Consider the following 144,179-nt stretch of genomic DNA (forward strand, 5'->3'; position numbering starts at 1 on the left):
GCGTGCTGCAGTCCATTCTCTGCTCAGCAGGGATCGATCCGCCGATCCACGCTGAGCAGGCGGATGACAGCTCCGTCTCCGCACTGCGTGCGGAGAGGGAGGTGTCAGAGCCCCGCTGCTCTCTATGGGGAATCCGATGAGAGCGGTCCGCCTGTCAGCTCTCATCTGATCCGATCCCCTGAACGGATGGAAAATAGGGTTTCCATCCGCCCGGATTTCACAGATCGGATTGGATGCGGATGGCAGCGGGTGTCAGCGGAGGTGTCTCCGCTGACATCCGCTGCCCCATAGGGATGCATGGGGGATCCCATCAGATCAGCCTAAAAAACTGACAGGCGGATCTGATCAGATTGTTCGTGTGAAAGGAGTCTTAAGGCCCGTACACACGATACAAAAATCTGAAGGGAAATTTCGCCCGACGAGCGATCTGCCGATTTTTGGATTGTTAGTATGGTGCTTTCGACAGCCAATTACGAATTTTCGGACGACAAAAACTGGATGTGCAGGCTATAAAATTTTTATCGTACGTCAACACAACGTCCGATTAATTTAATTTTGTCCGAAAAAAATCGTAAGAGCAAGACTAGGCATGCTCAGAAACAAAAGAACACATACAAAACAATTCAACACATGACATCACTTCTGAAGTAGAATTCTGTCGTACGGGAATTTCGTATGAAAATAACCTCTTCACTTTTGACATGAGACTAGCATGCCACGAAAAACGGACGACAGATCATTCGATAATCTGATCATGTGTACGGGGGTAAGGATAATGGTGGTGCATACATCAGTGCTGTGTATTGAAATAAATCAACAGTGCCTATTAATAATATATATATAACGTTGATGACATAAAAACGAATAAAGAAGTGATAATATTTGTTAACAATCCGTGATTAAAAAACAGTGATAATCTATAGTACAGTCCGTGATTTTTATCAATGCATGTGGTGCTTTTCAATCCAGGTACACATATAATGATGTTGTGATTAAAAGGCTTCTTAGAACAAAACTAATATAAGGCCCCTTTCACACACGGAGTCCGTCAGGCGGACTCCGTTTTTCTCAGCGGGGGATCGATCCGCCGATCCCCGCTGAGCAGGAGGATGACAGCTGTGTCTCCGAGCTGTGTGCGGAGACACAGCTGTCAGGTCCCCATGCATCTCTATGGGGGAATCAGATGGGAACGGACCGTCTGTCCGTTCTCATCCGATCCTATCCGATCTGCTTGACGGATGGAAAATAGGGTCCAGATTTGACTAATCGGATTGGATCGGATGTCAGCGGACATGTCTCCGCTGACATCCGATGCCCCATAGAGATGCATGGGGTGACCATTCAGATCCACCCAAAAAACTGACAGGTGGATCTGAACGGTCCGCATGTGTGAAAGGGGCCTAATGTGCTTGGGTCTTAATCCTTCCACCTGCTGGGACACCTCTGTGTGCAGTGCGCGCTCACCTGCAGCACAGGGGATTTGTGCAATAGGCCTCTTTCACACGGGCGTTCCGTATGTGTGTATATCACCTCATCCGTTTGCGGGTGATATACGGACATAATGCATGTCAATGGGATTGCGGATGTCAGCGGATGACCATCCACTGACATCCGATTTGCATCCTTTCAGTTCTGTTCCGTTTTTTTGGAACGGAACAGAACCCTATTTTTCTTCCGTTTAAAAAACGGAACGGATGCAAAATCGGATGTCAGCGGTGTCATCCGCTGACATCCACAATCCCATAGATATACATTATGTCCGTATATCATCCGCAAACGGATGGGATGATATGCGGACATACGGACTTGTGTCATCCGTGTCCGTAAAAAAAAAAAAAGTGCCGGAGTGGACTAAATAAACTGAGTGGCCGTGTGAAAGAAGCCATAACCAAATTTCTCCACCTGTAAGCCTCATCAGCTTCCAGAGGCGGGGATCAGAGTCGAGGAGCCGTGGAACGAGTGAGCAGGACTCTATTGTGGCAGATGCAAATAAGATTACACAGATTGTTTACAGATTGCATTTAACTTCCTGTCCCTACATCCCAAATGTGAATGTATCTATATATGTTTATGAGGAATAAACATTTTTAAAGGATAATGCACTATGGAAAATCCTCTTTCATTTACATAAACTGTCAAATCGGTCCATTGAGATAAGAGGAGTGGAAGCTGATGAGGCTTGCAGGTGGAGAAATTTGGTTATTGCACAAACCCCCTGTGCTGCAGGTGCACGGCACACAGAGGTGTTCCAGCAGGTGGAAGAATTAAGCACCAAGCACTTTATATTGGTTTTCTTTTTAATCACAACATCCTTATATGAGTACCTGGATTGAAAAGCGCGGCGTACATCGAAAAAATCACGGACTGTACTATAGATTGTCACTGTTTTTTAATCATGGATTGTTAACAAATATTATCACTTCATTATTTGTTTTTATGTCATCAACTTTATATATAAATTATGAATAGGCACTGTTGATTTATGTCAATACACAGCACTGATGTATGAATAGCGCACCACCATTATGCTTATATACATTTCTGATTAGTTCAAGTTTATGAGTACTAGAACACGGTGGGAGCAGAAATTCACTTTACTCATTGACAATTTTCATTTATTACTTTATAGCAGCGCACTTGTTTTTTTACTATTCACAACTTCAAAGGAGACCCGATGTACTCTGTAAAAGACCTGGGGCATGTGCGTGGGTGCCAGGGTCCAGCAAAGCTCCCACTTTCCATTCCAATGTTATATTGAGGAGTTATGAACAGAAAGCTGCTTATATAACACAACTAAGAATTTTCCTTTAGGGAGAAGTAATTAAAATGGTATTAAACCCAAAAAAACAAAAATGTAATATATTGCAACTAATCAAATATTAGATGTGGTGGCTGCATTACTAATTGTTTTTAGACTTTTTCCCTCTGTTTTCACCTGGCCGTAACACACCTCCTGTATAGTCGTGCTTGGGTGGAGACGGGGGGGGGGGGGTTGGCCCCTTCCTGCCAACTTCCTTAAGCTCCTAGGATTCCCTTAGATATTCATCATACAACCCCCCACCTGATCCCCCTGACTCCCCCCCCCCCCCTCGCTAGCTCTTTCTTTCCTCTCCCTTTTTCCTTTTCCTTGTTGACCCTTACCCTTCCCCCATCCTCTTCCTATTCTCTTTTATCTCTTAGGTGAATACCACCAATTCCCTTTACCTTTCTTGAATGCTAAAATATGCATAAGTGGATACTTATGACTGATTGCCAGAACGTATCTTCTGTTATATACCCTTGGGTCACTCATTAATCCCTCTCTGTTAAACTGTCTTCCAAGAAGTACATGAGATATATTTTAGCCTCGAATAGAAGACGTATCATATCCAGAGTAATATGTTCCACTTGATGGTAGTTGTATGCCCATGTATTTACTACCACTAGAATTTGCAGACTCCTAAACTTGTTAAAATTTGATGTTCTTTGTTAACGTGTATAAGTTGTATTCACATAAGTTCCATGCCTGTTTATACGCCTGTATTGTACACCATTCATATTTTTCAATAGAAATTTTCTTGGAAAAAAAAAAGAGAATCACTGTATTAGAGTAACCCCAGGGGGCACAGCAAACAGCAGCCTTGTCTATCTGGGGGGGGGGGGGGGTATTACATGAACAAATAAAAGCTGATCTTTTTTTTTTTTTTTTTTTTTTTTTTATTCAATTCATTTTTTTTTTTTTTCCTTTCCCAAAGTGGTTTGTCTCATCCATATAAAATTGAAACATTTTGCTGGAGAACTTGTGCTTCTACACTGCTCAAAAAAATCAAAGGAACACTTTGAAAAAACTGTAGATCTCAATGGGGAAAAATCTCATGCTGGATATCTATACTGATATGCACTGGGTAATGTGTTAGGATAGAATGGATACCACATCCTTTGATGGAAATGAAAATGATCAACCTACAGAGGGCTGAATTCAAAATGAAAAAATGATGTAGCAGGCTAGTCCATTTTGCTGAAATTTCATTCAAAATGGTACTCAGTAGATTGTATGGCCCCCACCTGCTTGTGTGCATGCCTGACAATGTTGGGACATGCTCCTAATGAGACGACAGATGGTGTCCTGGGGTATTCCCTCCCAGATCTGGACCAGGGCATCACTGAGCTTCTGAACAGACTGAGGTGCAACCTGGCGGCATCAGGTGGACCAAAACATAATGTCCCAGAGGTTTTCTATTGGATTTAGGTCAGGAAAATGGGGGGTGCATTTAATGGTATCAATTCCTTCATTCTCCAGGAACTGGCTTCATACTCTCACCACATGAGGCCGGGCATTGTTGTGCACTGGGAGGAACCCAGAACCCACTGCACCAGTGTAGGATTTGACAATGGGTCCAAGGATTTTATCCCGATACCTAATGGCAGTTAGGGTGCCATTGTCTAGCCTGTAGAGATCTGCGCGTCCCTCCATGGATATGCCTCCCCAGACTATCACTGACAAAACACCAAACTGGTCATGCTGAACAATGTTACAGGCAGCATAACGTTCTCCACGGCTTCTCTGGACCCTTTCACGTCTGTCACATGTGCTCAGGGTGAACCTGCTCTCCTCTGTGAAAATCACAGGGTGCCAGTGGCGGACCTGCCAATTCTGGAGTTGAATGGCAAATGCCAATCAAACCCCACGGTGCCAGGCAGAGAGCACAAGGCCCACTGGAAGACGTCGGGTCCTCAGGCCACCCTCATGAAGTCTGTTTCTGATTGTTTGGTCAGAGACATTCAAACTAGTGGCCTGCTGAAGATTTTTTTTTTGTAGGGATCTGGCAGTGCTCATCCTGTTCCTTCTTGCACAAAAGAGCAGATACTGGTCCTGCTGATGGGTTAAGGACCTTCTACAGCCCTGTCTAGCTCTCCTAGAGTAACTCTCTGTCTCTTGGAATCTCTTCCATGCTCTTGAGACTGTGCTGGGAGACACAACAAACCTCCTGGCAATGGCACGTATTGAAGTGTCATCCTGGAGGAGTTGGAATGCCTGTGCAACCTCTATAGGGTCCAGGTATCGCCTCATGCTATTAGTAGTGACACTGACCCTAGCCAAATGCAAAACTACTGAAAAACAGTCAGAAAAGATGAGTAGGGAAAATAAATGTCAGTGGTCTCCACCTGTAAAACCATTCATGTTTTGGAGGTCGTCTCAATGTTGCCCATCTAGCGCACCTATTCTTAATTTCATTAACACTAAAGCAGCTGGAACTGATTAACAACCCCCTCTGCTACTTAACTGACCAGATCAATATCCCAGGAGTTTATTTGACTTGATGCTATACTCTGGTTAAAAGTGTTCCTTTAATTTTTTTGAGCAGTGTAAAAAAAAAAAAACAGACTTGCTGAATGGATCACCAGATGAAAATAGAAAAAAGGCAAAAAAAGGACACTAAGCCATGACATCCAAGAACTGGCGATATAATTCATGTTTGCTTTTTGGTTTAAAACCACTTTATGTTTATCAGGTTACAGTGCCTCTGGGGGTTTTAGTAAGGCTGCTCATGAAAAGTAGAGATGCTATTGAAATATTGAGTGTAGAAGTTAGATCTGCAGTTTCTAGCCAGGAATTGTGTGTGTGTGTGTGTGTGTGTGTGCTCAGCGGGGTGGTGCACATAAAAGGCATGCTATTTATTCGCCAGAAGAGAAAAGCTCACATCTGCTGCTGAGCAGTGAGCACAGACATAACTTTATCGACTTGACTTCCACTTTTATCACTAAGAATAGTATGCGGTAAGCACTTCACAAGGAGGGGACGTTTTATGGGTGAGTCTGTAATATGAGTACTTTACCTAAACTGTGTATACATGTTATATTTTACAATATATGTTTTATGATGTATGGTCATTTTTTATGGAGCATACCTAAAAGCCTTTACATTTATAAATGCAAGTGTTTCCTTATTCAATAATCCTTATCCTTATATTAAAACACATTAAAATCGAATGTAGATGATAGGCAACAAGTAGTTAAATCTCTTAGTAGGTAATAGATTGACTTGTTTGCATAGCCCTAGGCTTAGTTATGAAATAGATAAATTCTTGAAGTTACAACACAGGTTGAGTATCGTTAATTTTAAATAGTTCTATACAATAACTTTCTACAATGTATTCCATGCCTGTTTTCCAAATTGTGTGCTAACACCTCGGACCAGCAACTTGGGAGACTGAAATAGGAAGTTAATGCCAAGCCAAGGTAGTTTTTAGGTGGTCTAAGCATGCAATCTGCAAAGTGTAGATTCCATTGTACAAAATGGAAAATGTATTAAAGAATGTGAGAAAATATAGTGTAAGAATTAATAGGACATGCCACCAGCTTAATATTCTTCTCAGATATTTCCAGCTTATCCAATCTGTTTTGTAAAGCCTCATCCAATTTTATGCATACATTGGATCTTGCACAATTGCAAAGATTTCTGTACAATTATATATAAATGTAATAGATTTTAAAATCACATTGTACCATGTTAAGACAAAGCAGAAGCACCATTTACCCCTGTAGAAGATTTACAAAACTATATCTAAACCACAATGTGCCGGATTTTTGGTACAGCTAATGGTACAGAACTCACTTTAGGCTTTAGATGCAGTTAAAGGGTTGACTGTTCTAAAAGTTGATTTAGACAGGAATTAGAAACAAGTCAAATACATTATGAGTTATGGCCGGAATACACGATAAGAAAATCGGCCGAAAATTTCCGTTCAGCGAACGATCAGCCGATATTCTACTCGTTAATGCCCAGCCATTAATGAGCGATATCGATATTGTGAACGGAAAACGCCGTTTGAAAAAAACGAAAAATTTTGTCGTCTCGTTTGCGAATGAACGATATTCTATACATTGGTGTTAAGGTCGTTCATTTGAAATCTGTAGAACATCATCACGCTGAACACTGTTTCGATGGTCGGTGGTCAACGGTCGGGCGATATTCGGCCCATGTATGTTGGCAACGTTTTCAACCGAAGAACACTTTTTCATAAGTCGGTGGTCGAATGATTGGGCGATATTCTACTCGTGTATTCCGGCCATAAAGATACTACTTGCTTTGATTTGCTTCTGAGTTGTTGCGACTTGCCTTGATGTAGCTGTCCTGCATCATGCCAGTTCTGAATTGTTTTAAGTTGCATTGAGTGGATTTCTCAATCACACTGACTTGAATAGGGAGGATAAAAAAACAGACACAACTAAGCCCATTTACAGAAGTTTTAAGGTGATGCAGAGGTGCAAAAAAAACTTTTTATATTAGATTGTAAGCTCCAAAGAGCAGGACCCTCCTAATCCTCTTGTATTGAATTGTACCTTTTGTTGCCATACTGACTCCCTTTATATTGTAAAGTGCTGCGCAAACTGTTGGTGCTATATAAATCCTGTTTATTATTATTATTAATAATAATAACTGTCAGAGTCCTGGGCAACAGTGCTTGAGAAGTACTAGCAGCCTGTTACATTATAACAATGTATAACGGGTAAAAGTTGGTATTTTGCCAAATCTGTGCAAGAGTATTTCTATCTGCACATCTTTTAAATAATAATTAATTGAGCGGATAAGGATTTGATATGAGCTATACAAGTGCAAGTCATGGCAAAGAAACTCTGTTGTTGTTGACTGATGGCTTGCAGGTTTTGCATCTGTTCATTTTCAAGGCACAGGAATGATGTTGTGTATATACTGAAACACTTTCTTCATCCAATATATGAGGTCATTGTGCTATTGTGTTGTGTACATTGTGTATATATATATATATATATATATATATATATATACATGGCCAGGCTTGGCAGAAGGCTGTCATAATATTACAATATAAACACATACGAACATATTCATGGTAGTGCATGTTATTATATGCATATACAGGATGCAGCAACTGGAAATTGCATTTGACCTTATTCTGCCTCTTAAAGTGAATGTAAACCCTCTCCTATACCCAGTGAAGTGACCAGCGTCAGATGATGCACAGAGATGAAACAAATCTCCCTACATGTTATTTGTATATCTGCTGTCTTCAGCTCTCCAGCTTTCGACACTGGTTAGAAAATGAACATCGCGTTAGAATTTTTTCTCCCTGTTCCAGCACTGGGTGTGGAGTCTTGGCATACACTGTGTGTGAGCTGATTGGAGGACCCCCCTCGTCTTTACATAGGCAGAGGAAGGAAGAAACATGGGGAGCTGTGAATAGACCAGCTCTCGGCTCATTTATCTCTATGCACCAACCCAGACACAAATTTCCAGCTGCTTTTATCTCCTGCATTGGAGAACTTTTCAGAAGTTATCATTGCTGATAACAGAGGAACAGAGCAGCAGAAAGACACAGGACTTAGGGCTTAGGAGAGAGATAGGTAAACACTACAGATATATGTGCCCAGGTCAAATTTTATGAATGGGGTTTACATCCACTTTATTCTACCTTACAGTAATATCAAATTACTTAAGCATCATCTAGTTCATAGTCAAGGCTGTCATTAAAGTTATGGACAATAAAATATTTTTTTATCTGTTAGTAAGGCCAGCCATAGTTGGAGCAAATGTATTTCCTGAAACCACAGACAGTGTTGACAGGGGAATCCCAGTAGCCGAATCATTGCAATCCCCTACCAGTTAGGGTGCGGGGCTAAGCTGTCACCGCCGGGAGAACACAGTGATTAATGCTAGCAGCTATAGGACCCGCTAGCAATAATTGAATGTAAAATTCAGCAGGCTGGTTTTACCCATGTTGATGGATTGATCAACTTGGGTACATTCAGCCTGTCCATACATGGTTCAAGTCGTTTGAACCGTCTATGAGCAGCTTAAGAGTAGCTGTGGACTTTCAGATTCCCTTTCTAACCTGGGGTACAAGTAATCTGTAATACAAGTAAGGGTCCTTTCACACGGGTGGTCCGTATGTCCGTTTTTCATCCCATTTTTTTGCGGATGAAAAACGGACATAATGCATGTCAATGGGATTGCGGATGTCATCCGCTGACAACCGATTTGCGTCCTTTCCGATCAGTTCCGTTTTTTGTAACGGAAGAGAACCCTAATTTTCTTCCGTTTAAAAAAAACGGAACTGACGCAAAAATGTATGTCAGCGGTGTCATCCGCTGACATCCGCAATCCCATTGACATACATTATCTCCATTTATCATCCGCAAACGGATGGGATGATATGCGAACATACGGACCGGATGACACAAGTGTCATCCGTGTCCGTAAAAATGAAAAAAAGTGCCAGAGCGGAGGAAAATATGGTCCGCTCTGTGTGAAAGGACCCTAAGGACAATTAAGGGAAGAGTGAGGATGTGATAAACTCTTCAATATTAAAAACATTTGGTATCAGACTTTGTTTTACAACTGTATACAATTAAAAAAAAAGTATATTTAAAGATAAACGTCAGGCAAACAGCTAACTATAGAAGTGAAATGCATACATGGGCTGTTTCTCCCCTCCCCAGTCTGAGCTATGCTGTACAGGGACTTAAAGAGGCTGATTAAAGATCAAATTCAGGTACAGACACTGCTTTCATTTAACCACTTACCACAAATCGACATAGACCTTCGTCGGCTGCAATAAGTGGTTGTACCGGGGTGATGCCTGTAGCTAGAGGCATCATCCCAGTACCATTTTTTAGAGCCGTCGGTCGGCTTTCAGGCAGTAATGACCGATGCGGCTCAATTGTTACCCAAGCGAGCGGGAGGGGACGCCCCCCACCGCCTTCTGCGGCTCTGCCCGGGTCTCCCGTGCCACTGTTTTCGGCATTTTGAATACATTGAAGTGCAGTGGAGTGGTCTAGGGTCTTTTAGACCCCCGATCCCTTCATAAAGAGTACCTGTCACTGCCTATTACTGTCACAGCAGTTTACATTGATTGTGACAGCAATAAAAGAGATTAGATTTTTTTCTTTTTTTTAAAAACCTAAAATTAAAAAAATGTATAAAATAAATAGGAAAAAAAAATGTTTAACCGCCCCGGTCGCCGTGAGCTTGCGCAAGAAAGAAAACAGAAGTTGCGCCCGCAAATTAAATCGCTGTTCAAACCAAACATGTGAGGTATTGCTGCGATCGCCAGAGCGAGTGCAATCATTTTAAAAAAGAGCTACTCTCTAACTCTAAACTGGTAACCGTTAAAAAAAATTTGAATCGTCGCCTATGGAGATTTTTATTGACGGGTGCGTGCAATTTTTAACCATAACATGTTGGGTATCTATTTACTCGACGGGACATCATCTTTCCCAATATACAAAAAAAATGGGCTAACTTTACTGTTTATTTTATTTTTTTTAAATGCAGCGAAATGTAATTTTTAAAAATGAATGGCTTTGAAAGGCCGCTGCGCAAATACAGCGTGACAAAAAATATTGCAATGACCGCCATTTTATTCTCCAGAGTCTTTGCTAAAAATAAATATATATATATATATATATATATATATATATATATATATATATATAATGTTTGGGGGTTCTAAGTAGTTTTCAAGTAGTAGCAAAAAAAAAAAAGATTTTAACTTGTAAACAACATGTGTCAAAAATGGGCTTGGTCCTTAAGTGGTTAAGAAATACATTTAGTAATATATTAATGATTACAAAGCTGTATTCATTTGTGTCTTTTATACCTTCTTTGAGTATAGCTTGAAAAGCTGTATATTATAACAAGTATTCCATTGCATACATAAATGCTCTGCCCAGCTTTATATGAGGAAAAACCTAAGGTACAGGTCCAAAGCACCGCAGCCTTTCGAGTTATTAAGATAGCACTCACATTTGTGATATTTTTCAGGTCTTTTGTTCCAATACATTTACAGTAAATCTAAACTCAGAAACGATATATAACAGAGCTTACCTGAAGTGGAACTTTGTTCGCCCAATCAGCATTTAATATTTTTAATCCTCATGCTGCTAGAATTAGTAAATATATAGGAAAGTATATAATATTTACTTGTTTTAAAAAATTTTTTTTTACATTTCTTCATTTACTTCCTGGTTTCCTGCCCAGGCAAATGATGTCATACATCCCAGGAGTCTTCAGGAGGGGAGCAGAGGAGGAGGGGTTTTCTCAGCTAAGCACACCCTTCCTGCATGCATACTAAGGGCAGGAAATAAATGCTACATTAATCATTTGCCCTTACTTAAGACAGCCAGAAATGCTAGGGCAGTGATGGTGAACCTTGGCACTCCAGATATTTTGGAACTACATTTCTCATTATGCTCAACTACACTGCAGAGTGCATGAGCAACATTGGAAATGTAGTTCCAAAACATCTGGGGTGCCAAGGTTCGCCATCACTGTGCTAGGGGGTGTTTTTCAAAGAGATTTCCCACCAAAATACAGCATGGAGACATGAATGGATGGAAGAGTTTACATTGAATATTAAAAATAAATTAAACAGCATTTTTGGTTTGTAGCGCTCAGATGCAGTGAAGATCCACTTTTCATCTTATCAAAATTAGGGATCAACCGATTATCGGCACCACTGATATATTGGGGGCCGATATGCACATTCCACGATATATTGGAATCGGCCCCTGAGGTTGACGATATTGCTGATATTTCGGGAAAGTTCTGTACCGGAGTGATGCCTGAGGCTAGAGACATCGCCCCAGTAGCGGCATCCGTAGCCGACGGTCGGCTGTCTTGTAATGACAAACAATGCGGCTGAGAAGCCGCTCGGCTGTCAATACAAGGAGCGGGAGGGGACGTACCTGCCCCCCCTCCCGCCACCTTCCGTGGCTTGCCTGGGTCTCCCGTCCCACCGGGAGACCCGGGCATCTTACCTGCACGGCCGCCGAACAGAAGACCCTATCAAAGCCACATTCGGCTCTGATTGGGTCTCCATGTAAAAAATTCATAAGTGTTGACATCACTTCCGGGCGTTTTGAATGCTTTTCAGTGCCGAGGAGGGGTTTGGGGTCTTTTAGACCCCTAGATCCCTCCACAAGGAGTACCTGGTAAAAAAATAAAAATAAAATAAAAATAAAAAAATTTTTACATGTCCGAAAATATCGTCCGATACCGATATCCGATGACCAAAATATCGGTATCGGCATTAAAAATAACGATATCGGTCGATCACTAATCAAAATCCTTGTTAGCGTATAAATAAAAGTTAGGTGGAGCAACAGTGGTGGGAAGACACTCATAACTTGTTATAAAAACCATCGACCCAGAGATTGAAATTTCAGTTATGTTATTATTATTTTTAAAAATCATTATATTAAAATAGTGTTAGGCCACTTAGCTTTTCAGAGCTTTGTTATCTGGCAAAATGTGCGCTGTTGCTGCACTTCAATGTGCTTGGACCTGAACTATTATGTCAGTGAGAGTACAATCTTACCAGTGTTTAGAAATGCAATAATGAAGGGAATCATAAAAGTGGTGAATTCTTAATGAACTAATAGTGTGTGGTTTTTTTAATCGCTTTTTGTGTGATTCAGTAGTATTTGAATATAGCCAACCTAATAAACACATCAAGCTTCTGCGGAACAGTTTCAGTGATGAACTTACCTGAACCTATTATATATTATATATATATAACCTAAATATATGCATCTTCCAGTAGGTGAATGGTTTTGACTAATAAATTATCAGTATATTTAACTGGTGACTTGATGTAAGTCAAAATATGTGAAGATGTAGCTCAGTGTTCTACAGATGATTGAGATAGATAAATTGTTTTTAATTTTAAAATTCATGCAGCTTTGCTACGTATCCTCCAGATAATTTGGTCACTTTCCTCCAGAAAAGCATTAGAGTCCTTAACTCCTGGAATTATGCCATATGGCATGGTTCCATTTATCTGATCAATAATCCGCTTCAAAGCAATGCTAAGACAGCTGAAGTACTTTGAGCTGTTCAGCTCTTTACTAGCTAGCCACACAGCCCTGACCTATCCATCCATCTTGGAGCTGCTCTAAAACTACTCAGTGGCAGGATAGTATGGTGATGTCGAGTCCCTCTGAATAGCCTCTTTCACCACTTCTGGACCGGAAGATTTTCCACTTAATGACCAGGCCATTTTTTGCAATACGGCATTGCATTATTTTAAAGGACAATTGCGCGGTCACATGACATTGTACCCAAATAAAATTGATGTCCTTTTTTTCCCCACACATAAAGCTTTATTTTGGTGGCATTTGATCACCTGTGCGATTTTTATTTTTTGCGCTATAAGCAAAATTCTGAAAAAAAAAAAAAACAATATTTTTCACTTTCAACTATACAACATTCCCCAAAAAAATTAAAAATCAAATGTTTTCATCATTTTAGGCCAATTTGTATTCTGCTACATATTTTTGGTAAAAAAAAATCCCAATAAGCGTATTTTGATTGGTTTGCGCAAAAGTTATTGCGTCTACAAACTAGGGGAAAGATTTATGTCTTTTTTTTTTTTTTTACTAGTATTGGCGGTGATCAGCAATTTTTTAGCGGGACTGTGACATTGTGGCAGGCAGATCGGACCCCTAACTGACATTTTTGACACTTATGGGGGGGACCAGTGACATTACTACATTAATCAGTGCTAAAAATATGCACTGTTACAGTAATAATGACACTGGCAGGGAAGGGGAAGGCAGGGATCACCCAGGGACAAACAAAGAGTTAAATGTGAGCCCAGGGGGTGTTTTCTAACTGCGGGGGGGGGGGGGTTGGGCTTGTAATATCAACACAGAGACCTGTGTTCCTAAATAGCAGGAACACAGGAGCTCTGTGTTGATAGCAGAGAGAATAACGGTCTGCTGTGTTTACAACAGCAGACCACCGTTCTCTCTTCAGAGGGAGCATTAGTGGGTGCCCAGCGGCAATCGCGGCCCCATGCCTCGGCTTCCCCGCTGGCGAGTGGGTGCGCGCCCCCAGGATCACTGCCGCGATCCACCGTACAGGTACAGCGATTCGCAGGAACCTGCTGCCCTGCCGCCGTATAACTGTGGCGTCTGGTCGGCAAGTGGTTAAAGTGGTTCTAAAGCATTCTATTCATTAGGGCAAAAAACCTGCTGGATGCAGCCCCCCTTATACTTACCTGAGCTCTATCTCAATACAGTGATGTGCATGGCAACCATTGGCTTCTGCTGCTGTCAATCACAGCCAGTGAGCCAATGAGAGAGCATTTAGAATCATTTTAAACAAACATTGCCCTATATACAGCATATACAGCTGCAAGAAAAAGTATGTGAACCCTTTGGAATGATATGGATTTCTGCACAAATTGGTCACAAAATGTGATCGGATCATCATCATCTAAGTCACAGCAATAGACAATCACAGTCTGCTTAAACTAATAACACACAAAGAATGAAATGTTGCCATGTTTTTATTGAACACACCATGTAAACATTCACAGTTCAGGCGGAAAAAAGTATGTGAACCCTTAGATTTAATAACTGGTTGAACCTCCTTTTGCAGCATTAACTTCAACCAAACGTTTCCTGTAGTTGCAGATCAGACGTGCACAACGGTCAGGAGTAATTCTTGACCATTCCTCTTTACAGAACTGTTTCAGTTTAGCAATATTCTTAGGATGTCTGGTGTGAATCGCTTTTTTGAGGTCATGCCACAGCATCTCAATCGGGTTGAGGTCAGGACTCTGACTGGGCCACTTCAGAAGGCGTATTTTCTTCTGTTTAAGCTATTCTGTTGTTGATTTACTTCTATGCTTTGGGTCATTTTCCTGTTGCAGCACCCATCTTCTGTTGAGCTTCAGCTGGTAGACAGATGGCCTTAAGTTCTTCTGCAAAATGTCTTGATGAACTTGGGAATTCATTTTTCCTTCGATGATAGCACTCCGTCCAGGCCCTGACGCAGCAAAGCAGCCCCAAACCATGATGCCACCACCACCATACTTCACAGTTAGGATGAGGTTTTGATGTTGGTGTGCTGTGCCTCTTTTTTGCCACACATAAGTGTTGTGTGTTTCTTCCAAACAACTCAACTTTGGTTTCATCTGTCCACAGAAAATTTTGCCAGTACTGCTGTGTAACATCCAGGTGCTCTTGTGCAAACCTGCAGCAATGTTTTGTTTGGACAGCAGTGGCTTCCTCTGTGGTATCCTCCCATGAAATCCATTCTTGTTTAGTGTTTTACATATTTTAGATTCGCTAAGAGGGTTGTTAGCATTTGCCAACTTTACTTTTGCAAGTCTTTAGCTGACACTCTAGGATTCTTCTTCACCTCATTGAGCAGTCTGCGCTGTGCTCTTGCAGTCATCTTTACAGGATGGCCACTCCTAGGGAGAGTAGCAGCAGTGCTGAACTTTCTCCATTTATAGACAATTTGTCTTACCATGGACTGATGAACAGCAAGGCTTTTGGAGATACTTTTATAACCCTTTCCAGCTTTATGCAAGTCAACAATTCTTAATCGTAGGTCTTCTGAGAGCTCTTTTGTGTGAGGCATCATTCACATCAGGCAATGCTTCTTGTGAAAAGCAAACCCAGAACTGGTGTGTGTTTTTTATAGGGCAGGGCAGCTGTAACCAACACCTCCAATCTCTTCTCATTGATTGGACTCCAGTTGGCTGACATCTCACTCCAATTAGCTCTTGGAGATGTCATTAGTCTAGGGGTTCGCATACTTTTTCCACCTGCACTGTGAATGTTTACATGGTGTGTTCAATAAAAACATGGCAACATTTCATTCTTTGTGTGTTATTAGTTTAAGCAGACTGATTGTCTATTGTTGTGACTTAGATGATGATCAGATCACATTTTATGACCAATTTGTGCAGAAATCCATATCATTCCAAAGGGTTCACATACTTTTTCTTGCAGCTGTACTAACCTTCCTTATACTCCATCATCATTCAATTTGCAGGGAAGTGTAAGACAAAAAGCTGGTACTGTTGTGTATTTGGGAACATATGACTAACTGCCCCTCCTTCACTCCTTCAAGCGGAGTTCCAAACTGTATTAAAAAAAAATTAAAGTTACTGTAGCTGCTGACTCTTAATATAAGTACGCTTACCTGTCCAGGGAGCCCGCAATGTCAGCACCCGAAGCTGACCCTTTCCTTGGTTCCAGGTGCAGGCACCGGCATGCTTACTAAGGGAAACAGGAAGTGAAGCCTTGCGGCTACACAGCCTGTTTCCTACTGTGCATGCACGTGTCGGGCTGCGCTTTCTGAATGGTCCCGCTGTCTTCTGGGACCTGTGTGTATCTCCCAGAAGGCAGTGGGGGGTGGGGAGATGGGTCCGCAAATGACGTAGGTCACTGCAGCACCCCTACATGGAAGTGGGAGTGGGTACCTTTGTTTGACAGGTATCCACTCCCCCCTGAAAGTGCCAAAAGTGGCACCAGAGGGGAAGACGAAGCAGATAAGCGGAGCTTCCCCTTTTGGGTGGAACTCCGCTTTCAGGAATTAATATGAACCTGTTCCATTAGGAAAGCACAGATTCGCTTTCAGTTTGAAGAACTCTTTATGACTGGCCTCACTGTAATTGACGTGAGATTGAAGGCGTCATTCTGGTTTAAAATGTAAATTAGATACATTTTCAGTTTGGCGCCCAATTTTGAATGGTTTAGTGCCAATAAACATGCTCTTTAGTCATGGTTGTATCTTTGACTAATTGTGCAGTTGTCTCTGAGCATTGTGGGGCGGCTGGAGGTCTATTTTACGGGTCTAAAAAGTTTTTCTTAACGTGCCTTCAATGGACCTTGGACCCAATTTAACTCAAATTGTGTTTGATCTGTATTTTGTTTTTGTTATTAACCACTTAAGCCCCGGAGGAATTGGCTGCTAAAATACCAGGGGGTATTTTGCGATTCGGCACTGCGTGACTTTAACGGACAATTGCGTGGTCGTGCGACGCTGTACCTAAACGAATTTGACGTCCTTTTTTCCCACAAACAGAACTTTCTTTTGGTGGTATTTGATCACCTGTGCGATTTTTTGATCACGCGCTATAAACAAAAAAAAGAGCGTCAATTTTGCAAAAATAACAATATTTTTCACATTTTTTTATATGAAATTCCCCAAAAAAAAAAGTAAAAATCAAAATTTTTTAACATTTTCGGCTAATTTGTTTTATGCTACCTATGTTTGGTAAAAAAAATCGCAAAAAGCGTATTTTGATTGGTTGGCGCAAAAGTTATCGCGTTTACTAACAAAGGGAAAGATTTCTGTAATTTTTGTTGTTTTTTTTTTAACGCGTAATGGCGGCGATCTCCGATTTTTTGCGGTACTGCGAAATTGCGGCGGACAGATCGGACCCTTGACTGACATTTTTTACACTTTTGGGGTTACCAGTGACATTTCTACAGTAATCAGTGCTATACATATGCACTGTTACTGTAAAAATACACTGGCGGTGAAGGGGTTAACTTTATTTGAGTGAGAGGGGCTGTGTGTGTCCCTAGGGGCGTGATTCTAACTGTGATTGGCTGTGGCTTGAGGTGTAGGGACACTGATCAACGGTCCTACATAGTAGAACCGTATGATCAAGGTTTCTACACAGGGAGAACTGACAGGCAGCTTGTTTACACAAGCTGCCTGCCTTTCTCCCTCTCCCCCGCCGATTGCCGAGTGACCGGCGGATATCGGGTCCGCCAGTCACACGCGCGGGGGGGTCCATGACCGCGCGGGAGCGGGAGCGCGCCGGCGGCGGCGCGCGCTCGCTCCCCAGACCCTCCCAGGCTAGTGACATTTATATACGTCACTTTGCCTGTGAGGGGCCGACCGCCGCAGTATATTTACTTGCGGCGGTCGGCAAGTGGTTAAAAGACTTCTATGGTCATTAAATGCTATTTTTGTGCTAATTAGTTGGTATGGGGCACTGTAGACAGGTTTCAGAATGGCTTCTCTAAAGCCCCGTACACACGTACTGATCGTCGGCCGAACGATCGGCCGTCTTTTGTCCAGGGCTGTCGTGTCTGTTGAAAACTGCAAAAGACTGCACACGAATTTTGTCGGCCAACAACAGCCGACTGCAGAAGTGATGTCATGTGATGGTTAACTTTCCTTGTCTTTTTTCTTTTCTGAGCATGCCCAGTCTTGCTAATCTGCTGTCTGTCGGCCGAAATCTGTACTGACTGGCGAACAAGCGGCCGATCTGGTGACGGCCAACAAATATTTTAAAGTCTGCACGACAGATTCTGTTCGGCCGAAAATGCGCTGTCGGCTGTCGGAAGCATCATACTAACAAGCCTACAATCGGCCGATCGGTCGTCGGCCGAATATTTACGGCCGACAATCGGTACGTGTGTCTATTAAGTCTATGATAGTACAAAATCAGCTGAAGTTGGTGAAATGCAGGTCAACTGCACCTGCAATGAATTTGAAGTGATCTCAAACTAATATAAAAAAAGCACACTGAATTTGCCAAATAAACACAGACTCTGAAGGAGTGATGGTCGTGCAGCCTGGTAGACAGATCATTTTTACCACCCATCGCAGTTATACTCCAGCACTGCATCACATACATGTACGCAATTTTATATTTCCAACTAGGGGGCATGCTAGCGTGTGCCCGCCATCCCAGCCATGCTGCCATTCGCTGCAGCAAAGCCAATCAGCAGGTCCCACCCAATGATTTATGGCCAGGACCCACTGATCAACTAAGTGAATGACAGAAGAGGGCCCTGTGTAGGTAAACAACACAGGGCTCTCCACTTTTAGCAGTGATTTACCACTTTTTTCCTCCCTGTAAAAACTGGCACATTGCTTAGTAAAAACAGCACACACTACAGACAGTAAACATTCTTAGGCACATATTTAACCCCTAGATGTTATATTATTAGCGCTGCTCACTGTATTAGTGTCACTGGTGATGTCAGTGCCTGTTATTTACTCCCCCCCCCCGTTCCAGTTAGTGTCAGATTGTCAACCGCACTATCACAGTCCCATTATAAGTTGCTGATCTCCGCTATTGGTAGTATAAAAAAAATTCCAATATATATATATATACCATAGTTTGTAAAATCCATGACATGCCATGATCTGTTTTTTTTTTTTAAAGTGGGCTAACTTTTAAGACTGCAGTTGTGAGAACGAGTGCCCCAGCAATGTGGCAACACTGTGGTTACAGATGCCTTTTCTCCTTTGATAGCTGCACAGGACACACGGGCATACTTCCTCTGGAGTAGATGAGTGTATTTGAAACTTATTAGCTGATTCTAAAACACTGTGACTTAAAGGGTAACTCCATTTTCGTGGGGAAAAAAATAAAAAAATAAAAAAAAATAATATAGTGTATACATTTGCTACACAAGTCATATTGTTATTGCATGTTATCAAAAATGACCTTTCCTTTTTAATCTCCTGCGCTGTCATTTTCTGTAAAATGCAATTCATTATGGCTACCTGAAGGCATTCTGTACACAGATGGTGGACAGAACGCCCCCCCAGAAAAGTAATTTCCCACTTGTGTGATTGACTTACCGATTTTCCCAGAAGTCTACACTAAGATAAAAGTCAGATTTTGAGCATCCCCTGCAACAAAAATGTAATTTTGATGAGATATTCCCAAAGGGAAATAATGTCTAAAGGGATGCAGACCTTGCCACTTTCCTCATTAGAGCCCTGCAGGTGCAGCAGCTGTATGAGTGAGGAGGGAGCAAGGGATGGGGATGAGCCACCCCCTGCGTGTCTCTGGAATGGACACCCAGAGCTGGCTCTGGAGCAAGCCCACACGAGTTCCTCCATAGCAAGCAGTTTGCTATGGTGAGCACTCTTGGGGGGGAGAACCCAAAAAGAGGAGGATTTTTGCTGGTCTGTGTAAAACCATTACACAGAGCAGATGATAATAACATGTTTGTTATACTAATGCAAAAAATAGTGCATATACAATCATTTTAAATCTAAAGGTACTGTTTTAAGTGTATTTTTGTGTTATAGCTGCTTTATATGTCTTTAATTTAAGCATATTGAGCGTTATTAAATTGTGCAGCAATGTTGCTATATTTCTTAACCAGGAATTGTCATGAACCTTTACAGCTAAAGATGGGCTACATACTTGTGTTAAAAGGTATCCTGTGCTCTTTGTATTGCTTCCTTTGTGAGAAATTCCTGGTGAACCTCCTAGGCCCTCTGCTTTTCTATTTGAAACTGACCATGCTAGGCATGAGCATATCCTTCCTGGTATGGTCAATTTTCTGGATGGGCTTGAATAACAGACTAACTGTCCTCCAATGATCATACTTGAACTGACTAGGCAACACCAACCTCCGCCCCTCCCCTGGCATAACCATTCACTGGGAAGATCAGTATTCTGCTGTTTCTCCACCCCAACTCTTCAAGCCCCTTATGCAGCTAAGAACAGGGGTTATGTGATCACACATTAAAAAAGAAACAGAAAGGGGTATTTATCATGTTTATTTTTATTTTTAATAGGTTGTTTTGCAAAGTAAGGGTTTACAATACTATTATTTCAGTGAAGGGAAAACAATAATTTTTGATGATTGTGATAGGCAACTATTTTAAGATAATGAGCACTTCTGAACACAGAATCCTACTGAATAAATGAAATATAGAACTTTGGTATCATTGTAACTGGACTTTGTAAATCTCCCAGAGTTCTGCAGTTCATGAATTGCAATGCTAATTTGCTATTAGAATAACTCTTGAATCCCACTGCAAAGGTGGAAAGATGGTGGTTTCCCAACCTTGAATCCTCAACAACTTTTTTTAAAAAATAGGCGGACCTTGGGTGGAATGGCAAAGAGAGAAGATTTTATGTGGATAGCTTTGGACACTTTATTTAATCCAAATGCTAAAAGTTGTACTTTAGGACCCAACATTTGATCACTTTAGGTAAAAAAAAAATACTGAGGCAAAAAAAAAAAAAATCATTCACTGGCAATTATGCGGTCATGCAACACTGTACCCAAATGAAATTCATATCATTTTTTTTATACAAATAGAGCTTTCTTTTGGTGGTATTTGATCAACACTGTGTTTTTTCTTATTTAATTTTGAAAATAAAAAACATTATTTTTGCCTTCTGTTTTAAAACATATCTAATAAAAAAAAAATCAGATTTCTACACAAATTTAGGCCAAAATGCATTCTGCTACATGTCTATGGTACAAAAAAATCCCAATAAGTGTATATTGATCGGTTTGAGTGAAAGTTATAGCATCTGCAAATAGTTTTATATATATATATATATATATATATATATATATAAATATATATATATATATATATATATACTGGAATGTTCATTTATTATTTCTTTTTTTTTTAATACTAGTAATGTGATTAGTGACTTTAAGTGGGACTGTGATATCATTTAGGGGAAATCAAAGGGTTAACGGTGTGCATAACAATGTGTAATATATGCTGCTTTTACTAAGAGTTCCCCTCCTAAGAGAAATCACCCCACCCCATATGCACTTGGTGCTCCTTTGTTTGGCAAGTTCCTCCATTGTCACAATTAGAAAGTCTGTCCTTGAGCAATTTTATGCAGCTGCCACTGGGTTACATGAATGCAGACAGGAAGTGAATACAAAGAATCTAGAAGGGATCATTAGTGAAAAAAGGATAAAAAACAAAAAACAAAAACAAATAATAATAATAATAAATAGAAAAACATTATTTTCTAAATAAAAAATAAATAATTAAAATAAATAAATAAAAAAAAAAAAAAACATGGCTATTTTATATGCAGTGCTTAAGAAAATAAAACATTATCTGTTAGAGTTTATATCTGCTGTAAAATTCTCACTTACGTGTCTTGCACTTTGTTACTACTTCTCCTCTATTTTCTTTCTTCCCTCTTTGCTTGCTATCTTCCCCTATTCAAAAGAAGAAGCTTTATGAAGTAACACAGCATAGACAAGTGTAATTTTTTTACAGTTTCTGTATTATTTTTTATCACAATTATTATTTTGCTGTTATTTCCTGTTATTATAAAAATATCAGAGACATCGCACATGTACAGTAGTCCTTTACAAATATTTATGCTAAAAAACATGCATAGCTTCCATGCTAAATTAAGTGCATAAACACTAAAATAACTCTGTTGCTTAATAAATAAAAAAATATCTGAAAAAAAAAAGCCAACATGTAAAAACAGAAATAAAAATGTTGGAAGTCTGCTTCCCCTGCTGCAGGCTGTGGCTCCATACTTGGCCACAATAGCTCTGCAGAGACACAATAGTCATGTGGTGACCATTGTGAAGTCACAGCATGCAGCAGCAAGAAAGGTTGAGGAAATGCTGAGGATTATTTGGCTGATACAATGTAAAGCTTGACATCAATGACTGAGGGAGTGGTAAGTGTCATTTCTCTTACTTTACAGGATGTTTTTTTATTTTATTTATTTTTTTAGAGACAAGGTTACTTTAGGGGACATAGTATAATAATAGAAAGTGACTGCTGCAGGAATTCTTCAATTGTGGCTTTATAGTCCTTAAAATGAGTGAAACTGGCTTGATCACACACTCACTGGCGTAACGTAGGGGGTGCAAAATCCGGGGGGCGAATCCCGCGACCCCGCCAGTGTCACTAGTTAAGGGTGCCTTTTAATGGAACACTGAGACGACTTAAATTTAAAAATGGCGCCACCCGGCGCCAACATGTCACTGCGCATGCCCCGCCACCCGGTAATAGCCTAACATATACAAGCTTTCCCGAGCGGCGGCGGCGCCATTTTTTAATTTATGGTGCTCAGGAACAGGTGAGTGTGAGACTCCTTCAAAGCCGCACTACCTGCTATTATGCGGGGCTGCCAACATACTACAAAGGATGCAGTGCTGCGGGGATGGTACACCTGTACCATCCCCGCAGCACTGCATCTCCTGTATTATGCCCGCAGCCCTGCATTCTCCTGTACCATGCTCGCAGCCCTGCATTCTACTGCACTGTGCCTGCAGCCCTGCATTCTACTGCACCATGCCCACAGCCCTCCATTCTCTTGGACCATGCCCACAGCCCTGCATTCTCCTGTAAAATGCCCACAGCCCTGCATTCGCCTGTAAAATGCCCGCAGCCCTGCATTCTACTATACCATGCCCACAGCCCTGCATTCTCCTGCACCATACCTGCAGCCCTGCATTCTCCTGCACCATGCCCGCAGCCCTGCATTCTCCTGTACAATGCCCACAGCCCTGCATTCTAGTGCACCATGCCCGCAGCCCTGCATTCTCCTGTACAATGCCCGCAGCCCTGCATTCTCCTGTAAAATGCCCGCAGTCCTGCATTCTCCTGTAAAATGCCCACAGCCCTGCATTCTCCTGCACCATGCCCGCAGCCCTGCATTCTCCTGTACAATGCCCGCAGCCCTGCATTCTCCTGTACAATACCCGCAGCCCTGCATTCTCCTGTACAATGCCCGCAGCCCTGCATTCTCCTGTAAAATGCCTGCAGCCCTGTATTCTCCTGCACCATGCCCGCAGCCCTGCATTCTCCTGTACCATGCCTGCAGCCCTGCATTCTCCTGCACCATGTCTGCAGCCGGCATTCTCCTGTACCATGCCCGCAGTCCTGCATTTTCCTGTACCATGCCCCCAGCCCTGCACTCTCCTGTACAATGCCCGCAGCCCTGCATTCTCCTGTAAAATGCCCGCAGCCCTGCATTCTCCTGTAAAATGCCCGCAGCCCTGCATCCTCTTGTACCATACCCGCAGCCCTGCATTCTCCTGTACAATGCCCGCAGCCCTGAATTCTCCTGTACAATGCCTGCAGCCCTGCATTCTCCGGTACCATGCCCGCAGCCCTGCATTCTCCTGTACCATGCCCGCCGCCCTGCAGTCTCCGGTACCCGGCCCGCAGCCCTGCATTCCCCTGTACAATGCCTGCAGCCCTGCATTCTCCTGTAAAATGCCTGCAGCCCTGCATTCTCCTGTACCATGCCCGCAGCCCTGCATTCTCCTGTACAATGCCCGCAGCCCTGCATTCTCCTGTACAATGCCTGCAGCCCTGCAGTCTCCTGTACCATGCCCGCAGCCCTGCATTCTCCTGTACCATGCCCGCCGCCCTGCATTCTCCTGTACCCAGCCCGCAGCCTTGCATTTCCCTGTACAATTCCCGCAGCCCTGCATTCTCCTGTAAAATGCCTGCAGCCCTGCATTCCCCTGTACAATGCCCGCAGCCCTGCATTCTCCTGTAAAATGCCCGCAGCCCTCCATTCTCCTGCACCATGCTCGCAGCCCTGCATTCTCTTGTACAATGCCCGCAGGCCTGCATTCTCCTGTACAATGCTCACAGCCCTGCATTCTCCTGTGCCATGCCCGCAGCCCTGCATTCTCGTGTACCATGCCCGCAGCCCTGCATTCTCCTGTACCATGCCCGCAGCCCTGCATTCTCCTGTACCATACCCACAGCCCTGCATTCTTCTGTACAATGCCCGCAGCCCTGCATTCTCCTGTACCATGCCTGCAGCCCTGATTTCTTCTGTACCATGTCCGCAGCCCTGCATTCTCTTGTACCATGCCTGTAGCTCTGCATTCTCCTGTACCATTACCATGCCCACAGCCCTGCATTCTCCTGTACCATGCCTGCTGGGGGGGGGGGGGGGGCAGTGTAGGAGGGGTCGGTGTAGGGGGGTCAGTGTAGGTGTCAGTGATGGGGTCAGTGTAGGTGTCAATGAAGGGGTCAGTGTAGGTGTCAGGGAAGGGGGGTCAGTGTAGGTGTCAGTGTAGGGGGATCAGTGTAGGTGTCAGCGTAGGGGAGTCAGTGTAGGTGTCAGTGAAGGGGGGGTCAGTGTAGGTGTCAATGTGGGGGGGGGTCAGTGAAGGGGTCAGTGTAGGTGTCAATGTGGGGGGGTTAGTGAAGGGGTCAGTGTAGGTGTCAATGTAGGGGGGGTCAGTGTAAGTGTTCAGTGAAGGGGGGTGTTAGTGTAGGGCGGGTCAGTGTAGGGGGGTCAGTGTAAGGGGGGTCAGTGTGGGGGGTCAGTGTATAGGGGTAAGTGTAAGTTAGTGCAGGGAACAGGTAGGTCAGTGTCGTGGTCAGGGTAGTGGTCAGGTAGGTCTGTGTAGTGGTCAGGTAGGTTTGTGTAATTGTCAGTATAGTAATTAGGTAGGTCAGTGTAGTGATCAAGGTTGGTCAGTGTAGTGGTCAGGTAGGTCTGTGTAGTGGTGAGGTAGTTCAGTGTAGGTGTCAGTATAGTAATCAGGTAGGTTAGTGTAGGAATCAGGTAGGTCTCTGTAGTGGTCAGATAGGTCTCTGTAGGTGTCAGTATACTGATCAGGTAGGTTAGTGCAGGAAACAGGTAGGTCTGTTTAGTGGTCAGTGTAATAGTCAGGTAGGTTTGTGTAGTGGTCAGGTGGGTTTGTGTAGTGGTCAGGTAGGTCTGTGTAGTGGTCAGGTAGGTCAGTGTAGGTGTCAGTATAGAAATTAGGTAGGTCATTGTAGGGATCAGGTTGGTTAGTACAGGAATAAGGTAGGTCATTGTAGGTGTCTTTGTAGTGGCCAGGTAGGTTTGTGTAGTGGTCAGGTAGGTTTGTGTGGTGGTCAGGTAGGTCTGTGTAGGTGTCAGTATAGTAATCGCGTAGGTCAGTGTAGGAATAAGGTAGGTCTGTGTAGTGGTCAGCTAGGTCAGTGTAGGTGTCAGTGTAGTGGTCTGTGAAGTGGTCTAGTAGATTTTTGTAGGGGGCGCAAATTACTTACCTTGCCCTGGGCGCTGACAACCCATGCTACTCCACTGCACACAGACAGGAACACTGCACTAATGTATTTAGGGAATGACAAATTGGTGAAATGTATTTTCTTTAAAAAAGAAAAAATAAAATAAATATATATATATATATATTGTGAGGGATTAGCTCGGTGGTAGGCGTATGGGTGACCCCTTTGGGGGTGCGTTTTCACAGAGAGATAGCCGAGCAGAGGTTGAAAACAAGACTGATTTATTCATGCAATTTACTTCACATAATTGCAAGCGTCAAAACAGCCAAAATAAAATAAAAGACAAAATAAATCCTTGCCTCTGTGGGCGGCTACCTTCTCACGCTGGAACCTACCTAAGAAGTCTTCCCAACCTACTGTTGGGCCGACACTGCTGATCCTACAGCAGACACTCAAATGTCCATTTGTTTGCTTTTCACACAGCACAAACATTGTCCATTGAACATGTCCCTTTGTTTTCTTTCACACAGCACATGTTCATTTATAACAGGATCCTTTACTCTTCACACTCTTCACATGGAACACTTTGTCTTCTCACCTTTGAGACGTCTTCACTCGTGGTTACCCTCCTTAGCTTCACATCGCTGTAGGGGGTCTTCTCCCATGCTCACCAGCTTGTCGGGAGGCACACATCCGACTGTCCCCCTCTCCCAGCCCACACGGCGACAGGCGGCAGCAGTCCTTCTCCCATGCCCACACGGCGTCGGGAGGTACACGTATGTCTGTCCTCCTCTTCCCAGCTCACACAGCGACAGGAGGCAGCACTCAATAGATTTTCTCTGGACAAATTATAGAGTCCTTGATCTCCTCATTCTGAACAGCTGAATGGTTTTCAACTTCCTGCTGGCTCTCTCTGCAGCCAACACCCTATAGTATCAGTGAACTTTCAAAGCAGGTGGGAATGTGTCTCCTCTCAGTGACTACATTCCCAGATTTACCTGACTTCCTGTCACATACCCCCCCCTCTTGTTTCAACCCTAGGGTTGGGACACATATTTCCAGGCACGCATGTGTCAGGCACTGCTGACTCACTGATAAGCCTCCTATTATCCTCAAGCTTCCGGATGAAACTGTTTTGTCATCTTCATTGACAGATTTCTCATAACTGCCACACAGTTTGTCTCTCATCTCATATACACATTCTTCAACTGCATTTTTGGCATCATTTTGCTCCTTCTCGTTTCTGTCATCTTCATTGACAGCTTTCTCATAAATGTCAGACAGCTTGTCCCTCATAACCGTCTGTCCAATCCACCATGGAGGACCGTGATCCATAGGCAACTCAATTGGGCTAGTCTTAATGTCTTCAACATTCTTAAGACGCCTCTCTCTGCAATCCATAAATGTTTTCCACAAAACTTTGAGAACCTTTGCTTCACTAAGCTTTGTTCCAAGTAGGGACTCTTGACATCCCTCTGTGACTTGAGTTGCCTCTCCATACATCTGTACACAATCATTGACTTTTTGTTGTAAAAGGGAATGATCTTCCTTCTTGAGCTTTGCTTGCTCTAAGATGCTGTGCAGAGGATTTTCCAATTGAGACAACAGGCTGTCACACATTTCTTCAAAGTGACCCCTGTTCCTTTTCCCAGAGATATCAATATCATTCACCAAACATTTCATATTCATAGGCAGATCGGAAGCATTTGCACTCATCAACTTCTTAAACTTTTCGCCCTCCTGAGCGAGTCGCAGTAAAGGCCTACTATTTGATTTGATATTCAGTTTATATTTCTTGCCAAACTCTTCACAGAAGTAGTCAACCAGAACATCATCAACTTTCCTTACACCAACATAGGGGTTAAAGGCAACAACACAGTTGAACCCAGCGATCTGGGTGGTATCCATTATAGACCTCCTCTCTGCATCAGTGAAGAAGCATGGAACTGCAACACATTCTTTTACAGGTTTCTTCAATGCACTTTCTGCTGAACTATTTGACCGCTCAAGGTCACCTAGTTCTTTTTCTCTATCTGAATTCCACATGGAATGCATCTCAAGATCACGATCAAACTTCTGCCACCCGTCTTTCACCAGTTCCATTTTGGAAACACTCCCTGAAAGGCACTTATTCATTTGCTTCACGTTTTCACCAACAGCCTTAGTTTTCCCCACTAGGTTTTCAGCCTGAACTGAGAAATCATCACATTTCTTACTCAGCTCCTTTGTTTGCTGAAGCTCTAATGATACATTTTCCAATGCTTGAAGTTTTTGAAGGAACGGTTTATTCCAAAGGGGTGATTCAAGCCACATGTCATCACATTTCTGAGGCTCACTCAGGACAGACCCCAAAACACTGATCCTTTTAAAAACTGCATCAGGCACACTATCCCCTCTTTGGGACAGATCCTCTGTTGCCTGGAATTCCTCTTCCAGTTCCTGCAACGGAATCTTCATCTCTTCTACTTGCTGTTCTAAGGCTCGCTTAGACTTTTCTAGCTCCTGAACTCTTTTCACAACATCATCCTTGGAGCTGACCAATTCTTCCATTTCTGTACGCAGCTGTTTGTTAACACTTTCTAGTTCAGCCTTACACTCTAGAGCTTCCTCCAAAGAGCGAGCCAAGAACAGGGCTTTGCTCTCGTTATCACGCACCTCCGTTTCTGCACGGGCGCGTTCTTCTGCATATTTTGCAGACACAGTCTTCTCTTCACCAAGCATCTGATCAAACTTCTTTTTCACATCTTCAACACACTGTAATGAACCAACGCTTTCTTCCATGCGTTTTTTCATATCCGCTATCTGAGCTTGCAATGTTGCGACTTGCTCTGATAGGTTTTTCTTTGCTTCCGCCTCCTCTTTTAATTGTTCCAGGAAGCCATTTTTCTCATCTTCCATTTGTTTGAGCTTTGTGCTAAAACTCAGCCTTTGACACCTCTCTTCCTGTAAGAGTTCCTGCGTGTCTTGCAGCTGCGATTCCAAGATAGAAAAATCTTCCGCAATTTCTCTAGATTTGCTGTCTGCTTGAGAAAGCTGATTTGTAACATTGTCCAACTCAACCTGCAGTCGGTTTGCCTTCTCTGACAGCTTAGCACACAATCGGTCACCTTCTGACACCTTGACTTGCGATTCCAGAAGCTGTGCCTCTACTTTTTCCCTCTTATGTTCACAATCTTCTTTTCCCTGCATAAGAGCCTTCACCTCATTGGCTAGCATCTGGGAATAAGAATGTAATTCTGCCACACAGGCTTCTTTCTCCTTTAACTGCTGCTGGACACGTTGGGCTTCCCCTTTCAAACTTTCACAGTCCGCACGCCATTCATTTACCACATTGCTTAAAGTAGTGAGCTCATACACAGTACTCAGTAATTTAGCCTCTCTTTCACTTTTCTCTTTGTCGCTGAGAGACAATGTCGCTTTCAGAGCAACATTCTGTTCCCGCGACTCCTGCAGGTCTATTTTTGTAACTTCCAAACACTGAAGACTTTTTTCCAGCTGATTACGCAACTCCAACATATCAGCCATACTTTGCTTCTGCAAAGTCTGAATTTCACTTTCCTTTTCCATGAGGATGGTATCTTTCTCCATTATAGTCTCTCTGCGTTTTTGCAACTCGACCAAAAGAAGAGCAGTGGATTCTTCCCACTGTAACACATGAGACTTGAGTAGTTCATTCATTTCCTGCAAGTTTCTATGCTCCATTTTCAGCAATTCCAAGGCTTGTTCCTTTTCTTCCATTTTCCGTTGCAAGGCATCCAACTCAGCCCTGCACACATACTCGGTTTCCTCCAAACCGATGGCCTCCATTGGCTGCTGGCGTCTCTGTTTCCAGCCTGCCATGCTCTCTTGATGAGCCTTTTGTTGAGCTGCAAAGCTCTGCTGAAAATCCGCATTTGCCTGCTGTTGAGCTGCATTTGCTTGCTGTTGAGCTGCATTTGATATAATCAGATGTTTCAACATCTCCTCCATTTTGAGTTTACTTTTCATCTGAGCACACTGCGTCTCCATAGCGGTTTCATCAGTGTTGCTAGGGACAACAACCTTCCTCTTTAGTAGACTCTCTTTAGGCATGGATGGGGCTGGTTCAGACGGCAACATCCCCTCCATCCATAGAATCCGGTCTCTCATTTCATCTATCTTTGCATTTTTCAGGCGTTTGGATCGCCCCATCTTCAATAACTCCACAAACAAATTTTTCACAGTCCAGCAAAAATTTTTCAGACCACTGTCTCTTTAACACATGTAGTTTTTCTCTCTCTCTTGCAAGATCTCTTTTCCTGCACACACAGTTTGTGCAGTCACTTGCACCAGACACAACAAAGTTCATCAAATAATTTTGAGACCGCTGTCTCTTTAAAACACTTTTTTTTTTTTCTGTCAGGATCTTCTCTCCTGCACACATAGATTGTGCAATCTCATGCACCAGATAAAGTTCATCAAACATTTGCACTTCCTTGCAGAGATCTCTGCTTATGCCCACTGCATACCTCCACCATATGTGAGGGATTAGCTCGGTGGTAGGCGTATGGGTGACCCCTTTGGGGGTGCGTTTTCACAGAGAGATAGCCGAGCAGAGGTTGAAAACAAGACTGATTTATTCATGCAATTTACTTCACATAATTGCAAGCGTCAAAACAGCCAAAATAAAATAAAAGACAAAATAAATCCTTGCCTCTGTGGGCGGCTACCTTCTCACGCTGGAACCTACCTAAGAAGTCTTCCCAACCTACTGTTGGGCCGACACTGCTGATCCTACAGCAGACACTCAAATGTCCATTTGTTTGCTTTTCACACAGCACAAACATTGTCCATTGAACATGTCCCTTTGTTTTCTTTCACACAGCACATGTTCATTTATAACAGGATCCTTTACTCTTCACACTCTTCACATGGAACACTTTGTCTTCTCACCTTTGAGACGTCTTCACTCGTGGTTACCCTCCTTAGCTTCACATCGCTGTAGGGGGTCTTCTCCCATGCTCACCAGCTTGTCGGGAGGCACACATCCGACTGTCCCCCTCTCCCAGCCCACACGGCGACAGGCGGCAGCAGTCCTTCTCCCATGCCCACACGGCGTCGGGAGGTACACGTATGTCTGTCCTCCTCTTCCCAGCTCACACAGCGACAGGAGGCAGCACTCAATAGATTTTCTCTGGACAAATTATAGAGTCCTTGATCTCCTCATTCTGAACAGCTGAATGGTTTTCAACTTCCTGCTGGCTCTCTCTGCAGCCAACACCCTATAGTATCAGTGAACTTTCAAAGCAGGTGGGAATGTGTCTCCTCTCAGTGACTACATTCCCAGATTTACCTGACTTCCTGTCACAATATATATATATATATATATATATATGTACAGTGCCTTGCGAAAGTATTCGGCCCCCTTGAACTTTGCGACCTTTTGCCACATTTCAGGCTTCAAACATAAAGATATAAAACTGTAATTTTTTGTGAAGAATCAACAACAAGTGGTACACAATCATGAAGTGGAGCGAAATTTATTGGATATTTCAAACTTTTTTAACAAATAAAAAACTGAAAAATTGGGCGTGCAAAATTATTCAGCCCCCTTAAGTTAATACTTTGTAGCGCCAGCTTTTGCTGCGATTACAGCTGTAAGTCGCTTGGGGTATGTCTCTATCAGTTTTGCACATCGAGAGACTGAAATTTTTGCCCATTCCTCCTTGCAAAACAGCTCGAGCTCAGTGAGGTTGGATGGAGAGCGTTTGTGAACAGCAGTTTTCAGTTCTTTCCACAGATTCTCGATTGGATTCATTTCTGGACTTTGACTTGGCCATTCTAACATCTGGATATGTTTGTGAACCATTCCATTGTAGATTTTGCTTTATGTTTTGGATCATTGTCTTGTTGGAAGACAAATCTCCATCCCAGTCTCAGGTCTTTTGCAGACTCCATCAGGTTTTCTTCCAGAATGGTCCTGTATTTGGCTCCATCCATCTTCCCATCAATTTTAACCATCTTCCCTGTCCTTGCTGGCCCAAAACCATTATGCTGCCACCACCATGTTTGACAGTGGGGATGGTGTGTTCAGGGTGATGAGCTGTGTTGCTTTTACGCCAAACATAACGTTTTGCATTGTTGCCAAAAAGTTCGATTTTGGTTTCATCTGACCAGAGCACCTTCTTCCACATGTTTGGCGTGTCTCCCAGATGGCTTGTGGCAAACTTTAAGCGACACTTTTTATGGATATCTTTAAGAAATGGCTTTCTTCTTGCCACTCTTTCATAAAGGCCAGATTTGTGCAGAATACGACTGATTGTTGTCCTATGGACAGAGACTCCCAGCTCAGCTGTAGTTCATCCAGAGTGATCATGGGCCTCTTGGCTGCATCTCTGATCAGTCTTCTCCTTGTATGAGCTGAAAGTTTAGAGGGACGGCCAGGTCTTCGTAGATTTGCAGTGGTCTGATACTCCTTCCATTTCAATATTAGCGCTTGCACAGTGCTCCTTGGGATGTTTAAAGCTTGGGAAATCTTTTTGTATCAAAATCCAGCTTTAAACTTCTCCACAACAGTATCTCGGACCTGCCTGGTGTGTTCCTTGTTCTTCATGATGCTCTCTGTGCTTTAAAGGGACCTCTGAGACTATCACAGTGCAGGTACATTTATACAGAGACTTGATTACACACAGGTGGATTCTATTTATCATCATTAGTCATTTAGGTCAACATTGGATCATTCAAAGATCCTCACTGAACTTCTGGAGAGAGTTTGCTGCACTGAAAGTAAGGGGCTGAATAATTTTGCACGCCCAATTTTTTAGTTTTTTATTTGTTAACAAAGTTTGAAATATCCAATAAATTTCGTTCCACTTCATGATTGTGTCCCACTTGTTGTTGATTCTTCACAAAAAATTACAGTTTTATATCTTTATGTTTGAAGCCTGAAATGTGGCAAATGGATGCAAAGTTCAAGGGGGCAGAATACTTCCGCAAGGCACTGTATATATGTATATGTATATATATATATATATATATATACATATATATATATATATATATATAATATTTTATTATATCTTTTCATGTGACAACACTGGAGAAATGAAACTTTGCTACAGTGTAAAGTAGTGAGTGTACAGCTTGTATAACAGTGTAGATTTGCTGTCCCCTCAAAATAACTCAACACACTCAACACAGCCATTAAGGTCTAAACCGCTGGCAACAAAAGTGAGTACACCCCAAAGTGCAAATATCCATATTGGGCCCAATTAGCAATTTTCCCTCCCCGGTGTAATGTGATTCATTAGTGTTACAAGGTCACAGGTGTGAATGGGGAGCAGGTGTGTTAAATTTGGTGTTATTGCACTCACATCTCATACTGGTCACTGGAAGTTCAACATGGCACCTCATGGCAAAGAGGTCTATGAGGATCTAAAAAAAACAATTGTTGCTGTATAGGATAATGACCCCACCTCCAAGACGACCGCTGCCTTGCTAAATAGGCTGAGGGTAAAGGTGATGGACTGGTCAAGCATGTCTCCAGATCTAAACCTTATTGAGCATCTGTGGGGAATCCTCAAATGGAAGGTGGAGGAACGCAAGGTCTCTAACATTCACCAGCTCTGTCATAATGGAGGAGTGGAAGAGGACTCCAGTGGCAACCTGTGATGCTCTGGTGCACTCCATGCCCATGAGGATTAAGGCAGTGCTGGAAAATAATTGTGGCCACACAAAATATTGACACTTTGGGCCCAATTTGGACATTTTCACTTAGGGGTGTACTCACTTTTGTTGCCAGAAGTTTAGACAATAATGGCTGTGTGTTGAGTTATTTTGAGGGGACAGCAAATTTACACTGTTATACAAGCTCTACACTCACTACTACTACTACATACAAAATTTGAGGGGTGTACTCACTTTTGTGAGATAATGTATATATATATATATATATATATATATATATATATATATATATATATATATATATATAGTGTCTTACAATTACAGTATTAAACAGTAACACACCATCATCTCCAGCCTGCATGCGATCTCCTTGATTGACTGTCATAGTGATCACATAATGGACAACCACGCTGATTAGTTCTTGATCCCTAAGGGAAGACCTTGAGCTGTCACAGACAGCACGTTCAGATTCTTAGGTGTGCAATTGTTAATTACGTACACAATTTATAAATTTGCTAAAAATCATGCGAACTAAGTTAATTTTACAGTGCCAAAAAGCTGTGTACAAATGACCTATTTCTGATGTATCCAATCCAAATAGCATACAGTATAGCTGTATGGTCAAGGCTATGCCTACTGATGACTTTACAAAGAAAGGAAAAGCATGCAGGCATTGTAAAAAATGTACATTCTGAATTTATAAATGTTTCTTGAGAAGTTACAAATAGTTTGTGTAAATTACATTTTTCATATCAACCTAATAGAGTGGATTTTGAGTTTTTGCTTATAATGCAAATCTGATTTCCATAATATTTGTTTTATATATGACCAGAAGCCAGAGAAAAACTGTGATAAACAGTTTACTGTAACTTTCTTTAACAATCTTAACCAGCAGAAAAATAGCTGCAATTTCATTTGATCACATATACAGGACATGTAAAAATGCTACTTGATGCTGACTGTTTGCAACTGCAGCAAATACTTCCTCCTTACATGGTGCTGTTATGTGGGAACTAAGGGTTAGATTCACAAACAAAGGAAAAAAGGCCAAGTAATTTTATGTAAATCCCAACTCTTTCCCGGTGTTTTCTTTCTTTTCCTACTCTTTATATTGTTGTCTGTGTTCCATTCTGGAAGATTTCCTGTCACATTCTGATGTCCATTATCTAGACAAGAAAAAAAATATGGACACAGACATAAATAGAAGCTTACAAAATCTCTATCTATCTGCACTCGCCTTCTGTCGCTTGAAGGCAGGACTGACAACATGTCACGCTTACCCCTAACGCAGGTGGTTAGACTCTATAGCTGGCTTCTGTGTTCTTCACCTATAACAGCCCCCTTTCCCAAAAGGCAAGCAGGCCTACCAGTTCTCAGTTGCCCCCAGGTCTTATACACAATGCTATAGTGCCTGGCCACCACACCAGGGCAGACGCAAACTGAGTAAAGCAAATAGGTACTTGCCGTTGGCACGCAGGTAAAGTGATTCAATCACAGTCCAGGTACAAGGTAGACAAGGTTCAGAGTAATCAGGGTCAAATCCATAGTCAAGAGGCAAGCAGAGTTCAGAGAATAGTCTATATCCGATCTGAGGTCATAAACAGGGGAATCTAAACAGCAGAGCAGGACAGGCAGACAGAGAGCTTGAGCTTGTATTACACATGCTATTATAAGGCTTGGCTGGCTTAAATCAGGGTTGGTCTCCATCCAGAGACTGACCACATCAATCACCTTGCAGGTGGACAGACAGACAGGGATGCATCATAGCCAAAACTAGGATGCTGGAATAGGGCCAGCAGCTGTCAAAGTACAGGAGCGTTTACATGCTCCTGACAAAACACTGATTAAGATTTCTGTCCAGCAGAGACACTTTGTATTTAGCTCAAACATGAAATTAGGAGTGCACTGGATTTCTGGAAGATCAACAAGTATTATTTGTAATTGCAGCATTTAAGCAGGATAATGTGCATGCATTGTAGCTATGTATTGTAGCTATGTATTGCATATACAGGATGTAGCCTGGTCGCAAGGCTGGTGTTGTTCAGACTGTTGTTCTGTTATTAAAGTTCCTACATAGTACTGATTCGTTGAATTATCGGAGATATAGTTCTGGGAGGAGTGAGGATCATGGATTGCCTGTGTGGTTGAACTCTTCTCCCAGGGAGCAATGGGATTCGCAGAGCCCGGTGGGAGTGTCTTTATAAAGGGGGCGGGACGAAGAATCGCTTTCTTGCCTCGAGGACAGCGAAGGCACTACTACGAAACGCAGAGAAGGCTAGGCCAGAGGCCTGGTGGATTGACACCGGAGACAGGGTGAGAGGTGTGCTGAAGGATCTCGGTAGTCGACCGAGCGGAGGGACGCCCAGAGAGGCTGTGAGTGTCGCTGTGGAGAGTGGGACACTGCTGGAGTGTACTGTGGAATACAGAGCTCGTCACACTGGGTGAGAGAAATCCGATTTAAAGTATCTGCTGTATTACTAGAATGAGCTAGGGCGGGTCTGAGGAGCAGTTCTAGCGGAAGGCTATATCAGTTCTAAAACGGTCGCCACAGGACACTGTTGTCTTGGCTAGTGAGTGGCGGATCAGAAGGCCTTGCCCCTCCTTTTCCCTTCTAGATTGACTTTCAGCTGTGGAGTACAGAAACGTATCTTCTTCCCTTTTGTTGGATTACGATTAACGGTTATTCCTGTGTTAATCACAGTTATTAGTCACCTTTGCTGTGGATTACAAATACTTCCTCTGGATTGGTCAAGGACACCTTTGCCGGCGAAGACTAGCAAGGCATTGCTCATCCAGGAGACTCTTGCAATCTAATGTAAAGTGGGCCCCCTTTAGAATACAGAGTGCACTCTAATAGATAGTTTAGTGTTAGGATATTGGATCCATTGACAAGTTATTCATAGTTGGAGCTATTCTTTATTGCTGTTAATTATTGCTTGTGGTCACTCTCACATTACACTTGAGAAAGAGTGTATTTACTGATCTTAAAGATAATAATCCTCCAGTATATGCCAATATATGCCAGGATTGTCCTTTTGATCCTGAGTGCTGAATCTTACCCAGTCCCAGGTTGGGGATTCAGGATCAAACTTATTATCGAAGTTCCTGTGTTGACCATTTTATTGCAACTGTTTTTTACATTTTATCAAACGCCAGTTAATCATAAGTAAACCTGATTCTTTACGGCAAATTTGGTAGAGTCTTATCATTTGCAATGACAGAACATATAGTGTCAGGTGGGTTGGACAATACTTTGGGCAACCGAAGTGAGGTGGATTTGTGTACACTTAGCCACTCCCCAGGGGGCAGGGCTACATTTGGGGGCTCGTCCAGGATTTTGCCATTGCTTACTGGGCCGGTGGCCCCTGGCAAGGGCAGAAGAAAAAGTCGGAAAAGTAAATTTTTGTGCCCAGAACTGTTGTTCAAGTGTCGAGCCAAGTGTGCGGCCGGATCTGCGGGAGGCAGGGCGAGTGGGATGAAGATAGAAGTTCATATGGAAGGTTGCTTGTGGCAACGCAAATGCTCAAGTAAAACCTGTAATCTGATGAGAACCTTTGATATGGACTATGAAATGTACTCTGCTGTCAGAACATGGAGAGCAGGGGGAAAAAGTGTAAAAGTGCATGAATGCTGCAATTGCTTAACAGGAAGAGGTCCCAGTGGGGATGGTGAAGATGGCGTCAGGGGTCCCAGTAGGGATAGAGAAGAGGACGCCGGTGGTCCCAGTGGGGACGGTGAAGATGGAGGCGGGGGCACGGGAAGAGAGGTGCCAGGGGCCGGGTGTATGTGCATACTATGTGGACTGATGTTGACCGTGCATTCGACAGCGGGACATTTATTCTGTATAGTGATTGCACCGATACTGTGAGGATCATAGTTGGCCATGCCGAGAGGGGCAGTGGGGCTAGCCTCGGAGACAGTATGGAAAATGAAAATTGCACGTCTATGGCTAAGAAGAGAATTATCGAACGTGCGACCGACAGCGAGATATTACTCTTGCCAAGCAAGGAGGGACAGCTTGCTTCAGTGAAGAAAGGTGTAATTGTGGCCCTAGTGCAATTGAGAAGAGTGGATGCATGTCTGGCAAGTGACATGATCCACTTAGCAGCCATTTCCCTGTGGGCTAAAGTAGAAGAGCATGGCAGGGGAAGAGTTACAGCACTGCACGGGAAAGCGCGCCACATGCAGATCTGCCTAGGAAGAGGAGTCATCGCTCAATATGGTGAAAGGGTGGAGACAGCGGGAACATCCAGCCAATCAGGAGTGACCAAGGGGACCCTATTAATATCCCCTCCTTCGGGTGTGGCTGTGCGGGAGACACGTGTAGGAGAGAGGAGCATGGCGCTCGTAAAAGAGACAAAGAGTGTACCCGCTATCACTGCCACCATGGGTGAAGACTCTGCCAGGTAGAACCGGGAGCAGATCCGCCAGCCCAATCTGTCCCTAGCCTGGGACACCGGTATCCGGATGGTGCCAGACGGCAGACTTGCACTATGCACGGGAGGCGGCCGGGAGTTTCTAGGAGTGGTATGTCCCTAGTGTGCCACTGTGACATTAAGAGTGCAAGCGTGGGTCCAGTGCGGGCAGTGTGGTTATCGGCTGCTCTGGGCAGAAAAGAGCGAGGGCCAGCCCAAGAAGCTATTTGTTGCATGGGAGTCAGCCCTCACTCAGGAGGATACCGGGACTGAATCTAAGTTCGGGAGGAGCATATTGCGTCTGATGATGCAGTTAGAGGCCCTGCCAGCAGTCAGTGGGCCCTCATTATGTAGAAGGGGAACTCGGTCGCAGAGTTCCCTTGGGAGGGGATACATGCCAGCACCGGTGACCGGAGGATGTAGCTACCCCGCAGTAATGGCAGGATCTGGCCCTATTAACATTCGGCAGCCTGAAAAGCCTGCAGTTTCTCAAGCCTCACCCACCAGCATTAGTGGTGAGGAAGAAGCATGCCCTGTACCCATCAGGTCCCCTTCTTTTCAGTACAAGTATGGATCACTAGAAGAGGGGATCAATGATTGGGGTCAGCTGACGAAACCGAGTGGAACTGGGGGTCAGAAGCTGGGAGCAGCTCCCCAGGTCCTGAAGTGGCAGTGCCTATTGACAAGTAGGCTAAAGAAGCTATGGAAAGGGGGGATCTAGCACAAACGTTGGGATTCTGTGATGCCTTATGTTGAGAGGATCCCAGATCTCACCCCTCCAGGAAACATTGCCAGAGCCAGAGACCAGAATGCGGCCTATGAGAGTATGATACAGAGAGTGTCCACTCCATTTTCTCCACAGGGGAGGGGTAAATGGAGGACTCTTCCCAGGCTGTCTCGAATGCAGAGGTGGCTACAGAAGAAGGTGGCACTCGAATATGGATATGATTATCTGTATGCACCAAGAGAGGTGATGCTACTGATTCAAAAAATTCTGAAAATTCAGAGAGTTTTGGTGCGATGAAATGATCTGGGCTTTCCTGTTTGTCCCCAAGCCATACAGGGACTCGTCGGAAGAGAAATTAAAAGAAAAATGTAACAGTGTGAAAGCTCAGTGGAACTTTGGGCGCTCCATGTATATATACCGAGTGGAGGTTCGTTGCCCGGATGGGTCAGGACAGGCCTGGTCCATCAGAGTCAAGACCGAGCAAGGTACTTATGTCCGGGTCCCTCACCCTGATTATTATATCTGAGGAAACCAAGTGATTCTTCTGAAAATTTCAAAACCAAGAAAAACGATGTTGGTCGACTGGCCATCGCAACTGACCAAGGAACTTTGAAAGTGTAATGCTGAATTTCCAAGTTGTAAAAGTGTTCAAGTTTAATGCAGACCCTTTGGACCATTGGGCCAGGGTCCTGAAAGGAATGTTGCTATGTTAGACCCCTTGGGCCATCGGGCCAGGGTCTCTGTTGATTACAAATAACTGTGTGGGAAAACTTCCACAGTTCTGACAAGTTGAAGATATAATTTGTTGCAGATTCAAGTGTGTCCAGGAACTCTGGTGGGGGGTGCCCTAAAGGACCCCTGTGCTACTTCCCTGACTCAGCAGGACTGCAGGTCATACAGCATTCAAGAAGTACTTTGAAAGGTAGTCTGTGGGCGCTGTGTCTCACTTCATCAAAGGACTCTGCCTAGTTAGTCAGTGTGAGGGTACAGACTTCTACCTGCTAAGAGGTTGACCCGGCGAGTCAAGGCACTGGAAAGCAGAGGCAGTCAGGGAAGGGAGTGAAAAGGTCGCCCTTAGAGTCAAAAGTAGGGTCTTTCCACTCAACTATCTAGACAGTTGGTCTTGTATTTTCCAAGGTGTAAGCAGTTGACTAACTTTTCCTCCATTTTCTCTACAGGTGGAATCATCTTAGAGACAGTCAGTTAGGAAATGTACATTGTGTTTTGTTTTGAAATCAGTGCATCAGTTTTCATGCACTTTAAAATGTTTGTATATTTGTACAGCATAGTATGTAAAGCTATATTTGTTCACCGTAATTTATTTGTACATTCGTTTTTCCCTTTTCCCCCTTTCCAGGTTTGCGGGATACTCCTGAGTTTTTGGCCAGTATTTTGATAGGAGGCGGCTGCCTCAGAGTCAGAGGGACCTGACTCAGTTTGGTGTGGGTTGGATATAGCACCCTACAAGGTAGGTGCTAAGCAAAAGTATAGTGGGCCTTGGCTGCCTAACAGCAGGGCCATGATTTCAGCTGGGCTGTCATGTCTTCCAGGTGTGGCTGCTAAGAGGGGAGTCTCCCCACTGGCTCCATGAGAGGATTCTCATTGGACAGTGGTGGAAACCCAATCAGAGGCACATTCAGGCCTGTATCTACCCCAGAAGGCAGATTCTGCCGCAAAGGATTCTGGGAGTGGGTATAAGTTTGAGGGAAGCACATGACGTGGTGGCTTTGGTGGGAAGCAGAGTCCCAGGAGGTAGAGTACGGCTGTCTCTCCTCCTGTCAGAAGGATCGGGTGGATGCCTGAGAGTACAGAGAGAGCCGAGCTGAGCCGCAGAGAGGATCCGGCGTGCCGAGGACCAGTGGAGATAGAGGGGTTCAGTTCCAGGAAAGCATTCCGAATTTGTGAGTACTGTGAATTGCCCCTGAGGGTCTGCCTAGTGTAGAGGGGACCACTCCGGTGAAGGTCTGAGGGATCCAGGAGCCAGCTAGTGTAAAGGGGGTGCCAAGTGAGAGGACCCTGAAGTGTAAAGGGGGCGCCAGCAGTTGGGCCCTGAAGAGTTAAGTGTACAGAGTGCAGTGTACAGTGTTAAGGGTTGCAGCAGCACAAGCAGTTACAAGGAGCTACCTCAGTCAGTGAAGCGCTGGAGGGAGCCATTTGCAGGACTTTTGAGCTAGACAGAGTGTCAAGAGTCAAGTGTTACTACAGTCCTGGATTTTCTGAGTTAACCAAGGAGTTAAAGTCGAAGTTTACGCACAGTTCAGCAAAACAGTATTTTCAAGCACCAGGAAGTGTTGGTCTGCATTCAGCTGGCGTCAGGACAGCGCTAACAGGCATTTTTCTACAAAGTGTCCCAGTTAAACCTAGTTGAGCCATAGGAGTATCCCACTCATTCCCTTATCCCATCCTTATTACAAAATAAACAAAACAAACCAAAGATGCTGCAATGGTCATTGTCTCAGCTCTCACACTTGGGTTCTCAACTTAAATGTGTTGGAAGTGTTACCAGTAGCAATGGCAGACCCATATCAGGCCCAATGCCTGGAAATCCTGCTACAAGTATAATTTTGATTTTGCACAGACATACATTTTAACCACAAGTTTCCTTGCAATTAAGCGGCAAAGGTTAAGAGGAAATCTTACACTTAGGATAACCTAAAAATATTTAGTTCTTCCTTCCCACCCTCAACCACATAATGCAACCACATCATATACTTTGTAGATTACATACAGCACTATAGGGAAACTTCCTATTGCAGTTTAAGCTCAGAGTATCTGGTTGTTAGGCTTTCAACCTGTGCTTACTCTGCAACCTGTGCACCCTAGAATTTTTTTAAATAAAAATAGACAAATGTCAGCATTTGCAACAGGGTCATGTATCTGTTGAAAAAAAAAACGTACATGAATTTGTGACAGGGGGCATGGTGGGAGCGGCCACTGAGGCCAGCCCACTGCCATCAATCACAAGGGAGCCAGACCTGATGGGGGATTCTGAGAGACTGGTTCCCCATCAGGTCTGCCTTTCTTGCTGCTAGTGGCTATGAAATTTGCCAACTATCAATCACAAGGAAAGCAGACCTGATAGGGAACCAGTAAATCAAAATCCCCATCAGCCACCATCCACTGTGAGTTTGTACCATTGGTTGCTGGCAGCCTGCGTGTCAGGATCTGGATACGAACCTGGAACCGCTACAATGTCTGGCTGTGTCTCTTCTTGCTGTGCCACCTGAAATGCTGGACAGCTCCCTGCCTGATTCCCTGGACAACCCTGCTTTCTGTCTTGTTTATGGTGAACATTGGACCCTTTGCTCCTCCCATGAACTTCCTGATTTAAGCCATGTCACTACACTTCCTGTTTACTAGAATATTTTGCTCTCTCCGGCCAATATCTTCTTCTTTTAATTTCTGCTGCCCTTCATATCTTCACTACCACTCATTATTGACCCTTGGCTTGTTTTTTTGACTATGCTTCCACTTGATCCCAACATACTATAACCTGTTACTGATCTTTGGCTTGTTCCTCAACTTCGCTTCAACTTGATACCAACCAACAACCACTTGTTACTGAGCTTTGGCTTGTTTATTGACTGCACTTCAGCCTAATTTCTGCCTGCTACATCTGCCACTGGACCTTGGCTTGCTCATCTCCTAGTGGAGTAATCCTGAGGATGAAAACCTGGCACTAGCATGTAGCAAAAGCCATCTCCACTATCAGGAGCTGTGGTGAAGACCAGTTAGTGCTAAGAGCCTGCACCTTGCTTTAGCTGCATCATCTGCCAGGGTGACCTGCTCATGAACTTATCCTGTCAGTCACTGGGAATCTCTCAACTGCTATAGCTACTGTTCTTTGAGCCTGACCCCTGACCGTGACACTGCGTCCTAGCAACCAATGAAGCTAATGCACAACACAATAGTAAAGCTAATACACACAGAGGTATGTTTATTAATTCTGTTGCAAGGCAAATCAATGCTAATCAGGAGTAGTGAGATAGACTGTATGAAATATTTACTACAAGTTTAAAGCCTAAAGCCCTGTACACACGCGTCGAAAATTGGCAGGGAATTTTCGGCCAACCTTCGATCTGCCGATTTTCGGCTTGTTAGTATGATGCTTCCGACAACCAACTCCGACTTTTCGGCCGAAAAATATCTGGTGTGCAGGCTATAAATTTTTTTGTTGGCCGTCAACATAACGGCCGATTTTCGTGCAGTCAGTACAGATTTCGACAGGGAAAAATCTGATGAGCAAGTCTGGGCATGCTCAGTGAAGAAAAAACACAAAGAAAACAAACCAACACATGACATCACTTCTGAAGTAGAATTTTGTTGGCCGAGAAAATTCGTGTGCAGTCTAGGCACATTCCAACCAACAAAACACAACTTGGACAAAAGTCGGACGATCGGTCGGCCGATAATCGTTGCGTGTGTACGGGGCTTTAGTTATGAATTAAAAAACAAAAAAGTCTGGTGCGCTAAATTTAAATAATTACTGATAGGTGGCAAACCACAAATGTAACAACCTGTGACAGAAATAATGCAATTTAACAATTGGTATAACAGTGGTGCTGCCCACAAACAATAAAAAATAGTGACTGAGAAGTACCCCCAAAAAGGGTGTACTAACAGCCAATAAATCAATAACACAATGTGCACTGATATCACAATATAACAAAATATTGGCTAAAGTGATTCCCACTAACAAATAAAAAAATGTAAGCATGAGATACCCCAAAAGAGGGGTGTGATCAAAGTCCAGTGAGTAGTGTCCCAAATTAAATGTCCAACACCTTACAGTTCTGGATAAACGATAAACACTAATGTCTTCAAGTTATGGAATTAAATTCTATAGTGAGTATTCAAACGCGAAAACGTGACTGATTCTTACATCGTGAATTCCACCATCTTGAGGATTCACTTCTTACCAGCAGGTGGAAATATAAGGGAAAAAAACGGCCACCCCCAAGAATGATGACTCCCTGTGCAGAAGGAGGGATTGTGCGCTTCTTCGCAGTCCGTGGAAGAGATAGCAAAATAGCCTCTTACCAGATGGATGCCGTCCTGAAGCATATATCTGCCCCTTTAGGGGTCTCCTCCGGTCTGTCACAGTGGATCAACGCTCAGGTTACTTGTCGGTGATCTTTAATAGTTTTCTATGCTACTTTAACTTGATTCCCAGATATTCACTGCTAATGACGCAGAAAAAGTAGTATTTCTGTGGCAATTGGTTATTGCAGGAAAAAAATGGATTATGCAAAACCCATCATTGTGCTCTCAATACGTATCCAAGATATTTCTGCTCACCTGTGTGTGCCTGGACAGGACAGTTTATTGTCACCCGCAGGCTCATTTCTTTGATTTTCAATCTTCATTTATATGTTATCTATATTTTGCACCCATTATTAAAAGTTATTATTGGAATTTTTAACAGTATGAATTTTAAACAGATTTTATGTCATTTGTTTTTTACACAGTATTTAAGATGTAATATGCGGCCTCTTTCTCAATACATATATAGTTGTGTGCGGCTTTTATCTGGCTGCCTATTACAAATATAGTCTGTGTTTCTTACATCCGGTGACAGGCATGTTATTGTAAACAGGAAGTGAGGTATGTCCCACTCAGGCTACTAAACCGTTTGGCACTAGAATTATTGAAACAATCCGATTGGCGCTCTAGTAACCATGGTACCCCGGGGAGCATTATAAATTATGCGGCCGTGCACGGAAGTGATGTCTTTGATAACGCCCCTTGGAGGTGGGCGAAACGCGTCGACGCACTTCCGGCAAATGGCTACCAGTAGTCCTCACTTCCTAAATTCCGTGGAACGCACGTCGGCTGCGTTCCCAGAAGGAGCTGTGATCGCTGTTCAAGTGGATATTATATCGTTTACATGTCCAATATTCTTTACTGCTTGTGAGTACTTTTAACCATTTGAATTAATAAACTTTTTACGGGCTTCACTATGTTAGTTTATTCCTTCTTTGAATGACCCCGGAGAGAATTTCCTGGTTGGAGGACTACAGGTTCAAACAGCTCTGAGGCTCATAATTTTTATTTTTTATTTTTAACACATTCAACTTCTAGCGTGGGTTATAATTTTTTGTGATTCACTCAAGCTGCAATATTTACTGTTGCATTCTTGGGTTTAGATATACTTTAACACACATGTATTCCCCGCTAAGTGCACCATTTCATAACATTACACTTATTTTTAGTATATTGCACATTAACACAACCAAAATGTGCTACTTATATGTGTAGCACCCTACAAAGTAGGTACTAGGTAAAGTATAGTGGGCCCTGGCTGCCAAACAGCAGGGCCATGATTTCCAGCTGGGCTGTCATGTCTTCCAGGTGTAGCTGTTGAGCCTGGGGAGTCTCCCCACTGTACTCCATGGGAGGGTTCTCATTGGGCAGTGGAGGAAACCCAGCCAATGGTGCACACAGGCCTGTATCTACCCCAGAAAGGTAGATTCTGCCGCACAGCATTCTGGGAGTGGGTATAAGTTTGAGGGGGACGCATGACGCAGCATCTTTGGCAGGAAGCAGAGTCCCAGGAGGGAGAGTACGGCTGTCTCTCCTCCTGTCCTCAGGATCGGGTATCCCAGGCGGTTTGCCTGAGGTGACAGAGGGCTAAGCTGCAGAGAGGTACCGGTGTGCCGAGAACCAGCGCAGTTGAGAGGGGTCCAGTTTAAGGAAAGCATTCCCAGTTCGTGAGTACTGCAAACTGCCCCCTGTGAGTCTGCCTAGAGAGAGAGGGGACCACTCCAGTGAAGGTCATGGGGATCCAGGAGCTAGCTAGCCGGTGCAGGAGTAAAAGTAAAGGGGGTGCCAGTGTTGACCCTGAAGAGGAGCAGAGAGGGTGCCAGTGTGTGCACCCTGAAGTACAGAGAGGGTGCCAGTGTGTGGACCCTGAAGTGCAGATAGGGTGCCTAGTGAGAGGACCCTGAAGTGCAGAGAGGGTGCCTAGTGAGAGGACCCTGAAGTGTAGAGGGGGTGCCTAGTGAAAGGACCATAAAGCGTAGAGGGGGTGCCTAGTGAGAGGACCATGAAGTGCAGAGAGGGTGCCAGTGTGCGGACCCTGAAGTGCAGAGAGGGTGCCTAGTGAGAGGACCCTGAAGTGCAGAGAGGGTGCCTAGTGAGAGGTCCCTGAAGCGTAGGGGGGTTGCCTAGTGAGAGGACCCTGATATGTAAAGGGGGCACCAGCGGTTGAGCCCTAAATTGTACAGCATGCAGTGTACAGTGTTGAGAGTTGCAGCAGCACAAGCAGTTACAGAGAGCTACCTCAGTCAGGAAGGACTGGAGGGAGCGGTATGCAGGACTTTTGAGTTACCCAGAGCGTCAGAAGTCAAGTCTAAGTACAGTCCTGGACTTTTGAGCTGATCAGAGTGTCAGAAGTCAAGTTCAAGTACAGTTCGACAAGTCAGTGTTTTTTTTAAGCGTCAGCAAGCGTTGGTCGTCATCCAGCCAGCTTCAAGACATCGCTGAAAGGCATGTTTCCACAAAGTGTCCCATTTGTACTTAGTTGAGCCAGAGGAGTATCCCACTCATTTCCTTCTCCCAACCCCAATATCAAATAAACAAAACAAACCAAAGATGCCAGAATGGTCATTGTATCCAATCTCACACTTGGGTATGCAGCTTAAATGGGCTGAAGGTGTTATCGATAACCATTGCAGACCCACATCAGGCCCAATGCCTGGAAAACCTGCTACATATGAATTAGGCCACTCTACTGACTGCCATCATTCCTAACTAAAATATATATGCCCCTTCAGTAAGATTTTTCACGCAAAGAACTTTTCCTCTTCTATGCTGATGTGATTTGTCAACTGAATTTATATCCATAAATTACCGCACAATAGCAAACAACGCTCATGATTTCTTCATCAGGTTCATTTGTATTGGCTGTGTATTTCTTTAGGTGAGACTTCACCACAAATTAACACGTAGAGCTGTGATGAGTATTCATTAAAGCTGAACTCAAGTCAGATATAAAAGAGGCAATTCAATAAAGCTGTATATTTATTTAAAAAAAAAAAGTAAATGTATTTCACATTCAGCTAAGAAAAGTACCTGAATCTGTCCTGATATCAGCTTCTCGTACTACATTGCATACAAGAACTTAGATTGGGAGAAGGAGGTCAGCAGAGCCAAGAAGTGTCTGCTGTGTGTACACTATATTGTCAAAAGTATTGGGATGCCTGCCTTTACACGCCCATGAACTTTAATGGGATCCCAGTCTTGGTCTGTAGGGTTCAATATTGAGTTGGCCCACCCTTTGCAACTAGAACAGTTTCAACTCTTCTGGGAAGGCTGTCCACAAGGTTAAGGAGTGTGCACAAACCAATTTTACTTTGTGCATAAAAACATGGATGAGCGAGCTTGGGGTGGAGGAATATGACTGGCCTGCACAGAGTCCTGACCTCAACCCGATAGAACACCTTTGGGATGAATTAGAGTGGAAACTGCAAGCCAGGCCTTCTCATCCAGAATGGTCAAACGTTCCCATAGACACACTCCTAAACCTTGTGGACAGCCTTCCCAGAAGAGTTGAAGCTGGTATAGCTGCAAAGGGTGGGCCAAGTCAATATTAAACCCTACAGACTAAGAGTGGGAATATTTTTGACAATATAGTGTATGTATGCTGACACAAGAAGGTAAAAGAGTGAACAGAGCTCGTGACTTCATATGAGCATTACTGCAGCACAACACTGTGAAACTGGCCTTATAAGTCCACTCACTTGTTGCTGTAGGAGCAGGTGAAGTGAGACTTGCAGATAGCAATCCTGACTGCGCTGTCTAGCAGGGGTATATGAAGCACATAAATGGCTTGGATAGAACTACTTTGACAGATACAATAATTCATTAATATATGTATTTGAACTATGTGTTTAGCTAATGGCTCGGAATTAAGCATGAAGTGATAACAGGTTTTTTTAAAATAGTTGATTATGTGCCATCTAAAATCTCAGTGGGTGATCCAAAGTTCAGCTTTATACCTTTCAACTTGGCGCATTATTAAAGATGGAGCTTGGAAACAAACAGCAATTTGGAGTTCAGAGCTGTTCAGTCTGTAATATTTAATTCTGAAACTAGACTGTTTATGTCTCTGTGTAAGATGTATTAATTACCCTGCCATTCCAGACACTTTATATTTGCCAAAAAATGATCTGCTCTATGACTTTAATGAAAGCATCCTCCCCTTTTGAAAATGCCGGTAGGTTGACTGTCGTGCTGATCCAATGGCTTCTGTTCTTTGATGGCCATTGCAATGGAAATTATGCAAATCAGGAGATATGACTTTACTCTGACCTTACTAGTCACACTTTTTCCTGATCAGTAAAAGGCCATTCTAAGCAGGGCCGGCCTTTGGGGTGTGCGAGCTGTGCGGCCGCACAGGGCGCCATGGGCAACAAGGGCGCCGTGCGGCCATCACAGCTCGCAGATCAGGTGATTCAGGCCGCACAGCGGGAGGTGAGCGGCGATCGCGGCCTGGACAGGGTTAACACAGGCCGCGGCCGCCGCTTACCTCCCGCTGTGCGGCTGTGCCTCGATCACCCGTACTGATGCAGCAGTGAGGCGAGCTGTGTATCACACACAGCTCAGCCTCCGGTCCGATCCTGCCACGCTGACGATCTCTCCTCCCTCCCTGCACTGACGCCAGAGGAGAGATCGTCAGCTCCTCCTCGCCCCGCTCCTTCTCCTCGTCCCGCCCACACTCCCGGGGATGTGTGGGCGGGAAGTTTAAAGAAAAAAAAAAGCTGCAGAGAGCAGAAGGTAAGTGAGGAGGACTCTCTCCTTTAAAAAAAATGTAAGGGGGGGCTTTTTGTGGGGAGCTCTGTGTGAGGGGGGGGGTCTGTGATGTAAGGAGGGGCTCTCTGATGTGGGGGGCTCCATGGGGGGGTCTGATTTAAGGGGGGTCTGTGATGTAAGGGGGGCTCTCTGATGTGGGGGGCACCATGGGGGGGTCTGTGATGTAAGGGGGGGCTCTCTGATGTGGGGGGCTCCATGGGGGGTCTGTGATGTAAGGGGGGGCTCTCTGATGTGGGGGGCTCCATGGGGGGGTCTGTGATGTAAGGGGGGGGCTCTCTGATGTGGGGGGGTCTGATGTAAGGGGGGTCTGTGATGTAAGGGGGGGCTCTCTGATGTAAGGGGGGTCTGTGATGTAAGGGGAGGCTCTCTGTTGTGGGGGGCTCCATGGGGGGGTCTGATGTAAGGGGGGTCTGTGATGTAAGGGCAGGCTCTCTGATGTGGGGGGCTCTGTGTGGAGGGGGGGCTCTGATGTAAGGGGGCTTTGTGTGGGGGGTCTGTGATGTAACGGGGGGCTCTCTGATGTGGGGGGCTCAGTGTGGAGGGGGGCTCTGATGTAAGGAGGCTTTGTGTGGGGGGTCTGTGATGTAAGGGGGGGCTCTCTGATGTGGGGGGCTCTGTGTGGAGGGGGGCTCTGATGTAAGGGGGCTTTGTGTGGGGGTCTGTGATGTAAGGGGGGCTCTCTGATGTGGGGGGCTCTGTGTGGAGGGGGGCTCTGATGTAAGGGGGCTCTGTGTGGAGGGGGGGCTCTGATGTAAGGGGGCTTTGTGTGGGGGGTCTGTGATGTAAGGGGGGCTCTCTGATGTGGGGGGCTCTGTGTGGAGGGGGGCTCTGATGTAAGGGGGCTTTGTGTGGGGGTCTGTGATGTAAGGGGGGCTCTCTGATGTGGGGGGCTCTGTGTGGAAGGGGGGCTCTGATGCAAGGGGGCTTTGTGTGGGGGGTCTCTGATGTGAGGGGGTCTCTGTGTGGGGGGGTCTCTGATGTGTGTGGGGTCTCTGATGTGAGGGGGGCTTTGTGTGGAGGGGTCTCTGAAGTGAGGGGGGCTCTGTGTGTAGGGGGGCTCTCTGATGTAGGGGGCCTCTGTGTGGGGTCTCTGATGTAAAGGGGGCTCTGTGTGGGGGGTCTCTGATGTAAGGGGGCTAAGTTATTAGTGATCATAAAAAAGGTGCAAGAAAATGCGCGCACGGGGGGGGGGGGCGCCACAGGATTAGCTCGCACAGGGCGCCTGAACACCTAAGGCCGGCCCTGATTCTAAGCACTGTGCTGCTGTACCATGTGCAATAATGCATGGTATGTCTGTTGGTGTGCTGTGATAACCATTAATTATGAATGACATGCTAATGTGCCTTCACAATGCACACCAGCATTGCAGTGCACCTTAACCCACGATGTAACATGCATTTTATTGTGCGTGTTAATTGCATTGTCATGGACCTGGCAGGTGTGAATGGGTCCTGGTTTAAATAGTTTTGAAGCCAAAGACAGACAAGAAACTAGCATTTTTTTCACAGCATGTACAGTAAGATTGACACATTTTCAATATGATCTCTTTTTTATTAACCACTTGCCTACTGGACACTTAGACCCCCCCCCCCCCCCCCCCCTCCTGCCCAGGCCAATTTTCAGCTTTCAGCGCTGTCGCACTTTGCATGACAATTAATGCAACACTGTATCCATTTTTATCATTTTTTTCAAACAAATAGAGCTTTCTTTTGGTGGTATTTAATCACCACTGGGGTTTTTATTTTTTGCTGAACAAACAAAAAAAATAACGAAAATTTAAAAAAAAAACAGGTAATTTTTCACCTTCATTGATGTGCTCTAATGAGGCGGAACTGATAAGGCAGAACTGATGGGCACTGATAAGGCAGCACTGATGGGCACTGATAAGGTGGCACTGATGGGTGGCATTGATGGGTGGCATCAATGGGTGGCACTGATGGGCACTGATGGACATTGGTAGGTGAAACTGATGGGCACTGGTAGGTGACACTGATGGCAAGCACTGATGATGGGGCACTAGTTGGTACTGGTAGGTGGCACTGGTGGGCATTAATAGGTGGCACTGGTGAGCACTGGTAGGTGGCACTGACCTGCACTGGTAGGTGGCACAGGTGGACACACATGAGGCAGCAGTGCCTTTTCCTATTCAGGACCGATGTCCCCCTGACAAAAAAAGCTGATTACCGGCTCTGTTTACATCACATGATCAGCTGTCATTGGCTGACCACGTGGTAAGGGGCCCGGACCAGCTCCTTACTCTGATCTGTGATCAGCCGAGTTTTATGGACTCGCTGATCACAGAGTGAGCCACGCACACCTCGTAGGGAGCGTGCAAGCAGCTCATGCAGGGGAGGACATAAATGGACCCCCTCCTGGCAACTTAGGCCTGCGCTGTAGCCGTCTTTTGGCTATATCGCGGGCAGGAATAGGTTAAAGTGTTTATTACCCCAACACTTCATATTCCTGATATGTGCCTGCTGTACCATGTACTTGTATGATAAATTATCATGTTCTCTTTGTATTGCTTCCTTTGTGTGAAATCCCTGTTGTTCCTGTCAGTCCCTCTGCTTTCCTATTAAAAAATGACCACACTAAGCAGGAGAGCACACCATAGTCAGTTCTCCAGCTCTTATGCAGCTGTGAACAGAGGGAATGTGATCACTTATACAAAAAGGAAAAAAGGTATTTATAATGTTTTTTTTAAATCTATACAAAAATGTTTTGCCTCTCATTTCTATTTTAAACTGAATGTGTTGTTTTATAAGGTGATCGTTTACAATCACTTTAAAGTATATATCAGTCCAAAATGTTTTGTTTTTCAAATAGGATAGGAAATGGTTAAAATTCTTGTCCGATTTTTTTTTCTTTTCTTTTGAAGTTGGGTGGATTTCTCTTCAATTCTTGCCCTGGAAACACCACAGGAAGTGAGAGGAAATTCCTTCACATTCTGTTCTGTCAACAACTGTTAAATATTGGCTTCCCCTTATCTTTCTGTCCAGGACAAATAGAGAGGGAGAGTCTCCCCAATGGGGACACAGACAGAAATTTCAATAAAAAGACAGAGGATTTAACCTCCTATGCTATTACTTAAATAAAAAAATAAAAAAATGACTGGACTCATGCATGGCTGCATAGACTCATAATTACGTAAATTTATTGTGGTTTCTAGTTTGGAAAAATCATCTCATTCATATAATGGCACCCCCCCCCCCCCCCCTCCTACACACGCAGCTACACACACAAGCAGAATCAGGGACAATATTGTTATAGGTAAAGTGATTGTTATTTAAAATAACTTACCAGCTCTGTGCAATTCCAATGCAATTCCATTTCTCTTCTGAGGTCACCGGCAGGTGCTCTATACCCCTCTTCTCTTGTGTGTGCCCCCATAGCAAGCTGTGTACAATGGGGGCGCACATAAGGGTGTACTTCTGAGCCGGGCTGTGTGCGTCCATAGGCACACACAGTCGGGCTTAGCCAAGCCTGTTCCCTCCTCACGGGATTTGATTTGCTTGACAGCAACAGAAGCCAGTGGCTCCCGCTGCTACTTCAGTCTCCTGTGAGATAGAAGATAAAAGAGTTGCAGCCAGGCACAGCACTGGATCGATAAAGGACAACAACTGGTAAAATGTTTGTTTTTTTTTCACCTTAATACAGGGAATGCAGTAAGGTAAAAACTTTTTTAACTTTAGAACCACTTTAATTTTTAAAGACCTTTATGCATTTGCCATCAAATACTTTCAAAAAGTTTTTGTTAAGGCACGCGTTTGATATTATATAAGGTGCACACAGAGAATTGATTTGAACAGCTGCAAATTCTCAGTTTGCCGTTTCCTACCTGATATTGATATAGGCATTGTCAACTTGTGAGCAGGGGTGATTCAATATGTGATATGGACCATAGGCCGTCCACTGGTTCCCATTGCTTCCCCCAAGCTCCAGGGGTAACTCTCTTGCTAAGAGAAACGACTGTTTGTCCATGCTGCTGACATCCTAAGACCCCCCCCCCCCGGATTGTTTCCTCCCATCTTTAATATAGAAAGGGGGCTGGACGAACCCAAAAAGCATACCCCCAAAGGGGAGGGGTCCCCCTAAAGAGGAACTCTAACCTACCCCTGCCTACAAGCTCCTTAAAAGTAACTGCAAACTTCATAATAGAAACATGATCAGTATTAGTGCAGTAATAAGGAAAGCTGCAGCCTTTACATCATCCTATTCTTGGTAGTATCCCATCGAAAATTAAACTTGGATGCTTAATGAGCTGTGTGCATTTTGATTTATTTTCTGCAGGCATTTACAGTATATGGCACCAACAAATTATGCAGGGCTTCACATATAGTATATTGTACATTCCAGGCCCGGATTGGCTAATCGGGTGCACCAGGACTTCTCCCTTCTCCCGGTGGACCGGTCGGTGCAAGGGCCTTTCTGATTCCTGTTAGTAATTCACAGCATCATTTTTTAGGGCTGGAGGGGCGGAATTCATATGTCCTGGGGAGGCAGAGCTGGAGCGCAGAAGGCTGGAGGGGCGGAATTCATATTTGCTGGGGAGGCGGCGTTCCGATCAGTTGCCTTCGATTTAAAAATGGCGCCGCCCCGCGCCAACATGTCACCGCGCGTAGCCGAACGCATACGAGTTTTCCCGAGCGGCGGTGGCGAATGCGCAATGATGTGTTGGTGCCGGGCGGCGCCATTTTTAAATCTATGGCACCTCTGGAACAGGTAAGGAAGACTCCTCCACAGCCGCACTACCTGCCATTATGCAGGGCTGCAGGCATACTACAAGAGATGCAGTGCTGCGGGCATGGTATACCTGTTCTGAAGTCCAAAAATCTATCCCGTAGTTTGTAAACGCTATAACTTTTGCGAAAAACCAATTAAAATACGCTTTTTGGGAATTTTTTTTACCAAAAATATTTGCAGAATACAAATTGGCCTAAACTGATTAAAAAAATTTTGATTTTTAAAAAAATTTTATTGGGAATGTTTTATAGCAGAAAGTAAAGTATGTGGCGTTTTTTTCCAAATTGTCGTTCTTTTTTTGTTTATAGCGCAAAATCTAAAAACTGCAGAGGTGATCAAATACCACCAAAAGAAAGCTCTATTTGTGGATATCAATTGTCTTTAGGTACAGCGTCGCACAACCGCGCAAATTTTCATTAAACAACACAGTGCCGAATTGCAAAAAATGGCCTGGTCATTAAGGGGGTAAAACCTTCCGGAGCTGAAGTGGTTAAACTCCATGAACAGATGAAAGTCATCCATTAAGGTCATTTAATGATAACCATTGACCAGATTGCATGGCTTTGGAGATATCTTTTCACTTCCTGTGGTGCAGCTACCAGAAAGGGTAACACCAACCTCTAAGGAAATCTAGTAGTACACTTGACTATTTAAATATAGTTCCTTTAGGGAAAATTTCACACATAAATTACAATCCCATATCTGGTTCAGATTAGGGATGAGTTTGAGTGGAACGTAAGTTTGACTTGAACATTGGCTGTTTGCTCGTTTGTCGTATGATGAACAAATGGGCTTCATTGCAGGAACTTTGAGTTCCCGCATTATTATGGACTCTGACCTCTGATTCCAGTAAATCACTTTGCTGGCCAGGGAAATTGAACCCATAGCCATCTCAATTGCAAGCCTGGTATTCTACCACCTACGCCACTGTCAAGCCTGCTTAGGCTGAACACACTCTCCCTAACTTCTATCTCATTCACTGTGTATAGGGTGAGATAGAAGTTAGTTAGTTAGGCAGGGAGAGTGTGTCCAGTCTAACCCTGCTTGACAGTGGCGTAGGTGGTAGAATACCAGGCTTGCAATTGTGATTTTGTGGGTTCAAATTGTGGGTTTAACAAGGGGGCCCCCAGATCCCGCCCCCCCCCCCATGTGAATGGATATCGGGTACATCGTACCCCTACCCATTCATGAAAAAAAGTGTACAAAAAAATAAAGACAAAAGCCAGTTTTGGATAAGTCCTTTATTAAAAAATAAAAAAATAGTGTCCCCCGATGATCAGTCGCCCACCCGCCCTAAAAATAGAAAAAAAAAAAAAAAAAGCTCTTGCCTGCTTCTTTGGACACTTCCTGCGCTATGAGCTGTTTTGAGTTTGACAGCTCTTTTATAGGGATACATGACGTCAGTAATTTGTTCACTGCACCTGCACCCACGTCCTATTTTTTTAAAATTTTGGCATGGGGCTCCCCTTAAAATCCATACCAGACCCGTGGGGCCTCATTTTTTTATCTGTATTGCCGGGAGCTGACAATACATTACAGCTGTGAGCAAGTTTAAATTACATTTTTTCCTTTAGAAATGTCAGTATTGCTGCAGCAGGCTACATACATCACACAAATGAGCCACTTTACAGGCACAATAAGGGGACCCTCCAGGCATGATATTTAAAGGAATTTTTCATTTTTATTGTTTTTCTTTAAGCATTATTAAAATCACTTCTCCTGTAAAAAACGATTGTTTTAAAAAAACATTTTGCATTCATTCATGTCCCCCAGGGCAGTACCCAGGGCCCCATACACTTTTTGGGCCAATAACTTGCATTTAAGCCTTTAAAATTAGGACTTTTGATTTTCATGTTTGTGTCCCATAGACTTTAATGGAGTTCGAATGTTCGCTAGAACATTTCCCCTGTCCGAAAAGGGGGGCGTTTGGCTCATCACTAGTTCAGATATAAGGTCTCATACCTGGCATTACCAGAGGGAAGCAACCTTTTCCCTACCAATCATGCGGTTCACTAGTTCTATCAGAACTGGAACCTGAATTTTTAGATATCCACTGCACCCTATGAAAATGAACTCTGCTAATACAGCTTGACTCTTTAAAAACAGTGGTTTTCTGTGGCACCATCGTTTATGAATGGTTGAACTGCAGCACATCTGTTCAAAAATAGAGATTATGGCATAGATTTTATTTATGAGGGAGTAGTGGAAGGGGTTAAATGTTGTTCATGGCTTTTTATTTAGTCTAATCAAGCCATGTCTTTGTTGATTGAACTGTTCCTGCATGTTGTATATTTCCCGTACAGAACATGAATTCCTTTCTAAAATGTATTTGATGAGAAGGAAATGAGTTTACAGTAAATCTCTGCATGGTGACCATACAGCCTCCTAAATGTGTACAAAGCCTAACAATAAGCATTAAGGCACTTCTTGGTGGCCCTACATATATCTGACAAGGGCAGGACAATAGTTAGTAGGTAGTAGGTAGTAATAATGAGTAGCAGATGAGGCATTTTTAGAATTGATTTGTAGCCATTCACTCATATTTAGTGTCTTTTACCCTTTAAATTTTAGCTCTACAGCCATCACTCTTTATGTATCAAGCTCTACAGCTGGGTCCTGGTCTTGGTCACAGCTCTATTAGTGGCACAGCAATAAAATAGAAACAGTTCTGCCATGTATGATGTAATCTTTCAGTGATGTCAGCCCCTAACCATGTCTCCATCCACAATAGACATAGACACGCAGCTCAAACAGGCCCTCCCAGAGACACTTTGTATAACAACTAAGTACACAGAGGATGAGAATGGTAAAGAAGGGGGTCCTTCGTTGTTGCATTTCCAATACCTTCTTATTAGCGGCACTCACTTTGTGTTTCCTCTCTCTGCCCCTGGTTCTGTATGTATCTCCAGCAATCTTGGTCTCTCACCCAGCACCTACAAGTATCCATCAGTGTCCCCTCTCCTAGTTGCCATTGGCTTTCTGAAGTTTACCTACACTGTGTCCCCTGTCCTGATTAACATTTTAGGGCTGAATGACCTGATTGGTTGCCCCAATCCTGGGTCTCCCAGGTGATGGAGTTGTAACGGCTGGTGCAAGGAACAAATGTCAGTATTTGTCTTTTGGTGGCACCTAAGGAGGAAATCCACACCCTACCTCCACTACACTCCTGCCTCCCTTCTTCTGACCTGTATGATATGCAAAATATGCAAACGGCCAACTTAAAAGTCGGAGAGGCCGTAAACCACATAAAAAGTCACTTCTCCTGCCAAAAGCCAGCAAGTTCCCAGGTATTGCCATGCCTTTGGCTTTGCAGAGCACTTCTCCATCCTGTGATTAGAGATGTACCGAACTGTTCGCCGGCGGGACAGTTCCTGACGAACTTCGAACGTTCGCGTTCGCCTCGGCGGGCGAACATATGCGATGTTCGGTCCGCCTCCTATACATCATCATTGAGGCAAACTTTGACCCTGAACCTCACAGTCAGCAGACACATTCCAGGCCAATCAGCATACCTCCCTCCCAGACCCTCCCACCTCCTATAAATAAGCAAGGGCAGCATCCATCTTAGATCATTTCTGAAGCAGTGTGTTAGTGAGAGCAGGGAGAGTGCTGCTCCTGCTGTTAATAGCTAGGGACAGTTGTTAGTCAGTGTTCCCGGTCTTGTTAGTCAGTGTTCTTGGTACACTCCTGCTGTAAGGACAGCACCCCAAAAAGCCCTTCCTAGGGCTGGTATTTGAGGGTTTTTTTGGGATATATATATATATATATATATATATATATATATATATATATATATTGTCCCCAAAAAGCCCTGTTTAGGGCTGGTATTTGTGTAATTTTTTTGTGATATATATATATATATATATATATATATATATATATTGTCCCCAAAAGCCCTTTTTTGGGCTGGTATTTGAGAATTTTATATATATATATATATATATATATATATATATATATATATATATATACAGTATATCTATTGTGCACTGCAGTTGCCTGCCCGCTGTGTGTGAGAGGCCACAGACCCACCACAGACTGTATTGTGTGCACACCACACTCATTTCGGGTGGCACGGGCACAGTACCTTGCATTTTAAATTTTTTTTTTTTTTCCTCTGTCATAATTGCAGTGAGTGCTGTGTCAGGTCCACAGAGTGTACTGTACCCACTGCAGTGCCCACCACTGATATATATACGGTGGCACAGCATCTTGTTGCAAATTGAAAAAAAAAATATTTTTTATTATTGCAGTTGCCTGGGCTGCCAGTGACTGTCAGGTCCACAGAGTGTACTGTGCCCACTGCAGTGCCACTGCCCACCCACCACTGATATATACTGTGGCACAGCAGCTTGCAAATTAAAAATATATATATTTTTTTTATAATTGCAGTTGCCTGGGTGCCAGTGACTGTCAGGTCCACAGAGTGTACTGTGCCCACTGCAGTGCCACTGCCCACCCACCACTGATATATACGGTGGCAGGCATGACTTTTTTTGAATTAGTGTCTGGGGGGGGTCTAAAAAGCGTACCTGTGAAGTTTCAGCTCTGTAACATGTCCAGAAACAGAAAAAAAAGATCATATAGGTGTAAAAGGGGTTCCCACCATCCCTGCTCTACTGAAAAATTATCTTTTTTTCTGGTTCTGGACATGATACAGAGCTGAAACTTCACAGGTAAACTTTTTAGACCCCCTAGACACTAAATCACACAAAAAAAGTTCTTAAAAATTGTCATTTTTAAAAGAGAGCCAATTATTGGAAAAATTAAAAAAAAAAAAAAATCTTTGGATTTAGTGTCTGGGGGGTCTAAAAAGTGTACCTGTGAAGTTTCAGCTCTGTAGCATGCCCAGAACCAGACAAAAAGATCATATAGTTATATATGGAGGGTTCCCACCATCCCTGCTCTACTGAAAAATGATCTTTTTTTTCTGGTTCTGGACATGCTACAGAGCTGAAACTTCACAGGTACACTTTTTAGACCCCCCAGACACAAAATCACACACAAAAAAAGTTCTTAAAAATTGTCATTTTTGATAGAGAGCCAATTATTGAAAAAAATTAAAAAAAGAAAAAAAATTCTTTGGATTTATTGTCTGGGGAGTCTAAAAAGTGTACCTGTGAAGTTTCAGCTCTGTAACATGTCCAGAACCAGAAAAAAAAAATTAGAATTAGGGTTAGGGCTAGGGTTAGGGTTAGGGTCAGGGCTAAGTTTAGGGTTATTTTTAGTGCTCAGGGTTAGAGGGTTAGGGTTAGAGGGGTAGGGGTAGGGTTACTAACTCTAACCCTAAGTATCTCACCGTAACCCTAACCCTATCCCCTAACACCAAACCTAACCCTAACCCTCTAACCATAACCCTAACCCTCTAACCTTAACCCTAACCCTCTAAGCCTAGCCATACAAATAACCCTAACCCTAAACCTAACCCTAGCCCTAAGCCTAACCCTAGCCCTAACCCTAACCCTAGCCCTAACCCTAACCCTAGCCCTAACCCTAATTCATAATTTTTTCTGGTTCCGGACATGCTACAGAGCTGAAACTTCACAGGTACACTTTTTAGACCCCCAGGCGCTAAATCCAAAGAAATTTTTTATTTTTATTTTTTTTTTAATTTTTCCAATAATTGGCTCTCTATCAAAAAGGACAATTTTTAAGAACTTTTTTTGTGCGATTTAGTGTCTGGGGGGTCTAAAAAGTGTACCTGTGAAGTTTCAGCTCTGTAGCATGTCCAGAACCAGAAAAAAAATTAGAATTAGGGTTAGGGCTAGGGTTAGGGCTAGGGTTAGGGCTAGGGTTAGGGTCATGGCTAAGGTTAGGGTTATTTTTAGTGCTTAGGGTTAGAGGGTTAGGGTTAGAGGGGTAGGGGTAGGGCTACTAACTCTAACCCTAAGTATCTCACCGTAACCCTATCCCCTAACACTAAACCTAACCCTAACCCTCTAACCATAACCCTAACCCTCTAACCTTAACCCTAACCCTCTAAGCCTAGCCATAAAAATAACCCTAACCCTAGCCCTAACCCTAGCCCTAACCCTAACCCTAGCCCTAGCCCTAACCCTAATTCGTAATTATTTTCTGGTTCCGGACATGCTACAGAGCTGAAACTTCACAGGTACACTTTTTAGACCCCCCAGACGCTAAATCCAAAGAAATTTTTATTTTTTTTTATTTTTATTTTTTTTAAATTTTTCCAATAATTGTCTCTCTATCAAAAAATGACAATTTTTAAGAACTTTTTTTTTGTGTGATTCAGTGTCTGGGGGTCTAAAAAGTGTACCTGTGAAGTTTCAGCTCTGTAGCATGTCCAGAACCAGGAAAAAAATAGAATTAGGGTTAGGGCTAGGGTTAGGGCTAGGGTTAGGGTTATTTTTAGTGCTTAGGGTTAGACTGTTAGGGTTAGAGGCGTAGGGGTAGGGTTACTAACTCCAACCCTAAGTATCTCACCGTAACCCTATCCCTAGCCCCTAACACTAAACCTAACCTTAACCCTTAAAGCCCAGTTCCTGTCCCATTATGGTCAGTTCTGGTCTGTTTGCTGTTGTTTGCGGTGCGTTAAACGGGGAGTTTGGTCTGTCACTGTGAAGCGGGCGTAACCCTTACACTACCTGATCGATACAACATCATACCTGATCGTATACACACACTGGATGTTTTAAAGCATGTTATTCCAAACAATTTAGGAATGTTAGGTGATTTATTCCCTTTATGGATTAAAACCCGACTCTGCGTCAACTACGTAATTTTCCATGGGAGTTTTGCCATGGATCCCCCTCCGGCATGCCACAGTCCAGGTGTTAGTCCCCTTGAAACAACTTTTCCATCACTATTGTGGCCAGAAAGAGTCCCTGTGGGTTTTAAAATTCGCCTGCCTATTGAAGTCTATGGCGGTTCGCCCGGTTCGCGAACATTTGCCGATGTTCGCGTTCGCCGTTCGCGAACATTAAATTTTATGTTCGCGACATCACTACCTGTGATATGACTATGTCAGTGCTGGGCTTTTAGCAGCCCTCTTCTCTGTGCTCAGCTGTCAGATAATTACCAGCCACTCATTGTTTCCACAATGACTCATATGGCCACCATTTCCTGCCTTATTAGTCCAGCCTACAGCCTGCCCTTTTGGGTAGTTAAACTGCTTTGCTCATTCCTTCGGTACTTTCACCTGGTCAACATATCCAGTGTATCTCTCTGCTGTGTTCCTGTTTAACTTTGCCTGGCTGACATTTCTTTTGGTTCCTTATCCTGATCTTTGGCTTCTGCCTGCGCTGATTCTAGGCTCCCTGATTACTCCTTTTGCCTTCCTAACCCTGGCTTCTGTTTTTGACTACGCTCCTGATTTGCATTATTTTACTATTACATTAAAGGTTTCTGTTTCTGCCTGGTTCATGATCCCTGACATTACGCAAGGGTCATGAATTCAGAAGATGCAGGCAATCTACCTAGTTGTAATATTTTTTTCCAAATTGGATGAGCAGGACCACCACATGGATTAGCTTGCCATAGCGTTACAGTCGCTCCTGATTCTAACTGCTCACCTGGATCCTCCCACTCTGGCTGTTCTGGTTCAACCAGTGTAGCAAGCAATCCCTGCTGCTGCTCTAGTCTCTGTGCAGGCACCCGCCTCCATTATTACTTCTGTAAGAGTTATTACTGGTTCTGCTCCGCTTTCTCAGCATTTTGGGGGCAATTTTGTTTACTGCAAAGGGTTTCTCAACCAGGTTGGAATATATCTTTAAAGGCTGCCCCAGACATTCCCTACGAACAGAAGCAAAGTAGGCTTCATTATTTCTTTGCTTTCTGATAGAGCCTTTGCTTGAGCAAATACCCTATTGGAGATGCAAAAATATGTTGTCCTGAATTACCCTGAGTTTGTGGCCTCCTTTAAAAGGGTATTTGATTTTCCCGATTGCTCCACTTCTGTTTCCAAAAACCTCATGTCCATCAAACAAAGTATGAGAACTGTTGCAGACTACGCAATTGAATTCTGTACTCTGGCAGCAGAGGTTGGTTAGAGCAATGATTGCCTCAAGGCCGCTTTTGCTACAGCTCCTGTGCTGGCACATCCTCACCCTATGTTACCCTTCATTATTGAGGTTGAAGCATCTGAGACTGGAGAAGGCGCCCTCCTGTCTCAAGGTCCTATATCTGAAAGTGCTATGCATCCCTGTGGCTACTTTTCTAAGAAATTGTCTCCTGCAGAATGCAATTACAAGATTTGGGACAGAGAATTGTTAGCCATCATTTTTAGTTCTTAAGGAATAGAGGCATCTACTCGAGGGTATCGCTGTGCCGGTCCTCATTTTGACTGATCATAAAAATCTCACATTTTTATCTGAGGCAAAACTCTTATCTCCCAGAAGTGCATGATGGGCCTTTTTCTGTCACGCTTCAATTACATAGTCTCATTCTAACCCGGTACAAAGAATATAAGGGCTGATGCATTGGCACGGCAGTTTTCCTCCTCTTCTAAAATTGAGTCAGTTCCTACTCCTGAAATACCTCCCAATCCCATTTTAGCCACTATTCACACTAGTCTCACTTCTTGGACCCACTGATTTTGTTGTGGATTTACCCAACAAACAGGGCAACACAGTTATTCTTATGGTGGTTGACCTGTTTTCAAAAATGTCTCATTGTATTCTGCTAAAAAAGTTGCCTACGTCCAAAGATCAATTTTCACTCAGGAGGTCTTTCAGTTACATGGGTTACCTAAAGTTATCACCTCGGACAGGGGCAGCCAGTTTGTGTCCAGGTTTTGGTGAGCCTTTTGTGCACAGTTGGAAATTCAACTTTCCTTCTCCTCGGCAACATCTGCAGTCAAATGGGGCCGCAGAACATACCAACCAAGCCTTGCAGCTGTTCCTACATTGCTATATCTCTGACCACCATAACAACTGATGAGACCTGTTACCTTGGGGGGATTTTTCTCACAATAGTGCCATGAATGCCACTTCCAGATTGCCTCCGTTTATGGTGAGTTATGGGTTCCAGCCATCTATGTTGCCTGACACATTTGTTCCACAAGGAATTCCTGCGTTAGAGGAACATCTTCTTGAACTCTGTTCCACTTGGGTGCATGTCCAAAAATCCTTGCAATGTACCAGTGATAGGTACAGACTCCATGCTGACCACAGATGCCTACCTGCGCCCTAATACCAAGTTGGGGGGAGGGTCTGGCTGTCTTCTCGTAATCTCCAACTCCGTGTTCCCTCATCTAAACTGGCACCATGATATATCGGGCCTTTTCGCATTCTCCGTAAGATCAACCCAGTGGCCTATGCATTAGATCTTCCAACATGCGTATTTCTAACGTATTCCATGTTTTCTTATTGAAACTTTTGATGTGCAACCGCTATACCCCCTTGGTACCACATCCTCACTGGTTCAGGTTGACAACCATGATGAGTATGAGATACGATCTATCATTGACCCCTGTAGGTTTCCTGGGTGCACACAGTATCTTGTTCATCGGAGAGGTCATGGTCCATAGAAACGCTCTTAGGTCCCATCCTACATGCTCCTGCCCTCCTCTGTGCTTTCCATAGACATTTTCACCTCAAGCCTGGTGCCTCAGATCATTGAGGAGGAAGTACTGTCAGGGCTGGGCTTTTAGCAGCTCTCTTCTCAGTTCTCAGGCTGTCCAGCTGTCAGATAATTACCAGCCACTCATTGTTTCCACAATGACTCACCTGGTTACCATTACCTGCCTCATTAGTCCAGCCTACAGCCTGCCCCTTTTGGGTATTTAAAGTGCTTTGTTCATTTCTTTGGTGCTTTTGTCTGGTCAACATATGCAGTGTGTCTCACTTCTGTGTTATTGTTTAACTTTGCCCGGCTGACTTTTCCTCTGGTTCCTGATTCTGATCTTTGGCTTCTGACTACGTTGATTCCTGGCTCCCTGATTTCAGCTCGTCTGATTACCAGTTTTGGCTTCCTAACCCTGGCTTCTGTTTTTGACTATGTACCTAATTTGTATTGTTTTACTATTACATTAAAGGTGTGATTTTACCTGCATTTTCTGTCTCTGCCTGGTTCCTGTTCCCTGACAGACTACATCATATGCTTACAACTAGAATTTCTACGGAAATCTCTACTATCACTTGACATAGGACACAGGCCAGTAGAATTATGTGACCTGATTTCTGAAGAAGATTTTAGGATACTTTCAAATTTATGTTTTATAAGTGAAGGTTTTTAAAGGATGTACCAGAGATTTCCTTATTGAGTTTTGTCTTTATTCTGGGTCTGCCATTGTTACCGGTAACACTTCCAGCACATTTAAGCTGTAACTCCAGGTGTGAGAACTGAGACAATGACAATTCCGGCATCTTTGGTTTGTGTGTTTTTATTATGTTTTGGGGATGGGAGAAGGGAATGAGTGGGATGCTCCTCTGGCTCAACTAGGTACAATTTCGGCACTCTTCTAGAAAATGCCTGTCAGCGCTGTCTTGACGCCAGCCGATGCTGGCCAACGCTTCCTGCCGCTTGGATGTAATATAACACTGAAAACTTTGCTGGAACTTCGACCTAAATCCAGAAGATCCAGGACTGTATAACACATGACTCCTGACATTGCTTTGCTCAAAAGACACTGAATAGCTCCCTCCAGCCCTGCTCTGGCTTGAGGTAGCTTCTTGTAAATTCCTGTGCTGCTGCAACTCTCAACTGGTACACACCACACTGTACAACGACACTTCAGGGCCCAAACTGCAGGTACCCCCTCTATACTTCAGGGTCCTCAACCTAGGTACCCCCTCTACTACTTCAGGGTCCTCCGACCAGGCACCCCCTTTACAGCTAGCTGACTCTTGGATCCCAGAACCTTCTCTGGAGTGGTCCCCTCTGACATTAGGCAGACCCCCAGGGGCAATCCACAGTAGTCACGACCTTTGTAGGCTTTCCTGGGACTGGACCCCTCTCTCTCTCCGCTGGTTTTCGGCACACCAGATCCCCTTTAGCTCAACTCAGCACCCTCTGGATTCTCAGGCAGCACCCAGAGACATCCACTTCCTCTGACAGGAGGAGAGACAGCCGTACTCTCCCTCCTGGGACTCTGCTTCCTGCACTCCCCTCAAACTTATACCCACTCCCAGAATCCTCTGCGGCAGAATCTGCCTTGTGGGGTAGTTACAAGCCCGAATGCGTCCCTGATTGGGTTTCCTCCACTGCCCTATGAGAAACCTCTCACATGGTCAGTGGACCCCCCCCCCCCTCAGCAGATACACCTGAGAGCCATGACACCCTGACCAAAAAGAAATCATGGCCCTGCTGTTAGGCAGACAAAGCCCACTATGCATTTACCTAGCACCTACCTGTAGGGTGCTACAAACTTTTTAAAGCCCCTTGACAATATTCAGGTCTGACAGTCCAAACATGCAGGAAAACGTGAACAGAAAAAAGCCAAAGGTATATAAATATTGGATGTCAGATAAGTGAGGCAACGTACCACATCCCCAAGTTCATCATCAAAACCAAAAACAGAAAGATTGGTACAGATTGTATTTACAGATGGAATCTTTGTTAAAAATTAGTTTTATTAGTATTCATTACAAATCAAAAAAAAATTAATTCCAAGCAGAAGCAACGTGCTGTCATTGAGTTCTTGAAAAAGGAGGGTTGCAGGCTGTCGAACATCCATGTGGCCTGTCTTCGATGCTGGTTACCTTAAAGTGGTTGTAAAGAGTTAAAGAGTGAAGGTTTTTTACCTTCATGCATTCTTTGTGCAGCATCCATTTGCAATCCATGTGGTTATTCCCACTGACCCCTGCGCCTTGTTCTGACACAGGGGTCAGTGGGAGGAACCACATCACCCAATGGATCACAGCAGTGCCCAGTTCTCCTTTAGGGTGCAGATAGTCAACACACTACACCCAGTAAAGATATACAGGTTGCTGCTCTTGAACAAATTTTAACCTGGTCACAACCTTGCTATTTGATGTACAGAGATCTGCATATACAGTCAGGTCCATAAATATTGGGACATCAACACAATTCTAATCTTTTTGGCTCTTTACACCACCACAATGGATTTGAAATGAAACAAACAAGATGTGCTTTAATTGCAGACTTTCAGATTTAAAGCCGAGTTCCATGCATTCCATCCGAGTGCATTCCACAATGGATAGCCTCAGAACTGTCCCGGGTCGCACTTACCTGCAAGAAGAAATACTTACCTTAAAAATGTATTGTCCAGCGCTGCCATCTCAGGTGTGGGCAGCTTGAAGCCAGCGCGATCCTCTTCTGCGTCCTCTTCGGTCCCATGATGCACTGCACCGGCCCCGCCGTCACTTCCGGGGCTGCAGCATCATCCCTGTACAGCTTCTGGGCATGCCCAGAAGCTGTTTAGTGAGGTATGACGCGCCTGAACCGGAACTGACGCCGGGGCCGGTGCAGGCGCATTGATTCCTGGGAGCGATGACGTTCAGCTCCCAGGAATCATTGCAAGCCAGGAAGTGACGACGGGCCGTGGCCGCAGAGGGAGGAAGAGGAAGTAAGGTGAGTATATGTTCTTCTAAAACAAGGTAAGTGAAAAAAAAAAATTGTGAGTATCCATTTGTTTTACAGCTGACCCGGGGCAAGAAGATGGACCAAAGTAACATTTTAGGGTGGAACTCCTACGGTGTAGGAATTACAACAGTTTGTATATGTGCCTCCCACTTTTTAAGGGACCAAAAGTAATGGGACAGAATAACAATCTTAAATCAAACTTTCACTTTTTAATACTTGGTTGCAAATCCTTTGTAGTCAATTACAGCCTGAAGTCTGGAATGCATAGACATCACCAGACGCTGTGTTTCATCCCTGGTGATGCTCTGCCAGGCCTCTACTGCAACTGTCTTCAGTTCCTGCTTGTTCTTGGGGCATTTTCCCTTCAGTTTTGTCTTCAACAAGTGAAATGCATGCTCAATCGGATTCAGGTCAGTTGATTGACTTGGCCATTGCATAACATTCCACTTCTTTCCCTTAAAAAACGATTTGGTTGCTTTGGCAGTATGCTTGGGGTCATTGTCCATCTGCACTAGGAAGCACCGTCCAATGAGTTCTGAAGCATTTGGCTGAATATGAGCAGATAATATTGCCCGAAACACTTCAGAGTTCATCCAGCTGCTTTTGTCAGCAGTCACATCATCAATAAATACAAGAGAACCAGTTCCATTGGCAGCCATACATGCCCACGCCATGACACTATCACCAAAAAATCGTGGAAAGTTCCTTTCCTTCTCCATACTCTTCTCTTCCCATCACTCTGGTACAAGTTGATCGTGGCCTCATCTGTCCATAGGATGTTGTTCCAGAACTGTGAAGGCTTTATTAGATGTTGTTTGGCAAACTCTAATCTGGCCTTCCTGTTTTTGAGACTCACCATTGGTTTGCATCTTGTGGTGAACCCTCTGGATTCACTCTGGTGAAGTCTTCTCTTGATTGTTGACTTTGACGCACATACACCTACCTCCTGGAGAGTGTTCTTGATCTGGCCAACTGTTGTGAAGAATGTTTTCTTCACCAGGGAAAGAATTCTTCAGTCATCCACCACAGTTGTTTTCCGTGGTCTTCCGGGTCTTTTGGTGTTGCTGAGCTCACGATGCGTTCTTTTTTTTTAAGGATGTTCCAAACAGTTGATTTGGCCACACCTAATGTTTTTGCTATCTCTCTGATGGGTTTGTTTTGTTTTTTTCAGCCTAATGATGGCTTGCTTCACTGATAGTGACAGCTCTTTGGATATCATATTGAGAGTTGACAGCAAGTGATTCCAAATGCAAATAGCACATTGAAATGAACTCTGGACCTTTTTATCTGGTCCTTGTAAATGGGATAATAATGGAATAACACACACCTGGCCATGGAACAGCTGAGCAACCAATTGTCCCATTACTTTTGGTCCCTTAAAAAGTGGGAGGCACATATACAAACTGTTGTTATTCATACACCATTCACCTGATTTGGATGTAAATACCCTCAAATAAAGCTGAAAGTCTGCAGTTAAAGCACATCTTGTTTGTTTCATTTAAAACTTATTGTGGTGGTGTATAGAGCCAAAAAGATTAGAATTGTGTCGATGTCCCAATATTTATGGACCTGACTTTATCACTTCCGTTGCTTTCAATTAACCTCTAGACCAGTCTGACCTGTGTATAGACTACTCTTCACTAGAAGGGATAGGCTGAACTAATTTGTTGTGGGTTCTGCACATACTGTAAATCACAATATGTATATGTAACATAAAAACATTATTAGACACTATAAGAGCCCATTCAGACTAGCACGACTTGTCAGGCGACTTGTCAGCCTGACAAGTCGCGGTCGGTCGCGGTCCATTGAGTAGTACAGGACCCGTTCTAATAGGAGCGACACAAGTTGCTCCGACTTAGAAAAAGGGTCCTGTACTACTTTGGGGCGACCTGGGAGCGACTTGCATAGACTTCCATTATGTGAAGTCCCTGCAAGTCGCACCGAAGTCGCGGTGCACGCGACTTCACAGGTCGCCCCCCAAAGTCGGATCGCCTCAGTGTGAACCAGCTCTTAGAAGAAGTAATATTTTAAATTATCCACTGACAGTATTTAAGCAATGTGTTGAGCAAATTTATGGAGATATAAAAAAAAAAAAATAAATAGGAAGACATCAACTCTGATTAAAAGGACAAAGTCAAGTGATGTGTTTGGTATGTAAAATGAATGATGCAATTCAAGTGACTGAGACCAACATATTTATTAGTTTTATAACAGATAAACAGGATTCAACAAGAATGTCAGCAATCCAAGTCTTTAAGTTGTATCTGGATGTCTTCACTCAGTCTGATGCTTCTACATGTCACACATTACTTAAGCATCGGGATTCCAAGCACAATGAATCACTTTCTGAATTTCCTGAAATGGCATAGACGGAAATGCACCGCATGCTGCAGATTCTGTTCCAGGAGCAAACCAAAAGCAAAAGAGCTTAGTTTGGAATAAAATGAGCCTCAAACATCCTGTTCTTAAATCAGGTGCTCCATGTAGCAAAACAAAATAATTGAATCTTGGCCCACCACAAACTACAGCAATTCTTTTCCAGCAGCCAAGGGCAGTAATGTCATCCAGAATTGTTACCGCAGATTTTTCTGCTGGTTGAAAGCAGACACCTTTGTAGTTGTCTACAAATAAAATAAAATGTGTCTACACATAAAAACACGTTTTTGTAATATTGAAGTGATGTCTGGTTTAGGGAGGTATGACCAGGTGTGTGGCAGGAACAACTTTTCCTAAAAAAGCAAGAAAAAGGTCCCATCTTAGATAGTTGGAAGCTACAATATTGGTTTTTAGATGTATCTGTATCCTTTGTGTAATACAGCAATGCCGTCTTAAAAGATGGAACATATTTTTTATGTTTAATGCTGGGCACACAGGCAATTTTTGATGTAGCAAATCTCTACGTATACAATTGCCTTTAGTAGCAATTGATTGTCCAAATCTGAATCATTGGGCTAGTATTACAACTACAGTATGTGCTACACTCTTTTGTTCTGTATAGTGGTGAGCTCTTTTTTATATATGAGCTCCTAAGTATTTGATTTTACTGAGGCGCTGTACATAGCAAGAGCTAGACTACAGTTAGATAAATGCTTTGCCAGGGCCAGATTAACATAGGGGCTATTGGAGCTGCAGCTCCAGGCCCCTACCTTAATATAGGCCCCGGGTTGGCCATATTCACTGTTACCGCTCTTCTGTTACTTGTAAACACAGAAGTCTGGCTTCTATGCTCGCTTCCCCAGGCAGCTCCCTCAGAAACTCCCCACACAGCACGAAGGCCGGACAAGGAGGGACAGTTGCCGATGCATGGATGTGTTTATGGGCTTCAGAGACAGCATCCCATGTTGAATTAGGCATGCATGGCTGCACCCTTCCTCCTCTGGGTGCATGCCAAGGCACGGCCCTTAAGGCCCTTCAAAATCCTCAGCACCAAGCCCATGATGCTCTTAATCTGGCCCTGTGCTTTGGTAGTCCAACGGATGCTGCCATCACTTGGCTCTTGCCTTTGATGGTTTATTCCAATGGGCACTAGATGTAGAAAAGCACATTGTTATTTGTGATGTGCTACATTCATCCTTCAACACTCTCTTGGCATAGGCGCTCAGTGCAAACCAATTACCAGGTACAGCCTAAATACTGTATTAATTGTTCAAGCCCCCAAGAGGTAATTCTACTTCCAAGTAATGTGTGTATGTGTACTTAGCTGAGGACAATTGTAATTTCAGTTTTTTTTTTTTGTTCTTTAGCAAAACGTTGCTTTAGAGCTGTGGTTTTCCAGTGCTGTCACCATCAGTAAACAAGCCCTGATAAATGCCATGAAAGAATGCAAGAAAGCAGGAAGGAGCTACAAAGAGACCGTAGGAGAGATAAAGCAAGAAAGTATGGGAAACGTTAAAAGACATTTTATTTCTTTTAAAAATGGCAATTGAGTGCAACATGATTTCAGGATAAGCAAACTAAATAGTTTGGGCTGGCATCCGCTGTAACCCTACCCCGTAGGAACCGCTGATTAGGATGGGTCCTCTGTTCTTCGGTTCTTTGCCTCAAACTTCTCAAGAACCTCAGCCTCTCTGACACACCAGGTTCAGTGTACAAACATACAATATCACAGGAATTCCTTGAAAGTAATACTAAGTATCCAATAAAAGTGCTTTATGAAAAAAAAAAAAACAGGTAGTAAAGGCAAACGTAATATATTGTCACCCAATGGGGTTGGTAACTAGGCAGCATAAAATAGATTAACAATGATAATACCAGAAATTTGCATACAAAGTCATTAATAGTAAGGACTAGACATAAGATGACATTTGGCATCAAGATCAGCATAAACAAAAGCAAATGGAGTACAGGGAGCTTTATTCCTCTCACATACAGTGCTCTATAGTACTGACATTGTACGTCTCCCTCCTTCCCTTACATTACTAATACCTCCTCCCCTCCCCACTAGAGATGTCCCGAACTATTCGCCGGCAAACAGTTCCAGGCGAACATCGCTTGTTCGCGTTCTCCTCGGCGGGCGAACATATGCGATGTTCGGTCCGCCCCCTATACATCATCATTGAGCAAACTTTGACCTTGTACCTCACAGTCAGCAGACACATTCCAGCCAATCAGCATAACCTCCCTCCCAGACCCTCCAACCTCCTATAAAAAAGCAAGGACAGCATCCATCTTAGATTCATTCTGAAGCTGCAGAGTTAGTTAGAGCAGGGAGAGTGCTGCTGCTGCTGAATTAATAGGGAAATCATTAGCTAGGCCAGTGTTCTGTGTCCACTCCTGCTGTAAGGACAGCATCCTGACAGCACCCTAAAAAGCCCTTTTTAGGGCTGGTATATCAGTCTGCTTTTATTTATTTTTTTCTATATATATACAGACTGTACTGTGTGCAAACCACTCATATCGGATGGCACAGTACCTTGCAGATAAAAAAGTCATTTAGTTTTTACCCTTTAATATAATTGCAGTTTCCTGCCAGTGTGTGTCAGGCCCACTGACTGTACTGTGCCCACTGCCCACCACTCATATAGGGTGGCACAGCACCTTGCAGATAAAAAATTAATTTAATTTTTCCTCTGTAATATAATTGCAGTTGCCTGCCAGTGAGTGTCAGGTCCACAGACTGTACTGTGCCCACTGCCCACCACTCATATAGGGTGGCACAGAAACTTGCAGATAAAACATTCATTTAATTTTTCCTCTGTAATATAATTGCAGTTGCCTGCCAGTGAATGTCAGGTCCACAGACTGTACTGTGCCCACTGCCCACCACTCATATAGGGTGGCACAGCACCTTGCAGATAAAACATTAATTTACTTTTTCCTATAATAAAAAATAAAATTCATCCAGAAAAAACAGGAACTGACTTTTTCATTCAAATTTCAGTAGCGCAGTGATGGTGATAACCTCTTACCAAATAAATAGGATGATAACATATACCAAAATATATGAATCAGATGTGATAAATATAAGCATAAAATCATAAATACATAAAAGCATGAAATCACATCAATAGGAGTCCATAAAGTCCATAGGTATAAAGTGCATAGAGCAATGAAAGTGCAAACATGAAGGATCACAGGTGCGATTTATGGGGACCACCCCTGCTTGCCACCACCACACAGTGCCAGGAGAAGTATCTACAGGGGAGTAATATATCTTACAAATACAAGGACGATGTAGGTGATAAAAATGTGATAACAATGGTATAAGTAATGGTCCTTATATATACCCAATGATTCCAATGTAATGCCACAGTGTGTATTCTAACCAACACTTGATAAACTTATAGCATTAATAAATAATTAATAATTAATCATAAACCAATGAAAATAAAGTGAAATGACATAAATAAATAAAATGTGTGCAGTGCCTACAGGCAATAAATATATCCCAACTGGTAGAAAATATGTGAGTCTAAAAATAAATAAATAATTAAGGTGACTCGTGTAATAAATAATGTAGACACTAGGTGGCAGTGCTATTAAAAGATGATAAGTGTGGATATCCAAGTAAAACAATTGTAAAGTGATAAAACGTGCCAAGTGGTGTATTAATATCAGGAGTAAAATGTCAATTCCAAAAAAGTGAAATAATGGATATCCAGGTGAGAATCAATATATAAAAATGGTACTAAAAATTAAATATTGTGCCAAGTGAAAATAGAATAGTTTGGGATCTCTAAAAACACTTATAGGGATTCCAGGGATAAATATACACAAAGAATTAAATAGTCCGTAATAAAAGTGAAGAAAGTCCACAGATTTGATCAATATAATGATCTTCCAAAATAGTGCAGCAATATTGTGCTATAAGGTGCCAGAAGAAATTTTCATGGATGGAGGGGGTGCTTCCCAGTGATGGATCAGGATGTGGGTGCCGGGGGAGGGAATTTCCGTGCTCCCCTTCCTATATAGCCCGCACTCACCAGAGAGCGGTACCCCTACAGGGGTAACCAGCGTTGGATTAGTGGGGTGTTCCCCGGAAAACTGCGGTGAGCCTCTCCACTCCTTCTGGGATCAAATGCACTTCCTCCTTCCAGTAATCAGGTATTTAGGCAAGCGATGCGTAGTGTGGGATCATAGGCAGCGCTCCAGAGTATTAGGAATGATGTCCGAGATTATATGGATAGAAAACGCTAATATAGTGATGTACCGTAAAATGTGTCCATGTGACGCTGCTCCTGATGACGTCAGCTTGATGACGAAACGCGTAGAGCGTAGGCACGTCAGTTCCGCCCTTTGAGACGCACATCCGGTTGCTGAGACGCACGGCGTCCGGAAGTACCGCTATACGAGGGGTTCGCGGTCCCTACCTGCTTACGGATGCTGTATCTTTATTTTAAATGTGAGTACTTTATGTAAATTGTTTAATAAATGGACACATTTTACTGTACATCACTATATTAGCGTTTTCTATCCATATAATCTCGGACATCATTCCTAATACTCTGGAGCGTAATTACCCTATCAAACTCCTATTATGGTTTGTTTGTTTGCTTGTTTGTTTGTTTTTTTATGGGGTTCCCCCTTAAAATCAATTGCAGACCTGAAGGGCCTGGTTTGAATTATGAGGAGAATTCCAATGCCATGTTATTTAAAACTATCCTTGTTAATTTGTCTGGCACCCATGCCCTTTCCACCTCGTCATTTCCCAAGGGAACTATGCCATGCAGCACCACTCTACGTACTGTATATGATACAATTTAAAGTATCTTAACCCTAAAAAATCTTTTGTAAAGTGTAACTTAACACAACCTGTCTGATATTTGTGTTTTGGTTTGAATGCTTTTTATTGCCAGAGCCCTGCTCTCCTGAAGAGCTCCTCTAGACAAAACTTATTAAGAGGATAGCCACCCACCCATCAGTGATCAATCTGTATCTTGAAAGACATTGTTATCAAAAAAGTTATACTTTTATGGTACTTTACTATGTTTTGGGTGTTGGCAGGTTATATGCAGGGTAGTCTCTTATATATATATATATATATATATATATATATATATATATATATATATATATATATATATATATATATATATATATACAGTATATATACATATTTATATATGTGTTGATTTATGTGTATATATTGCACAATAGTGTGCATTTTACAATCTTGTAAAATGAATGTATTGACTTGTAAAGTATTGTTTATTTTTCTTTTTCATAAAAATGTGTAACACCTTAAAAGTCCCATATTTTGCCTTTTTCCTATCGTTTTGCGGAAGCTATACTTATTTTGGCATGTGGTACACTATTTATCCACTCACACCATCTCATTGGTAACATTTTATTTAAAACATGCTTTCACCTCTTATTCATCCTTTGCTGTATCTTGATGATGTTGACCTCCACCATCCTCTTTGCAGCCACCTACTCTGTACATGAAAGGCATTTCCAGGGTGGGATTTCTGATGGTGACAATAGTGTAGAATGTGTATGCAATCTGTTCTGCCTTTGTCAAATGTAGTTTGCATCAGTAGCTCATGTGACAGGCTTAAAAATACAACTGGGAGACAGGGGGGCACAGCATTGTCATTGTTTAGGAAGAAGTGATTGCACAGGGTATTTCATGGCAAGATCACCAGGTACTTTTTAATGAAATCTGTGGATTTAAACATTTTTTTTTTACTCTTGAAATTACATGTTAAAGCTTATCTGAGATTTTAGTGATTGGGTTTATATGTACTTTAAAATATTCCGGTGTTATATTTTAATTGAGTATTCTTTTAGAATTATTTTCTCTGATATAATTTGAACTTTGTACAGTTAGAATCTCTGATACATATCTGGCAAATTAAATGCTTTAATTGAAAAATGTGTATATACCTCACTTTGCAACATAACATAAACATGGGCAGCTTGGACGCATGTTCACAATTAAACAAAATGAGATGGTTTCCTGGTATAATACTGAAATTAGCAGGCATCCTGTTTCTCTCCACCTTTTTCCTTCCCACACCACTCATGACAACAGGCTGCTAGATATCTGTAAATGTAAGTTTTCACATTGAATATCACTTAAATGGGAAGAGGTGGGGTGAAGAAACATCAAAGGCACTTCCCTACCCATATAAATGTTTCATCCTTAGGGATGCATTAGCATTGGTTCTGCCTTCTTTCTGTGACCTTAGAGCCATACAGCCCTACCCTGCTTCATTCCTTATTTTAAAATAGAATAGATAAAATAACCTCATTCATACTAGCAGCCTGTAGCTGCATATTTATGAATTGTACGTAAAGTATTACTAAACCAACAACAGTAAAATGAGTCTGTATATGCAGTAAAGCATGCTTGTTATACTCACTGTGGAACATAAGGGGTCAATCCTCTGCATTGTGTAAAAATGCTATTTGACCCTGTCTCCTCTGATCCTCCCCTTCTTCCACTGTCCCCAATATATTTCCTGATAGTACATAGCTAGGGGACTAGCTGCACATGCTCAGTTTAGTGTGTATTGGTAGAGTTGTTTTTTTTACTTGGGAGAGTGCATGTTATCGGCACAGGGACAATCAGCTCTTTCCAGACAGAGGGTCAGGGGGTCATACATCCTCATAGGACAGTCAGTGCAGAATGAAAACTCCTCCTACAAGATTAAACCAGACACTGAGAGAAGCCATAAGAATTGCTGATGAGAAAAGGTTTTTAGCAGTTTATATTTACTAAAATAATTGCATTTCCATGTTTTGTGTACTTTGGGAGACCAGATATAGTGAATGCAGGGTCCTGGGTTTAGTAACACTTTAAAGCAGAGTTCCGGCCACAAAATCGACATAGTCAATTTTGGGCCATCTGCTTGCTATAGGTCACCTGAAACAGAAATGGGTAGTTAGGATTTCTTTTTTTTTTACTTACCTTGTAATTGCAGAAAGAAAATACTCACCTCTCTTCCACTTCCTCCCTCGGCGTATATATATGTATATATATATATATATATATATATATATATATACGTATATATATATACACACGTATATATATATATATATATATATATATATATATATATATATACATACATATATATATATATATATATATATATATATATATATATACTGTAAGGGATTAGCTCGGTGGCGGGTGTGGATGACCCCTTGGGGGGTGCGTTTTCCCAGAGAGGTAGCCGACAAGTGCTTGCAAACAAACAGTGTGGTTTATTAAATGGTGTTTTCTTCACCAGGCTGTATGCAGCAAAACATCCAAAATAAAATAAAACAGAAAATAAATCCTTGCCTCTGTGGGCGGCTACCTTCTCACAACTGGAACCTGCCTAAGTGTCTGTCTCCAACCTACCGTCGGGCAGACTTCCTTGTCCTACAGCGGACACTCAATAGTCCTTTTATAATAGCTTCACAGGGCAACACGGTCCTTTTGTTTCTTTCACATCAACAGTTCGTCTTCTCACCTTTGAGACGTATTCACCCTTGGTTACCGTCCCGGGCACACATCACTCCGGGGGGTCTTCTCCCAGGCCCACACATCCTGTCGGGAGGCACACGCTGACTGTCCTCCTGCTCCCAGCCCACATGGCTTCAGGATGCAGCTTCTGGAGGCAGCAAACAATAGGACTTTCTCTGAACAAATTATAGAGCCTTAACTCCCTCATTCTGAACAGGTGAAGGCCTTTCAACTTCCTGCTGGCTAGCTCTGTAGCCAACACCCTAAATTAATTAATGGACTTTCTAAATCAGGTGGAAATGTATCTCCTTCCTGTGACTACATTCCCAGATTTAGCTGACTTCCTGTTACATACCCCCCCCCTCTTGTTTCAACCCTAGGGTTGGGACACAGATTTCCAGGCACGCATGTGTCAAGCACTGCTGACTCACTGATAAGCCTCCTATTATCCTCAAGCTTCCGGATGAAACTGTTTTGTCATCTTCATTGACGGATTTCTCATAAATGCCACACAGTTTGTCTCTCATCTCATATACACATTCTTCAACTGCATTTTTGGCATCATTTCGCTCCTTCTCGTTTCTGTCATCTTCATTGACAGCTTTCTCATAAATGTCAGACAGCTTGTCCCTCATAACCGTCTGTCCAATCCACCATGGAGGACCGTGATCCATAGGCAACTCAATTGGGCTAGTCTTAATGTCTTCAACATTCTTAAGACGCCTCTCTCTGCAATCCTTAAATGTTTTCCACAAAACTTTGAGAACCTTTGCTTCACTAAGCTTTGTTCCAAGTAGGGACTCTTGACATCCCTCTGTGACTTGAGTTGCCTCTCCATACAGCTGTACACAATCATTGACTTTTTGTTGTAAAAGGGAATGATCTTCCTTCTTGAGCTTTGCTTGCTCTAAGATGCTGTGCAGAGGATTTTCCAATTGAGACAACAGGCTGTCACACATTTCTTCAAAGTGACCCCTGTTCCTTTTCCCAGAGATATCAATATCATTCAAACATTTCATATTCATAGGCAGATCTGAAGCATTTGCACTCATCAACTTCTTAAACTTTTCGCCCTCCTGAGCGAGTCGCAGTAAAGGCCTACTATTTGATTTGATATTCAGTTTATATTTCTTGCCAAACTATTCACAGAAGTAGCCAACCAGAACATCATCAACTTTCCTTCCACCAAACATCCGCTTTAGTTTTCTCCACTAGGTTTTCAGCCTGAACTGAGAAAACATCACATTTCTTACACAGCTCCTTTGTTTGCTGAAGTTTTTGAAGGAACGGTTTATTCCACAGGGGTGATTCAAGCCACATGTCATCACATTTCTGAGGCTCACTCAGGACAGACCCCAAAACTCTGATCCTTTTAAAAACTGCATCAGGCACACTATCCCCTCTTTGGGACAGATCCTCTGTTGCCTGTAATTCCTCTTCCAGTTCCTGCAACGGAATCTTCATCTCTTCTACTTGCTGTTCTAAGGCTCGTTTAGACTTTTCTAGCTCCTGAACGCTTTTCTCAACCTCATCCTTGTAGCTGACCACATGTTCCATCTCTGTACATAGCTGCTTGTTAACTCTTTCTAGTTCAGCCTTAGACTCTAGAGCTTCCTCCAAAGAGCGAGCCAAGAACAGGGCTTTGCTCTCGTTATCACGCGCCTCCGTTTCTGCACGGGCGCGTTCTTCTGCATATTTTGCAGACACAGTCTTCTCTTCACCAAGCATCTGATCAAACTTCTTTTTCACATCTTCAACACACTGTAATGAACCAATGCTTTCTTCCATGCGTTTTTTCATATCCGCTATCTGAGCTTGCAATGTTGCGACTTGCTCTGATAGGTTTTTCTTTGCTTCCGCCTCCTCTTTTAATTGTTCCAGGAAGCCATTTTTCTCATCTTCCATTTGTTTGAGCTTTGTGCTAAAACTCAGCCTTTGACACCTCTCTTCCTGTAAGAGTTCCTGCGTGTCTTGCAGCTGCGATTCCAAGATAGAAAAATCTTCCGCAATTTCTCTAGATTTGCTGTCTGCTTGAGAAAGCTGATTTGTAACATTGTCCAACTCAACCTGCAATCGGGTTGCCTTCTCTGACAGCTTAGCACACACTCGGTCACCTTCTGACACCTTGACTTGCGATTCCTGCAGCTGTGCCTCTACTTTTTTTCTCTTGTGTTCAGAATCTCCTTTTCCCTGCATAAGAGCCTTCACCTCACTGGCTAGCATCTGGGAATAAGAATGTAATTCTGCCACACAAGCTTCTTTCTCCTTTAACTGCTGCTGGACACGTTGGGCTTCATCTTTCCAACTTTCACAGTCCGCACGCCATTCATCTACCACATTGCTCAAAGTAGTGAGCTCATACACAGTACTCAGTAATTTAGCCTCTCTTTCACTTTTCTCTTTGTCGCTGAGAGACAATGTCGCTTTCAGAGCGACATTCTGTTCCTGCGACTCCTGCAGGTCTATTTTTGTAACTTCCAAACACTGAAGACTTTTTTCCAGCTGATTACGCAACTCCAACATATCAGCCATACTTTGCTTCTGCAAAGTCTGAATTTCACTTTCCTTTTCCATGAGGATGGTATCTTTCTCCATTATAGTCTCTCTGCGTTTTTGCAACTCGACCAAAAGAAGAGCAGTGGATTCTTCCCACTGTAACACATGAGACTTGAGTAGTTCATTCATTTCCTGCAAGTTTCTATGCTCCATTTTAAGCAATTCCAAGGCTTGTTCCTTTTCTTCCATTTTCCGTTGCAAGGCATCCAACTCAGCCCTGCACACATACTCGGTTTCCTCCAAACCGATGGCCTCCATTGGCTGCTGGCGTCTCTGTTTCCAGCCTGCCATGCTCTCTTGATGAGCCTTTTGTTGAGCTGCAAAGCTCTGCTGAAAATCCGCATTTGCCTGCTGTTGAGCTGCATTTGCTTGCTGTTGAGCTGCATTTGATATAATCAGATGTTTCAACATCTCCTCCATTTTGAGTTTACTTTTCATCTGAGCACACTGCGTCTCCATAGCGGTTTCATCAGTGTTGCTAGGGACAACAACCTTCCTCTTTAGTAGACTCTCTTTAGGCATGGATGGGGCTGGTTCAGACGGCAACATCCCCTCCATCCATAGAATCCGGTCTCTCATTTCATCTATCTTTGCATTCTTCAGGCGTTTTGAACGCCCCATCTTCAATAACTCCACAAACAAATTTTTCACAGTCCAGCAAAAAATTTTCAGACCACTGTCTCTTTAACACATGTAGTTTTTCTCTCTCTCTTGCAAGATCTCTTTTCCTGCACACACAGTTTGTGCAGTCACTTGCACCAGACACAACAAAGTTCACCAAATAATTTTGAGACCGCTGTCTCTTTAAAACACTTTTTTTTTTCTGTCAGGATCTTCTCTCCTGCACACATAGATTGTGCAATCTCATGCACCAGATAAAGTTCATCAAACATATGCACTTCCTTGCAGGGATCTTGCTGCTTCTGCCCACTGCATACCTCCACCATATGTAAGGGATTAGCTCGGTGGCGGGTGTGGATGACCCCTTGGGGGGTGCGTTTTCCCAGAGAGGTAGCCGACAAGTGCTTGCAAACAAACAGTGTGGTTTATTAAATGGTGTTTTCTTCACCAGGCTGTATGCAGCAAAACATCCAAAATAAAATAAAACAGAAAATAAATCCTTGCCTCTGTGGGCGGCTACCTTCTCACAACTGGAACCTGCCTAAGTGTCTGTCTCCAACCTACCGTCGGGCAGACTTCCTTGTCCTACAGCGGACACTCAATAGTCCTTTTATAATAGCTTCACAGGGCAACACGGTCCTTTTGTTTCTTTCACATCAACAGTTCGTCTTCTCACCTTTGAGACGTATTCACCCTTGGTTACCGTCCCGGGCACACATCACTCCGGGGGGTCTTCTCCCAGGCCCACACATCCTGTCGGGAGGCACACGCTGACTGTCCTCCTGCTCCCAGCCCACATGGCTTCAGGATGCAGCTTCTGGAGGCAGCAAACAATAGGACTTTCTCTGAACAAATTATAGAGCCTTAACTCCCTCATTCTGAACAGGTGAAGGCCTTTCAACTTCCTGCTGGCTAGCTCTGTAGCCAACACCCTAAATTAATTAATGGACTTTCTAAATCAGGTGGAAATGTATCTCCTTCCTGTGACTACATTCCCAGATTTAGCTGACTTCCTGTTACAATACATACATATATATATATATATATATATATATATATATATATATATATATATACACGTAATTCTTGTGAATGAGCAGCCCAAACCAACTGTATACATTATATATATATATATATATATATATATATATATATATATATATATGTATACATAATATATGTATACATATATATATATATAGTGAATGCAGGGTCCTGGGTTTAGTAACACTTTAAAGCAGAGTTCCGGCCACAAAATCGACATAGTCAATTTTGGGCCATCCGCTTGCTATAGGTCACCTGAAACAGAAATGGGTAGTTAGGATTTCTTTTTTTTTTACTTACCTTGTAATTGCAGAAAGAAAATACTCACCTCTCTTCCACTTCCTCCCTCGGCGTATATATATGTATATATATACGCATATATATATATATATATATATATATATACGTATATATATATATATACACACGTATATATATATATATATATATATATACATACATATATATATATATATATATATATATATATATATACGTAATTCTTGTGAATGAGCAGCCCAAACCAACTGTATACATTATATATATATATATATATATATATATATATATATATATATATATATATATATATATATATATATGTATACATAATATATGTATACATATATATATATATATATATATATATATATATATATATATATATATATATATATATATATATAATAAATGTATACAGTTGGTTTGGGCTGCTCATTCATAAGAATTACATGCAAAATAATGGTACCGCTTTCAGCACCTAAAATCTAAAAGAATCATACCGCCAGGGAGGTTAAAAACTAGAAAAGGTTTTGAACATAGTTTTGGATTTTATACTCCACAATGAACCTGATATGTTTCCTTTGCCTAAGCAAAATTCAACTTGTACCTCAAATTCCTCTTTCAAAATGACAATATGCTTCCTGTGACAAGGAACGCCTATAAATATTAGCTGTATATCTGTAGTATTACACCTCTGACTGAAAGTTTCACAAGATTTAAAGTGAGATTTGATGTTTCTGCTGTGCTGCTCACTGTTTTTGCTGGATGGGTCTCATTGTCTCATTCTTGTTGAATGTATCTCATTGTTTCTACTTTCTTTACATTCTTTCAGTGAATCTGGGTGTAGGTGGATACACACTATACAACTTTTGTTGTCAGATTTCCTTTAGATTTATCTTTTCTATGTAGTGCAAGGGCCTGCCTGATTGCATACAAATTGAAAGTGTTTAGGTTTGACCTCATATTATATGGTTTTGGTAAGTCTGAAGGAAAAAATCTAAAGAAAATTGTATAGTGTGTATGGCCCATTAGTCCTGGTGCAATTATTTACAATGGTGCTGGGAACACTCGTAGTTCCAACAGCGTGTAGAAGGGAGGATCCAACCAGACTGACAGCACCTGTTGAGAGGGGTAAGTTGCAGCCTGGCCGTTAAATGCCCAAGCAGGAAGATGTTCAGAGAAGTTGTGAGCTCTACGCTTTCCCTTCTCATGAGGAACCTTTCCCTGCCACTAGTTATGTTCCTACCAGGCGGAGTACTTATCCCTACTCAACTAACTCGCAAAATGCATGGTGACCCTTGGTTTGTTTAGTGTGCCGCTCAGGCTCAGTCACTGTGGGGAGTAGTGTGGGTGATACTGCAACCACTGCAGGAGTGCCAGCGAGGGATGGAGCTCGTCCCAGCTCCTGTAGTCACTGGAAGGAATAGAGAAAAGATCCCTGGTGCCGCATATCCACAGAGTCCTATGGTGGTATGAGAGACGACCTCAGCCTAGGCTCCCACCAGGCCGCACCCCCAAGATGTTTCACTTCTCCCCTGAGAGCTTAGTCATGGGGTCGCAAAATGCACACCAAGCCTGGGAGTCAAGACCTTAACCAGTTCCTTACCGGGCCATTGTAAAATGACGGCGGCAGGAACACTTTGTCGATCCGGGAGAACGTCATATGACGTCCGCCCGGATCCTCTGCTCTCCCGCCTCCCCCGGGGGGACACAGCACAGCGATCGGGATGCTGCGTGTCTGTCAGGACACAGCCCATCCCTGATCGGTGTAAAGAGCCATTAAAAAAATGGCTCTTTACCATGTGACCATGTGACACAGCCGGCCACATGCACTTCCCTCGTGCACGCCGTGGGGGCGCGCGCGAGCGGCAATCGGGGTTGCAGAGTGTCACTCTGACACAGTCCATCCCTGATCAGGGTAAAGAGCCAATTAAATTGGCTCTTTACCACATGACCGGCTGTGTCCAATCACAGCCAGTCACAGAATGTCAACAGAGACAACGGTAACTAGCTGTTACTGTGTTCTCCGCCTCACACACTGATCCTGTGTGATGAGGAGATTACGGTAACAGCTAGTTACCGATTATAGTGCAAGCTAAAACACACTGATTGCCCCCCCAATAAAGGGGACCTGTCACTAGCCCATCAAAGTACCTGTCACCAGCCCATCAGAGTACAAGAGTACTTGTCACCAGCCCATCAGGTACTTTGATGACAGGTACTCGGGTACTCTGATGGGCTGTTGACAGATACTCGGGTACTCTGATGGGCTGGTGACAGGTGCACAGGTACTCTGATGGGCTGGTGACAGGTACACGGGTACTCTGATGACAGGTACTCATGTACTCTGATGACAGGTACCCGAGTACCTGTCATCAGAGTACCCAAGCACCTGTCTTCGGAGTACCCAAGTACCTGTCATCAGAGTACCTGAGTACCTGTCATCGGAGTACCTGTCACCAGAGTACCCGAGTACCTGTCATCAGAGTACCCGAGTACCTGTCACCAGCCCATCAGAGTACCCGAGTACCTCTCTGTATCCCATCAGAGTACCGGAGTACCTGTCTCCTGCCCAGAGTACCCGAGTACCTCTCTGCAGCCCATCAGAGTACCCTACTACCTCTCTTGAGCCCATCAGAGTACCCGAGAACATGTCATCACCGTACCCAAGTACCTGTCACCAGCCCATCAGAGTACCCAAGTACCTGTTTTTAGAGTACCCGAATACCTGTCACAAGCCCATCAGAGTACCCGAGTACCTGTCATCAGAGTACCCGAGTACCGGTCTCCAGCCCTTCAGAGTACCTATCTGCAGCCCATCTGAATACCTGAGTACCTGTCTCCAGCCCATCAAACTATCTGAGTACCTGTCTCCAGCCCATCAGAGTACCCGAATACCTCTCTGCAGCCCATCATAGTACCCGAGTACCTCTCTGTAGCCCATCAGAGTACCCGAGTACCTGTCTCCAGCCCAGAGTACATGAGTACCTGTCTCCAGGCCAGAGTGCCCGAGTGCCTATCTGTAGCCCATCAGATTACCCGAATACCTGTCTCTAGCCCATCAGAATATCCAAGTACCTCTCTGAAGCTCATCAGAGTACCTTTCTGAAGCCGATCAGTGCACCTGAGTACCTGTCTGCAGCTCATGCTTCCTAGACTCTGTGTTGGGGTGTTCACTTTCCAAAATGGGGTCATTTTGTGGGGGTTTCCATTGTCCTGGTGCTCCAGGGCCTTCAAAATGTGATTGGTTGTAATTAAATTATATGTGTAATTTATGTTCCTAGAACACCTGACGGTGCTCCTTGCATGTTGGGTCTCTGTATGTGGCCAGGCTGTGACAAAGTTTCACATATGTGGTATCGCCATACTCAGGAGGAGTAGCAGATGGTATTTTAGGGGAATCATTTTTGCTATGTACATGCTATGTGTTAGAAATATCTTATAAATTGACAATTTAGTGTAAAAAAAAAAAAAATGTCATTTTCCAAAAACTTGTGGAAAAAAATGACATGTTCAAAAAACTCATTGTGCCTCATAGAATATATGTTGGGGTGTTTGCTTTCCAAAATGGGGTCATTTTGTGGGTAATCCCATTGTCCTGGTGCTCCAGGGCCTTCAAAGGTGTGATAGGTCGTCAGGAAATCATATGTGTAATTTATGCTCCTAGAACACCTGATGGTGCTCCTTGAATGTTGGGCCTCTCTGTGCGGCCAGGCTGTATAAAAGTCTCACACATATGGTATTGCCATACTCAGAGGAGTAGCAAAATGTATTTTGGGGTATAATTGCAGGTATGCATATACTGTGTGTGAGAAATAACTTGTTATTATGACAATTTTGTGTAAAAATATATATATATATATATATATATTGTGAGGGATTAGCTCGGTGGCGGGTGTGGATGACCCCTTGGGGGGTGCGTTTTCCCAGAGAGGTAGCCGACAAGTGCTTGCAAACAAACAGTGTGGTTTATTAAATGGTGTTTTCTTCACCAGGCTGTATGCAGCAAAACATCCAAAATAAAATAAAACAGAAAATAAATCCTTGCCTCTGTGGGCGGCTACCTTCTCACAACTGGAACCTGCCTAAGTGTCTGTCTCCAACCTACCGTCGGGCAGACTTCCTTGTCCTACAGCGGACACTCAATAGTCCTTTTATAATAGCTTCACAGGGCAACACAGTCCTTTTGTTTCTTTCACATCAACAGTTCGTCTTCTCACCTTTGAGACGTATTCACCCTTGGTTACCGTCCCGGGCACACATCACTCCGGGGGGTCTTCTCCCAGGCCCACACATCCTGTCGGGAGGCACACGCTGACTGTCCTCCTGCTCCCAGCCCACATGGCTTCAGGATGCAGCTTCTGGAGGCAGCAAACAATAGGAATTTCTCTGAACAAATTATAGAGCCTTAACTCCCTCATTCTGAACAGGTGAAGGCCTTTCAACTTCCTGCTGGCTAGCTCTGTAGCCAACACCCTAAATTAATTAATGGACTTTCTAAATCAGGTGGAAATGTATCTCCTTCCTGTGACTACATTCCCAGATTTAGCTGACTTCCTGTTACATACCCCCCCCTCTTGTTTCAACCCTAGGGTTGGGACACAGATTTCCAGGCACGCATGTGTCAAGCACTGCTGACTCACTGATAAGCCTCCTATTATCCTCAAGCTTCCGGATGAAACTGTTTTGTCATCTTCATTGACGGATTTCTCATAAATGCCACACAGTTTGTCTCTCATCTCATATACACATTCTTCAACTGCATTTTTGGCATCATTTCGCTCCTTCTCGTTTCTGTCATCTTCATTGACAGCTTTCTCATAAATGTCAGACAGCTTGTCCCTCATAACCGTCTGTCCAATCCACCACGGAGGACCGTGATCCATAGGCAACTCAATTGGGCTAGTCTTAATGTCTTCAACATTCTTAAGACGCCTCTCTCTGCAATCCATAAATGTTTTCCACAAAACTTTGAGAACCTTTGCTTCACTAAGCTTTGTTCCAAGTAGGGACTCTTGACATCCCTCTGTGACTTGAGTTGCCTCTCCATACAGCTGTACACAATCATTGACTTTTTGTTGTAAAAGGGAATGATCTTCCTTCTTGAGCTTTGCTTGCTCTAAGATGCTGTGCAGAGGATTTTCCAATTGAGACAACAGGCTGTCACACATTTCTTCAAAGTGACCCCTGTTCCTTTTCCCAGAGATATCAATATCATTCAAACATTTCATATTCATAGGCAGATCTGAAGCATTTGCACTCATCAACTTCTTAAACTTTTCGCCCTCCTGAGCGAGTCGCAGTAAAGGCCTACTATTTGATTTGATATTCAGTTTATATTTCTTGCCAAACTCTTCACAGAAGTAGCCAACCAGAACATCATCAACTTTCCTTCCACCAACATAGGGGTCAAAGGCAACAACACAGTTGAACCCAGCGATCTGGGTGGTATCCATTATAGACCTCCTCTCTGCATCAGTGAAGAAGCATGGAACTGCAACACATTCTTTTACAGGTTTCTTCAATGCACTTTCTGCTGAACTATTTGACCGCTCAAGGTCACCTAGTTCTTTTTCTCTATCTGAATTCCACATGGAATGCATCTCAAGATCACGATCAAACTTCTGCCACCCGTCTTTCACCAGTTCCATTTTGGAAACACTCCCTGAAAGGCACTTATTCATTTGCTTCACGTTTTCACCAACAGCCTTAGTTTTCTCCACTAGGTTTTCAGCCTGAACTGAGAAATCACCACATTTCTTACTCAGCTCCTTTGTTTGCTGAAGCTCTAATGATACATTTTCCAATGCTTGAAGTTTTTGAAGGAACGGTTTATTCCAAAGGGGTGATTCAAGCCACATGTCGTCACATTTCTGAGGCTCACTCAGGACAGACCCCAAAACACTGATCCTTTTAAAAACTGCATCAGGCACACTATCCCCTCTTTGGGACAGATCCTCTGTTGCCTGGAATTCCTCTTCCAGTTCCTGCAACGGAATCTTCATCTCTTCTAGTTGCTGTTCTAAGGCTCGCTTAGACTTTTCTAGCTCCTGAACGCTTTTCACAACATCATCCTTGGAGCTGACCAATTCTTCCATTTCTGTACGCAGCTGTTTAACACTTTCTAGTTCAGCCTTACACTCTAGAGCTTCCTCCAAAGAGCGAGCCAAGAACAGGGCTTTGCTCTCGTTATCACGCACCTCCGTTTCTGCACGTGCGCGTTCTTCTGCATATTTTGCAGACACAGTCTTCTCTTCACCAAGCATCTGATCAAACTTATTTTTCACATCTTCAACACACTGTAATGAACCAACGCTTTCTTCCATGCGTTTTTTCATATCCGCTATCTGAGCTTGCAATGTTGCGACTTGCTCTGATAGGTTTTTCTTTGCTTCCGCCTCCTCTTTTAATTGTTCCAGGAAGCCATTTTTCTCATCTTCCATTTGTTTGAGCTTTGTGCTAAAACTCAGCCTTTGACACCTCTCTTCCTGTAAGAGTTCCTGCGTGTCTTGCAGCTGCGATTCCAAGATAGAAAAATCTTCCGCAATTTCTCTAGATTTGCTGTCTGCTTGAGAAAGCTGATTTGTAACATTGTCCAACTCAACCTGCAGTCGGTTTGCCTTCTCTGACAGCTTAGCACACAATCGGTCACCTTCTGACACCTTGACTTGCGATTCCAGAAGCTGTGCCTCTACTTTTTCCCTCTTATGTTCACAATCTCCTTTTCCCTGCATAAGAGCCTTCACCTCATTGGCTAGCATCTGGGAATAAGAATGTAATTCTGCCACACAGGCTTCTTTCTCCTTTAACTGCTGCTGGACACGTTGGGCTTCCCCTTTCCAACTTTCACAGTCCGCACGCCATTCATTTACCACATTGCTCAAAGTAGTGAGCTCATACACAGTACTCAGTAATTTAGCCTCTCTTTCACTTTTCTCGTTGTCGCTGAGAGACAATGTCGTTTTCAGAGCGACATTCTGTTCCTGCGACTCCTGCAGGTCTATTTTTGTAGCTCCCAAAGACTGAAGACTTTTTTCCAGCTGATTACGCAACTCCAACATATCAGCCATACTTTGCTTCTGCAAAGTCTGAATTTCACTTTCCTTTTCCATGAGGATGGTATCTTTCTCCATTATAGTCTCTCTGCGTTTTTGCAACTCGACCAAAAGAAGAGCAGTGGATTCTTCCCACTGTAACACATGAGACTTGAGTAGTTCATTCATTTCCTGCAAGTTTCTATGCTCCATTTTAAGCAATTCCAAGGCTTGTTCCTTTTCTTCCATTTTCCGTTGCAAGGCATCCAACTCAGCCCTGCACACATACTCGGTTTCTTCCAAACCGATGGCCTCCATTGGCTGCTGGCGTCTCTGTTTCCAGCCTGCCATGCTCTCTTGATGAGCCTTTTGTTGAGCTGCAAAGCTCTGCTGAAAATCCGCATTTGCCTGCTGTTGAGCTGCATTTGCTTGCTGTTGAGCTGCATTTGATATAATCAGATGTTTCAACATCTCCTCCATTTTGAGTTTACTTTTCATCTGAGCACACTGCGTCTCCATAGCGGTTTCATCAGTGTTGCTAGGGACAACAACCTTCCTCTTTAGTAGACTCTCTTTAGGCATGGATGGGGCTGGTTCAGACGGCAACATCCCCTCCATCCATAGAATCCGGTCTCTCATTTCATCTATCTTTGCATTCTTCAGGCGTTTTGAACGCCCCATCTTCAATAACTCCACAAACAAATTTTTCACAGTCCAGCAAAAATTTTTCAGACCACTGTCTCTTTAACACATGTAGTTTTTCTCTCTCTCTTGCAAGATCTCTTTTCCTGCACACACAGTTTGTGCAGTCACTTGCACCAGACACAACAAAGTTCATCAAATAATTTTGAGACCGCTGTCTCTTTAAAACACTTTTTTTTTTCTGTCAGGATCTTCTCTCCTGCACACATAGATTGTGCAATCTCATGCACCAGATAAAGTTCATCAAACATTTGCACTTCCTTGCAGGGATCTCTGCTTATGCCCACTGCATACCTCCACCATATGTGAGGGATTAGCTCGGTGGCGGGTGTGGATGACCCCTTGGGGGGTGCGTTTTCCCAGAGAGGTAGCCGACAAGTGCTTGCAAACAAACAGTGTGGTTTATTAAATGGTGTTTTCTTCACCAGGCTGTATGCAGCAAAACATCCAAAATAAAATAAAACAGAAAATAAATCCTTGCCTCTGTGGGCGGCTACCTTCTCACAACTGGAACCTGCCTAAGTGTCTGTCTCCAACCTACCGTCGGGCAGACTTCCTTGTCCTACAGCGGACACTCAATAGTCCTTTTATAATAGCTTCACAGGGCAACACAGTCCTTTTGTTTCTTTCACATCAACAGTTCGTCTTCTCACCTTTGAGACGTATTCACCCTTGGTTACCGTCCCGGGCACACATCACTCCGGGGGGTCTTCTCCCAGGCCCACACATCCTGTCGGGAGGCACACGCTGACTGTCCTCCTGCTCCCAGCCCACATGGCTTCAGGATGCAGCTTCTGGAGGCAGCAAACAATAGGAATTTCTCTGAACAAATTATAGAGCCTTAACTCCCTCATTCTGAACAGGTGAAGGCCTTTCAACTTCCTGCTGGCTAGCTCTGTAGCCAACACCCTAAATTAATTAATGGACTTTCTAAATCAGGTGGAAATGTATCTCCTTCCTGTGACTACATTCCCAGATTTAGCTGACTTCCTGTTACAATATATATATATATATATATATATATATACATATATATATATATTTCTTCATTTTCCCAAGAATTGTGAGACAAAAATTACAACTTCAAAAAACTCACCATGCCTCTTACTAAATACCCTGGAATGTCTACTTTCCAAAAAGAGGTCATTTGGGGGGGGGGGGGGGGATTTGTACTGCCCTGACATTTCAGGGCCTCAAGAAATGAGATAGGCCGTCGGTACATCAGGTGTGATTAGGTGTGATCAATTTTCAATGATTGTCACCATAGCTTGTAGACTCTATAACTTTCACACAGTCTAAATAATAACCACTAATTTGGGTTATTTTTACGGAAGATATGTAGTAGTATAATAGAATGGGATTGGTGCAGCGCTAACACAATTGAATCCACAGTCCATACAAATGTTTAAATGGATCAAATACAAAAGTGCAGTAAACAAAAGTTCATCAGAGAGTGCTCCAATAAAGAAGGGAAACTGTCCACCACTTCAAACTTGGAAAAAGCCCCGAGTGCAGGAACCGCCACCAAGATAATAAATGGCCTCTTACCAAATTGCAATGACCCCCATTACAAGGATCAAAGACAGCCTGTGTGATCAAATCAGTGCCCAGATCGACATGTATCGATTCCCAGTGTTCCCTCAGCAGCTCCGACCGGAACAAGTGAACATAAGGAAAAGAGGGACAACTCCAATAGTGAAGTACGTTCACAGGTTTATTCAGTAAAAGCAGAGTGGCAACTCACGTTTGCATGAAGAAATCACAGCATGTCTCGGAGCTATACTCTCAGAAACTTTGTTTCCAACCAATAAAATGGCCGCCGTGTCTCCTTGCTGGCCTCAGCACGACGAACCGCAGGCTCCTCCTCCGTCCGGTTTCGTCAACACGTGACTTCATGATACATGTCGATCTGGGCACTGATTTGATCACACAGGCTGTCTTTGATCCTTGTAATGGGGGTCATTGCAATTTGGTAAGAGGCCATTTATTATCTTGGTGGCGGTTCCTGCACTCGGGGCTTTTTCCAAGTTTGAAGTGGTGGACAGTTTCCCTTCTTTATTGGAGCACTCTCTGATGAACTTTTGTTTACTGCACTTTTGTATTTGATCCATTTGAACATTTGTATGGACTGTGGATTCAATTGTGTTAGCGCTGCACCAATCCCATTCTATATTGCTATTTAGATCTGGTATTTCTGATTCTAGATCAGGTGCTGGCTGCTTTCATATGGTCTGTTGACTTTTTATTCATGTATGTTTTTATCTTTACATTTTAGCGCAGCAATATCCCCATTTTTATGTAGTAGTATAAATTTTGGCCCAAATTTATGAAAAAAAATTACTTATTTACAAAATTTTATAATAGAAACGAAAACAATTTTTTTTTTTCAAAACCCATTGGTGATTAAATACTACCAAAATAAAGCTCTATTTGTGTGAAAAAAAAATGATAAAAAATTTGATTGGGTACAGCGATGCAATTATCATTCAAAGTGTGAGAGTGCTGAAAGCTGAAAATTGGTCTGGGCAGGAAGGGGGTGTAACTTCTCTGTATGGAAGTGGTTAAAAAGGCTCTGCCTGACCCAAGATGGCTGCTGGAGTCACAGTCCAATAGGATAGCTTCCCTAGCGACCCAGGAAACCATAGAGGAACCATGTTCTTCTTGACTTCCTCTCCAACTGCAGTGCCGCTGTTGAAGAGCCCCACCTGCTGTGGAAAAAGTACACTGCACCAGCCTACATGGGCTTTTCAAACTTCTAAATAAAAAACTTATCTTTATTATTCCTTTCTCAGTCATCAGACTACCAGCTATCATCTCAACTTTATTATTCCTTTCTCAGTCATCAGACTACCAGCTATCATGAGGAGTCCTGCTTGAAGATGGCCAACTTTACATTGATACACAGAGCAGTACAAGATATGAAAAGTCAGTAATAGAAAAAAGATCAGGTTCAGAGAGACCACTGGCAATACTGGTGGTCCTTTGTCTTCTGCTTGACTTTTTGGGTACAGCTTCCATAGTTCAGGTCAGTATGTTTTATGCTGTAAACATAGGGAGACCCCACACATTTCCAAGCAAATGATTGTTTGTGTCTAAGAGAAGAGTAGAGAAAGAGGAGTAGGTGGATACTAATCAAACATCCAAGCTAAAGGCCTTTCTCCCCATTTTATCTCACAACTGACTGGGTTGTTTGAATGTTTCCAAGGGGTCTGTAGATTATTTGAGGCTCCATGCACACTAGTGTTTTTTTTAAGATCCTAGGAAGTTATTATGAGCTTTTCTTACTGCTCCTAGATGCTAATAGGGTTATCCTATGTGTCCATGCACACTATTGTATGCTTGAAGCATTTTTTGGGAGCATTTTCCCAGCAGAAATAAATGCTAAATGTTCCTAAATGCACCTAAACGCTTCTAAGCTCTCCTAATAGCTTTTTCTTCATGGACTTTAAAAATGCTTATAAAACGCTAATGCTCCTAAAAGCTACTAAAATGCTACTACAAGCCGGAACAAAAATGCTATCATCAGCATTTTTCATCCAGCGCTTTTTTCTAGCGCTTTTTGAGCTTCTAAAAAAAACTCTAGTGTGCATAGAGCTTTAGTTAGATAACTAATAACATTTTCAGATTTTACCCTCCTATTTCTCTGTGGACTTTAACAATTAATTTTTCCCTTTGAAGCACCCACCTAACCTCTGGGACGTGAAGGCCTGGTGGGACGTGTAGAAAAATGGGCAGTTTTATTACTCACAGTCAAATGAGAGAGAGGGTTAGGGGCTGCAGAACACTCAAGACTAAAGCAGAACTCTGCTTTTCCATGAATCATATAACAGGGAAAAGAGCTTTTAAGTAGGTAACATTGTTCCTGTTGAGCAGCATCTTCCATATTCATCAGGGGAGTCAACCAGCTTCCATGGGACTCTCTCGTGCATCCAATAAAAACTCAGCAGCTCCAGGCTCCATTACTTCCCATGCCCGCCTTCATGCTAGGCAAGCCTAAATCAGCAGCTCTAACACATGTAGCCTACCCAAGTCACAGCCAGTGAGTAAGATGCTGGAATCAGCCAGCCCCAAATATTTATGCCCTTTGCCATAATGCACCACTGGCAAAGGAAAGTCCTAGTAGAGGGCTGAGAAAAGATATGAATATTCATAATTCATACCTACTGTAGGACCTCTCACTAATACCAGTGGCGACAGTTTCTCCTACTGACAGAAGGTAGAAGTGGCAGCCAGGCTGATTTAGGGGAAACTGAGCAAACCCCAAACTAGAGATTAGCATTGGCTGACTACAGCCTGCAGAACTAAATTTAGACACTCCTGCTTAACTTGATTGTGAAGTCTCGTTTTTTTTCCAAAAAAAATAACAAATGTGTTATACTTACCTGCTCTGTTGCAGTGGATTTTCTACAGAGTAGCGTGGCTCCTCCTCTTCTCGAGTCCCTCTTCTGTGATCCTGGCTCCTCCCTCCTGTTGAGTGCCCCCACATCAAGCAGCTTGCTATGTGGGCACCTGAGCCAAGTCACAACTCCCCTGTGTCCATTCAGAGGCAGAGCCCTGACCCGGCCCGCCCTCTTTCTCTCTCCTGATTGGCTAGCCGACTTTGATAGACAGCAGCGGCAGTCAATGGCGCCGCTGCTGTGTCTCAGCCAATCAAGAGGGAAAATCTCGGACGGCTAAGACTCTAATGGACATCGGTGGACAGAGAGGGACCTCAGGTAAGTGTTAGGGGGTCGGAGAGGGGCTGCTGCACACAGAAGGCTTTTTATCTTAGTGCATTAAGATAAAAAAAGCTTTCTGACTTTACAACCCCTTTAAGGCAGGGTAGCAACACCTTTATTTTGCCACAGCTTTACTGAAGGTTAAGTGAACAACAAACATGGAAGTTATGTAAAGACACTCTATATTTAAGGATGGTATTCTATATTTAAGGATGGAGTAAGATGTTTGTTTTAGTGATCTTTTTTGCAAGAAACTTGTTTCCAGGTACAAACTAAATATTTCAGAAAACACACAGCCTCTAATTATCCTTATATTGGAGAGATATTTCAGGTTTCCCAGTAGAATGGGATTTGCCTAAACCAGTGGCGGCTGGTGCTCAAAATTTTTGGGGGGGCGCAAAAAGAAAAATGTAATAGGTATTGCTTCGCGCCAAAAAACGCAGTAAAAAAATTGCGTGACTTTGAAGCTGTGCCCCCTTCAATGCAATGAACACTGTGCTGTGCCCCCTTCAATGCAATGAACACTGTGCTGTGCCCCCTTCAATGCAATGAACACTGTGCTGTGCCCCCACAATGCAGAGTTCAGCGTGCATGCCCCTTTCAATTCAGAGCGCCACAGCATTGTCCCCAATCACTGCAGAGCGCCACAGCATTGTCCCCAATGATTGCAGAGCGCCACAGCATTGTACCCCAATGATTGCAGAGTGCCACAGCATTGTCCCCAATGATTGCAGAGTGCCCACAGCATTGTCCCCCAATGATTGCAGAGTGCCACAGAATTGTACCCCAATGATTGCAGAGTGCCCACAGCATTGTACCCCAATAAATGCAGAGTGCCCACAGCATTGTACCCCAATGATTGCAGAGTGCCCACAGCATTGTACCCCAATGATTGCAGAGTGCCACAGAATTGTACCCCAATGATTACAGAGTGCCACAGCATTGTACCCCAATGATTGCAGAGTGCCACAGCATTGTACCCCAATGATTGCAGAGTGCCACAGAATTGTACCCCAATGATTGCAGAGTGCCACAGCATTGTACCCCAATGATTGCAGAGTGCCCACAGCATTGTACCCCAATAAATGCAGAGTGCCCACAGCATTGTACCCCAATGATTGCAGAGTGCCCACAGCATTGTACCCCAATAAATGCAGAGTGCCCACAGCATTGTACCCCAATAAATGCAGAGCGCCACAGCATTGTACCCCAATAAATACAGAGCGCCTCAGCATTGTACCCCAATAAATGCAGAGCGCCACAGAATTGTACCCCAATGATTGCAGAGTGCCACAGAATTGTACCCCAATGATTGCAGAGTGCCACAGAATTGTACCCCAATGATTGCAGAGTGCCACAGCATTGTACCCCAATGATTGCAGAGCGCCACAGCATTGTACCCCAATAAATGCAGAGTGCCCACAGCATTGTACCCCAATGATTGCAGAGTGCCACAGCATTGTATCCCAATAAATGCAGAGCGCCACAGCATTGTACCCCAATAAATGCAGAGTGCCCACAGCATTGTATCCCAATAAATGCAGAGTGCCCACAGCATTGTCCCCCAATAAATGCAGAGTGCCCACAGCATTGTCCCCCAATCAATGCAGAGTGCCCACAGCATTGTACCCCAATAAATGCAGAGTGCCCACAGCATTGTCCCCCAATAAATGCAGAGTGCCCACAGCATTGTCCCCCAATCAATGCAGAGTGCCCACAGCATTGTACCCCAATAAATGCAGAGTGCCACAGCAATGTACCCCAATAAATGCAGAGTGCCCACAGCATTGTCCCCCAATCAATGCAGAGTGCAGCGTGCGTGCTCCCTTCAATTTAATGCACTTACCTGGCGGCGGCGGTGGCGGGTTCTTCCCTCCTCGATCCAGTCCGTCCTCTCTGCGGCGGCGGCGGGAAGGAGCGGCTTCTCCCTCGTCCTCCGAGCGGTGGTGACGGTGAGTGACTGACTCACGCATCGGCACCGCCCCCATTGTGACTTCAGGGATTGGATGTCCTGGATGATGATTGGTCCAGGCTGGAGACTGGACCAATCACAGCCAGGATATCCGAAAGTGGGGGTGTCCAATCGCAAGGACTTGCGATCGGGTTACGCCCCCAGAAGGCTGCCGATCGGCGCCTCTTCTGGGACGTAACCCCACCCCCCCCCCCCCCTAGCCACCACTTCCATTACAAAGGCCGGCGAACCCAATTTTTTTTTTTGTAAAACTTTATTTGTTCGCTTTGTCATTTTTTTTTTTCTTTTTTTTTTTTCTTTTTTTTAGGGGTAGAGGGGCGGCGCCCTGGCGCCCGCTATGCACGGGCCGCCACTGGCCTAAACATCAACAGATTGGGGTGGACTGAAAAAGAGCAAGGGCCTCCTGTATGCCTCCTGTAGTTTCCCATGCAGAAGATCTGTACCTAACTGATTTACTTTAATTGTACATGGATATTTATACTTATATATATATATATATATATATATATATATAATTTTTTTTTTATATTGCATTTTTGGTATCAATCCATTTAAAAAAAGCTAAAACAGTGTTTTCTTGATTTTTAGGAATGCATTTGATGATCAGAAGTGGATTACACTGATGACAGAAATGGAAGACTTAATGTTTGACAGATCTTTTACCCATAACCACATGATGCAGCTGACTAACCAGGTAAGCAAGATATGCATTTATTAATGACACTACTTTATACATTGACACTAGTAGACACATTGTAGTACCTCTTCTTTAGAAAATTATTTTTTTACTGCTCCTAGATGCCAAAGCGTGTTATCATATGTGTTCATGCACATTACTTTAGGCTATTAGCGTTTTTTGAGCTTCAGCGTCTAAGGGCAGGAATTGTTTTTGTAGAGTTTTTTGAAGCGTTTGTCAGCAGAAAAAAAAAAATTGAAAAACGCTCCCAAATGGTCCTAAAAGCTTCTAAATTGCTACTAAATAGCCTCTAACAGCATGTTTGAGCGTTTTCTTTTTTTTCCTAATAAACTGTAAATTAAACTGTTAATAAAATTTTCTAGCGTTTTTTGAGCTTATAAAAATTGCTAGTGTGCTTGGAGCCTAGATACACTGTAAAACTGATCTCCTGGCAAACAGCCAGAAAAAAATAGTTGAAATCAATCAACATGTAACAAAGTTCCGGTAATAGAGAAAATGTGATTTGATCCATACCTTGCAGCCATTACATCTTATTATTATACAGCATCTGGGTAACAGGGAATCGTAAGTCCATACCAAATGGGAGTATACAGCAGATTTCCTGATGTTCTTAAAGTGATTGTAAAGTCTTGTTTTTTTTTCCCAATAAAAATAATAAACATGTTATACTTACCTGCTCTGTTGCAGTGGATCCTCCTCTTCTACTGTCCCTCTTCTGTGATTCTGGCCACTCCTTTCTGTTCAGTGCCCCCATAGCAAGCAGCTTGCTATGGGGGCACCTGAGCGAAGTCACTGCTGCCTGTGTGCATTCAGGCACGGTGCCTTCCCACCCCCTCTCTCTCCTGATATACTTTGATTGACAGCAGCGCCAGCCAAGAGGGAGACACTCATGGACATCGTTGGACAGAGAGGGACCTCAGGTAAGAGTTAAGGGGTCTGAGAGGGGCTGCTGCACACAGAAGGATTTTTATCTTAATGCATAGAATGCATTAAGATAATTAAAAAAAAACTTCTGACTTTACAACCACTTTAAGTTCTTGTGCTTTCAGCTAAAGGGATCTTTTAATTACAAGAGGGACTCCCCCACAGAACATTCCTAGTCACCAGGATAGATCATGCTTACTTACTCCTAAAGAAAGTAGGTCCAAACTTGAAGAACATTTTTAAAACATATCACCTAAACTTAGGCTGACCATACAAGTTTAATATCCTTATACAATTTTCCTTTATATTTACCAAAAAAAAAAATATAATATGAGGTTAAAACTAAACAACTTTCAATTGTATCCAATTAGGCAGGCCCTTGCACTACATAGTTTAAGGTAAATCTAAAGGAAAATTGTACAAGAGAAATGAACATGCATGGACAGCCTTAGTAGAAGAGTCGGCTTACAGGTACACAGGGACACACACTTGGTAAGTTAAGACTGTGATTGTAAGTAAAGTCTGTGATTTGATTGTGACTGAAGACTGTGACTGAGGGTGTAGGGTAGTACTTAAGAGTCAGTGAGTACTGTGTAGCTGAGTATCAGTGGGTGCTGTGCGACTGTGCTGTGTGACTGTCTGTGCTGTGTGACTGTCTGTGCTGTGCGACTGACTGTGCTGTGCGGCTGTGTGACTGACTGTGCTGTGCGACTGTCTGTACTGAGCGACTGTCTGTGCTGTGTGACTGACTGTGCTGGGCGACTGTCTGTGCCCTGCAACTGATCGTGCCCTGCGACTGACCGTGCCCTTCTACTGACCGAGCCTTGCGACTCTGCGACTGACCATGCCCTGCGACTGACTGTGCCCTGCGACTGACCGTGCTCTGCGACTGACCATGCCCTGCGACTGACCATGCCCTGCGACTGACTGTGCCCTGCGACTCTGCAACTGGCCGTGCCCTGTGACTAACCGAGCCCTGTGACTGACCGTGCCCTGCGACTGACCATGCCCTGCGACTGACCGCGCCCTGCGACCAACCGTGCCCTGCGACTGACCGTGCTCTGCGACTGACTGTGCCCTGCGACTCTGCGACTGACCGTGCCCTGCGACTTACCGAGCCCTGTGACTGACCGTGCCCTGCGACTGACCGTGCTCTGCGACTGTGAGTGTCTGTAAGTATCTGTGAGTGTAACAGAGTACCAGAGGGTGAGAAAGCAGAGATAGGAAGCTAGGAAACAGCCACACAGGACAGATTTAAATTACTGAATCCCCATTAGTTTAGATTAGTAGGTACAATGCCCGGCGGGTGTGGAGATGCGACTCGGTGTACATCTTGTGGTATGTATACGTTCCTCAATCATGCGATCGAGGGCGAATACAAATGCATAAAATGTAAGCACGTTGTTTCCCTGGAAGCTCAGGTCCTGAATCTAGGGAAGCAGCTGGAAACACTAAGATGTATGTCCATACTGAAGGAGAGCTGGGATCGTACCCGTCAGGTGCAGGCTGGGGCCTGCATAGAGGTGGGCGGAGTGACGGAGGTACAGGCATCAGAGCAGAGTAGATGGGGGACAGTTAGGAAGGATGTTGGGGAAACCAGTCAGGGACCGCCTCCGGCGCACTCGCTCCCCAGAGCCTCACAGGCTAGCGGCGTAGCCCTACGTCGCTTTGCCTGTGAGGGGATGACCGCCGCCGTAAATAGTCGTGCAGCGATCGGGAAGTGGTTAATAATGGAGCTATGGACGAGGCAGAATCCCTATGGGCTGAACTTAAAAAGGAAGGCACTATGGAGAAGGTAATATTGGACGTATACTATAGGCCCCCCAACCAGAGGGAGGAGGGGCAGGTGGACCTCCTTTTACAGATAGGATTGGCAGCAAGGATGCGAAATGTCATTATAATGGGGGACTTTAATTATCCAGATATAGACTGGGCAGAAGGGACCGCACACTCAGCCAAGGCTCGGCAGTTCCTAAATGTTCTGCAGGACAATTTTATGGGTCAGATGGTGAACGCACCGACAAGAAACAATGCGGTACTTGACCTACTGATTACCAACAATACAGACCTGCTCATGGATATAGAAATACGGGACAACTTAGGAAACAGTGACCATAGGTCAATTAGTTTCAGTATTAATCATAGTAATAGGAAACACAAGGGTAATATTAAGACACTGAATTTCAAAAGAGCCAATTTCCCCAAACTGCGCTCTCTGCTAGAAAATATCAAATGGGATAGAACCCTGAGAACAAAGAACACAGAGGAAAAATGGGAGTGCTTCAAGAGCATACTAAACAAAGGGATTGGCCTGTGCATTCCAAAGGGAAACAAATTTAAAGGAGCAAAACTAAACCCTGGATGGCTAAACTCCAGCATAAAAATGCATATTATTACTAAAGAAAAGGCCTTCAAAAAATACAAGACTGAGGGGTCATTGGCAGCATTCAAGCATTACAAAGAGTGTAATAAGAAATGTAAAGACGAAATCAAGGCGGCTAAAATAGAACATGAGAGACATATAGCGGAAGAGAGTAAAAAGAACCCCAAGAAATTATTTAAGTATATAAACAGTAAGAAAGCGAGGCCAGAACACATTGGCCCCATAAAAGACGACAAAGGAAATATGGCCACAGAGGACAGAGAAAAGGCGGAAGTGTTAAATAATTTCTTCTCTTCAGTCTTCACAAAAGAATTGGGGGGCTACACTAACCCAACTGGTAAGGCTAAACTAAATAATACACCTCAGGAAGTACCGCCATGGTTAACGGAGGATAGACTTAGAACTAAACTAGAGAAACTTAATATAAATAAATCACCGGGACCAAAAGGCTTGCACCCGAGGGTTCTTAAAGAGCTCAGCCAGGTGATTGCCAGACCATTACAGTAAACCCCCCTCCATTGCGGGGGTTACGTTCCGGACCCAGCCGCGAAAAGTGAAATTCCGCGAAATAGAAAAACCCTATTAAAATGCATTGTAGGCATGTTTATTTTACTGTCACTGTACGTGTAGAAGCATTTTAAGGTCTTTAAAAACACTTTTAAAACAATAGAAACTCATTTAAACACATAAAAGATACTAAGAGACATAGCAAGAGTTATGGAAAACACAAAAATATTTCATTTTTAATGATTTATATAGTAAAATAACATTACAAAAAAAAACGTGAATTACCGGGACCGCAAAAACTGAACCGCGATGGAGCGGGGGATTACTGTATTCTTGATCTTTAAGGATAGTCTCAGACGGTAACGGTGCCAGCTGATTGGAAAAAAGCCAACGTGGTACCGATATTTAAAAAAGGGCCGAGATATATCCCGGGTAACTATAGGCTGGTCAGCCTAACATCAGTAGTCTGCAAGATTTTGGAGGGGATGTTAAGGGACCACATACAAGACTTTAGTAATGAAAATGGTATTATTAGTATTAATCAACATGGATTCATGAAAAATCGTTCTTGCCAAACCAATCTATTAACCTTCTATGATGAAGTGAGCTGCCACCTAGATAAAGGTAAGCCTGTGGATGTGGTGTATCTGGACTTTGCAAAGGCCTTTGACACCGTTCCCACAAACGCTTACTGTACAAACTAAGGAAGGTAGTTATGGACAATAGGGTGAGTACCTGGATAGAGAACTGGCTCCAGGGGAGAGTTCAGAGGGTGGGGATTAATGGGGAGTATTCGGATTGGGCGGGTGTGGAAAGTGGGGTCCCCCAAGGTTCTGTCCTGGGGCCAATCCTGTTTAACTTATTCATAAATGATCTAGAGGAGGGGATATCCAGCACAATCTCGGTATTTGCGGACGATACTAAACTAAGCATGTCAATATCTTCTATGCAAGATGTGGAAAACTTACAAGCTGATCTGAACAAAATAATGGGGTGGGCAACTACATGGCAGATGAGGTTTAATGTTGAAAAATGTAAAATAATGCACCTGGGCATCAGTAATGTGAAAGCAAGCTACTCTCTAGGGGGGAAACCTCCGGGTGAGTCTAGGATGGAAAAAGACCTGGGGGTACTGGTAGACAACAGGTTTGGCAGTGGCATGCAATGCCAAGCCGCTGCAAGCAAAGCCAACAGAATACTGGGATGTATAAAAAAGGGGATTCACTCCAGAAATAAAGATATTCTCCCACTCTACAAGACTCATGTCCGGCCACATCTGGCGTATGCTGTCCAGTTCTGGGCACCGGTCCTCAGGAAGGATGTGCTGGAACTAGAGAGAGTCCAGAGAAGGGCAACAAAAATAATTAGGGGAATGGAGGGCATCGGCTATGAGGAAAGACTACAAGCACTGAACTTATTCTCTCTGGAGAAGAGACAATTGAGGGGGATATGATATCAATGTACAAATACTGTACTGGTGATGTCCCTAGCTTAAAGAACAAACTTTTCAGAGAAAGGGAATACAATAAGACACGTGGCCACTCACTAAAACTTGAGGAAAAACGGTTTAAGCTTAAAATACGTAAGGGGTTCTTTACTGTCAGAGCAGTAAGGATGTGGAATTCTCTTCCACAAGCAGTCGTATCAACAGGGAGCATTGATAAATTAAAAAAACTATTAGATGGGAACCTTAAAGACCACAACATACAGGGGTATACAATGTACGGTTAACAGCAAACACACACACATCATAGGTTGAACTGGATGGACTGATGTATTTTTTTTCAACCTCACAAACTACGTAACTAAGTAGGACAATGAAGGTGGATTAACCAGAACTCAAATAAGGGTCCTACAACTTCTTGGCTAGAGGTTGCTGGTTCTCAGCATCCAGAAGCATCACACAGAACTACTCAGCACATCGGCCACAGAAAGAGGTTTGGGTGTACCAGTTCCTGTAATTACTATAGCAGCAAATCTTTAGGCCAAGATGATGATATCCTCTATACCCAGGCTCCAGCACTGGGGCCTCAAACCAGACACACAGTACTCTCATCAAGGAAAGCCCCCTTTGGCAAGGAAATCTCTTTTCTTCAAAAGAAGGAGGAAGAAAGGATGTTTTGTCAAAACCCAATTGAACCCACTGATGACAAGCTCACCAGGGATTGGCCAGCTAACAAAACTCTCTGTATCCACTGCTAAAATAGGAATCATGAGCCCCCTTAAGAAATTGACTGGCAAGTGATGTAATACAGATCACTGTTGGGTGCAATTCTCTATAAGAAAAGCAAACCTGGTAGGGAATACATCCCTACGAATACTGGAGCTGTTTTATCTGCTAAAGTGTATGTCTCTCCATTCAGTCCTAAGATTTACCCATCCCTTGCTAGTAATATCACTGTAAAGGTACATTCACTTTATGGCTTTACTTCACTAACTTGGAATAAAAACAGACCTCACCAAACATTTACTTAAACTGCACTTTAGGGTGTAACTGTGTCTCCTTGGTTACCAGATCCCAAGCCGATTGTACAAAGGAAATATTGGTATATAAAAAATAAAGTCGTAAATGTGTCTTTTGCCAAATCAAATATAATAGGTATCTGTGGCCAAACATATCTAACTGAATAATATCTAATGAAATGATAAGAATTGGTAAACATGTTTACACAGAATCACAAAGTCTTTAGCATATTGCATTTCTTGGGAAGGAAATGTATTGTATTTTCAATAATTTTGGATATACATGTTTATAATAAAAATAAGAATTGCAGCTCCAACTGTCCCTAGAGGATTGTTTAATTTGTATCTTCCTAAAGTGTAAACTATATCAGACAAACATAAAATACAATTGTATTGCAATGATCACTCCACACCAAAGACGCCCCTGTATGTAAGCGCACCAATGTATTACATTCATGAAAAGTTTATATCCTCAAATGCTGTTTCTGATTAGGTAATGCCACTACCATTACACAGTCTCTTCTAATACTGTAGTTCAGTGCAGCTTCCTTTAAAAGGTGAGTGATATTACTGTACTCCTTTAATGTCTACAAAGAGCACATATACTGTACATTATCAATAATGCTGCACATTTGTTCCTCTCCATTCCTGCTCTCAGCTTTCCCGTCAGTGTTCCCGATTCTTGTGGCTGCTCATGGTTTTCATTGCTTCTGGGTTCTTAGGTCAGACCCACTGGACCTGTGCTGCATGTACCAAAGGTAGTTCTGTTTCCCAGACTGTGGCTTGTCCAGAACTTCCACAAGCAGTCAAATCCAATGGGGGTAGTTGCCACAAGACTAACATATAGTAAGATTAAAAAAAGTCCACCTTTCTAATTGTGTAATATTTAAAACCACAAGAAAATGGCGTCCTCTCTCCCAATCTCAGGCTCAAATCTCTCCTAGTATGATATGTGAATCTTCAGACAGAGGTGCTCATTCTCTAACTTCTTTGGGGCCAAAAGGAAGAACTTTCTTGGGCAGTTTAAAAAAAAAATATCTCTCCGCTCCTCCTATTGGGAATCCATAGTTTAAGAAGTCTATTTATCCCATTATATGGCTGCCATCTCAAACCCCAACGCCCAGGATTCTCAGAATTCTGCATCAAAGTCTATGGTCTTGATTGGCTTTAGCTCTTCCCCTGCTGGCCAGAGGAGAATGGTGCAGCATAATTATATTATCTCAGTAGAAGGAGTGAAGAATAAAAGGCAAAGTCTATTTCTCTATATTGTTGTAGCCAAGCACCTGGCTACATAGAAGTTTATCTATCTAAACCTTATTTAAAACACTGCCATAGACATATACTTAAAATGGAACCAAACCTGCAAACAACAAAATAATGTGCAGCTCTTCTGGGATAAGACACACTTTATATACATTATGTTTTTTCAAATATAGTTCAGATATTTATACAGCTGTTTGGGTTCAGGGGATTTAGGGCGAGTGAAAGATTAGGGCTAAGGATTATGCAAATGTAGTTCTTGTGGCTCTGCTGTAATCAGCAGAGTAGCATGTGATTGCTTTGGTCTGCTCTGGGCTCTGCAGGCTGCAAGTTTGATTGCGTCCCCCTGTCTTCTGGAGACTTCCAGAATATAGTGGGTGGAAGAATCAAAGGAGGAGTTTGATTATTTATGAAACTCCAGCCAATCCTTGGGGGAAGGTGTCCAGATGGTGGCTGGGAGAGTGATATATAGTGTGAAGCCCCAGTGACACAGTGAGTACAGATCTGTTGCTGCTGTTAACCCCGGATGCACTTGATAGGCTCCTCACAGGCTTGCCTGACCTGGAACATTGCTCGTGGTCATCCAGTGCTGTCCACTTCATATTCTGCTCAAGGGACTTCTCTGAGAAGTAGCTACAAAGGGAAGTGTCTCCTGCTGTTCAGTGTTCTGGAGTATCTGTTACCTTCCTTTAGCCCATCCAGGTTACTTTGCAATAAACCTGAAAAAGGCAACTTTCTTGACTGTATATTTGAGCCAAAGGAGTGAATGTTGCTGTTTTCCTGACTGCTGCTACACAAAGGGAAAGAACCTGGGACACAAATCAGTGTCTACTGAAGGGGTAGCTCTACATACAGTGAATGATGCTGTTTGAAAGCAAGGGCTAGTTCTGTATCTGCTGTGTGCTACTTTTAAGACACTGGCACTTGTAAGTCTATGCTGGCTGTATGTTGCTGCTTGAACGTTGGGACTTGGAGCTCTCTACTTGCTAGTGCTACCATGTGAATGCTGGAACTGAGGTCAAATGACCAACCTACCCCTATTTTGTGAGTTAAAGTGTGTTTAACCCAAAAACCAAAAATAGAATATATTGCAGCTTACCAGTCCTTTGATGTTGTGTCTGCATTCAATTTCTGTGTTTAGACCTTTTTTACCTTTTATATTTCACCAGCTGATCTAGCCAGTAACACGCTTCATGTCTTAGGGTGGCTCCCCTATCTATGGAGGAGAAGACCAGACACCCTTGCATAGTATCCCTGTCAGGAGAGGGTAGTATTAGATGGACTAGTAGAATTACAGTATATACTCGAGTATAAGCCGACTTTTTCAGCACAAATGTCAGCGGCGGCGGCTGACATGTACACTGCGCATGTGAAGCCGCCGCTCGGGAAAGCCTGTACTCACTCAGACATTCTCAGGCAGACGGCACATGCGCAATGACGTATGGCGCCGGGCGGCGCCATTTTTAAATCTAAGGCGCAACGGGGAGGGGTAAGACCCCCTCTGCATATCCTGCACCATGCCCTCAGCCCTGCATCTCCTGCACCATGCCTGCAGCTCTGCATCTTCTGCACCATGCCCTCAGCCCTGTACCTCTTGCACCCTGCCCTCAGCCCTGCATCTCCTGCACCATGCCCTCAGCCCTGCATCTCCTGCACCATGCCCTCAGCCCTGCATCTCCTGCACCATGCCCTCAGCCCTGCATCTCCTCCACCATGCCCGTAGCCCCTGCACCATGCCCGCATCTCCTGTATCTCCTGCACTATGCCAGCAGCCTCTGCATCTCTTGCACCATGCCCGCAGCTTCTTCCTCTCCTGTACCATGCCCGCAGTAGCTGCTGCATTTCCCACCCTAGGCTTTTACTTGAGTCAATACGTTTTCTCAGTTTTTTTGTGGTAAAATTAGGTGCCCCATCATATATTCAGGTCGGCTTATACTCGAGTATATACGGTAGATGGACTTTACAGAAGTGACCAACATATTAAAGCCTAACTCTACATAACACGTTTTAAGCAGTTACAGAAAGTTTTTTTTTCCTTTTGAGATAAAAGTTTTAACTAAATAAACAAAAGCTGACCACTTTTAAGTTCCACTGTCAGTGTTTAATGGTTTGTCTTAACCCTCTTCTCTTTTAAAGGAAGTTGAATAATAAAAGTAGGGTCAACAGGTAAAAATAGGTTAAAAGGGTACCCAGAATTACAAAGACTGCTTTGTACAGGTAGACCCAGGCTACAAACAAGATAGGTTCTGTAGATTTGTTCTTAAGTTGAATTTGTATGTAAGTTGAAACAGGCACATTTTTAAGTGAAACTCCAGCCCAAAAAAATATTTATAAGTTTTGGAAAGCATAGGGAAGAGTTTACACCCCTGTACCATTTGTTTAGCTGTCTTTGCCCCTGTTCAGAAGATGTCACTTCACTTTCTGGCCCTGTGACAATTGGGATTTGAAAATATTGGGTTGTCGTGGAAACAAGGATTGGTGATAAAGCTTCAGTGTAGACACCTTTTTCCCATGATAACTTTACAGAAGTGAATTTCCCTTCCTAGGGGAGGATTTCCTCTCACTTCCTGTTGTCTCCCTCAGTTTGTAAGTGATTCCTATGTAGAGGTACACCAAATGGAAATTTTTATGGTCAAAACCAAAAATGCAGGATGCACTTGCCCGAAACCCCGAAACTGAAAGTTTTTGAAAATGTATATATATATATATACAGTATATATATATATAATTTTATTATATTCAACTTTTTAATTAATATCATGAATTTAAATAAATATGAATTTATTGTCGGCCATTATTGGCACCTTTAGCGCTAGTAAAGCTCAAGAAAAATGCATACTTTTAAATTCTCTGTCTACCTTCACACTGGTCCATTGCGCTTCCATTGTGGTGTTAAAAATCTTGCTTGCTGCCTTTTTGCTCAGTTAAAAAACCGCACCAAAAACGCACTTTCACGGAAAGAACACATCAGTAACACACCCAATATGTTTTTGTCTCAATCAATTTCTTTAGTAATTTTTAAACAAAGAATTGGAGTACATTACAAAGCATAAAGAGTAAAGAAGAGTATTTCTCCAAAAGAAGGATACACAGTGTGAAACTCGCATCAAGTGTAGTGGGTTTAAAGGACACCGCCACTCACTTTTTCTTTCTTTTAAGGGCTTTCCTCGCCCATGTTTATTAAAGGAAAGTTAATCAAGCAGAAAAAATAACAGGATTTCCCTCGCAGGGGTTTCAGCATTCCAGTCCTAAGCAAAATAAGCGATAATTTAGCCCTCCTGGCTTGTACTTGCAGCGCTGCTGCTCTGGCCTCAAACTCCAGGCCCTTGTCTGTCTCCCACAGACAGGCTCACCCAACAGGGTGCACACGAATAGCAGCCTTGTGCTGCATTGACTCCCATGTGGAGCCCTCCTGACTCCTGGGCCAGACCTCCTGTCTGCCGGGGTGGAGCCCAGAACCATGGTCAGGTTACTACTAAAAGCAGAGCACACACCTGACCAATTATTATGCTGGCTGTTCTGAATATCTGGACCCAGGAGTGGAGATTTCATCCCACCCGGATCATTTAGAAATCTCCACGCTCCAGGTCCCAAACTGGACTTTTTAAAACACAGAGGAAACTGAAAAGCCAGTTTCCTCTTCATGGTACAAGCTCCCTGGAGCCCCTCAACCTGCCTGGTTGAGAATTCTGGGTCATGATCGCTTTCTAGACCCTGGCAGGGTAACGCTCTGCCACAACAGGTTAATAAAATGTGAAGAGAGAGTTACACATTGCAAGGTAATGAAACATTTAGAGAGTGAAGGTAATTCCACACGTCAAGAAAGGCATTGAGGGAACATACGCTTGATAGCTTATAACCATAAAAACTGTTTAAAATAGGAGAGATGAGGCATTTCTGATTCCCTGTTGCATAAACCATAGAATTATAGCCTGATAATGAAGAGTGAATAGGAGGAAAATCCCCCCTAGCTCCTGCTCTCAATGATAGCTCTGACCTCTCCACCCTGTAAGAGGCTCTTATCCTGAGGTGAAAAATGCCTCATCTTCGCCCCTCCAAGTGTATGTAACCAATGTCCAGGGCTCTTATGAACCCTTCTGATCTAGAATAATATGTCCTAAGGCCATCCCATTTCAAGCCTCCGTTATAAAAGGGCCTATCAAGCTTCCTTCAGGATGATCCAGAGTGGACTTGAAGTGGGTAGGGGTTCTCTGCAAGATAACTTCTAACTCAATGAACTTTAGGCGATTGAGATATCTCCTCAGAGGGAGAGATTCACATAGTGAATCCCGCCATCACTGGCGGGAGCATAACAATCCTCAACCTGGATCCCTCTTCAGGAGGGGGAAGCTGGTAGAGAAGAAAGAGCTAAAAGAAAGAGGAATAGAAAAGGAACAAGGAAAGTCAGAGGTCAGATGAAAGAAGGGAGGGAGATGACTCACCAAAACGTGTAGGGTACGATGGCATAATTCATTTTAATTCGGTCACCAGGGAAACATGCATGAAATCAGCCCACGGTTCCCAAGTGGCTTCAAACTTCTGAACTGAGTCCAGGAGGACACTGGCCATCTTCTCCTGGGCCATAATCTATGATTTTTTTTTTGCCAAATTACTGAAAACATAGGGCTGCTTCTATGCTTTAGCTATTGTCAGTTTGGCTCCTAGGAAAAAAGTGTATTAGGCGATTCTTGCTCTTACAGATTTTTTCAGCTGGGAAATTTAATAATGCTATATGAGGAGATTTAGGAATGGCCAATCTTGTTGTCTTCCTTATACATGCAAAAATCCTATTCCAGAACCCTCTCAATTTTGGACATTCCCACCAGATGTGTAGCATAGTGCCTATGTGAGAGCACCCTCTGAAGCATAATGGTGAAGTTGACGGTTACAGTTTTGCTAACCTGGAGGGAACAAGATACCAATGAGTTATTACTTTTAGGTGCGCTTCCATTAAGGATACATTGATGATTCCACGATATGCGCAGTTGACCGCTTTGTGCCAATCATCTAGGTCCCAAACCTGTGAGAGATCTTTTTCCCATGCCAACATATAACCTGTTTTAATGTTGACTGTGGAGAGTGACTTATAAATTGTCGAGATCCCTCTGCTCCGAGCACTGACTACACCAATGTTCATAAGGTGAAATGGAGGGAGGCAAAGGTTTAGATGACCAAATAGAGTGTAAGCAGTGGGAGATTTGTTGTAACCTAAATTTTAGTTAGTGGTATTCAGAGTTTATCAATACAGTGATTTAGTGAAAGCGGTCCTCTTGAGTTGAAAAAGTGTCCAATTCTGTACATCCCTTTGTCCAACCACCATTGGAACGCTTTAATGTTCAAGCCCAGGGGGAAATTGGAGTCATAGAAGAGGTAAGCGAGGGGACATATAGGGGATACCAGCTCCTCATGGTTCCTGAGGCCATCTAACAAGGAGAAGGAGTGAGAGAGTGTTGAAGCGAGTATTGCAGGTCGTTTTTTAGTATGGCACCACATCAAATAATCTAGGGTGTGGTGAGGGACTGCCTGCCTTTCCATATGCACCCAATCTGGTTTAGCAGTCTGGAAATAGATAACTGATATTTGGGCCAGCTGTGCTGCTTGATAATACCAGAGTAAGTTTGGCAGTCGTAAACCACCTCTGTTTCGCACTCGGTAGAGAACCGTTTTTGCTAATCGATGTCCCTTTGAGCCCCCGACAAAGTCTGCAATCTTCGTCTGGAAGCGTCTCAGATGATCATTAATAATGGGAGTAGGGAAAGATCAGAAAAGGTAGAGGATTCATGGGAGTAATGTCATCTTGACTAAGTGGACCCTTCCCAACCATGAAAGGTTAAGACGTGACCAAGACTCTAGGTCACTTCCCAATTTTTTGTAGATGGAAGGATAATTATCTGTGTGAAGTTTGTCTATCCTGGAGGAGAGAATCACCCCCAGATAAGTTATGGAAGAGATACTCCAAGTGAACTCCAAGTGTTCTTTCAATCGGGATATTAGCGAGTCCGGGATATTAATATTTAGGGCTTCTGACTTGGACATATTTACTTGAAGACCTGAGATTTTACCAAACTCATTTAAATGTCGAGAGATATTTAGTAGAGAGATAAGTGGTGATGTGACAAAGAGGAGCAAATCATCTGTGAAGAGGGCACATTTGTGCGAATGGGGACCACATCTTACTCCATGGACGTCTGGGTTATTTCTGATCGCTATCGCTAAGGTTTCTATTGCTATTGCAAAAATCAGGGGTAATAGGGGGCAACCTTGTCGGGTGCCTTTAGAGATTAGGAAAGGTTCCAAATAGTATCCTTGGAGATGCACCCTGGCTTCAGGGGTCGAGTATAAGACACTTAGGATATTAGTGAATTTCTGGCCGACCCCCCCCCCCCCCCATCGCTGCAGAATATTGAAGAGATAAGGCCAAAAAACCGAATCAAAAGCCTTCTGTAGGTCTATAGATAGTAGTAGGCCTTCTTGAGGTTGTCCTCCGTCCCAATTCGATCTCAGCAACGATATAATATCTATTGCCCTCCTGATCTGGTCTGGGCCTTGTCTACCTGGTATGAAACCCACCTGGTCTTTGTGGATATATAGGTTTTTAAAGGAAGCAAGCCGGTCTGACAAAATCTTGGTTAGAATTTTCAAATCATTGTTTATCAGCAAGATAGGCCGATAATTGCTGATCTCGCCTGGATCCTTCCCTAGTTTTGGAATAACTGTAGTAAATGCTGAGTTGAGCGAGCGATCTAGGATGGCTCCCTGTCTCAGTATATTGAAAAAGCGTGGTGCTAATTAGGGCAACAGAGTAGATGCAAAGGCTTTGTAGTAAGAATTTGAGAAGCTGCCTGGGCCAGAGGCGGAGCCCTTTTTTAGGTTTTTAATGACCAAGTCAACTTCCTCTTCTGTTATTGGCGCTTCCAGTTTGTTAATGTGTCGGTTTTCTAATTTGGGTAAGGGAAGAGAGTCTAAAAAGGAATCTGGGTCAAGTTGGGAATCCTGGTCCCCGCTGCTATAAAGATTTTTGTAGAAATCATGGAAGGCGCCCATAATTTTCTGGGGATTATATGTGCCCATACCGTTATAGAGATATATTTTGGGAAGAGTATGGGAGCAAGGTTTAGTGCCAGTCTGGCCACGTCTAGTTTAGACGTTGGTATAGTTTTTGAATCTTTCTTATGTTGTTTACTGATAGCCAAGAACTCATCCTCTAATCTATCTATTTCATTTCTCAGTGCTCTATGAATTTGGGATAATATTTGAATACGTTTTCCCCTGATGGTTGCTTTGTACGCTGCCCAAAGGTTTTCAGGTATAACCCCGTCAACATCCTTGTAGAAGAAATATCCTTAATGGCCTTCTCAATTTCCAAAGCTCTCATGGGGTTACTAAGGATTGCTTCATTAAGCCTCCAATGTTTGTTTAATTTTGAGCCCATGGGTCTAACCAGGACGAGAAAAACCATAGAATGGTCCGACCAGACTGAGTCTCTGATGAAAGATTTGTGGGCTAAAGGAGTTTGGGTTGAAGAAAGGAAGTTGTGGTCAGTTCTAGCAAAAAATTGATGAGGGTGTGAGAAATGTGTATAGTCCCTAAATTGAGGATTTAATTCCCTCCAGATATCAATAGGCCCTTGCTGGTACATCAGTCTGGCTATACTGAGGCTCTGTTTAGGTGGACGAGTTCTTTGGACTCCCGGGGGGCATTATTTATCGAGCCCTGTATCGAAAGCTATATTAGAATCCCCTCCAAAAAAAAAATGGTGCCTTTGAGTGAGGGGCCTAGTGTCTGGAGCATGGTTTCAAAACATTTTGCCTGATCCCGATTAGGTGCATAGTAGGATACAAAGGAGTACAGATGATCATCCACCACTCCCTTAATAAGAATGAATCTGCCCCCAGGATCCTTATGTTTAGATTTAAATGAACATTTGCAATTGTGTGAGAAGAGGATTGCTACCTCCTTCATCTTATCCTCAGCATTAGCTAGGTAAAAATTAGGAAATTTTGGATGGACTTCCTAAAGTGGATGAACTTAGGGCTGCACAATCTTGTAAAGTGTGTCTCCTACAGTAGGATCACATCTATCTTCTGGCTATAATAATATTGGAAACTTTTCCCTATTTTGATTTGGGAATTTAGTCCCTGCGTATTATGAGAGGCAATTCGCAGCAATGGGGGAGATTTTCCAAAGTCAGCCATGGAGCAAGTAGTGAGGGGTCTCAAGCGAAATACAGTCACCTACCTTGGGTTTCCTGGGAGGAGCAGTTGAGGAAGTACCCAGCAGGTCTGTTTTCCAAGCAGGAGGTGACGTGAGATGGACACTTCTGGTGGGACATCTGAAGAGAGGTAAAGGGTAGACACAAAGAGGTGAAAAAAGAGTAGATAAATGGAAAAGGAGAGGTAAAGAACTCTCCTGAGGGGGGGGGGGGGACCCTAGCCCACACCTGCCCTTTGACATATTAGTAGAGCCTTCTTCTACCAGAGTAGAAGAGTCCCTGGTCCAGAGAGATGGAAAAGCTGTGTCTCTGGGTCAGGTGGAGGCACATGTGGCTTTCTCTGACTTTTTTTTCAAATATACATCTTATAATGTTGCCTAACGGAAACTTAGTGACAAAACAGCTTAACCATTGTAAAAGCTCAGCTGAAAAGTAGAAAAAATATAAAATTCCCCCAAAACTGGAGGGGGGGGGTGAAACAAAAGAATAAACTTTGGAGACTAGCAAGGCTAAAGTATTTGCCACACTAGGAGGATCAGGAAAAGGTACCCCTTGGGGGGCCCGCGGACTCCAGGGAGTCAGTGACCGGGTCAGTCTGTCCTAGATAGTCTAGACGGATAAAGGGATTTTACGTAGCCATTAATCCCTCAGGTATGACCCGATTCTTTGGACCTCTTGGTTTTGAGTTTTTACCAAACAGTGGTGATTAGGCTGGTAGGCATTTGTCGTTTGGAGGTTCCGATATTGGTTCCAGATAATGGGGAGGTAGGCGTCTGAGTAATGAGTCCCAGATGCAAGAGTATTTTTTCACCTTCTGTGAATTTAGAGAATGTGTAAGATCTGTTCTTAAATGTAAATTTTAGATTGAAGGAGAAAAGCCACCAGTATTTTTATGTCTTTTTGAGACAGGACTGAAAGAAGGGGTTTAAGAGATCTCCACTTTTGCATGGGAGATAAGTCCGCGAAAACTTGGATAGGATGTTCCCCTTTCTTGGCGCTGTGAGGCCAGGCGGGCCTTCCGCATGACCTCCTCCTTAGTAGCGTAAAAGTGAGGTTTCACCACAATGTCCCTCGGGAGCCCATCTGGTCATGGGGGTCCAAGAGCTCGATGAGCATGGTACAACTCCAGTTTGTGTGAGGACATGTCTGGAATGAGTGATTGGATTAGCTGCGTGAACATTCATTACAATTTCTGGAAGGCCTCTGAACCTAAAATTGTTTCTCCTCTATATGTTTTCAATATCGTCCATTTTGAATAAGGCCGTCTCCAGTTGATCTTGTAAATCTTGTATGCGGTCTGTATTTTGGTTTGTTCTGAAGATGTATGCATCTAGTTTTGATTTGACTATCTCAATGCGAGTTCCTAAGGGCTGGAGCTCTGCTTTAATATCGCCTGTAATCTTGGCAGCTGTCTGTGACAGGCTATTAAGCATTTCTGAAAATTTGGCAAACATGGATGCAGTATCATGGGGTAGGTCTGAAGGGAAGCTTGAGTGGGTCTCATTTGCCTTGTAATGAGAGGGGCCATCCTCCATGGGTGAGAATAAGAGATCCTCCATAGTGATCCCGATCAGGGATTCGGTGGACGCAGGTGAGGCTGCCTGCGTGTTGTGAATTCTCACATGGACCCCTGAGAGAGGGCTAAGCTGCAGGGGGTGTGGTGACGTGATGTGTCTGAGCTCCCCTTGTTCCTCCTGGGCATGAAGCAGAGATGCGGCCGGCATCTTGGAGTCTCGAGCTGAGGCATCTGCCTATGTGAGCTGCCTCTCCAGGGCTCTGCGAGCGGATGCTACTGACATTGGGGGGGGGTTCCTCACCCTATCGTCCTTCTCTGGTTGTTTGGGCAACTCATGTTTGGCTGTGAGCCAGAGTGATCGCTGTTAGATCGGAGCAGTTCAGAGCTCCCGGTCTACGCGGCCATCTTGGGAGCTGCCGCGCATGCGCCTTCACCCGTTATATTTTTTTATGCATTTTTTGAGTCATTTGACCAATGAAAAGAAAACTATAAGCACATTAAAATTGTGGTAAAATCTCACCAAAATCATGGCAAAAATATGTGTTTTTTTGAGACCATTATGACACCGGCCGATAACACCATTTTCGTTGAAATTGCAGTGCATCTCTAGTCATATGTAAGTCAAATGTATGTAACTCGAGGACTGCCTGTAAATGCTAGTGACAGACTGCATCATATATGTCAATTTTTATTTAGTCTTTGGTATCACTTTAAGCCTAAACATAACTCCAGCCCCACATTTTTTCCGGGTTTGATGGTGGAAAATTACAATTTCTGGCAGGCATTTATTTTTGTCTGTGACCCCAGTGTGGAGATTTACAACCTGTCCCTGTGATTCCCATGCATGAAATGGGGATAGTTGTTCCAGAATGGGAGGATTTTAAAAGCAATAAAAACATTGTCAGAATGTCTAACCCCTCGGCACTCTACTAAAAATGTGGTATTCCATACTTGTAAAGGAGTTGTAAAGGCATGAGGTTTTTATATCTTAATGCATTATATGCATTAGGATAAAAAGCCCTCTGTGTGTAGCAGCCTCCCCACCCCTCATACTTATCTGAGCCCCTTCTTTATCCAGCGATGTCCACGAGTCCCTTGGCTGTCCAGGATTCTCCCTTCTGATTGACAGCAGCAGCGCCAGTGGCTCCCGCGTCTATCAATCAAAGTCAGTTAGCCAATTAGGAGAGAGAGGGTGGGGCCGAACTGCAGCTCCATGTCTGAATGGACACACAGAGCTGCAGCTCGGCTCGGGTGCCCCCATAACAAGCTGCTTTGGGGGCACTTGTCAGGAGGGAGAGGCCAGAAGCAGAAGAGGGACCTGAGAAGAGGAGAATCCAGGCTGCCCTGTGCAAATCCACTATACAGGGCAGGTAGGTACTGTGTACCATGTTTGTTATTAAAAAAAAAAAACAAGATTTTACAATTACTTATCTAAATCCTTGACTCAAGAAAAATGTAACTCTACAGAGTGAAGCCTGGAAGTGCGGATCTTTACTTTTGTTTCAACATATCCCAGTTAGTATTAGAAGTATAACTAAAAGCAAAACCTTTTTTTAGTTTTGGAAAGTGGAGAGGGATTAGACGTTTGTCAATTTTTATTGCTGTCTGTGTCTCCGTTAAGAAGGTTCGCCCTTTCTATTAGTCCTGTTTACCATTATCATTGAAAGTAGGGGTTCACCAAAACCATTTTTTTTTTTACAAATACCAATACTTTTTTTTGTAGTACTCGCCGATACCAATTACCGATGCCTACTGCAACTGTTGTGTTTATACTTCAGCTGTAAGCAATGGTAAAAAGCATTGAAAAGTTATTTACAAGTTAAATAAATCATTTTTTTTTAAATTTTGCGCTTTTTTTTAATGTGAAACGTGTATATTTATGTTAAAGGTGTAAAAATGTAAATGAACAAAGCTAACAATAAAAAAAGGTTTTAAATATTAATAGATTATAAAAATAAAAGTGTACAAAAAAAAAATCAGCAGGAAAATAATAATTAAATGGAAGAGGGAGATGATTAAGGCTGATTAGATTAAATTAAGGGTAATAAGGGGTTAAATAGAGGAACACTTAATAAAAAAAGAAAAACAGTGAGATACAAAGATACAATGTTTCTTTTGTGGCTGAGCAATGTTGTTGATAAACATTGCCCCTGCTTTTTTTTTTTTGACAGCTCCAATTACCTGGACTTCAGTTACACTTCAGCTGGTAATAGGGAAAACCCACTGACAGCTGAATGAGTCATCGGTTGTTAAGGACATGGCTGCCCCATTCCTTACAAATGATAATTGCCAGCTTTTTTTTTTTTTTTTACGGTTCAGCTGTCAGTGGGGGAATCCCTCTGTCAGCTGAAAGAAGAGAGCCTGAAAGTTTCAGTTTTAGGTATCGGAGCATTTTCACGAGTCCTGATACTCATGCAAATGCTTAGTATCAGCACCAATACTGATACCGGTATCGGTTCACCCCTAATTGAAGAGTAAAGGAAAATCCCAAATTTGGGGTAGTCCCCAGAAAAGTAAAAGAGGAGAAATCTTCCAATGGAACACTAGGGTCCCCAAGGAATTCCCTTATTTGCAGGGATTTCCTCTTACTTCCCATTTAGCTTTGGGACAGGAAGTAAAGGGACATTTCCGCAATAGGACACATATGATGATAAAAAATATCTGACAGGGATTATGACCCACCCCTACTCTATCCAAAATTAAAAAAAAGTCTTGCCTATAGTTCTACTTTAAAGCACTGAAGAGGACACAACATTCAAAGGTTTAACTCTTTGCATTATCAGAATACAGTATAACATATATTAGGACTTGGGTAAGTAGTAGGACCACTGTATGTGATTTATGTTTTGATGCACACTTTTCTGATTGACAAAGCTTGTTTTTTTGTTTTTTTTTTGTGAGTGAAACATGTAGTTATTTTCTTTATTTGCACAGTTATTTGCTTTCTTTTTTGGGGGGCACAAATGGTTTCCTTTTTTTTGGGGGGGGGGGAGGGGGGGCTACTTCTGTTTGTTCCTCCATGTTAGTCACTTGCGTGTTTAAAGAAGACTCATATCATTCTAACTTTTGGCTTAATCTGGGCAGGCAATGCAGGTGGGATGGATATAAATCATGTGCCACCTTGACTGCCAATAGCCACAGTACTTTTTTGATCATATCGTATCTGCAGTACTGTAGTTTCCAATTGCCCAATTTTTGAAAATCTGCAGACCATATTAAGATTGCATTGCCAAGATGAGTTCTAGGGTGTCCTAATTCTGGGAGTCACAGATACCCTTATTGACTACAGAATAGTGACACCATTTGTGACATGTTGTTTTGATTTCATTGAGTTTCCTTTCTTTTTGCCACTATTTAGATGGGAGAGTCTTATTTCTCCCAGCTAGTATGGGGGTTCATTGGGATCTCTAGGTCTCCTCCCTATTAGTATAAAAAAAAAAAGTGGTGGTCCAGTCCTTCTAGTTACCCAAGTCCTAAAAAATGATAGGCTGTTTTTCCTCCCCTTGGCTTCTGCGCATGGGTATGCACATCCCTGTTCTTGTTTTAGTGTACGCCATATAAAGGGGCATTACATTAGCAAGACAAGTAGGCATTAGTTTAATTAGCACAATATATAAACAATGTAGCATAAATGTTTCAATGCCAGGGTGTTATCATTATCAAAAATAATGTTAAATATATTTCATATGTTAAACCACATAAAAAAACAAACATGGCTCGTTCATACTCTGATAATATATAACTAGCTCTTTGTAAATGTATTTTATGTCTGGGGCATCACATCCTGTCCTGGTAGGAAGTGTAGGAGAATTTCTCTAACTGGTACATAGTCATAAAAACCCGACAGAGGCAATACAATTACATTAAACTCACATTTTTTTAAAATAAAATAAATACATGTAATATGGTTAAATATAGGTAGAATATACCTTCCCTCTCTCTTTTCATAATTTCATCTTTCAAATGCATTTTTTTCTGCTATTCCCACATTTCCTGTTCTAGGATGGCTACATTAATTCTCCATGTTCCGTGTGTGTGTGTGTGTGTGTGTGTGTGAATGTAGCCACCCTTTCCAGGTCACCCCTGAGCTGGATTACACATCTATGTGCAGACACATTTAGCTCTATGAGAATTTTAGTACACATAGAGCAGAGCATATGACCAAAAAAAAAAAATGGCATTGCTCGCTCTACACTAGTAGTGGTGGAGTGCAGCAGTGGATGATAGGGAGCATGCACAGGATACAAAAAGCCTAAAAACAATGACAAGTCACTTAAAAAAATACAGGACCATGGTATACTTCATATTCTTAAATTGATGTAAATAATTTGAGTTTAGTGTCATTTTAATCCTTACTTAAATTAAATGTCAAAATTTAAAATGTCAGTTATGTTTTAGTTTTATTAGAGATGTTTCCAAAAAATTTAAAACAGATATAGGCTTTATATTAAATAATGCTGCAGTGATGGAACCAGGGGCCCATAGTTGGCAAGGTTGAATACCAGCCCACCCAGTTCAACCTGTGAGGGTGTGTGTATTTATGTCTCTACCACTTCCCATATCCCTGTAAACTGTGTGAAATAGGATTCCCATCTAAATGTTTTTTTTTTAAATTAGTGACACTTCTTGCCGAAACCATCAATTGTGGAAGGGAGTTCCACAATTGAAACAAATACATATGAGATGCTTTCAAAAACAAAAGTTTCCTTTAGCTAATAATGCATCCAAGTGTGCCTAGTATTCCAGAGCAGAAAAACAAGTATTCTTTTATCACAGCTGAAACCCCAATAGCCAGAACAGCTTCCACCTCTGCTATGCTTATTGCCATGCCAAAAAAATGGACAATGTAAAACTATCATTTATAAAAAAGTAATATTGTTCATTAATTAAAGAAAATATTTTTTTTTCCTAATCTAGCTCTTTGTTTTTCCAGACTTCAACTACTGCTGCTTCAGAAGAAGAAATGTTGAACGCAAAAGAAAATATTGATGAATTCCGTAACCAAGTTTACTCCACTGCATACTCCATGTTTACTGTTTTTGGCCTAGTAGGGAACTGTTTTGCACTATTCGTCCTTATAAAAACCTACAAACAGAGAACAGCTTTTCACATTTACATGCTCAACCTTGCCATTTCTGATTTGCTATTTATCTGCACCCTTCCATTCCGAGTGGCCTACTATGTCAGCCGAGGTAACTGGATTTTCGGGGACTTATTCTGTCGTATTAGCTCCTACTCGTTCTACGTCAATTTGTATTGCAGTATCTTCATCCTGACCGCGATGAGCTTCACTCGCTTTCTGGCAATAGTCCACCCTGTGAGAAATCTTCGATTTATCTCACTAACCAGAGCCAAGTGGGCTTGTGTGGGAATTTGGGTATTTGTCACATTAGCAACTTCCCCATTTTTAATGAGTGGATCAGAGCTTGACCCAACAACAAACCTAACAAAGTGCTTTGAGCTTTCCCAAAAAAATACCTCTGTGCAAAAAGTGCTCATCCTCAACTATATCTCACTCACCTTTGGCTTCATCGCTCCGTTTATCATCATTTTGGTTTGTTATACTATGATCATTAGGGCCTTAATGAAAAATAGCTTGAACAAACAGCAAGCTTCCAGGAAGAAGGCCATTCGAATGATCATCATAGTCCTGGTTGTCTTCTTTATAAGCTTTATCCCATATCACATCCAGCGGACTCTTCACCTTCATGCTGTTAAAAACGATTCTGCCAAAATGATAGTGCACCAGAAGAAAGTTATTATCTGTTTGGCCCTTGCTGCCTCCAACTGCTGCTTTGATCCATTGCTGTATTTCTTTGCAGGGGAAAACTTTCGCAGAAGATTTTCCACCATGAGGAAGCAGTCTATTAGCAGTATACCTCGAGGAGAGTAAAGGAAAAAAAGAGGGGGAACATGGATGAGAAATCTGAAGTGTTACTCCCTTGGAATAGCATGACTGTGATACAAGCAATGTTGGGATTACATTTTTAAAGCTTGAACTCCAGGCAGATATAAAATATACACATTAATATAGCTAGGTATTTATTAATACACAACAATGTTTTTAAATTCAAGCAGTATATGTACATGAATTTTACTTGGTATCAGTTTCTTGCAGTTGCTGTATATCAGAACTCAGACTGAGAGAGGGAGAAGAAGAACAAAGAGAAAGTCAGTTGTGCTGCAGCACTAATGTGTTAACATAGAGCCTGCTATAAGGAAAAGAGAAAACAGTGACAGAGAGATGAGCTCATCAGTCTGTTGCTTCTCTGTTCACTGCCCAGTCACAGGATGGGGAAAGGACAAACTTTGTAAGTGTTAATTAACAGTAGAGAGCGCTGTATGATGTGGCAGAGCTGTGTAAATTTCAGAAGTGGATAGACAGCAAAATAGATGTTTAGGCAGAATAAACAGTTTCTATATATGTATATCTGTGTATTTAGCTGTTTGCCTGGAGTTCAACTTTAAATGTCTGTGGTGAGCAGCTGTCTGTGTAATCAAATTGGACATCCAACCTAGTACTGGATAACTGTTCTTAAACTAAGCTTTTAGAAGTAACACAATGGCCTGGCTCAACAAAGGGGAAACAGTTTATGCTCACAGGATTCCATTTATAATCCCATATAAAAGAAAATCTTTCAAAAGGCCATATTAATTGTAATTCTTAAAATAAAAGTATGGCAAAACTTTTTTTTCTTTTTTAGTTTTCTTTTAGGTCACAGGACTGCACTTACTTTTGCTCTCCTGCAACCCAGAATCAGCTAACAGCAGGCATGATGAAGCTTCCAACAATTTTGTCAGGATACATTCAGCTGCCAGATTGACAGCTGGCTTCACCTTTTAGCGTGAGGCTGAGAGCTGGAGCCAGCTGAACCCGCCCTCTTCCCTGCCCAGTGAGCACTGCATGAGTAGAGTGAAATTACGGCTCTCCACTCCAGTCACTGGTCTCCATTCCAAGCAGACCAAGAGCTGAGCAATCAGCCGTCAAGTGATAGCTCAGTTCTCGGGCCTTAGGCCAGCGTTGGAAAGCTGCAGCATCACACTGACGCTGCAGCATAGAGGTGGGTATATATGTTTTTTTTTTTGCAAACTCCTCCATTAAGCCACCCACAGGTCCAAGCTTCTCACGCTGACTTTAAATGGCTCTATTGCTAAAATAAGCCTATGTTTCCTGTAAAGGAAACATTAAATACTTCTCCCACTGTCAACGTCATCCATCTCTTCTGTAGTGAGGAAAAACTGGCTGTAGATTCTACAGAATCAGACACTTCCGGAAGTGTCAATTATCTGTTTGAATGCTGCATGCTATGGTTCCTCCTGGTGGCATAGTAGTAATGTAGAGATCGGTGGATAAAAGAACTTGTTCTGGACATTTTATAGATAAGCAATTCCTATCCACATATTGATTAGTGGTTCCAAATTATTAACTACTGCATGGGAACAGACACAAAAAGATACACTCCGCATCTTTCTGAAATAACTGTTCTGTTTTCTTTGACGCAATTGGCGGCTTTTGTATGCATTATTATATAGGTATCACAATAATATTACAATTTTACTTTTATGTTAAAAAGGGGCGTAACATAGGCAGGCTGATTCTAATCAGGACTCCAAAGAATGCAAACATCTAATGAAAACATTATTAGTGCAATGTGTGCAGTGTGCAATGCTAACAAAATAAAATACAATAATATACAGGATGTACAAAATTTCCTTTACAACCTCCCCTCTTTTAATCAATATTTTGATCTCTGTCCATACCTGCTAGAACCTTTAACCTGGAACCTCCACATGCTTAGGTGAAGGAGGCAAACTCTGTTGTGGAGTATAATAGCTGAGAGCAGATTTTTCATTACAAAATGACTTTTCATTTAGGAAAAAAAAAAAAAAAGATTGATAAAAAATATTTACAGAGTAATTGGCTGTATACTCCTGTGGCCAGAATGACCTTCTAACTTAACTGTGGACATGCTGACTTATTAGCATAGGTAAACACAGACAATTCTACATAAAATGGAAGAGGTATGGAAGACTTCAACATGGCTGAACTACTTTTCAAATCACATTCAATATATATATTTATTTTCCTTACAAATAAAGCATTTGAATAAATAGTACCCCAAACTGTGATTCCAAGAGGAAAACAAATCAAACACAGAGATACTTTCATTTAGTCATTTTTGCAGTGTCTGGTGTGGATTCAGATTACTTTTCCTCCATGTTTTGTAAACTGTACATAAAATAGATGCTGTATTGTCACCAAACATTTCCTTATACATAAATGTCCCTTAACAATCCACAAGTCACCTGGCTTTAGTTTATGAGATCCTTCCAAACTTTTAGGATCTGGAATTGGGGAGAAAACACATAAATGAGTTTGTCAAAATCGTAACAGATCAGCAACATTCTCTGTGAGATCAGAGTGGAGGCTTTCAGCTGCTGAGACAAATATTTGCAGGTAAGCAACATACTCCCTAACCAAATCTCATAGGGAGAGAGTCCAATATCCCCTTACGGGCTTAATAAAAAAATATATGAAGACATTCAGGAATAGTTTTCTGGTTTCTTACTCTACTTTTTCCACTACATTGTAGATGTAAAATAAAACCTCAAAACTTTTTGTAACGGCTCGCCCATAAAAAGAGTTCCTCTGTTACTCTCCCTAGCTTCTGGGACTCTGTACTTACAAACTACTTCTAAAAACACTTTTTACTGTGGCCTTTGCAGTAACATTTGCCAATAGTTAAACTTCTGGCCATCCATAAAACATGCCAATACAGATAAAATTCATACTCGTAAGATCCTGACTTAGGCATCTGGATATAACTTTTTGTAATCTCTGGAAGGGATGTTCAGCTTTTGGTAACACCTTTGGTAACAGGTAAAACAAGAAACAGTCATTATAAAAACAACTGTGGTGAAGCCTGGCGCGATCTCACACTCATTTACTAAGATAGCCATAACTGCTTTCGACTTATGACATGGTCCATGTTGTAAGCTGGAGGGCAAAGAGAGGCTATCAGACATAAGAAGATAACCTTTTTCCAAAGTCTTGTTTCATAAGACGTTTCCCCCTGTAGACCACCTGTTCTTCTCGTTCTGGTGTCCTTAAAGTTTAAATATTAATCCCAGCTCTAGTGGGCCAGAACTAGGGTGGAAACTGTGAGTTTCACAGACCCAGCAAGTGTCCAGGGCTTTAATGCAGCATCCTTAGTCGCCTGGTCTGCTTCCATGTGTGAGTTTTAATGTTAGTATGGCTACCTCAGCAAGAAGCTGGAAGCCTGAAGACAATCAACCAATTACCTTAGCATGTTTGATTGGTTTACCTGCCAAAGTAAAAACAAACTTCTGGGCCTTTAAATGGAACCAAAAGCTCTCTAAATCTTTACTATCTATATAAATGTATACTCTTTTGATAGCTCCCAGGCATTGCTAAAGCATGGAGCTCTGCTTCTTGAGCTAGGGAAGAAGGATCCAATGACTCTGAATACAGAGCGCCCTCCTGGGTGATAATTGCATACTCAGTATGGGTATTGCCATCCTCGGTATAATATTCGAAACAAATCTACAAAAGAAACAAATATCTGGGCCTTCAGGGAGTGTGTTCTGCACTGGACTCACAGCAGCTGATTCCTACATTATTAGTTTAAAACATGTCATTTTTCCTTGTCTCCAGTCGTCTTCAATGCAGGCAATAAGGTGGCTGGATTTCAATGTACATACTTTTCATTGTATGTTCTCTTCTCAATTTTCTGATCAACATACTTTTCATTGTTAGATTTGTACATAAACAACAATACAAATTCATATTTTGTAAACCTTTCATTAAACAAACATTTAGTTTGGCTGTTTGCAATATTTGCTGCACAGAATGTGGGACCATCAGAAGTTAAATAATTGACAAAATAATGTCTGTAACCTTGTTCAGTAGCACCTTGCTACTACTACTACTCTGATTTAGAAAACCCTTCATTATTGGGTCCAGCTTGCATGACATATATTACAATGGCTTGTTTTTTCTATCATGCTGTTTGTCTAAAAACTCCAGTTACATGTTTAAAAAATACAACCTTTTCCTGGCAATATTATAATTTCCAATTGCTTGTGCTGTTGTTAGTTTTTGCAAGATAACACAAGTCCTTAGTTTCCATCTGACAATATAATATATTATATAACATAATAATTAATAACAATACAATGCAGTAATGCAGCAGTTTACCTCTGCTGTTACAAGGAAAAGGAACATACAATTTCACAATCCATACATTCTGCTTTGGAACTGGAAATAAATATAAACTAAAAGTATACGAAAGAGCAGAAAACTCATCAGCCAGATCAAAAACTATAAAACAGTTTGGCTGCAGGTGGCATCTATCCCAACAGGGTGGGTGGACTTGATGTGATGGTCTGTTATATTTTAAATGTTAGTTATTACTATCACATCATGGACCGCATACACTTTCAGTAAAGTTGTAAAAGCTACATGGAATAGAATTACAGCAGTTAGTGGTACTTCTGGAGAATAAAGTGAACACTCATAATCCTATAATATGATATGTGGCCCTTAAAAAAGACAAAAGTGATTAAACTTTGCTTCCAAGGGTACAAATTAAGTATGTGGTACTAGATCACGTCTAAATTTGCCATATATTGGTACTATTATTGCTCTGTTGCTTAGCTGAATAATTTAAGATGAGCCTGTACTTTAACCTTAACTGGAAAATTACTAGTTTATTTTAGATGAAGGACTTTAAATGATGTGTACTTACAGACTGTGAGCTCACTCACTGCCAGACTGTCTGACTGCGGCTGAAGTGCCAATCCACAGGCTGTGTGCTGTTACGAGGAAGGGTGGGTAGTGTTTACACTTTAGTTATTTATATAGATTTTTCATGTGGCCTTGATGTGGATCACAGTATCTAGGGTGTGCAGAGAAGGTTATGTATGCTACTGAAATCTCCTCCTGCAAAGTGATCCTGATCAGAGGCGTAACTAGAACCTTCAGGGCCCCGATGCAAGAAACCACGAAGGGCCCCCCAGACCCCTGGCCGGGGCCCTTCCCTTCAAGCCCGGGGCTCTTCCCACTAATCCTGGGGCTCTTTAATCTCATTGCATGGCCTTTTATTATGGTCCCGCATCAGGATCCTTTCACAAGTTCTGCAGTGGGCCCCCTTCCTGCAATCTTGGGGCCTCCCCACAGTGGTGAAATGCCAGGGCCCGGTCGCAAGTGTGACCTTTGAGATCCTAGAAGTTCACCCACTGGTTTGCTACCGGGCCCCCTGGAGCATGGGGCCCGGTAGCGATTGCAACCCCTGCAACCCCTGTAGTTACGCCCCTGATCCTGATACTTTGCCCAGTATAAGAAAAGTTCTGATTCATTTGAAGCATATGTTTTTTTCCAGGCACCTGTCTATTTGCCGCCATTGCAAACACATCTTTTATGTTCTAGGTTTACGGGTTAAAAAAAAGCTGAACTCCCAGCACAAAAACGTTCAGGTAAATACATTTCTCAATAGCGAAAAATATATAAATCCTTTTTGTGTACACCAGTGGTTCTCAACTCCTGTCCTAACGACCCACTAACAGGCCAGGTTTGCAAGATAACTGAAATGCATCACAGGTGATATCATTGCTGCTCAGTGATTGCAATATTCTAGTCTGCATCTCCCCAAAATAATACTTAAATTCTGGCCTGTTAGTGGGTCCTGAGGACTGAAGTTGAGAGCCACTGGTGTACACCATTGCCTTTGCTAACGTAGTTATTACATCACCACTCTGCTGTATAAAGCTGTGCAGAGAAATGGAAGGGACCAAGCAGGTCCACCCACTACAGGCTGCCTGTAAAAAACTGCAGGAGGGGGCGGATACAGGACCAATCTTCCTGCACAAGGAAAGAGAGCAGCAGGGACTGGTCCTTCCAAGACGTTCCAGCACAGAGGCAACGTTTCACACTGGATTACTGCATACATCTGAAAGAAATACACAAAGCACATCAAGATTTAAGTTAGGAATACACATCTGTAGGATATTTGTTTATCCCCGAGTTCAGCTTTAAGCTATATTTAAAGTGTCATATACAAGCACAATATATTTCTTATAACATATAATTTGTGTTACTCATGATATGAATTAAACAAAACTCCACTATCAGAGAAAATATATTTAAGGTACACATTTCCTTTGTGTTAACTCCCTTAAAACATAGTCATAATGCAGTGCTGATGCCCTCAGATACCCACACAAACCATTTCTTTGCTACTTGAGGAGCTCAAGGTCCTCAAAAACCTTGGGTGCTCTGATACGCAAATCTTGCAGGCAACTGAAAAAGTATCATTCATCCTTCCAGCAAGTCTGCCAGCCCTAAAATTTCATGGAGATCATCAAGCTTTGGGCTATTAGAGCCTCCCCCAGGTTTTACGTGTCCTTGGGTTCTTGTGAGAGTAATAAAGTAAATGCTGGCACGAGCGGATGACTTCATCTCATTTAGGCTATCAGGGGTTTTAAAACAAGGAAAGGTTGTACTTTAAATTATTTTTGGTAATTTTCTTTATTCTATATGTTTTTAAACTGATGTGTATGTTTTGTATATCTGTTGTTTTAAAAATCCCCCTAGCATTGTTACCTAGACAGCACAACAGAGGTTTGCTTTTAGGCTCCCTATCTTTAAAACGTCTATGGCTCCATACATCCCCTTTAGGAATGCTAGCCTACCCCAAACACCTTGTTAATATTTATTTTAATGTCTACTGTAAACTGTAAAAACATAGGTGAATTAACCTGAAAACTTTGTAAAAGTTTTCTGCCTTCTGTTAGGTGACAGAAAACATGTCTGCCAAATCTGATATGGAGTAGCTGGGCTGGAAGTGCTGCTATAAGCTAACAATTGTATCTATGGAAGTTCCTACTTTAGGAATCAGTTTATCTCAGCAGAGCCCATTACAGAGATCGGCTTGGACTGTAAACAGCTCTGGGCTATACCATTTTAGAATAGATAGACATGTCAAATATCTTACTTTCTGTGCAAATGGGAATATGTAGATCAGTATTTGGGAATGCTTTTAGAAACCACATCACAAAATGAAGCTTTTTTATTTTACTTTTATGGCTCCCTTAAGGTATCATATACTAGCACAATAAAAGCTATCTCACATCTTGGTGCGCATTATCAAAATGTTTGCTTTCTATATCCTTGGTGCATTTCCATGAAAATTCTCCTTCCATAGAAATTAATGGCATCACATTGAACACCCACCTAAAATGCATCTAAACCACATTACATCTGTAGTGAAGAGATAAAACATTCTCCCACATTGTATTGTACAGTAGCCTATTGAATTTTACTGTATAATTTAAGATCAGGATACCTTGTATCCACAATGCAATAGTACTGTATAAAATGTGTCAGCATCCGTTGATTGATGGATTTACTATAAGCTTTTGTGAATTGCTAAGGTTGGGTAAGTAGGTTTTGTGCAATAGGCTACATTTCTGTCCTTGCTATGGTGCATTTTTTTATAAACATTTCCTACCTTTTATCTGGGGAAAACACAAATGCTCCTTTGCAGTGGAGCTACCCCCACACTGTAAGGGTAATGTTTGTTTACGTGTAGGGGACCTCAAAAAGTAGTTATGTTTACCTAATGCTCTGCTAATGCTCTGCTCTTGCAGGCTCCTCTGGGTTCTGAGATCTGTCCTTGCAACCTCTTCTCCCCTAGGCTTCGTTAGTTGTATGCCCTCTAACATCATAAAATCCAATGCAGAGCCCATAACATTGTGTTGGTAGTGAGAATGCCGAGAGACAGCCCACTGCCTGAGCATAGGGGCATAGAGGAGAGCACTGGTCACTGGGTGAGCGGCAGATCTAGTAATTAAGGGCTTGTTCACGCTAGCGATTGAGGGGTTGTAAAACCCTGCGCTACCAACTGCTCCCCCTTTAGCGGCAGAAGCAGCAACATGGAGTGTATACATGCCATGGGTGCGATGCTTTGCTGCAATTATACCCCTCTCACTTTTGGGGGTTGCTACAAGTGAATGGAGCTGCTCTGCAATGCGAGCGGTTGCGGCGCACTAGTGTGAGTTCATACATGAACTACCATTTTTTAGCTCTTTCTATCATGCTGATCCTCTGGCCCCAAAAAACTTTGAGTCGCTGGCCTAGCACAAATATGCAGATAAGGAAATCTGCACTAGTATTTGTAGAAAATCTGTATGGCAGCCCATGTATGTTGCTTATGACGGTTTTGGTTTAACGTTTATGTCTTACTAAATTTTTAAAAAACATAAAGAGGAGGTTTGCTGTAGAAAAAAAAAATAAAAGTCAGCAGCTACAAATCCTGTAGCTGCTGACTTTTAATAAAAGCACACACATTTATCTGTCCAGGGATCTGACACCGTCCTCACCTGAGCTAGTTTTGCACTAGCCTTCAGGTTCCCGGCACTGGCATTCTAACTGAGCATACGGCTATGGGGCTTTCGGCTTTCTGCCCATTGCACATGCGTGAGCCACTCTCCTTTGTGAATGGTCCCGCAGTCTTCTGGGACCTTTGATGTGTCCCAAAAGACTGCAGAGAGGGAGGGGGAGAAGAGAACTTCTGCTTTGATCACTTAGGCAATCTGAGTGGAAGTGGGAGCAGGGACCTGTCAAAACTAGGTACCTACTCCCCTCCAAAAAAAAACTAAGTGCCAGATGTGGCAGGGGGAGTTTCACTATGTGTCTGCTATACTTGTATTAGCCAGGACATGTCATGGCAGGTTTTTATTCCCAGTCCAGCACTAATATAGGTTCACTAACATCAGCACCACACAAATATCTTGATGCGGTCAGTGAGTAAACTGCATGTTTCATCCTTTCTGAATATGTAGAAAGCATTAAAAGCTGGGCACTCAAGTGCCTAAAAGTTGCATGGCTATTGATAGAACAATACAAGAGTGTTGCATATTTAATTGCACTTGTAACTTGCATTTATCTGTGAACTGTAAATAAATGTCCATGTACATGAAGATTGTATTTGTTAAATTCTTTTTATAACTTTTTTTTTTTTGTCATGTGGTTCATTGTATTACATGCCTAATTTATTGTATATAAAGTGTTTGCTTGATATATAAAGAATAAAATTGTAGGTATCAAAGATTAAAAATAGTGGGTGATTTTTGTTTGCATTTGCTTGTGTGAAGTTTGAGAAAAAGGACATCTTTTAAAATAAATAAAAATGAAGGAAAACTATCATCGTTTAATTGTTATAAAGAATATAACAGATTATGTAAAAAGGAAATCAAGGACGCAAAAATTCAAAATGAACGACAGATTGCAAAAGATAGCAGGACAAACCCAAAAAAAATCTTCAAATATATTAATAGTAAAAATGTCAGGTCTGAGCATGCAGGCCCTTTACAAAATAATCTGGAGTGGGTGACTGGGGACAAAGAGAAGGCAAATTTATTAAATACTTTCTTCAGCTCTGTATATACAAAGGAGCATGGGGGAGCTCATGACCATAATGAGGACGGTATTGACACAGCCCCAAATGATCCACAATGGCTCAAAAGTGATGTGGTCCAGACATATTTAGACAGAATAAACGTGGATAAAGAGCAGATGGCATCCACCCACGCATCTTAAAAGAATTGAGCGCTGTAATTTCAAAGCCTTTGTTCAAAATTTTAGGGACTCGTTAAGGACTGGAATAGTACCACTGGATTGGCGTAGAGCCAATATGGTGCCTATATTTAAAAAGGGATCAAAGTATTCGCCAAGTAACTATAGACCTGTTAGTTTAACTTCTATAGTCAGGAAGATACTAGAGAGTTTAACCACTTTAAGATTTGCCCCCTTCCTGACCAGGCCCTATTTTCCGATTCGGCACTGCGTTACTTTAACGGACAATTGTGTGGTCGTGCGATGCTGTACCCAAATAAAATTGATGTCCTTTTTTTTCCCAAAAATAGAGCTTTCTTTTGTTGGTATTTGATCACTTGTGCGATTTTTATTTTTTGCGCTATAAACAAAAAAAGAGCGACAATTTTGAAAAAAAAACAATATTTTTCACATTCTGCTCTATGAAATTCTCAAAGAAATAAAAAATTAAAAATCAAAATTTTTGCGACATTGCGGAGTACAGATCGGACCCCTGACTGACCTTTTTGACACTTTTGGGGGGACCAGTGACATTACTACAATAATCAGTGCTAAACATATGCACTGTTACTGTAATAATGACACTGGCAGGGAAGGAGTTAACATTATGGGTGATCAAGGGGTTAAATGTGAGCCTAGATGAGGGATTCTAACTGTGGGGGGCGTGGCTTCTGAAATGACCATAGGGACATGTGATCCTACAGTATATAGAAGAACCACATGGGATCTATGATCGTTCCAGGGAGAAGAATGGTCAGCTGTGTTTACAACAGCTGACTGTTCTTCTCTCTCATCGGGGAACGATCACGGGGTGTCAGGCGGCTGCGAGCGGCGGCAGGAGCACGCCGCTGGCGTTGTGCACTCACCCCCTAGCCTCGTGCTCGCGAGTGCCGTACATGTACGGCAATTTGCCTGGGAGCGACTGCCTGCCTGTAAGATTCTGTTACCTCCGGTACCCTTAATCACCACTTTCCTCTGTAATGCATCCCACCTTTCTCTTCAGGTGGTACGCATATACCTTTAAGAACGATGATGTCACTGCTGAGCGCCGCAGAGCGGCTATTTCAACCGCCGGCGGTCTCACTCACATTGTTTGTTCAACCTGCCTTGCTATCCACATGCTTTCAAGCCTGTCTCTCGATCAGAACCTCCAGCTATTCCCTTTACCTGGAGCAGACCGGAACCTCGCTACTGATCCCTGTATCTCGCTACCGGATCATTCCTTATCTACTGGACCTCTCTAAACTACTAACATTACAAGTGATAAGTACCCCGCAGGGGAACCCTCCATAACCTTATTGCACTATTTACCTATGCACATTAAGGACTGTTACTACCTATCCATACTATCCTATCATCTGCACTGTTACATAGATTGCTAGCTCTTGAGCCTACTACCATCTATCATCTGCACTGCTGCATAGATTGCTAGCTCTCCTGTCTACTACTATCTATCCTTGCACTGGGTTACTCTATCCTGTATTTGTCATCTGCTATCCTCACCACCTGTTAGCATACGCGATACTAACCTATCTGCATTCCTAAATACCATCTTGAACTCTCCTATACAAACCTATCAAGTGATTACCATCCTTGTCACTGTTCACACCTGTCCCTTCAGCACATCCCCTTCATACTATCATATACATCCTATCACTCCAGGAACATCTCATTGAGTGTGTATATATCTGTATGTTGAAGCTGACAGGCCCACGGTGATGAGTCCTGGAGAGTTGGATCTGGTATTCAACACATCTCTACATGACTACTGAGTGGAGATTTTGCAGCTGCAAATCCAGCCTATACTAAAAACGCAGAAGCGTTATACTGCCGCAGTACATTTGGGGCGAGCGGTCGTAAAGAGGTTAATAAAAGACCACGTGGATGAGTTCCTGCTGGAAAAAAATATTTTAAGCAACAGACAGCATGGATTCATAAAAGACAGAAGTTGTCAAACAAACCTGAATTCTTTTTATGAGGAGGTAAGTAAAACCTTGGACAGAGGGGTGGTTGTGGACGTAGTATACTTGGATTTTGCAAAAGTGTTTGACACAGTTCCCCACACACGGCTAATGTGTAAGGTAAAGTCTACAGGCTTGGAAAGATCAGTTTGTAAATGGATAGAAAATTGGCTAAAAGATAGAATTCAGAGAGACTAGTGGTCAATTAATCTTACTCTGAATGGTCTAAGGTTATCAGTGGTGTACCCCAAGGTTCAGTGTTGGGACCCTTACTTTATAATATCTTTATAAATGATATAGGGTCTGGGATTTAAAGTACCATTTCAGTCTTTGCAGATGACACCAAGCTTGCAGTGGAATAACGTCCTTACAGGATGTCTCCAACTTACAATCTGACCTCAATGAACTGTTTCATTGGGCAAATATGTGGCAAATGAGGTTTAATGTTGATAAATGTAAAGTTATGCACTTGGGGACTAAGAATATGCATGCATCATACAAACGGGGGGGAGTAGAACTGGGGGAATCCATATCGTAGAAGGATCTGGGTGTTCTGGTAGATCCTAAGCTTAATGATAGCATGCAATGCCAAGCTGTGGTTTCCAAAGCAAGAGAAGTCCTTTCTTGTATTAACAGAGGCATGGACTCCAGAGAGAGAGAGAGATATAATTTTGCCCCTGTACAAATCATTAATAAGACCTCATCTGGAATATGCAGTTCAGTTTTGGGCACCAGTTCTCAAAAAGGATATCAGGGAACTGGAGAAAGTGCAGAGAAGGGCAACCAAACTGATAAGAGCCATGGAGAAGCTCACCTATGAAAAAAGATTAGAGGAACTGAATTTATTCTCTCTTGAGAAGAGGAGATTAAGGGGGGATATGATCAACATGTATAAATACACGAGGGGTCCATATAGTGAACTTGGTGTTGAGTTATTCACTTTAAGGTCAACACAGAGAACAAAGGGGCACTCTTTATGTCTAGAGGAAAACAGAGATCGTCGCCATTACTAGAAAAAGAAAAAAGAAAAATTATATAAATCTTTCCCGTAGTTAGTAGACGTGATAACTTTTGCCCAAACCAATCAAAATACACTTATTGTGATTTTTTTTACCAAAAATATGTAGCAGAAAACAAATTGGCCTAAAATGTTAAAAATTTTGATTTTTAAATTTTTTTTTTAGAATGTTGTATAGCAGAAAGTGAAAAATATTGTTTTTTAATTGTCACTATTTTTTTGTTTATAGCACAAAAAATAAAAACCGCACAGGTGATCAAATACCACCAAAAGAAAGCTCTATTTGTGGGGAAAAAAGGACATCAATTTCATTTGGGTACAGTGTTGCAGGACCACGCAATTGTCCGTTAAAATAACGCAGTGCCGAATCGCAAAATATGGCCTGGTCATTAAGGGGAAAAATCTTCCAGGCCAGAAGTGGTTAAAGAGGAAATAGGGTCCAGAGGTTTGCACTGGAATTCTTTCCAAAATTATAAAAGAAAAATGTGAACAACTGCGCTAGACCAACAAAAGATTGTGAAGCTGCAACTTCAAGTGTGACTATCACCTTAAAAACAGTATATATATATATATATATATATAAGTTGCGCTAAAGAGTGAAAACATATATGATTATATGTTATAAAGTCCAAAATAAAGTCCGTATATATCCGTGGGTTTTACGCTATGGTCTGCCTTCTTATATTTTACGGTTGACCTCATCTGTATGCTGAGCCTCTACCAGTGTCCCCAGTGGAAGTGTTTTGGTCGGTCTTGGAACTTCTCTGCCTTAAAATATTTGGAGCTGGTAAGGGCATATGTATGATAGCCCTCTTCGGTGGCACGGTTGGAATCTATATGCTCACTATATCTTTTCCTTTGATTACCCAACACTGAGGAGATCCATCCAGGAACACGGGGTTTGATTGACGTCTATCTCCTGAGGACTTCCTGAATTTTCCTTTGGGTTTATATATTATTTGTCTCCGGGAAGCGGTACCTGCACAGTTAATTCATCAGACGTGCTGTTTGCTTATATACGGACTTTATTTTGGACTTTATAACATATAATTATATATGTTTTCACTCTTTAGCGCAACTTATATATATATATACTGTTTCCAAAATTATAACCAGTTTCCACACTTGTCTCGTGTATTTTAGAACAGTGTAAGGTTTTTGCAACTACAAGGTAAAAGATGTGGAGATTTATTGGAAATAGTTGGTTTACCATTGCCATAATTTGAACCATTTATTTAAAGCAGAACTCCAGGCACCTATAAGAGACACATTATTAAAGCACCATTCACACTATTGTATTGAGGTGACGCAGGAGTTACCTCAATACAAATCAAGCCATGTTGCATACATCGGTGAGATGCAATGCCTTTTATTCCAAATGGCACCCCAACGCATTTTGCTGATGAATGTGCTTTTGCGATTTACAATCCATTCAAAAAATACAGCCTGCAGTATGGAGCCTGCAGTGTCCTCCTGAGGTCTTTCTGCAGAAAGGAGAACTCTATGACTGGGATAGACCTGGTCATTTGTCACTAAGAGGGCTTTTTTTTTCCTCCATTCCTTTTACTAAAGCTCCACTGGCTTCAGGCTCTAAAGCTTACAGAATGCTAAGAACATTGCTGTGAAAATACCTCTAAACCAGGGATGTCCAACCTTTTGACCTTCCTGGGCCACATTGGGAGAAGAGGAATTGTCTTGAGCCATGATGAGCAGAAAAAGTCACGCAGATCACAAATTTTCAATCAATGATAATGTACATATCTGAGTAATAAAACTTCATTTTTTTGTAATATTTTTTATTATAAAAATAAAAGAGGGCAACATAAAACGAGTGCAAAATTTGACACTGTTTTTGATAAGCTAATGCATCAACATCTGGTGTGATGGATGTAGTAGTAATTCTCAATGAATTCTCAAGGTGCTTATCAAATATTTTGTTTCTAATTTTGCCCTTCGAGTGCTTCATTCATAAAGGTGTTTCTGATAACTGATGACAAGAATAAGGCGTGATTGTGAAGAGTAGGATTTTTTTCTGTAAGGAGATAAAAATAATAAAAGTCCAGTAAAGAGACACTCTCAAATTTTTCTTTGGCTGCATGTATTCGCAAAAAAATATATATAAAATTTTTAGGTAAGTTTATGATTTTGTGTTTGGCCTCATTCATAGCCATCTTGGCCCGTGGGCCACAGGTTGGACACCCCTGCTTTAAAAACCAAGCTCTTAGCCTGTCTTTTTATTGGAAATATTCTGTATGACATATTTGCATAAACTGATGCATCTGACATTCTCTCCTACCGGGGGCTGCTCACAGAACTTTTTTTAACTTAATGCAGACAATTCATTAAGGTAAAAAAAAAAACTTCCACCTTTACAACCACTTTAGAGGTAATGCAGAGTCAGATATGCAATATCAACTAGGAATTGTATGTAAAAATGCATGTAGGCCACTGTTTTTAACCGGTTCTTCCCCAATAAGTACAGAGGTCACCCATCCGTGCAAGCAACAGTCTATTCACACTGGCTCCAAAAAACAGTCTAGGAGATGTCTTTTTAAAAAGTGTTACTAAACCCACAATGGTAAAATCAGTCTGTATATGCAGTAAAGCATGCTTATTATACTCCTATAACCTAAGGGCTTAATCCTCTGCATTGTGTAAAAAGGCTGTTTGATCCTGTCTTTTGTGATCCTCCCTTTCTTACACTGTCCCTAATCCATCTGCTGATAGAACAAAGCCTTGGGGGGGGGGGCACTATGCACATGCTCAGCTTGGTGTGTATTGCTAGAGTTTTGTTTTTTTTCTTGGGAAAGTGCATGTGATCAGCACAGGGCCAATCAGCACTGTCCAGACAGAGGGTCAGGGGTCCCACAGCCTAAAAGGACAGTTTATATTTACTAGAATAATTGCACTTTCATGTTCTGTGCACTGTGGGAGTCCAGATATAGTGATTGCAGGGTCCTGGGTTTAGCAACACTTTAAGGTTTATTGCTTGATGAAATGTTTAACAGGGGAGGGGCTAGGGCATGGAGTACTTCAAAATGGTCAGTAGTAGCTAGCAGTTAGAGGACAGCCTTTTCTAGTAGTAGTATCTCATGGTGAACAGTCCAAGGCCCCATAGCTGAAGACCATGGGGCACATTTTTGGGCGTCTGGTTACCTTGCATCAGTACGCAACTATTCAGCTTCCAGCACTCAGGAATCAACTTAAGGTCACTACTAACAAGACCCCAGGACAGCTATCTCCTTCCAGCTTCCTGTGGACACAGTGCAGTGAGCAAGGCAGTGCCTCTCAGGACCCTGGTAGTTTAGTTCTGCAATTTGCTCTGAGCAACGTCCATTCAAGTCCTCTATCCTGGCACCTCTGAGGCCTCTGGAGCCGTTGTATGGTCCATGGGCTGCCTGAAAGCAGCAGCCCCTAAACCTTTGAAATCCTCCTGAGGAGAAGGAACATTGGTCACCAGTGTCTCAGATTATGTATATAAAGGCCCCCATCTGGACACCTCCCCTCCAGGGATTGGCCAGAACCCAATAAATATTCAGGCTGATTCATTTGAACCTACTGCCAGAAGCTCTGAAAACTTTCCCCACAGACAGTGGGAAGCAATCAAATTCCCAGCTTGTAAGGCCCTGAAAAGGCCAGAGCAAACAATTACTGCTCTCTTGATTACAGAGGTAGCCAAAGCTAAATTTGCCTAGCAAACTATGCTAGGAGGGTGCTACTCACATATAAGCTAGATATGGGCAGACCAGGACTACAAAGTAGCCCTAAATAAAGCTCAGTAGCCAGCTGTTATGTATTGTATATTTATTAGCAAAGCTTCTCCAGCTTAGTATTATTACTATACAGGATTTATAGAGAGCCAACAGTTTACACAGCACTTTACAGCATACAAGCAGACAGTACAATTACAATACAGTTTAAGACAGTAGAAATCAGAGGGCCCTGCTCGTTAGAGTTTACAATCTAAAAGGGAGGGTCAAGAGATACAAAAGTTAGGGGGGATAGGCTGATGGAGAAAATAAATGTACACTTGTTAGGTAGGGGCAGGATAGGTCTTTCTAAAGAGAGGAGTTTTCAGGGATTGTCTAAAAGTGGACAGTGTAGGAGATAGTCAGAGAGAGGGGTAGGGAGTTCCAGAGGATGGTAGAGGCTCTGGAGAAGTCCTGGATTCGAGCATGGGAGGAGGTGACAAGGGAGCTAGAAAGTAGGAGGTCTTGGCAGGAACAAAGAGAACGATTTGGTTGGTATTTTGAGACTAGGTTAGTGATGTAGCTGGGGGCAGAGTTGTGGATGACTTTGTGAGTTGTTGTTAGTATCTTGAATTTAAGATTTAGATTTATTTTAGTAAGACAAATAAAGACATCGGCATCATGGAATACCATTAAACTACTAGATGCATTACAAATTCAGTAGAAATTATACTACTTGCAAAGGGTGCCGTAAATGGATAATAATACCCTGAGATGAAGGATGATTTATTGCATTTTGCTTGGCAGAACATGAATTTTCAAATTAGCTCACTAATCCTCAGACCTCAGTAATCCTTTTAGAGCATGATACATTTGCTTTCCTGGCTCAATTTAGCATAACATAACACAGGAATGACTGCGTCGTATTCGGCAACAAGATGATTTCTGCATTTCCATATTATGTTGGACATTTTGCTCTAGCTTCATTAAAGTGATGTATAATGTTAATGTGGGACAATTAATGCTCTTCTCTCCATGTTTTACATACTGTACTCAACCTATGTGTGTGGCTTTCTGGAGGTAAACAGTTAAATACACAGATGAAATAAATAGGAGAGCTGTTTTACCTGTCGAATGATTTGGCTTTCTGTCCGATCATTGCAGAGATTTACACAATTCTACCAGACAGCATAGCCATCCTGGAGACATGACTTTTCTCCAGTTAAAGAGATATTACAGGTTAAATTGTATTTTTTTAAAATAACAAACATGTCATACTTACAGGGCCGACTTTAATATGGATTGGGCCCTGGGCAAACATTTTTTTGGGGCCACCCTATGCAATTTTGCTCTCCACCCCAACATCCAAAAAAACAAACACACACACACACACACACACACATAGACTTGTCTAAGAAACTTGAATAATGTAAACATAAAGAACTGTAACAGTGCGTACTCACAAACTATAGTAACACTTATAAATAACCGACTGTGTAATGTGCATGTGCATGTACCAAATGGCCAAACTCAAAAAGAGACAAGCATTATAGTGCTCACTGTATATAACAATTTTATTGCATAACAGTTAGATACACACTCCGTTGTAAATAAAACATGCAGACATATAAAAAGTACAGAGCTGTCACCTCCCCCTATGCATGGATCAAGCTCGCAGGCAAACTACGCCACTGCAGGGTCAGTGGAATCAAGCAGCCCGCAGTATGTTACACTTTCTCTCCCGAAACGATAAGCTCCGCTCTGTGCGTCAGTTTGAAGAGCAAACATTTTTTGCTTTAATGATTTTCTAGAGCATTGGGTGTTTCCTATTAGTTCTCAGCACAAAATGGATATTTGTGATTTTGTTAAATATAAAAATGTAAACTTAGATGATTCAAGCGTATAAATGGCAACTAAAGTTAGGGGAGGATTGAATAGCTCCCTCTGTGCAGAATCCTTCCTTGTTGGGGGCAATATGGTCCATAGGAGGCCACAATGAGAGAACTCTTGGAATACTTATAAACCAAATTATTGGGAAAACCCACCCCCTAATAGATAACATCATGATAATGGAGCCTTTCCTTATAGGAATAGTGGTCCAAGGGGAGGGCATTATATGAATAAAAATTGGAAAGGGTCTGATAATTCAGACACCCCAGGGGGTGATTTCTATCCCCCCACTAGTGCCAGGTATGCCCCTTCTGGAGGCATATGATGACCCCAAACAAAGTCATCCTTCTTTTTCTATGAGAAACCCCCACAAAAAAAGAAATGGATCACCCCAGGACAGAAAGCAGGGATAGGCTATATTTAAGACACATTTAAGGATGTAGAGGGGGCAGGAAGAAGAAAAAGAAAGAGGACATCAAGGGTGAGGGTATCTTCAAGTGGAAGTAAACTCTGCACTTCATATCGTGCTTTTCATATAATGTAATAAGTAAAATTTTTTACAATAATAGCCCAGTCTAGTGTACCCAAAAATGCTTAGTACTTACTGTTTTTTTGTAATTTTTAATCAATTCTTCTTCCGGGATTAGGCTGCACCATCTTGAGTATTGTTTTCTGAGTTCCCTGTGGACGTCATTTCCGCTCTTCCTTGTTTTCCCTTGCCGAAATCTTGCACATGTGCTCTTATTTTTTTTAAGCCTCTCTTTCTCAATCAATGTTACTACGGCAACCAAGCAAGGAAGCTGGGAATGACTGCCCAGTCTCGCATGTCTTCTAAGCTGTGCCGCAGAGAGCAGAACTCATGGCAGGATGTTAAAGGGGAATCGAAGGATGTGAAGCTCACGCGCCGGTGATGTAATCAAACATTGTGGGACAGAATACAAGAAAAAGGAACAAGTAGGGAAACTTTAACAGGCAGTGATCTATAGCTTTATTAATAAGGATTGAAATTAGCTGAAGTTGGGATAAAGAGTTTACAACCACTTTCATTCTGAGTGGGACAGTACTGACTGATGAATAAGTAACAGTGTTGGATAAGGGTCTTGAATTTGCCCCTAGAAATGTTCTCAATGGGTTGAATCTACTAAAGACAAATAGACTTTGCAAGTGTACAGTGTATATTGTAAAGTGGTAAAGCTTCACTTTGTAAAGAATACCCTATTATATGCAAAAAAAAAAAAAAAAAAAAGCAGCATTTTTGCATGCACATGACTGGATGATGGAAATCAGCAGAGCTTTACTATATTTACTATGCAATGGGTGCACAGTCTATTTGCCTTTAGTAAATTAACCTCAATAAGTGTGACACATATTAATGTTTGCAAACATGTTCGAAATAATTATCTTGAAGAAATATTTTTTATCAAAGCCCCCATTAAATAACAACACTAGTGATATGTACAGACATAACGGTTTTCTCCATTGTAATCTTTCCAGCAAATCTGTGTGTAACTTTCTGGTTTCTGGAACCAATTACATTGATGTTTTTAGAACAATAGTACTGGACAATTTAAAAAAATTAGTGCTTTTATACACAGGCGGACTCTTCTAGCGGATCCACCTGCTCAGCGGGGGATCTGTCTGCTGATCCCCACTGAGCAGGTAGATGACTGGTCTGTGACACGGCCACCTTTCCTCTATGGGCAGTTGGATGTAAACAGATCGCCTGTCCATTTACATCGGACTGTCATCTGGTCTGCTAGATGGATGGGGAATGGATCCCCCATCTGTCTGTTTTTAGCAGGTAGGATCAGATCGCATGTCGGCGGATGTCAATGGACACATGTCCATTGACACCCACTGCTCCATAGAGGAGATGGGAGGATCTGATCGGGTCCCCCTGAAAAACTGACAGGCAGACAAGATCGGTCCGCTAGTGTGAAAGATTCCTTAGAAAATAAGAAAATTGATAAAAAAAGACATGCTAGTATCAGCCCTCTGGAGAAAAAAAGGAACATAGTTATAAAACCAGCAAGTGAGGGGAGAGCAACCGTGGTGCTCAATAAACAAAACTACGTTAAGGAAATGGAATGTCTCTTACCCAACAACAGTACATATAACAGTCCCCTGTCATTTTCCCTTGTCAGCCTTTTTAAACAAAAGTTTAATGGGTTTTGCAGCTGTCAATTATCTTTTCCCTCATTTGCTGGTTTAAATAGCCTTGTTTTACCCTGAGTGGCATGACGTTGACAAAGGGGCTGGTCCCTGAAACATGTTCATCAGCCTACTCAATCTCCTTGCCCAGCGGTCCTACATCTCACACTGCTGTTAAGTGTGTAGCACTGTCCTCGTAGGGCTTGCTGTATGATGACTCTTGGGCCACCTCTAATTACCAGTACACAGTCACTTAGGGAACAGTTAACACATCCCTCCTTACTCCTGATGGCTAGTCACACAATAAACAGTCCAGGGGTATTGGCTTTTAGTGTTTATTTTGGAACTTGGATGGGAGAAGGGAATAGTGGGATACTCCAACTGAAACTATTAACAATGGATAAGGACAACTCTTACTTGGCCTCACCAGGTTGCTTGTGGAAGCAGCTGCACTGCCTAATCCATACTGCCACATGTATGGAAAGGGTTAAGTCTCCTTGCTCTTTTCTCTCCAGCACTAGACTTGGTGTGTCTACATTATCATCGGGACACTCAATAGCATCCCCTTTACTGACACCCTTCCACTGACTCTTCTAGCTGCAGGGGTGGCCCCCCTCGGGTAAGGCCCCTTGACACAGAAAAAAAAAGTGAAGTTTATCAAATAATTCTAAAGAATTTCCAACTAAGCTATGTACCAGAAAGAGATATTAGCATAGATGAAAGTCTAATGGCCTACAAAGGAAGGCTCAGCTGGGTACAATACATTGCATCAAAGGGAGCACGATTTGGCGTAATATCCTACATGCTATACGAATCGTCAACTGGCTATATTTGGAATTCAGACATATACACTGAAAAAGGAACAAAATTCAATCCAAAATACAGCAACTATGGAATGGCAACATCTTCAATTCTTTCACTCATTGAGCCATTGCTAAGTCAGGGCTATTGCATAACAACCGACAACTTTTATACATCTCCTGAACTTTATGAGTTTCTTCTGCAAAACAAAACAGATGCCTATGGAACTGTTTGGGCTAACTGGCATGACATGCCGCCAACGTTTGGCAATAAGAAGTTGAAGACTGAAAAAAGGTTGGCTGGCAGAAAGGCACTGATGGTGTGACAAGAAAGATGACAGGCATGACAGGCATTTACCATGTGACTGGCTGTGTCCAATCATGGCTGGTCATAGAATGTAAACAAGCCACAGTAACTAGCTGTTACTGGGTTCTCCTCCTCACACACCGATCCTGTGTGAGGAGGAGATCACTGTAACAGCTAGTTACCGCTTACAGCACAAAGTAAAACACACTGATTGCCCACTAATAAAGAATACCTGTCCCCAGCCCATCAGATTACCTGAGTACCTGTCACAACCCCTCAGATTACCCGAGTACCCGAGTACCTTTCATCAGAGTACCCAAGTACCTGTCACCAGCCCATCAGAGTACCCGAGTACCTGTCATCAGAATACCCAAGTATCTGTCATCAGAGTACCAGAGTACCTGTCACCAGCCCATCAGAGTACCCGAATACTGTACCTGTCTCCAGCCCTTTAGAGTACCCGAATACCTGTCTCCAGCCAAGAGTAACCGAGTACCTGCCTCAGGCCATTCAGAGTACCTGAGTACCTATCTGCAGCCCATCAGAGTACCTGAGTACCTATCTGAAGTGCATCGGAGTACCCAAGTACCTGTCTCCAGCCCATTAGAGTACCCGAGTACCTTTCTGCAGCCCATCAGAATACTTGAGTACCTGTCTCCAGCCCATCAGAGTATCCCAGGTACCTATCTGCAGCTCATCAGAGTACCTAAGTACAAAGTACCTATCTTCAGCCCATGCCTCAAGAATTATACATTGGGGTGTTTGTTTTCCAAAATGGGGTCATTTTGTTGGTGTTTTCATTGTCCTGTGATAGGTAGTCTGGAAATTATTTGTGTAATTTATTCTCCAAGAATGCCTGAAGGTGCTACTTGGATGTTGGGTCTCTGTATGTGGCCAGGCTGTGTGAAAGTCTTACACATGTGGTATCACCATACTCAGGAGGAGTAGCAGAATGTACTTTGGGGTGTCATTTTTGCTATGTCCATGCTATGTGTTAGAAATATCTTATCAACTGACAATTTTGTTTTCATTTTCTTTCCATATTTTCCAAAAACTTGTGAAAAAAAATGACATGTTCAAAACACTCACAATGCCTCATAGAATATACGTTGGAGTGTTTTCTTAACAAAATGAGGTCATTTTGAGGGTTATTCCACTGTCCTGGTGCTCCAGGGCCTTCAAAAATGTGATAGGTCGTTAGGAAATTATTCATAAAAATGAAGGGCAGGTCATAAAATGTACCTGACATTCATTTATGGGGTTGTGGCATGACAGTTCTTTTAAAAAAAAAAAAAAAAGATAGAAGGATGTTATTGGTCATAAAGTGAACAATATAATTGGTTATTACAACCCTAGGTTGATTGGTTAACAAGTCTAGTATTTTAATTGGTTAATGATATTAACTTACCTGGGATTGGTCCAAATTGTATGGAAAAGTCACCTAGAGATGTGAAAATTCAGTCAGCGGTAGCAACATACAGAAGTAAAGAAGATTATTCGTCAGTCTGTTGTTCATACCTGATGATGGAATCTTTACTGAAGAGGCTGTTAGACCGGGCTGGGGAAGCTGACGGTGAAGAATGGATGAGACATTGCCTATCCGTTGCATCGGTCCCGGAGCCGGTGGAGCCTTGCCGACCATCTTTGGCTGTTTCCGATGACGTCGTTCCGGTCCCTATGGCGCTTTCCGCTGACTCTATTTCCGTTCGCCAAGGTCTTCCTATAGGAGCGGCTGTCCGTGACCCCGGTGACGCAGTTCCGGATCGTCAGTTCCGTTCGACTGTTTCCGGGAGGCAAGATGGACGCCCGCACCGCTCGGCAAAATGTCCTGGGAGATTTGAAGAGGATTCCACTTCGTCTTCAAGAAGCTCTGGAAAGAAGGGGAGGCATATTAAAGGTACTTGTAGTACCAGTCTCACGTCGGCCCCTTCAGCTAATTTTTCTCCTTCTTTACAGGGTGTTGGAGCGGTCGTTTCATCCGGTCGGCCTGCTGTCCAGGTACCAGTCATACAGCCTTCAACGGTCGTCCACTCTGAATCTACGGACCTGCCTGATTGTGCTGTTGAAACTGCGGTCGTTAGTGACGCAGTTTCTGGAGGTCAGTCTAATATGCTGCAGGATTTCTTTAATATGTTAACTGCATTTTGTTCTAAAGTCTCTCATAATTCTGAGAATGTGCATTCATCTGTTAGTAATGTTGCTAATTCTAATGTAAATGTTCCTTTTGTTACTGGATCATCTGTTGTAGACCCCCTGAGTGAGGTATGGTCTGAGGCTTTGCTTCCTGCAGCTCGACCTGATTTACATGCTTCTGAGGTATCCCCCCCCCCCCCCCCTGTAATCCCTGTTTCTTCACCTTTTGTGCCTGATGTCTGTTTAACCACTTTACCACTAAGCCTATTTTTGACACTTTTTGTTTACAAGTTTAAATCAGTATTTTTTGCTAGAAAACTACTTAAAACCCCCAAACATTATATATATTTTTTTAGCAAAGACTCTGGAGAATAAAATGTCGGTCATTGCAAAATTTTTTGTCACGCGGTATTTGCGCAGCGGTCTTTAAAACGCCATTTTTTTGGAAAAAATTTGAAAAATCACATTTCACTGCATTTAAAAAATACTAAACAGTAAAGCTAGCCCATTTTTTTGTATATTGTGAAAGATGATGTCACGCCGAGTAAATAGATACCCAACATGTTACGGTTTAAAATTGCACCCCCCCCCCCCGTGGGATGGCGACAAACTGCGGTCAATAGAGATCTCAATCTGCAACGCTTAAAATGTATTTAACGGTTACCAGTTTAGAGTTAGAGTGTAGCTCTTTTTTTTTAATTATTGCCCACGCTCTGGCGATCGCGGCGATAGCTCACATGTGTGGTTTGAACAGCGATTTCATTCGCGGCTCGACTTGCGTATACGTTTTTTTTTGTGCGCGAGCTAACGGTGATGGGACGGCTAAATTTTTTTTTTTTTCCTATTTATTTTTTCTTTTTTTTTTAACTTTATTACAGTTTTTTTTAAAAAAAAATCTGATCACTTTTATTGCTGTCACAAGCAATGTAAACATCCCTTGTGACACCAATATGTAGTGACAGGTACACTTTATGGAGGGATCGAGGGTCTAAAAGACCCTAGACCCCTCCACTACACTTCCCTGTATGCAAAACGCCGAAAACGGCATTTTTGCATACAGCCGTTTTTCAAATCTGCCGCCTTTTGCAGCACAGTAACCCGGAAGTGACGTCATGGACGCCGCCTCCGGGTTACGTCATCGGAGACCCGATCGATGCCGTTTCCGGCATTCATCGGGACTCCATCCAGCCGGCGGACGTGCCGGCTGGGTGCTCGGGGCTCCCGGTGGGACGGGAGCCCCGAGCAAAGCCATGGAAGGAGGCGGGAGGGGTAACGATCGAGCGGCTCCCGAGCCGCTTTGGTCGTTACCGACAAAAAGCCGACCGTCGGCTTCAAACCACGATACCGGGATGATGCCTCTAGCTAGAGGCATCATCCCGGTATAACCCCTTAAAGTCAGCCGACGTAGGTCTACGTGGCTAGACGTTAAGTGGTTAAAAGAAAGTTTGCCGTGTGAAATTTCCCCTTTAGGATTCCATTTAAATGATGCTGTTAAGGAAAAAATATGGAGGGGAGATTTTGTGGATTTTTTAGCTTTACTGCCCAGTAGCAAAGCTTCAAGGACGGATGGTGACAAACCTTATGAGGAGAGATCTAGGACCGTTCCTAGATCTTTCAATAATTGGTTGCAGGGCTTTTGTATTTTTGCCAGTGTCTTAAGTGAAAGACATCCCGAATTGTGTTCTGGGCTTTTTCAACACCTAGACATCATTTTGGAAGCTTATAAACATTTTCCTGGTTTTGCTTGGTATCTTTATGATAAATCATTCAGGCAGAAGCTTTCAATTCACAAATCTTTAAAATGGGGGGTAAAAGATGTAGGTTTGTGGATTAATTTGTTATTGCCCCAGAAGTCTACTGCTCCTTTGCGATCTTCCACGTTTGGACAAATGCGTAAAGGAGTGTGTTTTGCCTTCAATGAAGGCGAATGTATTTGTTCTAATTGTAAATTTAAACACAAGTGTTCAAATTGTACAGGTAATCACCCAATTTCGCAATGCTTTAAGAGAAATAATCCGCCTTCTGTCCCTTCTGCGAAGGACCAGCTTTTCAAAAGAGCGGCAACTCCGGTGAGCTGGGAAAAAATGCTTCCCTGGCTCCTGGAGTAACCAGATAATTGCAAAGCCATTGCTTTGTATAATGGTTTTAGGTTCAGTTTTTCTTTGCCTGCATTTTTTGGTTCAGGATGTTTTATTGTTGACAATTTACCCTCAGTAATTGAATTTCCTGAGATAGTTCAAGAAATGTTTTTAAAGGAAGTAGCTGCTGTATACCATACCACCAACCTTGAGTTTTTAGGTATTGAAATTGACACAGTCTTGATGGAGTTTTGACTCCCTGCTGCCAAGGTTTCCATGATTAAGTTTTTGTTGGAGTTTATTTTGAGTACGAAAAAAGTTCAGTTAAGGACTATTAAGTCTCTTTTAGGGCTTTTGAACTTTGCTTCTCGGGTTCTGC

General features: G+C 42.7%; 1 protein-coding gene across 1 annotated transcript; it reads left to right on the forward strand.

Annotated features, from left to right (window-relative positions):
• The first annotated feature begins 5,555 nt into the window (after positions 1–5,555).
• CYSLTR1 (cysteinyl leukotriene receptor 1) lies at positions 5,556–118,076 on the forward strand. Its single transcript, XM_082262686.1, has 3 exons — positions 5,556–5,794; positions 94,788–94,871; positions 117,073–118,076. Exons 2-3 carry the CDS (start codon positions 94,800–94,802, stop codon positions 118,030–118,032), a joined length of 1,032 nt encoding a protein of 343 aa, XP_082118812.1. The 5' UTR covers positions 5,556–5,794; positions 94,788–94,799; the 3' UTR covers positions 118,033–118,076.
• Positions 118,077–144,179: the final 26,103 nt, after the last annotated feature.

Source organism: Pelophylax lessonae (genome assembly GCF_965119305.1).
Source record: "Pelophylax lessonae genome assembly, chromosome: 7".
Taxonomy (NCBI): Eukaryota; Metazoa; Chordata; class Amphibia; order Anura; family Ranidae; genus Pelophylax; species Pelophylax lessonae.

Excerpts from the sequence above, each read along its gene's own strand:
- CYSLTR1 (XM_082262686.1), top strand. The coding sequence starts at position 94,800 with ATGACAGAAATGGAAGACTTAATGTTTGACAGATCTTTTACCCATAAC. Across the intron at positions 94,872-117,072 it reads TGATGCAGCTGACTAACCAG|ACTTCAACTACTGCTGCTTC; the intron begins GTAAGCAAGATA and ends TTGTTTTTCCAG.